This window comes from Pteronotus mesoamericanus, unplaced genomic scaffold, assembly GCF_021234165.1.
Source record: "Pteronotus mesoamericanus isolate MK-2021 breed Mesoamerican mustached bat unplaced genomic scaffold, CSHL_Meso_final scaffold_705, whole genome shotgun sequence".
NCBI classification, from domain to species: domain Eukaryota; kingdom Metazoa; phylum Chordata; class Mammalia; order Chiroptera; family Mormoopidae; genus Pteronotus; species Pteronotus mesoamericanus.
In genome coordinates, this window is record NW_026555326.1 from 4,119,523 (window position 1) to 4,263,701 (window position 144,179).

The 144,179-nt window shown below is 39.7% G+C and overlaps 4 protein-coding genes across 9 annotated transcripts; 1 reads left to right on the top strand and 3 right to left on the bottom strand.

Annotated features, from left to right (window-relative positions):
* Positions 1–11,256: 11,256 nt before the first annotated feature.
* On the bottom strand, positions 11,257–89,468 carry LOC129062469 (C4b-binding protein alpha chain-like). The gene is made up of 12 exons (XM_054563493.1): positions 89,332–89,468; positions 82,039–82,205; positions 81,014–81,202; positions 80,057–80,156; positions 75,461–75,546; positions 75,098–75,292; positions 66,807–66,989; positions 64,210–64,410; positions 62,054–62,242; positions 57,359–57,526; positions 12,166–12,341; positions 11,257–11,639 (listed from the first exon to the last, which is right to left on the bottom strand). Exons 2-12 carry the CDS (start codon positions 82,199–82,201, stop codon positions 11,478–11,480), a joined length of 1,812 nt encoding a protein of 603 aa, XP_054419468.1. The 5' UTR covers positions 82,202–82,205; positions 89,332–89,468; the 3' UTR covers positions 11,257–11,477.
* Positions 89,469–95,250: 5,782 nt separating this feature from the next.
* Positions 95,251–104,455, bottom strand: C4BPB (complement component 4 binding protein beta). Of its 2 annotated transcripts, none has more exons than XM_054563441.1 (6): positions 104,100–104,455; positions 103,346–103,534; positions 102,048–102,224; positions 96,826–96,919; positions 95,997–96,123; positions 95,251–95,446 (listed from the first exon to the last, which is right to left on the bottom strand). In XM_054563441.1, exons 1-6 carry the CDS (start codon positions 104,311–104,313, stop codon positions 95,279–95,281), a joined length of 969 nt encoding a protein of 322 aa, XP_054419416.1. In that variant the 5' UTR covers positions 104,314–104,455; the 3' UTR covers positions 95,251–95,278. The 2 variants fall into 2 exon arrangements, with proteins under 2 accessions (XP_054419416.1, XP_054419414.1); XM_054563439.1 differs by having other exon boundaries at positions 103,346–103,537.
* Positions 104,456–110,575: 6,120 nt separating this feature from the next.
* PFKFB2 (6-phosphofructo-2-kinase/fructose-2,6-biphosphatase 2) lies at positions 110,576–133,705 on the bottom strand. Of its 5 annotated transcripts, none has more exons than XM_054563238.1 (15): positions 133,442–133,558; positions 132,291–132,398; positions 126,628–126,753; positions 126,018–126,114; positions 125,569–125,635; positions 125,359–125,433; positions 124,936–124,992; positions 123,876–124,000; positions 121,898–122,105; positions 121,379–121,525; positions 120,511–120,615; positions 119,394–119,523; positions 118,576–118,638; positions 118,247–118,311; positions 110,576–110,997 (listed from the first exon to the last, which is right to left on the bottom strand). In XM_054563238.1, the coding sequence occupies exons 2-15, from the start codon at positions 132,376–132,378 to the stop codon at positions 110,935–110,937; spliced, it is 1,416 nt and encodes a 471-aa protein (XP_054419213.1). In that variant the 5' UTR covers positions 132,379–132,398; positions 133,442–133,558; the 3' UTR covers positions 110,576–110,934. The 5 variants fall into 5 exon arrangements, with proteins under 5 accessions (XP_054419213.1, XP_054419209.1, XP_054419211.1 ...); XM_054563234.1 differs by lacking the exons at positions 110,576–110,997; positions 133,442–133,558 and adding exons at positions 112,168–117,625; positions 133,600–133,705; XM_054563236.1 differs by lacking the exons at positions 110,576–110,997; positions 133,442–133,558 and adding exons at positions 112,168–117,625; positions 133,582–133,591.
* A 1,718-nt stretch (positions 133,706–135,423) lies between these two features.
* On the top strand, positions 135,424–138,413 carry YOD1 (YOD1 deubiquitinase). The gene is made up of 2 exons (XM_054562807.1): positions 135,424–135,766; positions 136,791–138,413. Exons 1-2 carry the CDS (start codon positions 135,424–135,426, stop codon positions 137,492–137,494), a joined length of 1,047 nt encoding a protein of 348 aa, XP_054418782.1. The 3' UTR covers positions 137,495–138,413.
* Positions 138,414–144,179: the final 5,766 nt, after the last annotated feature.

A 144,179-nucleotide genomic window follows, 5' to 3' on the forward strand; every position in this document is an offset into this window, starting at 1 on the left:
ATGGCTAGATACCTTCTGCACAGACCTCATATACTCTGAAACTAAGTCTCCTCATTGAAACGTTCCAGCCACATTCTAGAAAACCTGGCTTACTTCCTGTTTCTACATCCACATGTGAAGGGTGGGCAGAAGAACAAACCAACACACTTGCATTTCAAAATCAGTAAAAATAGCAACACTTATACACTTCTTATATACTTTACAATTTATTCCATTGGTAAACATTACTTTTCCCCACCTATGAATTTCTAAGTATTTTCAAAATCACACAACCCATTTTTTCCCTACCAAAAAGTACAGTAATCCCAAAATGATTTCTAATGAACAGACATTTCAATATATCTGTCTGCCTCCTCAACGCAATGAAATACCAGCCTTTTCCCCAAGGTCGTCGAGTGTTTGCTAAATCACTGGCCTGCAGCTATCTGAGCAAGAAGCTGAACACTCTGTAGTGTTGCCTTGAGTTGTTTCTCTCAGAATAAAACACCTTTGATCTCTGATATTCTTAGCCTCTTTCTACGACAGAACTTACCATAACATCCTTTCCTTTGGAGCAAACACTCAACTGAAAATTCTCTAAGTTCCAGCCATGTAGTTGGTGGTGGGCTTGTCAGGTGCAGGGAATGGGAATGGATGGGAAGGAGCAGTTAATTGTCCCATCGAATGATTAACTGCAGGAAAAAAGCTTCGGTATGTATTTAATGTCACCCTGCCTTGGCTATTACAGCATGCCATAATAGTCTTTCTCCTTCTTCTACCCTTCCTTACCCATGAGAGACAATTGGAAGGGTGGTTCTACTGACCTACTCCAAAAGAAACACACTGTTTGTTGCCCAAAAATGTAGAGCTGGAGACTAGAAAGCTGGGTCTGTGAGAGCTTCCTATCCTACAGTCTCAACCTCTCTTGCTGAAAAATGACAGCATTAAAGTTTCTTACTCTTAACTCATCAGAATGGACCAAAGTCAAAACAGCTACAACACTGAGTTTATACAATGCATAAAAAAAAATATGCACATTAAGTCCAATCTCACCAGCAGTGAACAGTAACTTTGAGGTGAGCCATTTTTCAGAGTTATAAGAAATAAGTTTCTTAAACGCATACCACTTACTTACTCATACTTGGATACCTCTGGGCGCAGGATTTCTTTAGTGAGTAATGCACTGGGATCCATACCATTAAATGCAGTACACGATGGCAGTTTGCAGGCCAACGCTCCATTTACCGACACAGAGACATGTGGAAAATCTACTTTTGAGCATCTTATTCATCATGAAAAGAAATCAAAAGAGTATAGGATATTTAGGAAAAAGATATACTAAATGCAAATTACACACAGGTACTGAGGATTAATTTCGCCATTGTTTTTATAATAATAATGTTAATAATTATAACAGTTACTGAGAATGTCTATGTGTTAACCTACATGTAAAACATTGATACCTGTGTGAGATAAGCACTATTATTCTCTCCATCATATTGGAAAATAGAGGGACAGAGAATATAACTACCTGCTAATGGCTATATGACTTTCAAGTGACATACCAAGGATATAAACTTAGATTTTGGAAATTTATCTATGAAATCTGAATATGCACACTCCGCAACCAGCATATGCACCAAAAGACATGTATAGGAATATCTATAGTTGTATTATAGCAGAAGAACTGAAACCACTTTTAATAAAATGGACAAATATATTATAATATATTTATACAATGGAATAATATATAGCAATGGAAATGAATAAACTATACCTATTTGCAGCATGATCAATCTCATACACTTAAGCAAAAGAAATCAGACACAATATGATTCACATTGCATGAACCCATTTTTGTAAACAAAAACCAAATCAACACTAAGCTAAAAATCAGGAATTCATCCTTATTTTATAAAACTACAAATAACAAATGAAGTTATCACTACACATCAGGAGAGTGATGATATTTCTTAAAAAGTGATAAAGTGAGCCATGAAGAAATAGGTTCTGTAATCACAAGTTATGACAGACTGAGGACTAGTATCTTCATGGAGTAAATTAATATATTTTGGAAGCAGATAGAAACTGAATAGCTGGATAAGAAATACTATGGTATTGAGCCATAGGTCCCTACATGCTGAGTCATCACATATCTATGGATACTGTTTTAGTTTCCAAACACCTCAAAAGGTTTGAATTCAGAAGTGAAACTTGATTGAAACCAAACACATAGGTTTATCAATTGTACTCTAAAACCAAATTTGTTGCTGCAATTAAAGCATGATACAAATATTGTTATTAAATATTTGTTTCCAAAAATATTAAAATAACAATGGTGGTGTATTAGCGCCTTTTTGCTGTAGTGAAGCCCTCTCAGTGTTTTGCAATTTAAAAGTAAGGATAGTGACACACTTGTGAGTGAGATTTCCAATATTTTCTCCCTTGTAACAAAACTTCAGAAGTAGGGGTAAGAGAAATTAAAAAGATTTTAAAATGTCATTGTTCAGAGTTATTTCAAAGTGAGGAAGGAGGAGGAGGAGGAGAAGAGGTGAAGGAGGTGGGGAGGAAAAAGAAGAGGAAGAAGAAGGGATAAGAATACCCAGTCTGTTCCCTCTGAGTCTCACCTTGTCCCTTTGTCACTTCCTTCACTCTCTACTCTTCTGACACTTCCTCTTCCACAGACCTAACTCTAGGTAGTCCTTGAGGATGTGCTTTTTCCTACTTATCTTCTGTTTTCAAATAAGTCCCTTAGGAGAGCTCTAAATGTCTGTGAAGGGCCATACACTTTAGGGGTATAATATTTTAAGCATTGCATTAAAGATTGAAACAATTAAAGGGAAAAATGGTTAATTTGAATATAATTTTTATATCATTCATTATCAAACACTGCTAAGTAAATACAAAGGATATTAAAATACTTAAAAATATTTAACAATTAAGATTTAATGCCTTAAATATGAAAGACTTCTTTACAAATTATTCAAAAATAGAACTATCAAATATAAGCATAAACAAAGAACAAGTAAATCAGAAGACAAGAAACACAAAAGTTCAGGGAACATTTCATACGTTAGGTTCCCTGGGAAACAGATTTGGAGATGGAGGTTTGCAGGGAGGTGCTTCCTCAAGGAGTGCTTTCAGGAACAACACCCTAAAGGAATGAGGGGAGCAGGATTGGGCAGAGGGAAAAGCTGACCTGGGAAGCAGTTAGAACCCTCAGCAGGTCCCCAGGGCACTCTGCAGCTGGGATGGCCCTTCAAAGATGTCCAGGACTAAGTCAAGGAGCTGGGCCTTTAAACCACTATAGTAACCACTCAAAGAATTTAGACTGCCCACAGAGGAGAGATTGAAACATTGGGTGAGGAAGTTCACCCTAAAAATGCCTTGTGCTCTTAAATTGCAGGATCCCGGGAATCATCCCTTAATCAAATACATCTGGCAAGGCTTCAAGGATCTGAATTGTTTTCTCAATGCCCCAGGACATTTCTTATATGCAGTAAATCACAAGTCTAACAGAGATGCTATGCGCTCATTTTTCTATCTTTGTTTCAGAGTAGAGCTTTAGTAGCTATGTGTCTGGACATCAGTAACTTAGCTCCTTGTAAAAGCATAGAATTCAGCTAATTTTTAAAAATTTTATTTATTTATCTTAGAGGGAGATAGAAACATTGATTTGTTGTTCCATTTGTTTATGCACACATTGGTTGATTATTATTATTTATTTTTTTTTAGAGGGGGCAGGGAGGAAAAGAGGGAGAGAAACATCTAGGTGTGGTTGCCTCTTGTGTGCCCCATACTGGGTACCTGGCCTGCAACCAAGGTATGTGCCCTAGACTGGGAATTGAACCAGCATAGTTTGGAGGCCAGCACTCAATCCACTGAGCCACACCAGCCAGGATACTGGTTGATTCTTGAAGATGCTCTGACTGGGGATCAAACAAGCAACCTTGGCATGTGGGACACACTATAACCAACTGAGCTACCCAGCCAGGGGATCAACTAAAGTTTTAATAGGTCAACTCAATTCTTATTTTTAAAAAAACTAATATATTTGACTATTGGAAAAATAACTTTGCAATTGTTGATGGCGTTGTTTATTAGTTATTAACTGTTTTCAGGGTTTTTTTAAGAATTGCTAATTTTTTTAAAATTTATTTTTAAATCATGTTTATTCTATTACAATTGTCTCAATTTTTCCCCCTTTGCCCTCCTCCACCCATCCCACCCACCCCCCTCTCCCAGTGTCAATTCCTACTCTGTCGTCCATGTCCATGGGTCATTCATACATGTTCTTTGTTTAGTCCCTTCTTCTTTCCACCATTGTCCTCCTTCTCCATCCCCTCTGATCACTTTCAGGCTGCTCCATGTTTCCATGCCTGTGGTTTATTTTGTTTGTTAGTTTATTTTGTTGAATAGATTCCACTTATAGGTGAGATCATATGTTGTTTGTCTTTCACCAACTGGCTTACTTCACTTAGCATAATATTCTCCAGTTCCATCCACATTGTCAAAAAAGGTAGGAATTCCTTCTTTCTTTTTTTAAAAATGCAGATTGATTCTATTTATTTATTTTTTAAATGTTAAAATCAATTATTAAATAATAAAAAATTTAAATCCATTATAAATTCTCAGCAATTAAACAACATACCAGCACAGAAACCATCAAGTAGATCAATGAAATAAAATGAGAATTCAAGAAAGAAACATATATATCTAACAATATAATATATGACTAAGTTGATAGTTTAAATCAATGGGGAAAATAAGGCTTATTTAACAAATAAGGTGCATGGACCATTATTACTTGAAATAAAACAAATATAGAGCCCTATTTCACATATTATATGCAAAATATTCAGGTGAGTTAAAAATCATATGTAAAATCTAAGGAGTTTTGTGAGAAAATACAAGATAATATTTTTCTTATCCTGAAGTAAAATATTCAAACCCACAAGCTATAAAGTAAAATATTGACAATATGACTATATTAAACATTTAAGACTATAAGTAAACTACATATAAAAAAGTTAAAGGACAAATAAGAGATTAGGAAAGTATTTACAACACATCTAAAAAAGAGTTATTAGTTTTGGGGGGTTTTTTAGGGAAAAATTCTACAAATATTTAATCACAAAATAGATAAAGTTATTTAAAGTTATTTAAAGCTTTTTTAAAATAATAGAAATAGGCAAGAAATATAGAAAAACAGGTTTAGTTTCAACAAATAATAAAGTAACAATTAACACCTCATTGTCACAATCAGATTAATAAGTATTAAAAATATTGGTAATATCAAGTATGGTGACTGTGAAAGAAACTGGGTGTTCATAGATTCTTTTTCTTTGTCTTCTTAAAGCAGTCCCTTTAGCATATTTTGCAATGCTGGTTTGGTGAAGGTGTATTCTTTTAGCTTTCGTTTGTCTAGGAAATTCCTAGAGTACTCTTGGTTACAGGCCTTTGCTTTTAATTGCTTGGAATATTTCTTGCCACTCCCTTCTGGTTCGCATGTTTCTGCTGAAAAGTGAGCTGCTAGCTGTACCAGGGCTCCCTTATATGTTGCTACCTCTTTATCCCTTGGTGTCTTTAGAATTCTCTCTTTGTCTTTGATATTTGCCATTTTATTATGGCGTGTCTTGGAGTGGGCCTCCTTGGATTTCTCTTGAATGGGACCCTCTGTGCTTCCTGGACTTGTGTGACTTTTTCTTTCCTCAAATTAGGGAAGTTTTCCATCATCACTTCAAACAGGTTCTCTATCCCTTCCTCTTCTTCTTCTCCTTCTGGTATCCCTTTTATATGGGTATTATTATGTAACAGGCTGTCCTGCATTTCCCTAAATGCCTCTTCATTCTTTTTGGGCCTTTTTTCATTTTCTTGCTCTTTCTGGGAGCTTTTTTCCTACCTTATCCTCCAGCTCACCTATTCATTCCTCTACTTCATCTAGCCTGCTTTTGATTCCTTCTACTGTGTTCTTCAATTCAGAAATTGTATTCTTCATTTCCTCTTGTCTCTTATTGATAGTTTCTATGTCCTTTTTCATGCTCATATAGTTTGCAGTAAGTTTCTTGTAGTTTCTCTGTAGTTTTTGTAATTCTCTCTGAACTCACTGAGCTCATTGAGCTTCCTTAGAACCTTTGTTTATAACTCAATATCTGATATTTTACTTGTCTCTATTTCATTTAGTTCTCTTTCTGGGGATTCCTCCTTTCCCTTCAGTTGGGGATTGTTTCTTTGTCTTCCCATTATTTGTGAAACTCTTCTTGTTTGCTTCTGCTTCTTAAATTGATCTGTCTTGATTTCCCGACTTTGTGGTGTGAACTTCTATGATAGGAGGTTTCTGTTTTTTCTTTCTGGATCTGCCTTTGATGATGTCAGATATTAACCCTGTCTGACCTTAGGCAGTCTGCTCGAGACGTCCGGGAATCTACTGTCTGTGGCTGTCTCCTCAGCTGTTAATCTAGTCACTCTGCACTCAGCAGGCCAGCTTAGACACCACAGGGCAGGGCAGAATCCCTCCTTGGCATGTGGTTATTGGGCCCTGTCACACTGCTGCCATTCAGGGGAATAGTCTGCTTGAGCCAGATGGCTGCTGCCATGTGGAGGATGATTCAGCACCGGGATCCCACTGGCTACTCTCTCTGTTCTCTCCCCAAAGCTTCTGTCTCCAGTCTTTCCTCAAGTGACTCTATACCACTCTGCGCGCCTTTTAGGCAAGGATCTACTTACTATCTGTTGCTGTCACTCTATACTCAGCAGTCAGGCTTTAGCACTACCAGGCCAGGGTTGAGTCCCTCCTGGGGGTGGGCCTATTGTGTGTTCTCACATTGTTGATGCTCAGGGGAGTGGTCTACCTGAGCAAGATGGCTGCTGCAGTATGGCAGATGAGTCAGCAGCAGGATCCAGCTGGCTACTCTCTCAGTTCTCTCCCCAAAGCCTCCTTCCTCAGTCTCCTCGGGCATCTCTAGCCCACTCTGCCCCCACCTTTGCCAGAAACCAGGGTAAGTGGCAGTTAGGTTGAGCTAAAGCTGGTTCTTCTGTCTGTCCAAGATTATAAGGCTCCTCTCTCACTATTTTTCAGTTTTTTGTTCCAGGCGATTTCTTCACAATTTAGTTGTAATTCCAGTTTGGTCCTGGGAGGAGGTCAATGTGACTTTTCCTCACTCCTCTGCCATCTTGATTCTCCTATTCACTGTTTTTTATAAAATAACCTATAAGATCAATTCCAATTTTCATTTTAATATTTTTTAATAAAAGAAATCAGTTCCTTTTTCAGAACTATGTTTTATTTTATCAACCAAGTGGAAATATATAATCATTGTATTTCCCATTTTTTCCTTGACTAAAAATAAATCCAAACAAAATTACTATATAAGTCTAAATTTTAATGCATTTGCTGTTATTTTTCAGGAATTTCTCCTCTGTAGATATTACTCCAAACAATTCTTGAGTGGTTTTATTTTGCATTTTTACTTTAGCAACCCTAAGTTATACAGGCTGCCCCAGTTCTCAATGTATTGCTTTTTTGATAGAAATTCACTGTTTGTTACAGCTCTATGATAATGTACTGAATTCTTTTAAGAATTTCTTTTTTTACTTTTATTATTTTAATTTTTTATTATTATTCTATTACAGTTGTCCCAATTTTCCCCCTTTGCCCTCTTCCACCCAGCCCACCTCCTGTTTCCACAGTCAATTCCCACATTGTTGTCTGTTCCATGGATCATCCATACATGCTTCTTGAGAAGCCCTTTCCCCTCTTTCCACCATTATTCCCCCCCTTCCTCCCCTCTGGTCACTGTCAATCTGTTCCATGTTTCTATGACTCTGGTTCTATTTTGCTTGTTAGTTTATTTTGTTCATTAGATTCCTCTTCTAGGTGATATCATATGGTATTTGTCTTTTGCCTACTGGCTTATTTCACTTAGCATAATATTCTCCAGTTTCATCCATGCTGTTGCAAAAGGTAGGAATTCTTTCTTTCTCTCTGCTGCATAGTATTCCAACACAGTGGAATAAGTATTTCTTTTTTAATAGTAAGTATGTAAAGATTTCTGAATAGATGGTGCTAGAGAAACATTGAAGGAAGAAGGAACTCTCCTACAGTTTCCTGCTGCTTCTAGTGCCCCAGCCATGTGCTCAGAAGGCACAGTCCCATGGAAACAGGACAGTCCTGAACTGGCCTGGCCATCACCTTCCTGTGGTTCTCCTGAGAGGGGGTGCTATTCCAGGCTTCTCCCCACACTGGCACTCCATCAACATGCCTGTACACCTGGCTACTAGCTGCCACTTGCTTGCATGCCATCTCTGCCTTGAAAGCTTGCCATGGGGGTCTGCACATCTGTGCACCTGGCCACCATCTGTGTTCACCTCACAGACGCAGAACGACCCAGTGCCCTAGACCAGCTTCAGGCCCATGTGCACAGTCACCAGCTGCAGCTCACTTATGCTCTGCCTGCACTGTGGAGGGTTGGTTGCTGCAGACCAGCTCTGGTCCAGGCAACTGGTGGACTTCTCCGGCATCTAGTGGGTTGCGATTACACCTTTTCCAATGAGGTTTAAACTCCAGCCTTGGAAAGGAGCCCCCTTTGGAGTTTGTCCTTCTTGGAGCACTTTCCTCTGCCCTGCGGTACCATATAAAGTGTTCTTATACTATATAGTTTCTCTTTTATCACAGTCTAATCATTCTTTATGTTACTCTTCCACTGTATAAATCATTGCATGGTTTCTATCTTCTGATTGGACCCAAGGTGGTACCTGCACATCAGGTATTTTGATGTACATTAAAAATAGATGCAATTTAAAACTTGTAATACTTGAGCTCCTACTTGATTAAGACTAGATGATGATTACAGTTTAAAGAAATTACTTTTCAGAAATAAATTTCTTAAATTACATTAATCCATTCAGAGTACTTAGATATATTTTGAATACAGAAGAATTTGTTATGTTTTTAAATCTGCAAATAGGCTTATAATCAGTATCAGTTGATAATTTGCCTAAAATTATTAAAAACATAGATTAGGGCATTTTAGAAAATAACATGTCCCCATTTTAGCTCCCATAAACACAAAATGGCAATATGGTTTACCAATTCCACTCTACATGTAGATGTTAAACTTAAAATTACTTTTATGTTTTCTGTAGCAAGAGAATATTTGGCATCTTGTGGTATTCATAAAATGAATTAAACTTTAGCACCAAATAAACATTTCATATCACTTTATACATTTTTTACTCTCGGTACTATTATTCAGCACCACTGTGGACAAAATTCTATGAGGAAATATTAGTCATAAAGGAAGGCAAAACATTTCACTTAAACCAAGGAGATGAACACAAATGTCTTCTAGGAATATGAGCAATTGTTTCAGAAAATAATGAAAGCTCTCTATGTTAAAAGTGAAAAAGTAACATGGTGGTAGAAAAGAGTGAAGGAGTGAATGGAGAAAATAGAATCCAAGAGAATAGAGAAGCAGTAATCTCCTCAATGCACAGTAGAAATTCAAATTCTAAATAAGCAGACAGAAGCCCAGAGACCTTTCTCTAGAAAAACTGGATAGAAACTGAAAAGACACTAATAAACATTAATATTTGAAGAATCCACATCCAAACAGGACACCTGAAAACTCAGTAACTCAAATCAGGACAACAGTTATGTTCCACAATCTCTCCAGAGGCAGTCAGGACAATTGGACTTCTGGGAGCAACAACAATGGCCGCTTCAGTAATTCTCCCTCTTTAGGCCACCCTCTCTTCCTTGTCTTACTGACCCACTCAAGCACAGGCCTTTATGGAACCACTTCCCATGGAAATTAGTTCCCCATAAATCTTGTCTCAGGGGAAACTCAAAATAAAAGACAAACAAATGGAATTCCTAGCTGCAGGAACAGGTAATGACTTTTAAGGCCCTATGAATAGAAACTGTCCGTTTTAAAGTGGATTTCTCTAATGGTTCAAGCCCCTCTGTGATATCTGTAATTCAATGAAACACTGCTATACAGCATAGCCTCGTTGAAGTATACATATAGTAATTAAACCAAAGAAGCCAATGTTCCCCCTAGAGTTCTGTAGACAAAAGAGAGGAGACAACCAAGGAATCTGAGATATGAATGAGACAGAGAGAGAGAGATTTCAGAAGAAGCAAAGTTGGAGGAAGTGGTGAGTGGAAGGAACAAAGCTTCCAAAATACCACAAGATATAAAGGTGATTGGTACAGGGTTTCTCCTTGTGTATGGGAAAATACTCAAGACGTTTTACTTTTCTATTAAAGAAAAAGAAGACAGATCAGATGAAGGACTTGGGAATGCACAGGTGGCAGCCACGTCGGTTTCGCGTTCATCAGCGTTTCAGAGTTTGTCCTCCTGGGATGAAATAAGTGGGTCAGGCACAATCATAAATGTCCTTTATACAAGGCAATAGTCGAGAAGTAGCCTTAGCGAGCCACGGATCAAGTGCATGGAGTTTAGAAAATGGAATAACTCCCTTCAAATGGGAGAGAATGGACAAGGCTTTTGGAGTATGTTGACATTTAATATAAGAACCGAGGGCCTGAGTGACTTGCACATGCGGAAAAGTGGAGTAAATGTGTAGGGTAGGTGGAGGCGGTCTGGCTCCCTCACCCAGATGCATGGGTAACTGGAGGGAGCAGCTCCTCACAACCTTGAAGGAGTCAGATTAAGCAGTCTTGCCACAGCCTTGGGCCCCTGTCTCACACCCTTGGGCCTCAGGTGCAATAAACTGCCCTGTAGCCTTGAGGAGGCTTGCATGTGCTGCTCATGGTAGTTACTTCACTTTCTGGCCTGTAGCCTGCTTTGTTCAAGGCTAGTATTTTAAGGGGGAGCAGCTTTGGATGAGGTGGGGAGTCGGGGCACCGACTTAGACACGGGCTTGTGGCCTATGTGACTCCCTCCACACGGGCTGTGGCCTAGGTAAGGTGTGGACATGGGCTTTGTGGCCTGTGCGATCTCCCCGGACACGGGCTCGTGACCTGTGTGACCCTCCCGAATGAAGGCACGTCAAGCACCCGCAAGGCTCCACGCACCTTCTCCCGTCTACCTGAGCCCCGAGTGGACCTGCCCAGCCTAAAGAGGCTGCAACACAAAAGGCAATCGGGGAAATGTCACTGATGTGAAGCCAAACCCCCATTCAGGATCCATACGATAAAATTAATGTATTACCCTTCTGTAATGGGTTTGTTTATGGACCTTATTTCATCAAGTCCTAATAATCACAAAGACAAAATTGCATTCGAAAACTAAATTTTAATGGAAAAACATGCCATTAGTGTCCAAAAAAAGCAAAAATATGAGCCACAAGGTAATCAATAATTCTATAATCTGAAAGCACGAGCAAAACATTAGCAAATTATCCTTTCTAGATATTTATTACAATGAATTTTGGTACCAACGGGAGGGTAGAATTGCTAAACCAAAGCAATCCATGTTGAATTGAAGTCAGCAGGCACTTTTTTCTCCCTCTTCTGGGAAAAATTACACTGACTAGAGACTGGATTTCCTTGCCTTCTCTCTCTGTAGTTCCAGGATTTCAATTTCTAGGGACAATTTATACAATTCCAGGGCCATTTTCACATCCTCTGGCCTCTGGAGACACTGCATGAGTTTTCTGCCTGCTACAACGTGATCACAGCCTTGAGGGACCACCTAAAAGAGAGATAGCTGGTGAGTGTGCTTGAGAGGCTTCTCTTCAGATCACGCAATGACAGGACTGCAGGAGCAGATCCCAGACCAACCCCAGGTGTGATGGGCGAGCCGGAAACCAGAAAACACTCAGCCCCGCCATAGTCGTCCCCAGAGGGATTGCAACCTGTTCTGAGAGGCCTTCCCAGAAGGCCTCTGTGGGACAGAGCTATTTCGGCCAACCATCCAGAAACAGAATACAGTGTATTACATAGTCTAGAAAAGGAAAGTTAGGTGTCAGTGCTCCCAGGTCTCTGACAACGTCCTCTCCATAAGGGGCTTGGTTTTTCCTGTTCTCCAGTGACTGCAGGACAACTTGCCCCCTAACTGACCAGAGCACTTCCAGGGAAAACAGGAGAGCTCTTTAAATGACTCAGAAGTCAACCCTGGAAAGTCAGATCTCGCCTTTGCTGGCTGGCACTGTGCTTTGAGGGGGGCACCATTTTTACCGTTTGACAGCACAGGGACTTCCTTGAACTGTTCCACTTACCCACTCACACTTGACCACCTCTGGATACCAGGTACGATTCTCTGAGCAGGTGATACTTTTGGAACCAACTACACCATAGCCGGAATCACACTGGATGGCAACATTTTCAGATTCAACAAACTGTTCCTTATCCACAGAAACCTTTCCATGTTCAATCTCTGGTTTTGGACACAGAGCTACAATGAAAGCACAGTTAAGTTATCTGTAAATTTCAGAAAAAAAGACATGATAATAGGCTAGGGAATATTAAATGAACCACATGTAGGTGCTTCTAATTGATTTATATTTTTTTTATATAGCAACGATATTAGTGCCCATTTTTATTGAGGATTGGCTCGTATCGGTTTTCGGGGCTAAGCACTTTATGTGATTTTCTCATTTAAGTCTCTTCTTACTCTTCTGTATGATGTGAGCACTGTTATTATTGCCATTTATCCAGGAGGAAAATGGGATATAGAAGGGTTAAGAAACTTATTCAAGACATAACATCTTTAAATAACATGACAGGGTATTAAAAATTACATGACCTCAGATCCTCAGCTGTCAATGCAATGATTTCTCATACTGTGATCTCTGCAAGACACTAGGGGTTAAGTTTCTCCCTTCTTGCCTATTATTCTCCTGTGTGCAAAGACGACAATGGCGGCAAATAATTCCTGGAGTTGTTATGGGCAAAGTTGTTGATATTAACCCTGTGAGCATGTAAAAATCAGACCCGATCTTGACTGTTCCTGCCCGACAACAACGAGTTGGCTACTGGGAGTCCCCCACCACGCGCCTCCGTCCTGGGCAGGTGGTGCCCTGTGTGAGGCTCAGATGAAGTACCCGGCACTCCCCAGTACTTGGAATTAGCCAGTGAGAGTCCGCATTCATGCCAGGGCAAGTTTCCGTGAAGATTTTGCTACAGGCCACAGTGACACTAAGGGAATTTACAACCTGCGGACAGTTTCCAGGAACATACAAGCAACGGGGAATCGGGGCTGCCTCAAGGAGGCTGAATTTTGTAACTGGGAGAAAGAAGTAGGGGAGATTCACGTCTCAGTATGCCCCTTGTACTCTTTTGCTTTGGGTACCATCTAAATATAGTAATTATTTAAAATAAATCAAATCAAATGTTTCCGTTCTGCCTTCGGCTAGAAAGAAACTTTATTGCCAATCCCTTCATGACAGTTCCACCCTCTGAGCCATGGGCTGGAGTTACCTTTACATTGAGGAGCTGGAGCTGACCAGCGTGAATTACTGCAGGAAAGTGTGGCCTCTCCAACCAGAGTGTATCCGTCGTCACATTCATATGTGACCTCCTTCTTTCGGAACAGAAATGAACTTTGTTCAAAATGTCCATGGTCAATTTCAGGAGGATTATTGCAGTCTTGATGTAAGACAAAAAATGAGAGAGGTTGAGCTTATAGAATGTAAGAAACAACACATTCCAGAATCTGTGTGGTTTGTAGGAGCCTTCGTCCTGTCATCTTCTCTGCTCACAGGGTCACTTAGCCAAAGGCAAGTCCTGTGCTGCCCTGCTGCAAGCCTCAGGCTGAAGAACTGTGGAAAGGATTGAGTGGAGTTTCAAGCACTTAGGGTTTGCTTCATTTAATTGATAAATTCATCAATCTTTACACTGTTTAAGGACCATTTTGGCATGAAGGTTGGATTCAACCCAAAGTCATACTATACTGATAGTGTGCACTCCATCTATTTCAGGCTAATTGCTGAGATGTGCATCTGTGAGGAACTATTTACGATGCTAAATACATGCACAATCTCTGAATCATTGCCTCCAATCAAAACGGTTCATCTATCCCCACAAAGAAAATGCTTACTGCGTTGTACAATGTTTTAGAAAAGAGGTCATAGAATGATTTAAAATGCTTACTTGCACATATGAATAAGAGACACAAAACATGTATAAACGACCCATGGACAATGACAATGAGGAGGATGATTGAATGCGGGGGCAGGAGGGTAGCAGGGGAGAGTAATGGTGGAAAACGGGGACAGTTGTAATTGAACAAGAATAAAACAATGTTAATAAAATCAATAAATAATCAATAATAGATACAACATGGTGCACAGTACCTTTCTGAAAAGAAACACTGTCAGCATCCTCAAACACTGCATAAGAAATTTAAATAAAGCAGGTTATTAGAAATGTCAGATTAAATATTACACTGATGGACTACAATAGTTTTAAGTTCTGTCATAAGATGCCCCTTAGAAGCATGGAAAACATACCACGACGCAGTAAGTGAAACTGAAATGCTGGACTTGCCATGGCAGGGGGTAGAAGAAGGAATTAAATAACAGAGGAGTGAGCATCCCGAAGTGGATATACTGTATAAGCTGGAAAATATCACCAGATGATTCTGTTACATGGAAAGACCTGAGGAATACATGTACCAAGGTTGTAAGGAATTCCCCAACAAGACACCATTATCAAAGGCAAGAGCAGAAAATAGGAAGGCCTTTAAAGAACAAGTTTCACTCTTAGCAACAGCCGTCAGAGAACTACTCATTTATTTTACAAGTTAAGTAAATGCAATCATCATAATGATTGGTAAGGTAGAGAGACAACCTATGCAGCCAACAAAGATACTACTCAATTTGTACCATCAAAAGAAATTGAGGGTGGATAATCAGGAGACTGATGGCCTTGGCCCAATGAAAGGTACAAACAAGCCCTTGCTCAGTTTCTGGACATGTGCCAGTTGTCAGGTCTGGAGATCACTGGCTAAAGAAAAAGACAGCTCCCAGAAGTAAAGATCCTACCAGACCTCAGTAAGTATGCACAGTAATGAGTTCCCAGTCTTCCAAGAGGACCTATGTCTATTTACATAGGAACTGTGCACTGGTGAAAAGTGCACAATAAATGGAGGATTACCAAATATAGAACCTGGGTTGACAGTGATACCTGTAACCAACATAGTTCCTCTATTAGACCACTTGGTGGTCATTTCCATTATCTTTGAAAATATAATCAGAATCAACAAAATTGGTTGTTAATGCAACCCCCATATTGATCTTTGGCCTGTAGGGTAAGAACTGTCATACCAAAAAAGGCCAAATAGAAGCCATATGTATGACCCACACTCCTACCCCTTAAGGCAAAGGAGGTAATTCTTTAAAAATATCATGTACTGTGGAGGTGGGGGGAATTAGTGCTACTCATAAAGAACTAAAGATGCAAAAGTGGCTTTTCCCATTATATATCTTTATATTTCCCTTGTCTGTCTATTATAAAAATTAGAATTCTGGACAATTATAGTAGACTATTGAAAATTCAACATTTTAGGCCCTGTTGTGGCCACTGTACTAAATGTGGTATCTTTGCTAAAGCAGATTAATGTCTTCAGATCAGTGAGGCCACTGATCTAGCAAAGGCATTCTTTTTCATCCCTATCCCCCAAAAAAGTTCAGAAACAGTTTGAATACACATGAAAGGGTCAAAATCATATATTTGCACTTTTACCCGTACCTATGAAACTCACTTGCCCCTCTCATGTGAGAGTCTGAAGTTTTCATGAGCGTCTGCCATCCACAGAATATCACATTGATCCAGTCCACCAATGACATCATGTCAGTCCTACCTAATAAGCCAGAAGTAAGTGGCATTATGATGTTCTGGAGTATAGAAGGTAAAGAAGGAAGCAAGTTGAGAAAAGCAAGTTCAAATAGATTTTGGCAAGTCTTGTTTTTCAGTTTAAGACATATAGGAAGGGAAAGAAACAGAATAAATACCAAGAAATTTAAAAGGCTAGCTGATCTACTACATGTGGCCTATTTTCACTGATTCAAGAAAACAGGAATAAACAATGTGGGGAAAGGGAGAAATCTGAACTGGAGGAAGTGCTTTTGAGTAAATTTATCCATTCCGAGAATCATGAAGAGTACACAAATTCTTTTATGTAATTCAAAACCCTTCCTTAATAATCTCCATTACTTTGTTATGAAGAAACTTCTAAATAACATAATTCCATCAGCTCTCATTCTCATCACATGCTTCTATTTCAGGACTCCAGGTGCCATCTGCTTGGCAGGAAGCTTCACCAATTTGTCTCCCATGACATGCGTAAGAAATCATGTCTCCATTGAAATAGGCACAGCTACTGGCCAAAGCACTTTTTCTCTGGTGAGTGATTTTGCCATCCTTCAGCTCTGGTTTTGGGCAACATACCTCTAAAAAATAAAACATGACACTAATAGTAAAATCATCCTGAGAAGGCTCCTATGGCTGACAATCTCATTGCCACCTTTGAAAGAGCTCACCACAGCAGAGAGGTTGGGGAAACACTGTGGTACAAGAGATGCTTTGAGTCCTCACTCTTTGTCTCTGACTTGCTAAAGCAGTCCAGCCCAGTCATATTCCTCCAACTAAATAGTTTCATAGATGTCTCCAAAATAAGAAGTTGGATTAAACCTTCCAACTTTTCATTTTCAAAAAATTTTCAAAAGCAATGGCAACATTTATGTTCTCTTGGCTTCATTAGGGCTAAAACCAAGCAATGATAGTTTCAGAATTGTATATTTCTAGAAATAAAAATTTAAAAACATCTATCAACCCATGGTTATTTAGAAGTCCTCCTCCCAGCCTTTCTTATGGAGTCTTTAACCTTTACTATCACTATCTTACATTAACCTTTCTTCCATAGGCTAATTAATCCATCTAACCAAATATGTCACCCACATTCCCACACCAGTACCTGTGCTCATATACTATATCCTACCTAGAATGACACTCTTTTGCTCTGCTAGCTATTCAAGTCCCATTTGCTTTGTGAATGTTTTCTTTTCTTAGTGGCCCAGCAAATAGTCATTGTTTATTTCTCAGCTTCTACAGCAGTGAGTAGGAAGAGATTATAAATTTATCCAACTGTTTATTGAAATCTTACTATAACCTGGACACTACATATATGAGGTCTGTCCAGAAGGTATCCAGCCATGTGATATGAAAAATAGAGACATTCACTGAGGAAGATACAAGAAACATTGTACATGGGACAATGACACCTCAGTCCCCTTCAAAGTAGGCACCTTGGGGCCTCACACATTTCTCCCAGTCACTATCAGCTGCCCTGTTGTATTTTCCTGAATCTCATCAACTGTCTGAAATCTCTTCTCTTTTAAAGGTGATTTCAGTTTTGGGAAAAGCCAGAAGTCACAGGGCACCAAATCTGGGCTGTAGGGGAGCTGAGTCACCTGGGTGATTTGATGTTTTGCCAAAAAAGATTCTACATGAGATGTGATACATGAGCAGCCATGTTGTCATGTTTACATAATCTAGGCATTTCATCTGTTACCTCATTCAATCATTATAACTCTCCTAAGAGGTACACATTATCATTTTCCCAACTTTTTATAGCAGAAAACAGATTCTTGGAGAGCTTAAGTTTTTTGGTCCATCCAAGTGAGGCAGCTACTGAGTAGCAGAGACAGAACTAAGACCTGCCTTGCTCAAAAGTCCATGTTGTCTATGGCTTCACTTTACACACTACTAATTATTTAACAGCTGATTTATACTATCCATATGCACATTTTACTCCTGAGTGCAGGCAATATGTCTCAAGTATCTTTGTATCTTTGCTCTTAAAATAAATTGAAGGTCCAAAATAAATGTCCACTGTATACAAGTCTAAAGTTCACAAATGGAATTTTCTAAGCCTCAGATCAAACACATCATTAGAAAATGCCTTCTTATGAATGAACCCAATAAATATTTATGTAAATTGGCCCTGTAAGTCTATTCAGCACACATTGAGGCACGTTTTTGCAATACTGTAAGGAAAATAAGGCATAGCTGTATGAATAGCAAAACCACAGTATGAATCAGTTTATAACAATGTGTCCAAAGACAAGAAATATCAACAAGATAGATATAAACAAAGAAAAAGAAAACTGAGGGAGAAAGGATAAAATAACATTTCTTAGAGAGGAGTGGAAGTATAAATTAAGATTTGAATAAAAATTGCTTTGATGGATGAGACATAAGCAAGCATTTTGTCATGGAATGCTGATTTGAGCAGAGACTTAAAGGCAGCAGAAAATTGTTATTAAAGAATGGAAGAGAGACAAGCCTAGAAACTGGAGTGAGACAGATTTGGGCATATCCTATACTCCACATGGTCCAGAGAAATGGAAAAAGAGGGGATAAATACAAAGGAACCTGAAGGAATCACAAATCCCTGTGATGCGTTAGGCATAATCTACCTTCACTGCATCATAAAGAAAAAGGAGGCCTGGAAAGTCAAGGTAACGGTACTAGGGGAAGATGATGAGAGTGCTTTGGAAGCATGGTAGATTTAGCCATTTCAATTTCCAAGAGAGGAGAATTGCTCGGAATATGTGAGTTCTTTCACCTACCTTTAAAATATCCATTATTATGATGTTAAAAAATCTGAAGTAATATACTTTGTAACCCACTTTGAAAAACAATTCTGAAGTCACCCTGTGATTTTAAGAAAGTTTATAAGACTCAAAGAGCATGGAATCATTCTGGGACCCTAGAAGTTAATCTTGACAAAGGATGACAGGCGACATCGGGGGCTCCACATTTCATCCTCTTGGCATATAATTCTTATATCATAAAAGCTGGGAAAATATTCAATATCATTTGAATAGGAAACATAGTCTCCATTGAAATAAACACAGCTATTGGTGAAATCTCTTTGAGTGATTTTGTCATTCTGTGTAAAATGTACTACATTAAGTGCTCTGATAGATGATATAAGAGATATGTAAGTATTTTTAAAATATTCTTAGAAATTCTTTCTTTTAAAGAAGAAATTATATTATTATGTGAATAAGAAATGTTACTTTTGTTGGCATATTTCCATTTATAAATGAAAACAGTTGCTCATGTCTGCATTTATAACCAGCACTACCCTAAAAGGACATGCAGGACCTTGCAAACTCTTTCAGTGCTCATTTATTGGGGACAATTATTCCCCAATATTCAATATAATACCTTACACTTATATAAAGTTTTTAGTTTATACAGTACTTTGTAATTTTACTTTAATAAATTCACTCATTTCTAATAACAAAATTTAATTTTCTGGGCTGCAAAAGTGTTCTACTCAATCATGAATGCAATAGGAAAATAATTAACCCTATAAAAGAATTAATTATTTGAAATTTAGGAGCAACATTTTAAATATAATACATTAATATAAAAACTAAAAGAAGAAAAAGATAAAAGTTTTTGTGGCTAGATCAGCTTCTCAATGATGTGTAACATTTTGCTTTCTAAGTATTATAATTATAGCCTATACCAGAAATACTAAAATTATTTAAGTACATTTCTTAATAAAATACTTCTTTACACTTCTCCAAAACTGTACTGAATTATTGACATTTGATTATATTTACTAGTTTTTAATCAGAAATTCTTTCCCATAGCTTGGTTTAAACACATCCCTCTTCCCTATCCTGTCTGTACTCACCACACAGGACAGGTAGGCTTTGCAGTAGAGACAGGACTCCAAGGAGGCACAATGCTGGGGAAATTCTTTGTAATTCGGGAGGCATGGTGAAGAGTCTCAGAGACACAGTGCTGGGGCTCAGTGTTCTCAGCTGTCTTGATCAAGCTGAAGTAGAGGTTCTAAGTCACTAGTAAAATGATTCCTGACAAGGAACTAAATTTTGGCTATGCCACAACTTTGAATCATTAACGGGGAGGGGCAGACTGAGAAGATTATGTAATGGATCGGACCGGACAAGGACAATGCAATAAAGCTCCAAGTCTTGCGGACAATGATATAACCTTAACATGAGCTCTCTCTGGGATCATAAATCCAAGAATTCTTATTGCTAAAGGGAAAACTTGTTGGCTTGTTGCCTGCATCATTTATCTTTAAGTAACAACAACAACAAAAAAAACTAGGAAAATCATTTGTCTTTGACTAAACAAGAATAACCTAGGAAAACTGTGAGTGGCAGTTTCTTCAGGGATCGGGGGGCGGGGGTGTCCTGAGGAATGTCCTCTGCCATCTCCCAGGGGTGTCAGGTCTTCATTCACTAGTGTGAACTCCTAGCACGAAGGAAGGATAAAGAAGGCCTAGAGTTAAATTTTCTTCCCAAATATTCACAGCCTAATTGGAATAGAGAAAGCATGTTAATCTTCAATTGTGAAAAGACAAAAATACAGTCCAAACAATTATTTCCCTAATACCTAAGTTTTCTTGAGTATCTATGACACCAAATTAACCAACTTTGGGATTACACTAGTTGAAGAGTAAAAGGGAAATTTCGGAGAGTGGTGTTTCAAGCACAAATAAAGCATGCAATGAAAATTAAATGGTAGAAGATTAAGTATTATAAATGGACGAAGGATCATACAACTTCAAGAGATCCTCAGTGGTACTGAATCAAAGTAAAGAACCTTCTAGCCCAGCATTATATCTCTGACAAAAGCACTAAATGATAAGTGGTAGAATGCATGTTTCCTAACCCCCAAGACTTGGTTTATTATTAACTATCTGAATTAGGATTGACCCATTAATAATTATCTAGGTTCTTCATTTGTTATTTCTTTTAGTCTCTGCAAGCGGCACAAGTAAAGTTACCAACCTGGATTTCATGTTTTCCCCCTTGGGCAAGCTATGGATATTTGTTGCCTGAAGATACATAGATATTCATCCATAGTGGATGGTAAACACTGAAAAATGTCTGAAAGTGACCTTCATTGCCCTGCTAAATTGTGATGAGCACACTATGAGGCCTTCAACAACCAAATAACTGAGCTCTCAAAAATAAAGAGGAACATTCCTCAGAAGAAAATAAGTGGAATTCTCTGTAATATTGATGACAGAACAATTAAATTTCAACCCTACTAGGGGAAAAAAAAGGAAATAAACCCAACATGAGGTTGTTTTAATTTATAAAGAGGAACTAAAATAAAGGCTGACTCTATCAGTTTAAAAAAATAATTTAAATAGTTTAATAGAAGGTTCTTTTCTAGAGAACAGCTTCTGCTTATTTGTCATTTTCCAAACTTTTACAAAAATCATAGCACTTAATTTCTTAAAGCAAAACTCTAACATAGGTATTATAGCCATATTTTATAAAAGAGAAAACTGATTCAGAAAGACTGAGAATATTTCCCAAGAACTTACTCATCAGTAACCACAACAGATTTTGAACACAAGTCTAATTCAAATCCCAAGCCCTTTCTACTATGCCAAATTAATCTTCATTTAATGGAATAAGACCACAAAATTTTCTTGTGAAATATCCTGAACTTTCGATTTAGGACACCAAGTCCGTAAATCATCTACTTCTACTATCCTGGAAAACCCCCAACAGCCTGCTCTTTTAGGAGATCACATCCTTATATAATTTGCCAAGAATTAGCCCTGTGGCTTAGCAACAAAACTCAGTAACTCAGGCCTCAGCCTCCACATATATTTAAAAAGTGTTTGGGACTAGAGTGGGCTCTATTTTTTCAGTTCATAGGTTCAAAGTTTGTACAGTAATGGCAATAGAAGTGAAGTAAATAGTATTTATTATCTTAAATAAAGGGTAAGAAGGGCAGGAGCAGTGTTAAAATCTTAAGGGATGAAATCCTATTCCTACGGTCTAACTTACCATGCAAAGATCACATCAACACCTAATGAATGAACACAATACATGAATGAATAAGAACTTGCTATTTGCTTTAGTCTGCCAAGAAGCAGTGCTTGAGACCAGGATTCGAGTACATAAAATTTACCTGTGATGTAATTCTGAAATGCACCATTAAAAGAATGGGGATGTAAAAATGGAAGGGAGGGGAATTAATGAAGCTTGCATTGGTGAGCTGATTACCTCTGTAAGCAACTGAAGCTAACTCTCTTAGGGAACCTCAGGTAGAGAGTGTAGAACATACCTCAGACATATCTTACCTGTGGGACAAGAAAGCTGGCATTTTAATCTACCAATGTCCATTATGGTACCATGTCTCAGGGAGGCCATCAAACCACTTGATTCTTCATCACAGAGGATACAGTGATTTGTTTTTGTCAATAGCAGATTCTTGTCTGGGTTTAGAGTTACCATCCCTGTGGCCAGGCTTCTGTCAGCCAAGCCCTCTGTGGACTTACTGAATGCATCATTCCCTGTCATGGTATGATACTTGTGATGAAGAAATCCATTTAACAATGGAAAAAATAAGTCAATGGACTGATGCTTCTGAGATTCACTAGCCCTACCTTGTATCCCTTCCCACAGAAGCAGCTGACCTAATAAAGGAGTGAAATAGTCTACTGAATGCTCCGTCAGTGGAGAAAGAATATCTTATGAATTTTATATATTGACCTACCGGACAAAGTACATCTTCTGAAATATCAGCCGGTAGCCAGAGCTACCCTGAGGGGTCAGACTAGTGAGACCAAGGATAAACATCATATAAAGACAGAGATGCCAAAGGAGTCTCAGCTATTCTAGCCCCCAGCTAATTAACTCTTCCCCGTTCAGGTACCATACACTTGAATAAGCAAAGCAAACTTTCAAAGGCTCTCAGTCTTTGAATCACCCTAACTGATAGTGAGTGAAGCAAAGTTGTTCCCACAGAGTCCTTCCCACATTGCAACTTTATAAACAAAATAAATATTATCATTTAAGCCACTAAGTGTAAGGTAGTTTATTATACAGCAACAGATAACATTACAGTGTTTTCTTCACTAACAGCAAAAAAATGTTTTCTATCACCTCAGTAGACGCAGAAAGAACAGTTGATAAAACTCAACACTCATCTATGATAAAAAAATAAAATAAAATAATAGAAACTTCTTAGCAAATTAGGAATAGAAGGGACTATCCTTAATTTGATTGAGTTTCTACAAAAAAAACCTACAATAGCATCCTAAGTAGTGGTGACATATTAAAAAGTTTTCCTCCTGAGATCAGTAATGAGACAAGTACAACTACTATCACCACTGCCATTTGACATTGAACTGCAGGTCCTTTACATGAAAATATGATATAAATTATGAGATAGATAGATTATAGGTTGACAGATAGCAGGAGAAGTAAAGAGGAGGGCAAATGTATTACTCATAGGTGACTTAATTAAGAACTTAGAAAATCCAGAGATAAGTCACTGAATACAAAGTCAATAATCAAAACAATTTTATTCTATATACTGTTAATAAATTTATTCTAAAAGACATTTTATAAAGATTTAATTTGAAATTCTAGGTGCCTAGGTACAAATCTAATGAAAGATGTTTAAGAGCTCTTCATTGAAAGCTAAAAAAATAAATAAAAATCTAAATAAATATATTTGAGCAAAAAAGAAAAAGGACTCATTGACACAGACAACAGTGTGGTGATTGCAGGGGGGAGTGAAACAGGTGGGAGTGGAAGAGGGTGTAAAGGGGATAAATTGTAATGGAAAAAATGCAATAAAAGGAAAATAAATAAAATAAATAAACATAGGAAAATACCATACTTATGAATTGGTAAATGTTGTACATATGTCAATCACTCCCAAACTGACCTATAGATATAATGCATTCTATAAAAATTTAAGTAGCATTTTGACAGAAATTGACAAGCTGATTCCAAAATTCACGTGCAATATAAAGTCTCAAAGTTGTAAAAGAAGTTACTAAGAGATGAAAGAGGAAATGGGGGAGGAATAAGAGGAGAAGAAGAACTAAACTGGAGAAACTGCACTGCCAACTATCAAGACTTATTATAAGCCTACAATAAATAAGACATTGTGATATTTGAGTAAAGTATAAAGGGTTAACAATTGAGATTCAAGAAACAAACCCCAAATATATATGGTCGATTGATTTATGACAAAGTGACACTATAGAGCAATGATGGGAAGAAGGGTCTTCTCAATAAAAGTTGTCAGGTCAATTGAATATCTGTCTGGAAAAAAATAAATTTCGGTTCTCCACTTAACATAATAATTTCAGGTAGATCATAGATCTGTAAAAATAAAACCATAAATCTGAAAGCAAGCATGGACAAGTATAATTGTGACTTTGGGGTAGGCTTTTTTTTTTTTTACTACAGGTTTATTTTTAAAGGCACATAGACAATAAACAAGATTAACATTTAATCAGATCCTTTCTCCAAATACTATCCATCCTAGATGTGTCTTAAGTTCCACTCTCTAAACATTTTTAATTCAATAATCATAGTCTTCATCTGAGTCCATTACTTTTCTTCTGTTGAATTTAACTGTTTTTTTGTCTGTTGGCTTTCTTTTTCAAGAATTTCTACTAACTTTGATCTGATGCTTTGTTGCCCATATCCTGGCTTCTGAATGAGGTAATTCTCTACTGCTTTAGTTTTTTCCAGTCTTTACAGCCTGGGAAACTGATTGATCCAGAACTTTGCCTAAAATACTCTTTATTGTTTCTCTTTTACTTGCTTTGCTTCCTGTTGTGCTGAGTTGCCAGGATCCAAATAATTTTTTTTTATTTATTTTTTCAAATACATTTGTCTCTGCCTCCCCCCAACCACTTTCCCTTGCCCCCTCTCTTCTTCCCTCCCTCAGCTCTTCCCCGTTGTTTTTGTCCATGAGTCCTTGCTATATGTTCCTTGACTTTCCCCTTCCCTTCCCTTTCCCTGCCCCCCCCCCCTTCCCTCTTGTCTCTGCTGATTTCTTTTCCTTTCAGTGTTGCTGGTCTTATTTTCCTTGCATCTTTGTATTGTTGGTTAGGTTCTGCTTATAGGTGAGATCATATAGGATCCAAATAATTTAAATGTAGGCCTCACCAATGTGAACTAGATAGCTTTCACTTAGAACAGGGTTTGATAAACTTCTAAAGTCATAATGTAATGGAATATTTTAGAATACAAACAAACCGTAGGGAGTGAAAAGAATGCCCGTACTATGAAACCATATTTTAAGTGATAAGGAGAGTCTCTGGAAAATAAAATGTGCTTTGGTATTGGGGATATTGATGATTCAAATGGCACTCCATCCCTAACATGTTACTCTCCCTCCCTTTATGACATAGTCATATGTCATATGACTATGCTATGACTTGAGCATTTCATCTACAAGATTAGTGTTTAGTGTATGGCTCCCACCCTGGACAAGTAAGCTCAATCAGAGCAGATGTTTGTCTGTTTCTGACTGTACCCTCAGCACCTGCACACAGCAGATTCTTAGAGAATGTTTGTTGACTATATGGGTCAGAACAACCAAATTCTAGAAAACAATTCCGCTGCAACAGTAATCAGAGCAGGATAGATTTAAAAACTGAGGGTAGAGAGAGACCAGAGGATCTGAGGATTCTGCTCATAACAACACCTTCTTCCCAAACAAGGCTGACCTATGGTACAGGCCATGCACCGACTATCTGGGGGCCGCACATGGTGGCTTCATCTCCTCAGCCCCCACTCGACCTGAAGAGGGGTCAAGGCAAGCCTCAGAGCTGACCAGGAGGCTACTGGTATAGATTTCTGATTCAGAATACAAAAAAAGAAAAAAACAACCACTAATTGAAATAAAAACACTTGATAAGTTGTACTATCTTAAATTAGGAATTCGTGGTTATCAAAAGACCCTTATGGAAGTCTATGAAAGTAAAAAAGGTAAGCCAGAGAGCAAAAAATAGACTTTTGCAATACATTTCTCACAAAGGACTTTTTCCATACTGTGTTAAAAAAAACACTCCTACAAATAATTAGAACAAGGTAGACCATCTAACAGAATACTGGATAAAAGACTCGAATAGCACTTCACAATAAAAAGCTATCCAAATGGTCAATACACAAGCAAGTAGTTCAACATCACCAATTATGAGGACAGTGCAAAGTAAAAGCACAAGGTGATACCACTTTATACCCAACAGAATTTCCTCAAATAAATAAACCAACAAACTATAGAAAATATTGTAAATAATGCATATATTCTGGGAGTGAAGTACAATTTGGTACAACCCCTTCGAAAAACTGCTGAACACATACATAAATGCCTCTTATGACACAGCAATTCCATCTTTAGGTATTTGCTCAACAAAAATACACATGTTCAGCAAAAGACATGTGCAAAAATGTCCATAGCCAAAATAATTGAAAATAACTCAAATGGCCATTAACAGTGCAATAGACATGTAAATTGTGGTATATTCATAAGACAGTGGAATATTTATTACGAATGAAAATGAATGAACCTCTACTACACACAACATAAATGAATCTCATGAAAACAATGTTTATCAAAAAATCATGAATAGAATGCTTAACATATGTTTTCATTTCTACAAAGTTAAATGACTTAAAATCAGTTTGTGTTGTTAAAAGTGAGGATAGTGAAATTCTTTGCAAGAACCGAGTGGTGAGTTAGTAATTAACTGCAGAGAGCACCAAAAGGTTTCTGCACTTTTCATAATGTTCTTTTTCATACTCTGGTTTCTAGTTACAAAAGTGTGCTACTTGGAGAATCCAAGGAATTTTGTGCCTTTTTTTTTTTTTAGAATAAGAATAGGTAGGTTTTGAATACTGGGGTGTGGAGTAAATGCATTTAGGCAAAGATAATGAAAAAGATAAGGCAAAAATATAAACATGTTTTTAATTTTCTGGCTTACATTCTTTCTAAGGTACAAAAAATAGTTAATTGCAATATTTGTGGATTTATGTACCAGATGTGTGTGATATTCTACATGACACACTGACCAAGAGGATAACAGACAATCTGATATTGGTAAGTGATTATTTAACTTACCAAAGCAGTACTTTGAGTCACAAAAGTCTTGATTATCAGAAACTAAAGTTTCAGTAGCAAAAATCAGAATCCAGCTCTCAGCCCAGGCATTTATTACAATGAGCAGTGGTGCGTAAGGAACAGTAGAGCTTTTAAATGGAAATTCTGTATATTGATTTAAGCTCAAAAATAAAACCTTTCTTTCTCTTTGTAAGAAAATTTCTTAGTGGTATTCTTTAACTTAACTCTTTCTCATTCCAGGCAATCAAGAGCCCTGATTCATGGAGAACAAAATTCCATCAGGCAGCCAGTCCAAATGGAAACTATCACTAGTTTAAAGCTGCGGCCTCAGAACAATTCTCCCAGGAAGGGATCCCTCCACCCTGGGAGCTACGTAGGAGGTGGTGTAAACACAGAATCAGCCAACAAGATACTGAGTTGTTTTTTCAGAGAAAACAGGCCAAAACCAGAAGTCATGCACCAAAGCATGCACAGAGGAGAGAACCTTTACCTGCAGCTGCTCATGGAACCAAAATTTCACCCCACCCCTTCACATCACTCCACCCACCCCAACACACACACACACACACACACATCACACAAGCACAGATTCATGCACACAGGACAAAGGACCAGGACAAAGGACCAGGACATTGCCAGAACTTAAGTACCAGAACCCTTCAGAAACCAAGGATCCATTGTCCAGAAGGGTTCATTGCTAAAGTCCCTTGCCATAAATGGCCAAGTACTAAGGTCCTCTAATTAACCCCACCAAAGCTTCTGAATACCTGGTTGCCATAGACCTTTAGACACCCTTGTCCTTGTCCAGCGAGCAAGATGGATTTGAGGCACCATTAGGTACCTTCATGATAAATAAATCCTTTCTTACTCCAAACGCTGACATTCTGAGCTCTGGTTTTTGCAAGCACCAGGCACATGGACCTCAGGTTGGTAACACTAGGAAGCAGCCAAGCTCCACAAGCCTGCAGCACCCACACTGCCCAAGGTCAGCTGATGAGCTGGTACCCTGCATTCGCAGGCACACATGTTAGGGGAGCCAGGGACAAGGAAGAGGGCAGGTGCTGGGAGAGGGTTCTTGCGGGGTACAAGACATCTTCTTTATTCTAAACCCTGACCTACACAAACGCATATGTTTCGCCTGAAGGCAGAGCTGGGAGAGTCTGGACTGCCTTTCTGGGGGGCTAGCAGTGGTGTCCTCCCGTAAGAGACACTTGGTCTTAGGAGACTGTTAACACAGCTCTAGCGGCTATTTTTACGCCCTGTGGGCTTGAGAGGCACACGCTGCATTTGTGCCTACCTGAGAGCTCACAGGCTCCAGGGACCTCCTAAAAGTGATTTTTTTAAAAATTTATTTATTTATTTATTTATTTATTTATTTATTTAAAAAATACATTTGTCTCTGCCTCCCCCCAACCACTTTCCCTGGCCCCCTCCTTCTTTCTCTCCCTCAGCTCTTCCCCTTTGGTTTTGTCCATGAGTCTTTGCTATATGTTCCTTGACTTTCCCCTTCCCTTCCCTTTCCCCTGCCTACCCCTCCTTCCCTCTTGTCTCTATTGATTTCTTTTCCTTTCAGTGTTGCTGGTCTTATTTTCCTTGCATCTTTGTATTGCTGGTTAGGTTCCACTTATACGTGAGATCATATGGTATTTGTCTTTCACCCCCTGGCTTATTTCACTTAGCATAATGCTCTCCAGTTCCATCCATGCTGTCGCGAAGTTTAGTAGTTCTTTTTTTCTTTCTGCTGCATAGTATTCCATTGTGTATATGTACCATAATTTTTTGATCCAGTCATCTACTGATGGGCATTTAGGTTGCTTCCAACACTTGGCTATTGTAAATTGTGCTGCTATGAACGTTAGGGTGCATAGGTTTTTCTTTAAAAAGTGATTTTTTAAAAAGAGAGGTGGCACATTCTGAGAGACATTACTGGAAAAAGTATGATTGCCCAGAGGACTGGTGGATGAACAGAATATCAGGAAAGATTTTGCATCCTAGCAAATTTTCACATTCAGGCCAAACCCAGGTCTATTCTTGAAGAGCAACAAAACACAGCTGAAGCTGAAAAGATGCAGAGCAGCAAAGGAGACCCAGAGCACCTCTGCAAGAACAACTGAGGGGTAATTCCAATGACCAACCAGAAATGGAACAGACACACAGCCTTTATTAAATAAAATGTAGAGTGAGGGGTCAGGACATCTAGGTCCACAGGACTCTCAAGTCTAGAGGTCTTGGCTCCAGCCATACTCCAGGTAAACTTGTCTCTCTCAGCTCACCACAGTGCTTCAAAGTTGAAAGTGCTCATTGTGGTGAATTAGTTAGGCATCTTGACAATAGTCAGATCTCACTTTTGCTGGCTGGGACTGTCCTTTGAGGTGGCATCATATTTAGGGTTTGATAGCACAAGAATATTTTTGAATTGTGCTATTTGCCTACTCGCACTTGGTCATTTCTGGATACCAGGTTCTGTTCTCTGAGCAAGTGGCTTTGGGGACTGACCTCTAGTATTACAAGTAATTTGAACTAATTTTACTATTGCCATGATGGAAGGTGTATTTCAGGACAGTTCCAGGTTTAAAGTCTGTTTTATACAACTCATTTTTTGAAGAAACAAATGGTAAGTCAAGTGGAAGATCACCATCTCCTGAGGAGCATCAAGTTATCACTAAGAACACAGCACCTCCATGTTTCAACAGTAAGATTTTTAGAACAGGTACCAGATTTTCTTTTTATCATAACTCATATTATCCCACTATTCAAGAAACATAGTGAATAATTGGTAATACACATTGTTGATTGATGATGATAACAATAATGAAAAATGCAAAAAAATTATTCATCTTTTTCTGTATATATGATAATTTGTCATAAAATGGATGAATAGATCTAAATTTCATCATTCTATTAGATCTCCCACATCTGCCTACTCAGAAAATTGGCATCTATGCCATGCCATGTAATCCTACCTTATTGTTGAAGAAGAAACATATATTTTATTAATAACAGCATTGTGTAAGTTTAGTTGCTTCAGGGGTCAGGGATGAGAATAAGGCATTTCATTTGTGACCTTTTAGATTTTGAATAGATTGCCTACTCAAAAATAAAAATGTTTTTTAACAAAACATTACAAGGTAGAGATGCATTAAAACCTTGAAAAATAAAATCTGACTTCTACTTCCCTGGAAAGAATTAAATAAAGAATTTATTTATTTGAATTGCTCTTGCTACAAAAATTTTAAAAAGAAAACATTACTTCTGTGCTCCTTGGTTGTGGTTATCTGGAAAAAAAATTCTAAGATATCCTAAATTTACTTAAGAAATAATCCTTATATCTAAAGTGATACATAAAATTAATTTTCAGTGACATACAGGGTTTTCCTTTTTCCTCCAAAACCTGCCATAAAATGAGATAGTCTTCTATTAGCATTCATCCTTAATTATATTAATTGCCAACAGGTGCCCACTTCAGTCAAGTCAGTCTTCTCACTATTCTTCCCAAAGCTATCACTGCCCACCTTGGTGGGGAAAGTTTATGGCACCCCTCACACCATATGCAGCAGGTTAACTCTTTCACTGAGTAGAGGCCCAAGTCAGATTCTTACTTTTTAAAACTGATCACACCACTCCTTCAACCCCATCTCCTGCCACCTGCATACACACATACAACTGGTCCAATTGTAACAGTAGGGAATTGTAACAGGGGGGAATTATAACCCAACCCACCATTTCTTTTTTTACATTTTTACTGTAAGTGCTGACTCTGACTAATATGTAACTTGTAGAAAAACAGTATGTCTGTATAGGAATCCTAGGAACTAACTTCAAAAGATACAGACTCTGACCTTCAGGCATCCCAGTTCTGGGAGACTGCTGACCTTCAACCGTGGAACCAGGATGACATAAAGTTAGGGTTAAATAAAGCCAGGATGACTAAGCCAGGGTGATGCACACTGGACAATCGCTTGCCTTATCGGAATGGACTGTGCTTGTCTGTACGTAGAGGACTTTTCAACCACATCCTTTAATCTCTTTGTTCTGCTTACCCTCTCCCTCCTTATAGAAATCTCTGCCTGCATTCAGATGTGAAGGTGGGCTTTGAGACATAAAATCCCCCATCTTCCAGGTGGCCAATATCTGAACAAACCTCATTCCTTTATATTGGCATGTGCCTCTCAAGCATTGGCCTTCAAAGTGGCAAGCAGCAGGATCCGCGTTTGGTTGTAACATATGCCCTATTTATGACTTCAATTCTTCCCTAAAACTCAGTTGACTAATAGCTCATTTGTTTATAACAATTTGTGCTAAATTTATATCGAATAAGTCAGCCTAATATAAAAGTGTGAAGAAACAGAAATCTAAGTTTCTGAAGAATTCATACAGTCCTACTTCTCCATTGCAAGGTGTTCACCTGTACCAGTTTTCTGAGGTTAAAAGGTTTCCCAGGACTCAGGACTTTCAGTACTAAAACTAGGTCAGTCCTAGAAGAACTGGTGGTTAGCTACCCTGTGTCAGGTTCCCCCTTTCTGTACTCGCTAGAACCCCTCTCCCCCTACCATTTACCTCTAAGCCAGAAGGAACTATGGCAAAGCTCCTTGCACATAATGAAAACCAGAAAACTCAAAGCTCAAATAAACTTTAGAAGTATTGAAATCTTCCCAAGGAAAAAAGTCTTAAGTTGTGTGAACAAAAAAGGGGGATTCTGTGGAAAGTAACCTCACAGGATAATGTGACAAATTTCTAACTGGGCAGGTCATAGTAAATAGAAATGCCCCAGGCATATAACTACTTTAGTAAATGACTTCTCTTTGCTTTAAGAGAGCCCTTGTTTCTATGCATCTAGGTTAACATGCCTTTGAAATAAACTATAACCACCCCCAAGAAAGTACATAATCCTGTTAACTATCCTATAACTTAATCTTCACCTTGCATTTTTCACCTCCACGCAATTTCTCTTACTTTCCCTCCTTAATCCAAATCCATAAAAGAAGCTGCAACATCAAATTACAACTAAACTACAAAACAACTATCATTTGCAATCACCAGAAATCTGGCTGAATAGAAGTCCAACAACTAGGGATTTAAAGAAGAGAACACATCGAGACTGGTATGAGGTACAGAGGTATGCAGCTGGCTGGTCACACACCCACAAGTGGTCATTAAAAATTGGGAGGGATATCTCGGCTGCACATGTCCCCGCTGAAAAGCAAGATGTCCCATTTCCACTGTTCAGCCCAGGGTTTCAGTGCCAGGAAGAGAAGACCCCCATAAATTCTGGCTGTAAAAACCAGCCTGAATTGAGGCTGAAGGAGATGGAAGAGGAGACCTGGGCAGTTTCTCTTAAAGAGCCCACACACAGACTTAATCAGACTCACCTGTTCGGAGCTCTGTTGCTGGGAAAGCAGCTTGAAAGGCACCCAGAAAAATACAGGGAGGAACTGGATTGTCTAGCATCAGGGTGAGAGCTGGAGGGGCAGCTTTCTTTCAGAGAGAAGTGCTGGCAGAAGGCATTGTCCTTGTTATGAGCCCTCCCCACATCGAGCTATCTCTGACACTCCATCAACTTGGCTCACAGTGTTTGCCCCGCCCTGGTGATTCCTTGATACCTTGCCCAACCCATTTTTAAGTCTCATCCAAGGGGTTTTCCATGACTTTTCCAGATGAATGGCCTGTCTTGGCATGTGCTTCAGATTTTCATAAAAATTTCTCAAGCAAGCAGCATCTGGACTCAGCATGCTCCGCACCTCCTACTGAATGGCCCCAGGCCTACTAAATCGCACTGGCAGCAGCCGGCCTTGGTTCAGAGCCTGGCCTTGCCTGCTCACATCCAAGCGCAGCACAAGTAGCAACCATCTGTAGATTGCTTTGTAGCTCATGGTGGGTGGCTCCAGGAAGAACGCAGGCTGCAGCTGATTTTGCCCTCTACCTCCAGGGTGGCCCCAGAGCCAGTGCACTCAGTGGACAGCTTCAGACCACATCAAAGCACCACTACTCAACCACCTCCACAAGCAACACATTCAAGGGGCAGACTCAGCAGGCTCCAGAGCACCGCTGAAGTAAATCCTGCTCTCTGGGGTGGGCCCCCACACAGCTGATCCTCCAAGATGGTTGGAGATCGGTGGTTGGTGGCTGCAGCCAGTCTTTGCTGCTGATTGGCCTGAAGGTAAATCCCTCCCACTGACATGCCAACAGTAATCAAAGCTTAACTACAAGAGGAGACTGTGCACCGTCCACATGCGGGTGCACCTCGAATACACAGCTTTGGTGATTAGAGAGACTGTGTTACTGGACCCTACAGAACACCTACTACACTAGGCCACTCTACCAAGCCTGGGAGACATAGCAATTCTACCTAATACATAAAAACAAACACAGGGAAGCTGCCAAAATGAGGAGAGAAAGAAACATGTCCCAAATGAAAGAACAGACTAAAACACCAGAAAAGAACTAAGCAAAATGGAGACAAGAAATCTACTAGAACCATAGTTCAAACCACTGCTCAATAAACTTAATGAGAGCTTCAAAAGCGTAATAAAGGACCAGTCAAAATGAAGAATACACTAAATAAAATTAAGAAAGATTTACATGGAATCAACAATAGAGCAGATGAAACCAAGAATCATATCAGTGATTTGAAATATAAAGAAACAAAAACACCAAATGAGAACAGCAAAAAAAAATGAATAAATAAAAATAAAAATAAATGGGGTTAGTGTAAGGAGCCTCTGGGAACCAACATTCACATCATAGGGGTGCCAGAAGAAGAGAGAGAATAAGAAGTTGAAAAACTATGTGAAAAAATGACAGAAAACTTCCCTAACTTGGTGAAGGAAATAGACATATAAATCAGGAAGCATAGAGTCCCAAACAAGATGAACCCGAACAGGCTGACACAAAGACACATCATAAATAAAAAGCAAAAGGTAAAAGGCAAAGAGAGAATCTTTAAATCAGCAAGAGAAAAGCAGCTGGTAACCTACAAGGGAGCTCCCATAAAACTGTCCGCTGATTTCTCAACAGAAAATCTGTAGGCCAGAATGGATTGACAAGAAATATTCAAAATGATGAAAAGAAAGGAGCTACAACCAAGATTATACTACTCAGCAAAGCTATCATTTAGAATCAGAAGACAGTTAAAGAGTTACCCCAACAAGGAAAAGTTAAAGGAATTAATCATCACCAAACCAGTATTATATGAAATGGTAAAGGGTCTTCATTTGGAAGAAGGAGGAGGAGGAGGAGGAGGGGAAAGAGGAGGAGGGGAAAGAGGAGGAGGGGAAGAAGAAGAAAAAATGAACAAAAAATGGTAATAAACACTTATCTATTAACAATTGAATCTAAAAAATAAAGTAAATAAGCAAAAAAAACAGAAACTCATAGATACAGAGAACATTTTGATGGTTGCTATATGGGAGTGGGGTGGGGGAATGAATGAAAGAAGCGAGGGGGGTTACAAAATACAAATTGACTCTTACAGAATAGTCATGGGGGTGTAAAGTACAGCATAGGGAATATGATTAATAATATTCTAATAACTATTTAAGATGTCAGATGGGTGTGAGATTTATTGGGATGACCACCTTGTAAGTTATGCAATGTCTAATCACTAGAGTGTACACCTGAAACTATAATAATGTATGTCAACTTTAATTGAAAAATTAAAAAATTATTCAAGAACAAGAGAAGCTGCAAAACTGTTATTCTTCAGAACATTTAGATCTTGTTCCCTGGCATGTGTTGTTAGCTTGGCTCAAATAAACTTTTATAATGATTCTCTACGAATCTGAATGTTTCTTACATCAACAGTTGTAGCAAATCAATAATTTATTAGCTTTAGTGACTGGCCATTTAGTGAAACTGGAAAGAATGTTAAAACACTAAAATGTTGACAAAAGGGTAAATGGCTTTTTAAAAAGTTTTTAAAGATGACCCTTGAAAGTTAAAATGTTTCCTATAAATGACTATTTGTACTTACGTTCATCATAAGAAAAATACATGCATTGAATTTATTAGGAAGAAAGCCTTTATAAATGTTCATTAAAAACAATATAGAACATGAGTACTAAACCCCATATATTCAATACATTGAACATTCTTAAAGTAATGCTAAAAAATACATATTCACAGCTATCTTCAAGTAAAATATATTTATATATTTTGTTGAAGGAACTCAAAGAGTCTAGAGGCTTTGTTAGAAATAAATGATAGAGACTAATTCAAGGATCTTGTGATGTTGCAAACTGAAAATAGAGCTAGGCAAACACCCAGAAGTGTTCCAAAGAAGAATGTCTGTGGACAGGAAAAGAGGGGTTCTGTGAAAAGTAACCTCACAGGGTGAGTCAATCATAAATTCCTAATTGAGCAGGTCATAGTGGGTACTCATGCCCTAGACCTATAACTTCTTTGCTAAGAGGCTTATCTTTGTGATAAGTAAGACCTATTCATTGTTTCTGTGCACTTAAGTTAACACACCTTTGCAATGTGCCTTTACAGACCTCTTTTTCTAATACCTGACCACCATTTCTGAAACCCCAATAGAACACATAATCTTAACTATCCTGTAATCTGATACTGGCACTATTTACTCCCATTTTCTTATAATCTTCCTTACACTCCGTCCTCAATCTCAAATGCACAAAATAAATGCACACAGTCATGCTCCAAACATTTATTTCAGTCTGTTTAGAACTTGCTTCCAGGAGCATCCCTTGTTTGGCTCAAATAAATTTTTATAATAATTCTCTACATGTTTTAGATTTTTTTCTTCAATAGTTTATTGTATTTTTTATTGTCATTTAGCCCCCTTACACCCCTCTCCTCCCAGCAATCACCACTCTGTTGTCCATGTCCATGAGTCCTTTTCCTTTTTGCTTAATCCCTCCATCCCTTAACCTCATACCCCGCAGCTGTTAGCCTGCTCGCTGTCTATGAGTGTGTATCTATTCGGCTTGTTAGTTCAGTTTGTTCATTAGACTCTACATATGAGTGAAATCGTATGGTATTTGTCTTTCTCTGACGAGTTCATTTCACTTAACATTATGTTCTCCAGGTCCATCCATGCTGTCGCAAAGGGTAAAATTTTCTTCTTCTTTACAACCCACTAGTATGCCATTGTGTAAATGTCCCATAGTTGTTTTATCCATTCATATAGTGATGCATTTGGGCTGTTTCCACATCTTGGTGATTGTAAATAATGCTGCAATACCATAGGGATGCTTGGACTTTCTTACATCAACAAGTTACAGGTTCTTATAGTAAAAGTACATTGTGAATTACCAGTCTTTCATCCTTAGCCCTGGTGTGGTCCAGGATGGTTATCAGTGAGATGTAAGACTGTCAGGATGATAAATGCCAAGAAGGTTGATCACATACTGGTGGTCTGGATAATGGATGTCTGGTGGGTATATATGTGAGCCCTTTAGACAGTAATCAGGTAGCCGGAATACCTGAGTTATTTGGGGATAGTTAGAGTGTTACCTGGAGGCAGGTGGAGATGTATATCCAGGCACTGAGACAAGAGTGGGTTTTCAAAAAAAGTTAAGTTCCCAGGCTAGTTAGAACAAGAATCAAGTCTTTCCACATACCTCAACCTTCACAATGTTAATAATTATAGCAACTTGGTTAAGATGATTTCAAAATTCTCAATCTTTACTTTATACTCATCTTGAATATATTCTAAAATTTCTAAACACTTTTCTTTTTTTAACAGTTTTTATTGGTTTTTCCAATTACCATTTATGCCCCTTATACTCACTTCCACCTCCCCACATCCTCCTCCCCCCACAATCACCACACTGTTGTTCCATGTCCATAAGTCTTTTTTTACTTGTCCCCCACCCTCACCCCCCCACCCCCATGACTCCCAAAACCAACAGCCTGTTCTCTACCTATGAGCCTATCTCTATTTTGATTGTTGGTATAGTTTGTTCATTAGGTTTCATATGTGAGTGAAATCATATGGTATTTGTCTTTTCTGACTGGCTTGTTTCACTTAGCGTAATGTTTCCCAAGTCCACCCATGCTGTCGCAAAGGGTAAAATTTTCTTCTTTTAAAGGCTGAGTATCATTCCACGTGTAAAAGTACCATAGTTGTTTCCTCCACTCATATAGTGATGCACTTGGGTTGCTTCCAAATTTTAGCTATTGTAAATAATGCTGCAACAAACATAGGGGTGTTATATTCTTTCATATTAGTGTTTTGGGGGTTTTCAAGTAAATTCCCAGAAGTGGAATTTCTGGGTCATAAGGCATTTCTATTTCTAATTTTTTGAGATAACTCCTAATTGCTTTCCACAGTGGCTCCAATCTGTAGTCCCACCAGTGGTGCAAAATGATTCCCCTTTTTCCACACCCTCTCCAGCCCTTGTTCTTAGTTGATTTATTGGTGATAGCCATTCTGAAGGTGTGAAGTGATATCTCATCATGATTTTAATTTGCATTTTTCTGATGATTAGTGATGTTGAGCATATGTACTCTTTGAACAAGGGTCTATTTAGGTCTTTTCCAATTTGTTAATTGGACTGGGGGATTTTTTTGGTGTCATTTTATAAGTTCTTTATTAATTTCAAATATTAGCCTTTATCAGTTGTATTGGCAAATATGTTCTCCCAACCAGTGGGCTGTCTTTTAATTTTGGCGATTGTTTCCTTTGTTGTGCAAAAACTTTTTAGTTTGATACAGTCCCATTTGTTTATTTTTACTTCTGTTTGAGGAGATGCATCAGAGCAATGTCTGAGATATTACTGTCTATGTATTCGAGGATATTAATGGTTTTGGGTCTAAAATTTAAGTCTTTAATCCATTTTGAGTTTATTCTTGTGTGTGGCATAAGAAGGTGGTCTAGGAGCTTCATTTTTTTGCCCATGTCTGTCCAATTTTCCCAAAACCAGTTATTGAATAAACCACCTTTAGCCAATTGTATGTTCTTGCTTCCTCTGTCAGATGTTAATTGACTGTAAAGACATAGATTTATTTCTGGGCTCTTCATTTTGTTCCATTGATCTAAGTGTCCCTTTTTTTTCTTTTTTTTTTTTTTTTTGCCAGTACTGTGCTATTTTGATTAATATGGCATTATAGTATAATTTGATATTAGTTAGTGTGATCCTCCAACTTTTTCTTCTTTTTCAAGATCACTTTGGCTACTTTGGTTTTTTGTAGCTCTAAATAGATTTTTGAAATATTTGTTCTAGTTCTGAGAAATGTGTCATTGGTATCTTGATAGGAATTGCATTGAATCTATAGGTTGCTTTGGGTATTATGGACATTTTAATGATGTCATGGATATTCCTGTCCCTGAGCATAGGCTTTGTTTCCACTTATTTGCATCTTCTTCTAGTATTTTCTTCATTGTCTTATAATTTACCAAGTACAGGTCGTTTACATTCTTGATTAAATTTATTCCTAGGTATTTTATTCTTTCTGAAGCAACCATAAATGCCATTGTTCCTTTCATTTCCTTCTCTGATAGTTCATTGTTAGCATATAAAAATGCAACTGATTTCTGAATAAAATTTTTTATTCTGCTGCTTCACTGAATTCATTTATCAATTCTAGTACTTTCTTAGTGGAATCTTTAGGACTCTCTATGTGTAGCATCATGTCATCTTCAAATAATGAGGGTTCTTTTCTTCCTTTCCAGTTTGGGTGCCTTGTATTCCTTCTTGCCTGATTGCTGTGTCTAGGACTTACAGTACTATGTTTACTAAGAGTGGTGAAAGCGGACATACCTGTCTTGTTCCCAATCTTAAGGGAATGCTTGTAGTTTTCCCCATTAAGTATAATGCTGGCAGTGAGTTTGTCATATATGGTCTTTATTATGTTTATGTATGTTCCCTCTATTTCTACTTTGCTGAAAGTTCTTATCGTAAACATTTGCTGGATTTTATCAAATCCTTTTTCTGTATCTGTGGAGATGATCATGTGGTTTTTCTTCTTTATTTTTATACGTGGTGTATCACATTTGTTGTTTTGTGAGTGTTGTAACAACCTTGCATCCGGAAAATAAATCCCACTTGATATTGGTGTATGATCCTTTTGATGTATTGCTGTATTCGGTTTGCTAATATTTTGTTGAGGATTTTAGCATCTAAGATCATCAGATATACTGGCCAGTAAATATTTTTGTAATGTCTTTATCTAGGGTTGGAATTTGCATAATGCTGGCCTTGTAAAATGAGTCTGGGAGCCTGCCCCTTCTTTAATTTTGGGGGTAGTTTCAGAAGGAGATGTGTTAACTTTTCTCAGAATGTTGGTAAAATTCATCTGTGAGACCACATTTGGAAGGAAGCCAATCAATGTTTCTTTCTCAAATCAATGTTTCTCTCTCTCTTTCTCCCCCTTCCTCTCTCTCTAAAAGTAATGAAAAAACAAAAGTCCTCAGGTGAAGCAATAAACAAACAAACAAATAAATAAATAATAAATAAAATTCCTGTGTGGTTACACTGAGAAGGGCTTCTGGTAACTAACAGGGTTCAGATTGGAAAAACAGAGGCTAGCAGTCATTTCTATCCAGAAACCTTACATACAAACCCCACTTCTGGTGGAAAACTGCACTAAGATGCCTACTTTCCATACTGAACTGCCTGCCTGGACTACATTCCTGCCATTTGAGTCAGTGCTTATACAGGAGTTCTGGGAACTGTACTTCAACCAATAGGACCACGACTTTCCCTGTCTAATTGGAGCTATACAGCTATATCCTCCAGTATCTTCATCAACCAATCAGAGAGGGTCTATTTTGACTGATCAGGACAGTGCTTTTGGACCAATCTAACAGTGATGATTGGGAGTCCTCATTTGCATGGGAATGGACAAATTAGGGACCAGGGGCAGGGATTTCTATCTATATAAGCCAGCTTCCTTTCCACCAAAGATTAAAGACTGCCTTTCCTGGCTGGAACTGAAACAGCAAAGGTGAGACACAGAAGGAGTCTCACCAGAGCAGATCAGCACAGGAAAGAATGGAGTGAATCAAAGGAGGTAGAGCAGAGCTGTCTAACATCAAGGCCACCTCACAGCCATGCTGTGCTGTCATAGTCGAGCTGTAACACTATCGAGCTGTTCCATGGCCATGTTGTATGTCAATTCAGCTCTTTGCACTGAATAACATTTCCTCTTCCAGCACACCCAAAACTGGGGATTCCTGTCAGCACTGAATTGGTGCCAACGACCTTCCATTGACACCACAAACTCCTGGGAGTGAGAGGGTGGATTATGATTATCTGCCTTGCACAGAAGTAATCAACAGATGTTTTCTGAATCGAAATTCAAAAGTGTCCAGTGACAAAATATATTTTGGAGGAAAAAAAGTTTCCCGTCCATCTTTATCTTTACATTTCATTGTGTGTATGTGTATGTGTGACAATCAAATTGTACTTCCTTAAAGATAGGCACATTTCTATTATAAATAAGAAACTGACATGTAACTTTACTGTAGGCTACAAGATTCCCCTGACCCATCTTCACCCTGAGTCATTAGATCGTCAACCGGGCAAAGGATAGCAGTGGCACAAGACTAATGGGAAGGAAAGTGGGAGAGGGAAGTAAAAAGTGGTTCTCCCTTCTCCACTGCTCACTTTGAGTGGGGACAGATGGAAGGCAGCCACACCTACTCCCTACTCTGTGTGGTGAGGAGATTATCTCATTTGTTTTAACTCAACCTCACAAGGCCTCAGCTAGAGTGCTGTCCACACCAGAGGACAGTCTATGGCCCGAGTCAGACAAAGGACCATGGGTTTGAACCCTGGTTCCACCACATGGGAACTGTGTAGCTCCTCTAAGCCAATTCCCTCGTTTCCATAAGAATAATAACCACACATATCTCTCAGGATTACTGAGAAAATTAAATAAGAATATTCTCCATAAAATATTTGGCATGGTGCTTGAAACATGTGTATTAAATATATATTACGTATACAGTGTATACATTAGCAATTGTTAGCTCTAGGAAAAGGAGTAATAGAATTAAAATTAGCCTGGGACTCTGATAGAAGCAGAACTGAGAGTCAAAATACATCATAAGAACCACATAAAACTATAACGATGGATGGATGCTTCACCAAGGTTCGTTGACTAAGCCCCGGAGCCAAAGAAAGCCCGCTGGAATTGGTCCAGGAGCCCTTGGTCGGGTCTTCACGGTGGCCCTTGAGAACAGTGAGACCCAGAGCACTGGGTCCAAACACCAGAGCAGAGCAGAGCAGAGCAGAGCAGAGATGCTGGCCCCGACGAGGGCCTGTCCTGGGCTGCTTCTTCCCTCACCCTTAGCTGCATTCTTGGAAGGGACTCACCTGCTCCCATGACTTTGATCAGCATCCATGAATCACTCGCACACCTCTGGGCCCAAGTGTCCCCTGTGGGCCCAAACCCTTACATGCTCTATAAACTCAATGGTTCATAAAACCTTATTCTGCCCTATGCCCTCCCGCATTTATGTACTCTATAAGAGCTTTAATGAGCTATAATTCACATACCATAAAATGTATCCACTTGAAGTATACAATTCATTGGTACTTAGGATATTTACAGAGTTGTGTAACTATCACAACAGCCTAATTTTAGAATATTTTTGTACCCCAAAAAGAAACCCTGTACTCATTACCGGTCACTTAGCATTTCCACCTCCCCCAGGCCTGGCACCCACTAATTCACTTTCTGTCTCTGTGAATTTGCCTAGTCTACATACTTCATATAAATGGAATAATACAGTGAGTGGTCTTTTGTGGCTGGCTTCTTCCCCTTAGCATAATGTTTTCAAGCTTCATCAATATCATAGTACTTCATTCCCTTGTATGACTGAATAATATTCTGTGGTGTGGATATTCTACATCTTATTTATCCATTCTTCAACTCATTGATGTTTGGGTTTTTAGACTTCTGAGCTATTATAAATAATGCTGCTATAACCATTCACATACATTTTAGTGTGTGTAGACACATGTTTTCATTTTTTCTTGATCATATTCCATATGAGTGGGACTGCTAGATCCTACGGTAACTCTGTTTTTTACTTCTTGAGAAACTGCCAAACTATTTTCCAAAGTGATTGCATCATTCTCACAAGCAACGTATGAGGGTTCCAGCTTATCCAGTTCCCCCTCAACACTTGCAATTGTCTAACTTTTTCAATGTAACCGTCCTAGTAAGTACGAAGTGATACTGCATCGTGGGTCTCATTTACATTTCTCTAATGTCTAATGACGTTGAATATCGTTTATGTGCGCATTAGCCACACATATATCTTCTTTAGAAAAGTGTTAATTCATTAATTCAAACCGTTTGCTCATTTTTAAATGGGTTAATTTTTTTTATTGTTGAGTTGTAAGAATTCTTTTTACATTCTGGACAAGTCTCCTGTCGTTCTGTGGGCTACCTATTCGTTCTTGATAATGTTTGTTGAAACACAGAAGTTTTTAATTTTAATGAAGTCCTATTTCTTTTTTTTATTTTATTGCTCTGTCTATCTAAGAAAAATTGCTTATCCCAAGATCATGAACACTTACTCCTATTTTTACCCTAAATGTTTTATAGTTTATGCTCTTACGTTTAGGTTTAAAATCCATTTCGGGTTAATATTTTTTGCTTCTTCTGCTTCTTCTATTTACTTTCATTTTCACTCCTCTTTCACTACCAGTTTAGGTCAGAACAGAAAAGTTAGCCAAATGAATTGACAATCAATATAGTAGGACGCCATGTTAAGCCAATAGAAAAAACAATGATGGCAATGGAAGGTGAGGAGGACTGTGGCTTTTTGATTGAAAGACTAAGCAGAGGGTGGCCAGTATTCCCTTTTCATCAACTGTAAAGATCTCTGCTCTAAAACATTGATAGCAGGTGAATGAAGTCTCCAGAAAGAAATGTAACAGTTTTGCTGAATGTAAAAGGTCTGTGCAGAAAAAGCCCAGCTGTTCTTAATATAACAAGAATGGTTTGTACAACATCGTGCAACCTGGCAGCCACGGAGAGTGGACTGGAATGCGCATTCATGGACAATGACGACTTTACTGTACTCGTCAGTAGCAGTGGTAGACACTGGAGAGTAAGCATGTATACTGTGTGGCCTTCACATTCAAAATGACTGAGCAAGTAGAGCAAGGAATCTGCATCAAACTTTTCATTAAGCTTCAGCATTCCTGCACAGAAACTATTCGGAAGATTCAGAGGGCCACAGCTATGGGAAACTGGTGACTGGCAGCTTCATCGTGACAATGCGCCATCTTGTCTTGTGCAGAGTTTTTTGGCAAAACATCAAATCACCCAGGTGACTCAGCCCACCTACAGCCTGGATTTGGTGTCTGGTGACTTCGGGGTTTTCCCAAAAGAAAAATCACCTTTGAAAAGGAAGAGATTTCAGAACATCCATGAGATTCAGGAAAATGCAATGGGGCAGCTGATGGTGATTGGGAGGACTGTGTGAGGGCCCAAGGTGCCCACTTTGAAGGGGAGTGAAGTGTCTTTGTCCTGTGTTCAATGTTTCTTGTATTTTGTATCTCCTTCATTCAATGTCTCTGTTTTTCTAATTACATGGCTAGATACCTTCTGCACAGACCTCATATACTCTGAAACTAAGTCTCCTCATTGAAACGTTCCAGCCACATTCTAGAAAACCTGGCTTACTTCCTGTTTCTACATCCACATGTGAAGGGTGGGCAGAAGAACAAACCAACACACTTGCATTTCAAAATCAGTAAAAATAGCAACACTTATACACTTCTTATATACTTTACAATTTATTCCATTGGTAAACATTACTTTTCCCCACCTATGAATTTCTAAGTATTTTCAAAATCACACAACCCATTTTTTCCCTACCAAAAAGTACAGTAATCCCAAAATGATTTCTAATGAACAGACATTTCAACATATCTGTCTGCCTCCTCAACGCAATGAAATACCAGCCTTTTCCCCAAGGTCGTCGAGTGTTTGCTAAATCACTGGCCTGCAGCTATCTGAGCAAGAAGCTGAACACTCTGTAGTGTTGCCTTGAGTTGTTTCTCTCAGAATAAAACACCTTTGATCTCTGATATTCTTAGCCTCTTTCTACGACAGAACTTACCATAACATCCTTTCCTTTGGAGCAAACACTCAACTGAAAATTCTCTAAGTTCCAGCCATGTAGTTGGTGGTGGGCTTGTCAGGTGCAGGGAATGGGAATGGATGGGAAGGAGCAGTTAATTGTCCCATCGAATGATTAACTGCAGGAAAAAAGCTTCGGTATGTATTTAATGTCACCCTGCCTTGGCTATTACAGCATGCCATAATAGTCTTTCTCCTTCTTCTACCCTTCCTTACCCATGAGAGACAATTGGAAGGGTGGTTCTACTGACCTACTCCAAAAGAAACACACTGTTTGTTGCCCAAAAATGTAGAGCTGGAGACTAGAAAGCTGGGTCTGTGAGAGCTTCCTATCCTACAGTCTCAACCTCTCTTGCTGAAAAATGACAGCATTAAAGTTTCTTACTCTTAACTCATCAGAATGGACCAAAGTCAAAACAGCTACAACACTGAGTTTATACAATGCATAAAAAAAAATATGCACATTAAGTCCAATCTCACCAGCAGTGAACAGTAACTTTGAGGTGAGCCATTTTTCAGAGTTATAAGAAATAAGTTTCTTAAACGCATACCACTTACTTACTCATACTTGGATACCTCTGGGCGCAGGATTTCTTTAGTGAGTAATACACTGGGATCCATACCATTAAATGCAGTATATGATGGCAGTTTGCAGGCCAACGCTCCGTTTACCGACACAGAGACATGCGGAAAATCTACTTTTGAGCATCTTATTCATCATGAAAAGAAATCAGAAGAGTATAGGATATTTAGGAAAAAGATATACTAAATGCAAATTACACACAGGTACTGAGGATTAATTTCGCCATTGTTTTTATAATAATAATGTTAATAATTATAACAGTTACTGAGAATGTCTATGTGTTAACCTACATGGAAAACATTGATTTGATAACTGACTGAGATAAGTACTATTATTCTCTCCATTTTATCAAAAGTCAAATCAAGGGACAGAGATTGTAACTAGCTGCTAATGGCTATATAACTTTTAAGTGTCATAGCACCACAAGACAGGTACAAGAATCTCCATAATTGTGTAACAGCTGAAGACCCGAAACAATATTTAATAAAATGTATATATAAGTTATAGTACATTTAAAAATAGAATAATATATAACAAAGAAAATGATTGAACTACTGCTATACAAAATATGAATCCATCTCAGGAAAATGAGGAAAAGAAATGGGAAACAATATGATACACATTGCATGATCCCATGTCTGTAAACAAACAAAAAATATCAACACTAACCTAGTAATCAGGGAGTGCATCCTTATTTTATAAAACTGTAAATATCAAACAAAGTGATCACTACACACCAGAAGAGTGATAATAATTGGGAAAAAAATTGATAAAGCGAGCCATGAAGAAATAGGTTCTGTAAGAGCAAGTTGTGACAGACCAAGGATAGGCATCTTTGTAGAGTAAATGAATATATTTTGGAAGCAGGTAGAAACTGAATAGCTAGATAACAAAAGAAATACTATGGTATTGAGCCATAGTTCCCTACATGCTGAGTCATCACATATCTATGGATACTGTTTTAGTTTCCAAACATCTCAAAAGGTTTGAATTCAGAAGTGAAACTTGATTGAAACCAAACACATAGGTTTCTCAATTGTACTCTAAAACCAAATTTGTTGCTGCAATTTTAAAGCATGATACAAATATTGTTATTAAATATTTGTTTCCTAAAATATTAACAATAACAATGGTGTTGCATTAGGATCGCCTTTCTGTAGTCAAACCTTCTGTGTTTTGCAATTTAAAAATAAGGATAGTGACACACTTGTGAGTGAGATTTCCAATATTTTCTCCCTTGTAACAAAACTTCAGAAGTAGGGGTAAGAGAAATTAAAAAGATTTTAAAATATCATTGTTCAGAGTCATTTGACAGTAAGAAGGAGAAGAAAAAGGAGAAGAAGAAAGAAGGAAGAAGAAGAAGGAGAAGGAGAAGAAGAAAGAATACCCAGTGTGCTCCCTCTGATTCTCAGTTTGTTCCTTTATTATTTCCTTCACTCTTCTGGCACTTCCTCCTCCATAGACCTAACTCTAAGTAACCCTTGAGGATTTTCTTTTTCCTGCTTATTTTCTGTTTTTAAATAAGTCCCCTAGGAGAGTTCTAAATGTCCATGAAGGGTCATATACTCATACTTTAGGGATATAATGCTTTTAAGCATTGCATTAAAGATGGAAACAGTTAAAGAAAAAAAGATCAACTTGAACATAATTTTTTACATCACTCATGTATCAAACACTAAGTAAAAATAAAATATATTAAAATAGTTACAAATATATAACAATTAAGATTTAATGCCTTCATTATGAAAGACTTCTTTACAAATTGTTCAACTATGGAAATATCAAATATAAATGTGAACAAAGGAACACAAATGTTCAGAGAACATTTCATACATTAAGTTCCCTGGAAAACAGACTTGGAGATGGAGGTTTGCAGGGAGGTGCTTCATCGAGGAGTGCTTTCAGGAACAACACCCTAAAGGAATGAGGGGAGCAGGATTGGGCAAAGGGAAAAGCTGACCTGGGAAGCAGTTAGAACCCTCAGCAGGTCCCCAGGGCACTCTGAAGCTGGGATGGCCCTTCAAAGATGTCCAGGACTAAGTCAAGGAGCTGGGCCTTTAAACCACTATAGTAACCAAAGAACTTAGACTGCCCACAGCGGAGAGATTGAAACATTGGGTGAGGCAGTTCCCCCCACCTAAAAAATGCCCTGTGCTTTTAAAATGCAGGTTCCAGGGTTTTGTGCCCAAATCAAATACATCTGGCAAGGATCTGAATTATTTTTTCAGTGCCCCGGGTGATTTCTCATAAACTGATGGGGGATGCTACTCGCTCACTTTTCTATGTATTTCACCATTTATCTTCATTTCAAAATAGAGCTTCAGTAGCTATGTGTCTAAATATCTGTAACTTTACACCTTGCAAAAGTGTCAAAATCAATTAATTTTTTTAAAAAATATCTATTTATTTTAAAGAGGAAGGGAGAGAGAGAGAAAGAAAGAAAGACGGCAGTTTGTTTTTCCACCTATATATTTATGCATTCATTGATTGATTATTGCAGATGCCCTGACTGGGGATCAAACCAACAACATTGGCATATGGGACCACACTCTAATCAACTGAGCTACCCAAACAGGGCTCAACTAATGTTTTGAAAGATCAACTCAATTCTTATAAAATACTTGTAAAATACTTATATTTGGCTATTGGAAGAATAGCTTTTTAATTGGTAATGGCATTATTAGTTATTCACTATTTCTTATAAACTAACTCAGGAGATCAATTTCAAGTTTTTATTCTAATATATTTTAATAAAAGCAAACAAGTTCCTCTTTCAAAATTACGTTTTATTTTATTAACCAAAAGGAAACAACTAACCAGTGTATTTGTTAATTTTTTCTTGACTAAAATTAAATCCAAACAAAATTACTATGTAAGTCTAAACTTTAATATATTTGCTGTTATTCTTCAAGCACTTCTCTATAGGTATTATTCTAAACAATCCTTGAGTGGTTTTGACTTTGCATTTTTATTTTAGCAACTGGCCTTTCCAGTTGTCAGTGTATTGACTTTTGGCTAGAAAATTGCTGTTTATTGCATTTCTGTGACATTGGATTGAATTCTTTTAAGCATTTCTTTTTTTATAGTGAGCATATGTTAAGCTTTCTCAATAGACAGTGCTAGAAAAACATTGTAGAAAGAAAGAACTCCCTTACAGTTTCCCACTGCTTCTAGTGGGTTAACACTATGAGAATATCTAGAAGCGCTCTGCCCAGCCATGCACTCAGAATACACAGTCCCATGGAAACGTGTCAGCCCTTCTCCCCACACTGGCACTCCATCTGCACATCTGTGCACCTGGCCACCATCTGTGTTCGCCTCACAGACGCAGAACGACCCAGTGCCCTAGACCAGCTTCAGGCCCATGTGCACAGTCACCAGCTGCAGCTCACTTATGCTCTGCCTGCACTGTGGAGGGTTGGTTGCTGCAGACCAGCTCTGGTGCAGGCAACTGGTGGACTTCTCCGGCATCTAGTGGGTTGCGATTACACCTTTTCCAATGAGGTTTAAACTCCAGCCTTGGAAAGGAGCCCCCTTTGGAGTTTGTCCTTCTTGGAGCACTTTCCTCTGCCCTGCGGTACCATATAAAGTGTTCTTATACTATATAGTTACTCTTTTATCACAGTCTAATCATTCTTTATGTTACTCTTCCACTGTATAAATCATTGCATGGTTTCTATCTTCTGATTAGACCCAAGGTGGTACCTGCACATCAGGTATTTTGATGTACATTAAAAATAGATGCAATTTAAAACTTGTAATACTTGAGCTCCTACTTGATTAAGACTAGATGATGATTACAGTTTAAAGAAATTACTTTTCAGAAATAAATTTCTTAAATTATATTAATCCATTCAGAGTACTTAAATATATTTTGAAAACAGAAGAATTTGTTATATTTTTAAATCTGCAAATAGGCTTATAATCAGTATCAGTTGATAATGTGCCTAAAATTAATGAAAACATAAGATTAGGAACTGTAACTCCTGAATTTGGAGGAAGTTTAGAAAATAACTTGTCCCCCTTTTTGTTCCCATAAATACAAAATGACAGTATGGCTTACCAATTTCATTTTACTTGTGGTTATCAAACCTAATTTTAGTTTTTTTTAACTATTTCTGTAGTATTTAGCACCAGGGATTTTGTGGTTCTCTTAGGCCAAACTAAACTTTAGCACGAAATTAACATTTCATATAGCTTTATACATCTTTTAAAATCATGGCACAATTATTCAGCACCACTGTGGACAAACCTCTGAGGGAAAAATGAAGAAATATTAATCACAGTGGGAAGTAAAACATTTCATTTAAATCAAGGAGATGAATGCAAATGGCTTCTAAGGATAGGGGCAATTATTTCAGTAAGGAATGGAAGTTCTCTCAATGTTAATAGTGCAAAAGTCACATGCTGGTGGAACTAGGCAAAGGAGTTGGGGGAGAAAACAGAATTCAAAGAGATCATACAAGCAGTCATCTCCTCATCTTGCATGGTAGAAATTCAAGTTGTAAATAAGCAGGCAGAAGACCAGCAGACCTTTCTCTAGAGAAACTGGATAGCAACAGAGCAGACACTAACAAACACTAATATTTGGAAAATCCCCATCCTTAAAGAGGCAGGACACCTGAAAACTCAGTGACTCAAACCAAGTAGAACTTTATTTTTCTATCCTGAAAAAAGAGGCATTTGGGCATTTAGGTTTAGGATGGTCAGCAGCTCTGCCCAACGTTGTCAACCAGGGACCAGGCCCCTAATCTTGCCCATGGAAATCATGTTCTTTTCATGAGATTGCAAGAAGAGCATTTCAGGGACCCATGTATGGGAGGCTGTGGTGTAGTGAGATTTATTTGGGTGGAAATAGAAGGCTACCCCAGGTTCCCAAAGTCTCATCTCCATCCGTTCTGCCATGAAAAAGTCCAGCCTTGTCTTCATCAAGCCCAAAACAAAGACCAGTGTCCAGAAATTCTGTGCCATATTAAAGCTTAGTCCTTTGGAGCCCATACAGTCTGCTGCAGACCCCAAGTGGCTGCTAGAATGGCATGGCTGCTACAAAAAGCACAAACCAACAGGGAGAGTTACTGAGCTGGTGAGGTTGGGGGAAAGGGTGTGCTTTATTGGGCTGATTATATTACCTTGGGCTTGGGAGGGACCAGGAGCTTCCTCAAACTAACCAATCAACTTTCCAAGCTTTTGTGGGCTTTTGAATGGTCCATCCCCTAATCAACCTATTCTCTAGATCTCTCAGGGTTCTGTGCCCTTTATCTAACCTGATCATTCTCCCAGACTAAAGAGGTCTCTGTGGTTGCCTTCTTGGCTTTTACTGTGCACACACTCTGCAGAGGAATCTCTCCGGCTGTTTTCACTCCTCCCCTGGTGTGCCCACTTTGAGGGATTAGATCCCAAGGACAGAGGATGTCCTGAGGAATGTGTGAAGCTGTCACTTCCCAGTGAAGCCGTCCCAATACTAGGTTTAGCTTTCCAGTTTATTACTCTTAATAATATCTGATTCCTTTGCTCCCTCCCTTTAATAATATCTAGCTACCTAACGTTAACAATTTCTGTTCGTTGCTGCAGCGTCCTGTGGGGTGCTCTTCTCAGCATAGCCAAAGTTGGCTCACCAGCACCCTGTCAGTATTTCAGCCTTTAGCATGCGGAAAAGGGAAGGGGAGAGCAAGCAGCTTCCTTTTTAAGCATGTGAACAGGAAGTTGCACCCATTGGGAGGTTGCTCTAAGGGAAGCTCCAGCTAAAAAGCCATGTATCCTGTCGACATTTAAAATGGATGAGCTAGTGGAATGGGAGGGATTGGGCAAAAGGGAAGAAGGACTCATGGACATGGACAAGAGTGTGGATTGCTGGGCAGAGGGGGTATAAGGGGATTAAGAGGTAATATAAGAAAAATACAATAAAGACTATATTATTAATTAATTAATTAAAATAAAATGGTGAAAGTGCTTCCTTAACTAGAAAGTGGAATTAATATACGAAAACAATTAGCAATCTCTATTATAACCACAATTTAATTTTTAAAAAACTCACTGTTCCATCACACTGCAGTGAGCTTCCTGTTAGCAAAATTTTTTCATGCACATAGAACCTTAAATGAGATTATTCAGGCATCACTCCTGTGAAAGAACAACTAACTATCGATTATTAGCAAAGATTTAGAGGGAGAAAAATAATATGATTCCAGTACAAATAGCTCCCTGGAGACAAGAATAAATCTAGGTAGAAATAACAAAATACTATCAAGAAAGAGAGAGAGAGAGAGACAGACACAGAGAGACGAAAGAAAAAAATCTTTTGGAAAATATTATAAAATGTTCTTTCAAAGTTGACAAATTCAACAAAAGGGTTGGATTATAAAGCCAAAGAAATCTTGGAGAAAGGTCTATGGAAACAAGGAAAGAGTTGATAAACATCTGATGTCTGAACATTGGACAAATTTGGTAGAATAAAAAGTCTATTAGAGCATTTATAATAAGCATTGAAAATAGAAAACTAAGCAGGCCAACAAACATACATTATTAACAAGGGCACTATCACACCAGAATAAAGCACAAGCAAGTTGTAAAGAAAGGAAACATGCTCACAGACTACTACTTGGTTAGTGTACTCATTGCATGTAAAAATTATTGATGTACCTAAAATGGTGCAATAACTACTTTGGAAGAAAGAGGGACAAAAAGCAGAGGATTATATAAGAAGATGATTAAATACTTTTGATTAGTAGATAAATGTATAATTTATGAAAAATACAAAATATATATTATATTAAAACATGGTGATAAGTACCAGGGGGGAAATATGCTACAAGAAGTGACACTGGTTCTCTGGGAGTAGGGAAAAGAAATCGTGTGGGGCCAGTTAGTACACTGATTTGTAACTAGAGATGTATTTTAAATTAATTTTAAAGATAAAGTTGTAGGTCAAGAAACAGTTGCCCTTGTAATGTGGTTTATAACTGATAAAATTAAATAAAAATAAAAATTTAAAATATGAAGTTTAAATTTTAAATGTAAATAGCACAAGGCAAAATGTAATGGAGTTGAGCTATTTATACCCACCTTTATCATTTCAATATTTATTTGTGTATACTTATATTTATTTCAGATAATTTTTGAAAGGCATTTAAATAACAGAATAAATTAACAGATGGAGGAATAATGCATAGCAGTGTGAAAATAAGTCTCTGTACTCCTTCTTTACACTCACATAGAATGATAAGGACGGAAACATTAAGGACTGACATTTAAAACCATCAACTATTTCTCTTCTGTTGAATATATTGGGGTGACAGTGGTTAACAAAGTTATACAGTTTTCAGGTGCACAATTCTGCAACATGCTACCTGTACACGGCATTATGTGTTCACCACCTCAAGTCAAATCTCAGTCCATCACCATTCTTCCTTCCTATACCCCCTCCTTTCTCCTACCCCCTTGACCCTGCAGTCACCACACTGTTGTCCATGTTTATGAGTTTTTAGTTTGAGCAAATGCTCAATTCCTCCACACCCCTCACTTGGCCCCACCCAACAGCTCTCAGTTGTCTATCGATGAGCCTGTCTTTATGTTGTAAAAGCCTCAACTATTTCTTCTACAAAACTAAATAATGAAGTTTGAGGTCGATAATTCTTTATCTGAGCCCATTAATAATATTAAAATATAACCATAAAGCTTTTTATTCTTTTCCAACCTAACATCCAAACTCATATCTCTGTAGCAGTAAGTACAAAAATCTACCAAGAATTTCAATGTATATAATGGATTTAAAACAACTATCTAATTATATAATAATTGCTGAACTCATTAATAAGTATAATTGCATGCAGTATGTAATAATACTACACAATATTAAACACAAATTAGGATTTTATTCTATTCAAGAGAATATATTTACTATGATTAAAAGCAATAAAATAATGTTACAAATAAATGATATAAATGACAATTAAATAGAAAATTTTTTTCAACAAGTACATAACAAAAAACAAAATGATGTTTTTAAAATTATTAATGAACAAATTAAGAGTTTTATAAGAGGTTCATTGGGAAGAAAGGCAGATAGAAGGATATAGTCACTCTTGCTGAGGAGAGAAGCTGAGTGAGAATTGGTGAGAGCCACTGAGTAAAATAGCAATTGCCAGATATTTATCCACATCTAAGCCCAAGGAACTTATTAGCATCTTCTCCTCCAGTCCCTGCTAATGTTGGAAGCAGACACAGATATAAAATGGACATCTGCTTGGGTTTCCTTTGCTTACAGTTTTAGTGCTCCTGCTAACACGAGACTATGCTGACAATTCAATATTTTAAAATGATACTTTGCCCTTCCCCATCATGAGGCAATGGAAACTATTATTCTTTATGTTTTAAATTTTATTTTAAATTTTTGGTATAAAATAGCCAGGTTCCTTTTTTTCCTCTCACTCAAACCCTCAAAGAGCAGTAGGTCAAATAACTTCCTCTCCCATAAATTCTTCTCATATGACTTTTCTGACTTTTCTCTGATTACTCACATTTCTAACAGTATCTTCCACTTTCTTAAATCATATTTTCAGTGAATAATGTGAAAATGGTAGTTATAATATACAAGACATTCAAGCAATGAGAACAAATGATGATGTAACTTCATTGATAGAATGTCTTGAGGCATTCCTGGGTCTCCTACATCTTCATACTCTGAACAAAAAGGAGAGAATCAATATTTGCAATAGTGATGTGTTGACTTGTTGGTGAATTTTACTTGTGTAGGTAGTGTTAACAAATATTCTATTTGTGACAATTCACGTAACGAGAAATGCTAAAATAGGCACAGAGCCCAATGGGAGGAGAAAAACTAAATAGTTCACCCTAAAAATGAAAGGAGTTGTATTAAGGGCAAAAAAAGAAAACTTTCACAGTAGTCTGATACAGAGAAATGAGAGATTTGAGTAGGAAAAGTGATGGAATAAAGTAGGACATTGGCAGAGAGCCATAGGGAAAAGGCAATAGTAGAAGAGGCCCTCTGTGTTCTGCCCATATCCCTACCATGGAGGTTACTATAAACAAGTCCCACAGTGCCATTGGCTACTCATGTTTCTATGCCTCATGGTATCCCAGGCCTCAGGAGCCTGCCCCAATAGACCATAGTGTGAGTCAGATATGCTTGGGAATCACTGCTGCCAGAGATATGAGAAGAGACATTTGATGGATAATATCCCAGGTCCTTGTCCTTGGAAGGACAACACAGAGCTGTGTTCCACATGCTCTCAGGAGGCAGTCAGCACAATTGAGCTTCTGGGAGCAACAGCAATGAACCAACTCAATAATGCTCCCTTTAGGCCACGCTCTCTTCCTTGTCTTACTGACCCACTCAGGCACAGGACTTTATGGAACCATTTCCCAAGGAAATTAGTTCCCCATAAATCTTGTCTCAGGGGAAACTCAAAATACAAGACAAACAAATGGAATTCCTAGATGCAGGAACAGGTAATGACTTTTAAGGCCCTATGAATAGAAACTGTCCATTTTAAACTGGATTTCTCCAATGGTTCAAGCCCCTCTGTGATATCTGTAATTCAGTGAAACACTGCTATACAGCATAGCCTCGTTGAAGTATACATATAGTAATTAAACCAAAGAAGCCAATGTTCCCCCTGGAGTTCTGTGTACAAAAGAGAGGAGACAACCAAGGAATCTGAGATATGAATGAGACAGAGAGAGAGAGATTTCAGAAGAAGCAAAGTTGGAGGAAGTGGTGAGTGGAAGGAACAAAGCTTCCAAAATACCACAAGATATAAAGGTGATTGGTACAGGGTTTCTCCTTGTGTATGGGAAAATACTCAAGACGTTTTACTTTTCTATTAAAGAAAAAGAAGACAGATCAGATGAAGGACGTGGGAATGCACAGGTGGCAGCCACGTCGGTTTCGCGTTCATCAGCGTTTCAGAGTTTGTCCTCCTGGGATGAAATAAGTGGGTCAGGCACAATCATAAATGTCCTTTATACAAGGCAATAGTCGAGAAGTAGCCTTAGCGAGCCACGGATCAAGTGCATGGAGTTTAGAAAATGGAATAACTCCCTTCAAATGGGAGAGAATGGACAAGGCTTTTGGAGTATGTTGACATTTAATATAAGAACCGAGGGCCTGAGTGACTTGCACATGCGGAAAAGTGGAGTAAATGTGTAGGGTAGGTGGAGGCGGTCTGGCTCCCTCACCCAGATGCATGGGTAACTGGAGGGAGCAGGTCCTCACAACCTTGAAGGAGTCGGATAAAGCAGTCTTGCCACAGCCTTGGGCCCCTGTCTCACACCCTTGAGCCTCAGGTGCAATAAACTGCCCTGTAGCCTTGAGGAGGCTTGCATGTGCTGCTCATGGTAGTTACTTCACTTTCTGGCCTGTAGCCTGCTTTGTTCAAGGCTAGTATTTTAAGGGGGAGCAGCTTTGGATGAGGTGGGGAGTCGGGGCACCGACTTGGATACAGGCTTGTGGCCTGTGTGACTCCCTCCACACGGGCTGTGGCCTAGGTAAGGTGTGGACATGGGCTTTGTGGCCTGTGCGATCTCCCCGGACACGGGCTCGTGACCTGTGTGACCCTCCCGAATGAAGGCACGTCAAGCACCCGCAAGGCTCCACGCACCTTCTCCCGTCTACCTGAGCCCCGAGTGGACCTGCCCAGCCTAAAGAGGCTGCAACACAAAAGGCAATCGGGGAAATGTCACTGATGTGAAGCCAAGCCCCCATTCAGGATCCATACGATAAAATTAATGTATTACCCTTCTGTAATGGGTTTGTTTATGGACCTTATTTCATCAAGTCCTAATAATCACAAAGACAAAATTGCATTCGAAAACTAAATTTTAATGGAAAAACATGCCATTAGTGTCCAAACAAAGCAAAAACATGAGCCACAAGGTAATCAATAATTCTATAATCTGAAAGCACGAGCAAAACATTAGCAAATTATCCTTTCTAGATATTTATTACAATGAATTTTGGTACCAACGGGATGGTAGAATTGCTAAACCAAAGCAATCCATGTTGAATTGAAGTCAGCAAGGCACTTTTTTCTCCCTCTTCTGGGAAAAATTACACTGACTAGAGACTGGATTTCCTTGCCTTCTCTCTCTGTAGTTCCAGGATTTCAATTTCTAGGGACAATTTATACAATTCCAGGGCCATTTTCACATCCTCTGGCCTCTGGAGACACTGCATGAGTTTTCTGCCTGCTACAACGTGATCACAGCCTTGAGGGACCACCTAAAAGAGAGATAGCTGGTGAGTGTGCTTGAGAGGCTTCTCTTCAGATCACGCAATGACAGGACTGCAGGAGCAGATCCCAGACCAACCCCAGGTGTGATGGGCGAGCCGGAAACCAGAAAACACTCAGCCCCGCCATAGTCGTCCCCAGAGGGATTGCAACCTGTTCTGGACAGAGCTATTTCGGCCAACCATCCAGAAACAGAATACAGTGTATTACATAGTCTAGAAAAGGAAAGTTAGGTGTCAGTGCTCTCAAGTCTCTGGCAACGTCCTCTCCATAAGGGGCTTGGTTTTTCCTGTTCTCCAGTGACTGCAGGACAACTTGCCCCCTAACTGACCAGAGCACTTCCAGGGAAAACAGGAGAGCTCTTTAAATGACTCAGAAGTCAACCCTGGAAAGTCAGATCTCGCCTTTGCTGGCTGGCACTGTGCTTTGAGGGGGGCACCATTTTTACCGTTTGACAGCACAGGGACTTCCTTGAACTGTTCCACTTACCCACTCACACTTGGCCACCTCTGGATACCAGGCATGATTCTCTGAGCAGGTGATACTTTTGGAACCAACTACACCATAGCCGGAATCACACTGGATGGCAACACTTGTCAGATTCAACAAACTGATCCTTATCCACAGAAACCTTTCCATGTTCAATCTCTGGTTTTGGACACAGAGCTACAATGAAAGCACAGTTAAGTTATCTGTAAATTTCAGAAAAAAGACATGATAATAGGCTAGGGAATATTAAATGAACCACATGTAGGTGCTTCTAATTGATTTATATATATATATTTTTTTATATAGCAACGCTATTAGTGCTATCAGTCTTTGGAGCTAAGCACTTTATGTGATTTTCTCATTTAAGTCTCACTCTTCTGTATGAAGTGAGCACTGTTATTATTGCCATTTATCCAGGAGGAAAATGGGATATAGAAGGGTTAAGAAACTTATTCAAGACAGAACATCTTTAAATAACATGACAGGGTATTAAAAAATCACATAACCCCAGATCCTCTCTGCAGGACACTAGGGGTTAAGTTTCTCCCTTCTTGCCTATTATTCTCCTGTGTGCAAAGACGACAATGGCGGCAAATAATTCCTGGAGTTGTTATGGGCAAAGTTGTTGATATTAACCCTGTGAGCATGTAAAAATCAGACCCGATCTTGATTGTTCCTGCCCGACAACGAGTTGGCTACTGGGAGTCCCCCACCACGCGCCTCCGTCCTGGGCAGGTGGTGCCCTGTGTGAGGCTCAGATGAAGTACCCGGCACTCCCCAGTACTTGGAATTAGCCAGTGAGAGTCGGCATTCATGCCAGGGCAAGTTTCCGTGAAGATTTTCCTACAGGCCACAGTGACACTAAGGGAATTTACAACCTGCGGACAGTTTCCAGGAACATACAAGCAACGGGGAATCGGGGCTGCCTCAAGGAGGCTGAATTTTGTAACTGGGAGAAAGAAGTAGGGGAGATTCACGTTTCAGTATGCCCCTTGAACTCTTTTGCTTTGGGTACCATCTAAATATAGTAATTATTTAAAATAAATCAAATCAAATGTTTCCGTTCTGCCTTCGGCTAGAAAGAAACTTTATTGCCAATCCCTTCATGACAGTTCCACCCTCTGAGCCATGGGCTGGAGTTACCTTTACATTGAGGAGCTGGAGCTGACCAGCGTGAATTACTGCAGGAAAGTGTGGCCTTTCCAACTAGAGTGTATCCGTCATCACATTCATATGTGACCTCCTTCTTTCGGAACAGAGATGAACTTTGTTCAAAATGTCCGTGGTCAATTTTAGGAGGATAATTGCAACCTTGGTGTAAGACAGAAATGAGAGAGGTTGAGCTTATAGAATGTAAGAAACAACACATTCCAGAATCTGTGTGGTTTGTAGGAGCCTTCGTCCTGTCATCTTCTCTGCTCACAGGGTCACTTAGCCAAAGGCAAGTCCTGTGCTGCCCTGCTGCAAGCCTCAGGCTGAAGAACCATCATGGCACCCTATTAGAGCAAACGGTGATATTTCCATTCTCTTCAAAAGTATAATCTACGTAATCAAAATTGGTAGATAGTTCCACCTCCTAATTGGGTCATTGGTGTATAGATTAAGAATGATGATATCCATGAAAACCAAGTAAAAGCCATGGATCTGACCCAGACCCCTCCTTCTTGAAGCTAATAAAGTCAATTTAAAATATACATCATATTAACCAATGTCACTCTAATAAATTACATATATGAAAAGGGAGAAATTAGTGCCACTCAAGGAACGAAAGATGCAGGAGTGGCCATCCCCATTATATCTCCATTTACTTCCCTAGCCTGTCTACTACAGATAAGAGAATTCTGGAGAATTATAGTATAATAGTGGCCCCTATTGCAGCCACTGTACCAGATGTGGTATCTTTGCTAGAGCAGACTAATATGTATTCAGGCAAATGAGGGCACTGATTTAGCAAAAGGCTTTTTTCTCATCCTATTAGAAAAGAAGATCAGAATCAGTTTGCACGTACATGAAAGGGTCAGGATCGTACATTATCAGTTTTATTCCTGGGCAATGAGAACTCACATGCCTCTCTTATAATTGAGTCTGAAGTTATCATGAGCATCTGAACATCCAAATACTATCAAATTATGCAGTATATTAATGGTGTCATGTTAATTCTACAGAATAAGCAAAAAAAAGCTAGCATGATATGAGATAATAATTTTATATTATGTATATTTATATGATATATATGATATATCTATGTAAAGATCTGCCCTCAGTTTCTAGCACAGAACTCCTAAAACCATTGTAATTTCCTGCATGAAAAGAGCACTAGAAGCATCTTTTGTTCTAATGAGGCGACCCTGGGTGGGCTCCTGAATGAGGACTGGTCACCAGAAAAATCCAGCAAAGATTAGAAGCTTGAAATTTTCCCATATTCCAGAGAGAACATCAAAAAAGAATTAAAAATTGATCATGCCTACATGAGGAAGCCTCCATAAAGTCCCAACAGTAGGGGGTTTGAACAGCTTCCAGGGGGGTGAACACATCTGCTTACCAGGAGGGTGAAGCCCCCCCCAACTCCACAGGCACAGAGGCTCTATGTTTGGGACCCTCCCAGGTTTTGCCCTATATATTTCTTCATCTGTCTCTTCATTGATATCCTTTATCATACCCTTTAATAAATTGGTAAATGTAAGTATTTCCCTGAATTCTGTGAGCCACTTTAGCAAATTAATTAAACCCAAGGAGGAGGTCAAAGAACCTCTGATTTATAGCCAAGTCAGACAGAAGTTGGGGGAAATCTGGGGACCTGCCACTTGTGGTTGGTGTCTGAAGTGGCGCGAGAGCCGTCCTGTGGGAGTGAGCCCTTAACCTGTGGGATCTGACACTACTTCCAGGCATATAGTGTCATGATTGAGTTAAATTGGAGGATTAAGAACTGTGTGGGGAAAACCACCCACAAGTTTGATGACAAGAAATGTCAGTGTTCTGTGTGAGTAGTAAAGGAGATACAGGAAAAACACAAGAATAAAAAAGATTTGGTTTTCTCAATTCATGTCATGATGCTGCAGAGTATAGAATGTAATGATTAAGGAATTTGCCTCAGCAGTAAAATTGTTTGAGGTCCAGGGTTCAGGGCATGCTAGGCTATCCCATCTAAACTAAAGTTGAATTATTGTAAGTTGTGCGTCCACCACAAAGAAGGAATCACAATGGCTAGCAAGCCTTTTCAGATTCTAGAGGCATCATGTTCCATACTTGGGAATATTATTCCAACCCATATGCTAGGTGACACAAAAGATAATCAGATTTGAATGGGGCCAAAGTTAGGAGAGGCCTCTGTGGCAAGTTCAGTCAGCAGTGAAATCATTCCTATTGCTTGGTCCTAAGACCATGCAGAGCCTAATGTAAAGAGGTGGCTATAGGAAGAAAAGGTATAAATGTCAATGGGACAATCACACCATAGACCCTTGAAATACTGAAGCGTGCCATGCAGTGCAGCAGAGAATTATACCCTTTGAAATACAATTCCTGGTGTGTTACTTGGTCATGATAGAGCTTCTGACTTTGGGTCATCAAGTGACCGTGCAGCCAGGATTACTCATCATGAGCCAGGTCTGTCAGACCCATCAGGTTACAGGGTCAGGCAGACACCAACCCATCATAAGATGGAAGGGGTGCAATTGGGATTGAGCATTAGCAAGACAAGATGGCACAAGCAAGATGCACAAATAAGGAGCCCACATTTTGCTTGTACCTACCCACTGTTGCACTAGTACTTCTCTTGTAGCTCACGTATGGTTATATGGGGAATTCATTACAACCAATTGCTAGAACAGAGGAAAGCCTGACCCTGGTTCACAGATGAGTATTTTTGGTATGTGTGAGCAAGCTAAACTGGATGGAAGTTGCATTAGAACCCAATCCAGGTGGTCTCATAAGTCAGTAGTAGGAGGAAACCTTTCTGATAAGCAGAGCTTTAGGTGGTACATCTGGTCATTTTATTTTTTGGAAAAAAAAAAAAGTGGCCTAAGAGTAGACTAAACTAATGCTTGTCCAAAATGAATGGCTTGTCTGTCAGATCCCTGAAGGACAAAGATTGGAAGATTGGTGATGAGGAGACCTGGGGTAGAAACAGGTGACTGGACATGTGGGAATGGCCAGGAAGTGTCAAGATTCTTTTTTTTTGCATGGTAATACCAGCAAAGAACCCCAAACTGAAGGAGCATTAAACAACCAAGTAGAAAATAATGTCTCAGCCAGTTGAAGTCAGCAATCCTCTGTCACCAGCTTTAGCAGGGTTGTCACAAAAGTAAAAGGATAAGGTGGCCGTGGTGGCATGGATGAAGGACAAGGATCAGCCCAAGCACATGGACTCCTACTTACCCAAGCTGACCAGCTATTGCTGTCCCTGAATACCCAAACTCTCAGCGACAATGTTAAGTCCTTGATATGATACCATCCCTTTAGACAACCAAAAAGCCACTTGGTAGTAAGATGACAATATTAGAGCCCCTTCCACCTGGATGGGACAGCCATTATCCTGACAGAAATAGACAGGTATGAGCTTGCCTTCCCTTGCCTACAGGATTTCAGTCAGCCATCCTACCTAAAGGATTACAGAGGGTTTAAACAATTGGCATAAGATTCCACTACATGCACCTATAAGACCCACTCGCAGCAAAAGAGGTGTGGTATTGTGATACAGCCTAAAATGAACTATTTACATTATAGACTGTGTCGCCCAGAACCTACAGACCAGTTAAAACCTTGGAATAGCCTGTTAAAGGCTTAGCAGAAGTGCTAGTTAGGAGACAACACTTTACAATGATGGGACTTTACAATATTACTTACAATATCTTCCAGAATACAGCATTCACTTTAAATCAAAGATTGACCTTTATATGGTACTGGGTCCCCAGTAAAATAAAGTCCATGAGCCCAGAAACCAAAAGACATAAGCATGGACAACCCCGCTTACATTCACGCTAAGTGAACATTTTGGGACACTGGGATCTGCAGAGACAAAAGCCCTGATGAGAGAGAGGGGGCAGGGGAAAGTGGTGGTGGGAAAATGGAGACACATGTATTTGAACAATAAAAAAATAAAATAAAATGAAAAGTGAAAGAGGAATGAAAAAAAGGAAGGAAGGAAGGAAGGAAGGAGGGAGGGAAGGAAAGCCCTGGTAGGCAAAGAGGAAACACTTCTACCAGGTGAGATAAGATTCCCATTGATTTCTATTTTGCAACTGATGCCTGGTCACTTTGGGCTGCTTCTTTTCACAAGAAAAAGGGTCACTCATTATTTAGGCAGTGGTAATTGTTCCTAATCATTGATAGATAGGGTTATGGAAAAAACATGGAGAAGGGTGGATTGTGTTTAACACTTAAATGCTCTTGGTGAGAGAGAGGCAGGCATTTCCTGAGAAATAGATTGAAGAAGGCTTACAGGTAGCAGAAGAAAGGAAGCAAATTTGAAAAAGCAGTTCAAATAGATTTGGGCAAGTCTTGTTCTACAAGTTAATGCGTATGGCCCATAAAGAAGGGAAGAAAAGAGAATAAATGCCAAGAATCAGAATGCAATAATTCAAAAATCCTCCTGATCTGTTAGATGTGGCCTAATGTCACTGATTCAGAAAAGGGAACCAGGAAGGTCAAGATAATGGGAACAACAAATATGGGGGGAAAAGAGAAATTTGGACTGGAGATAGTGTTTTTAAACAAATATCTACTCGAAGAATCATGCAGGGTTTACAAATTCTTTTACCTAATTTGAAACCTTTCCTTAATAATCTCCATTACTTTGTTATGAAGAAACTTCTAAAATAACATCATTCCATAAGCTCTTACTCTCATCACATGTTGGTGTTTCAGGACTCCAGGTACCATCTGCTTGGCAGGAAGCTTCATCCTTTCGTCCATTAACACATGAAAATGAAATTGAGTCCCCATAGAAATAGACACATTTATCGACCGAACTTCGTTTTCTGGGGGTAATAGTTTTGCTACCATTCAGCTCTGGTTCTGGGCAACATACCTCTAAAAAATAAAAAGTGACGTTAATGGTTAGTAAAATCACCATGAGGAGGCTCGTATGACTAACAATCTCTTCCATCTTTCAAAGAGTTCACCACAGAAGAGAAATTGGGGAAATAGACAAGGGTATGCAAGACACTTTGAGTCCTCATTCCCTGTCCCTGATTTGCTAAAGTAGTCCAATCCAGTCATTTCCCTCCAGCTAAATAATTTCATTAGGCATCTCCAAAATGAGAAGTTGTATTAAACCTATATGAAAATGTAAATTTTCAAAATTATTCAAGAGCAATCACAAATAACATTTATCTCCTTATGACTTCATTAGGTTCACATAATTATTAAGCTTTCAAATAACTTATATATCCCCAATCACAGAAGGAAGAATGTTCTCAAAAGTTTATATCCATCTGACAGCGAACACATAGAAATAAATTTAAATATTACTATGGCCAGGATTTTTCTTTTTTGATGCCAAATTTAAGAGAAATAACTATTCAGATTCTTTCATTATGCAATAAGATCTGATATAAGGATACAAAATTTTTATTCATCAGTAGAAATACTTTCAGATAGAACTAGAATTATCTGATGTAAGAGACAATATCAGAAGAAAATAAAATGTGCTATTTTCCGTATTAGGAGGTTGACTAGCACTACGATGTGGCCATGCAATTGTACTCCAATACTCCCAGCACTCATTTGCTTATGAGTTATAATAAAAACACCCAACACTTATATGGCTTCTAAGTTGTAGCAATATTTATGTAATGCTTTACATTATAGAAAATACTTTTAAATATTCAATACATGAATCCAAATTCATATTCAATTAGATTTTATGATAAATTGGATGAATACATTTCACTTTTGCCTTTTAAATGGAGTAAAGGGTCCTTTATTAAATAATTAAGCTGATAAGATTATAGTCGATATATAATTTAAAAGTAGTTTAAATATGTGTAAACATTCATTTGTATATTAATATTTAATTAATATATTAATTAATTCAAATTTTATTGTTTCTTATTCTTTAAAGAGGATCTTCAAAGGCTCATATGAGTCAGTACTTTGTTATTTAAGTGGTGGCAATAATTTTTGTTAAGTATATTTTTAATTCATTAATTTTTTAAAATCTTTTATTCTATTTCCCCAAAATGAGTTTGAATAATTGCAATTAAACTATTACTCCTAATATGAAATGAATAATCTTTCAATAGATTGGCCTAAACTATTTATTACTTAGGCATTTCACATGTTTTTCCAATTCTCATCTGTAGAATAAAGTTTCCTGTATTCTGGGTATCAGTGTCTTCACCTCTAAGATGGCAAGGTTCTGATACATGTGTTGAAGGAAGCATTTTCTTCCTCTGTTGTCAATTCCACTAAGGCTCAAAAAGTTGCTTCCATCTATGTCTCAGCCCCTCACTCCTCTCAGAAAACAAAGGGACACCTTCTACTAGTGAGACTGGAGAGTCTCCTTTCTATCCTACTGAAGCAAGAACGCCGTGTCAGGGTCTGTCTGCTAGAGACTGTCATAGGACCCGGCTCTTTCGGCCCACAATCCCATGCTCAAGAGACATGAGACACAGGTCACCTTGAAGCTGGTTGAGTTTGTGACTCGTTCATAGACTTCCATCTATCAAGCACTCCAAAACCTACATTAGGATTAAAAAGCTGATGGATGTCTAACTCTGGCAGAGTTAAACTGTATTCTGCATTGACCATTATCAGTAATGAAGCTAATACTTAATCAGCATAATGCTTGACTTCTAAACTGGGATAAGGAAAGGCTATAATTTCTCAGCCCCTCAAACTTCAAGAATTTTATGGTCTTTTCTGACAATAATAGTCATTCTACTGAATTAATATAAATTTATCTTAAGGAATACAATTATATTCATTAATGGTAGAAAATCCTAGCATACACTGGCCATTTAATACAGTAAAAGATTTTAAAAGCAGAAACTCACCCTCACATTTTATATATGGGGTCCAACTCAAATTTTCCTGACAAATCACAGTTGTGGGCTGATTTCCAGCTGGTTTATAGCCAGGATTACAGTTGTAGTTCAAGGCAACCCCAACTTCATATAGTTCACCTTTTCTTGGTTTGGAGTAGCCATGTATTTTCCAGGAAGCATGTGGGATATCTGGTAAGTCAGTACAACTATCTGTTTATAAAAGAAGAACAAGGGAAAAGGACACTGTTACTAGGGATGCGTCATGATCAGTGAGCCTGTGCTATCAAAGGGTGTCATGTATTCATTCAGGCATTAACCAGCCTGCCATGGCTAATGAATCAGCCACACCAGAAAACACATATAGACATGTGCCAAAATTGACATGTGTACAACACCAGAGAAGTTCTTACTAAACATTAAGAAATGGTTTCTGTGTGTCATACCAACTATGCAAATGTTAATTCTCCTTGCTCCTCATTGTACTTCACAAAGCTTAGTCTCCGAATTGAAGCATTAGGCTTGCTAGATAGATATGGCTGGAAAACTGTCCCAGACAAATCTTTCTTATTTCCTGCCTGATTAGGAAAAATGAACAAGTCATTCCCCTCATCCAGATGATACCAGGAATTTTATCATTAAAGGGATAATCAAGAACAAACTCCAAGCACCTTTTGAGCCTGGGCCTTGTGTCTTGTCCTCTTTACACTTTCCTGATATTACTGAGTCATATCATATGGAAATATAATACAAACATCTGCCAACTTGGAGCTGTGAGAAGGAGAGAGGAAGGGGAGGTAAGAACCGGTACTGTCACCTAACTGTGCCCACCACTAAGTGTAGATATTCCACAGCCCAGAGCTAGATCTGCCAGAGTTTGCTGGCTGTCAAATCTGTCCATAATTCTTCTACTCTAGGAAGCTGGGGAAGATGGGAGGTGGCATTTGGCTGCCAAAGCCACTGGAGCAGTTCTCCTGCAAGGCAGGAAAGGACACCTGAATTTGTCACCAGATGCTCCAGTTGGGTTCTCCCTATATAATGAAGGTCAGGGTGGAGGAGCAGGCACTAATGTCTGGCTGCTGCCACTTGAAGCATGGGGCTTTGAAAAATGCTGTCACAAGATGTTAACTGGAAGCCAAATCTCCTCTAAATAGCTATTCCACCCCAACAAGTTGGAGAAGATGGGAATTGCCACTCATAAGTCCCCTGTAAACAGTTCTCCACAAGACTGTTGGGGACTGGGTACATACCCTAACTTCAGTGCAATGTCTCCCACTGTTTGTTCCAAGTCTCTATAGATTATGTTAGATAAATGCTTATTAATTTCTTTTAATTCCTTTGATTAACCTCCAGCAATCTTAATTGGTTGTCTTTGCTAATTATGACCACTTATTAGATTGGAGAGAGGTTTTCCGAAGTGTTTACACTACAAATCCAGAAGTTCCCAAGGTAAGGTTCTTCACATTTAATGATGGTAAAAAGTAAGAGTACAAAACATATGTGGCTTCTTCCCATTTCTAGTTGTATAATCTTGTGCAAGTCACTTAACCTTGAAAAACAGATTTCTCCTCTGTAAAATGAATGTAATAATAGTGTCCACAATTCTTGGGAGGATTCATTGACTAAGTTCTTGTTATACACCTAAAATAGTGCCAAGTTATCATTACTACTATTTATAATATTTTTTATTTTTAATTACAGTTTACATTCAATATTATTCTGTAGTAGGTTCAGGTGTACAGCATAGTGGTTAGACAATCATATACTTCACAAAGCGATCCCCCCAATATTTTAAGTACCCACCTGGCACCATGAATAGTTATTACAGCATTATTGACTGTATTCCCTATGCTGATATCCACACTCCTGTGACTCTTCTGTAACTACCAATTTGTATTACTTAATCCCTTCAGCCCTCCGAGCCCCCCTCCCCTCTGGCAACCATCAGTCTGTTCCCTGTATCTATGAGTCTATTTCTATTTGGTTGTTTAATTGTTTTGTTCTTGAGATGCCACATATAAGTAAAATCATATGTTATTTGTTATTTTTAATGATCCACATGAGTCCATAGTTTCAGAATCAGAATCATAGTTAGTTCATACAATACTTTTGTGCAAGTTAGAAAAAAAGGCATTTTTTTCTCAGAACACTTTATCATTTATCTTTCAAAACAATTACCATAATATAATAATTTTGTTAGAACAGAAAATTTTCTATCAACTGCAAGAAAATTGTTGAAATGAATATACTAATCCACAATGTTTGCTGTGGAAAAAAAGAAAAAAATTATTTATCTAAATTTACATTTTTACTGTGATTCAAGTGGACTTAGGCATACAAATATTCCCTCACTAACATTTCTGGGTATCTTTTAAAAAAAATTTAATATATTGATTTTAGAGAGAGTGAGAAAGAGAGACACAGAGACATTGATTTGTTGTTCCACTTATTTATGCATCTATTGGTTGATTCTTGTATGTGTCCTGATCAGGGATCGAACCCACAGCCTAAATGCATCAAAACAATGCTCTAACCAACTGAGCTACCTGGCCAGGGTCTGGATATTTTTAGATATCAAACACTGAAATTCCTTTATGTTCCATACTTACTGATCTCACAAATGGGAGGAGGAGGATCCCAGTTGTTATCAGCTTCACAATGGATCACACTGCTGCCTTTGAGGATAAAACCTTTATTGCACTCAAATGCAATAGAGTCTTTGTACTTATAGGTGTATCTAAATCCAGTGGCTATCCTCCCATGTTTAACATTTGGCTTATGACAGTTGATTTCTAAAGAATCATGAAAAAAAAAAGACAAGTGAATTGTATAGAGAAATGGCAATAAGGATATTACTGCTATTGTTAATCCATTCCAAGTATAACACAAAAGCCTGTTATAGTACATATCAAGTAAATACAACAAAAGCATTTTAAAAAGCATATATATATATATATATATATATATATATGTATATAATTTCAACGTTTATAAGTCTCAGTAGAATGAGGTCCCATCATGTTGGTTCTGTTATCAGATGATCGTAGGTAACTCCAACTTCCTCATTTTTCTCAAGAAAAACAAGCCATATATAACCTAGAAGAAACACATATCTCAAAGTCCCCAAATCTTTCCCTTATAATGACCTACTTTCCTGGATGATTTTGCTGGCAGGTCAGTGGCCAGTGGTAATTACATAACATTGATGATAACGAGGCAGCTAAGGCATCAGAGATCTGAATCCTCACAAAGAACAAATCTTCACCACCCACAGCAGTCAGTCAAGTCCTGCCACCTTCTTTCCTCTACAACCCCTCAACTTTTCTCCAGGCCCACTGCCTGGCTACAGAAGAAGCCATTTTCACTTCTTGGCTGGATGGTGCCAATGAGTTAAATTTTGTCCCACTTCAAACTGTAGGACATTCTGCAGCCAGTGACCTTCTAAAATGTAACACATAAGATGGCAACATAGGCAGACATGTCACCTCTTCGCACAACCACATCAAAATTACAACTAAAATATAGGACAACCATCACTCAGAACCATCAGAAATCGAGCTGAATGGAAGTCTGACAACTGCAGAATTAAAGAAACCACATCCATCCAGACTGGTAGGAGGGGTGCAGACACAGAACAGGCTGGTCCCTCACCATGTGTGGTGGATAAAAATTTGGGAGGATTATCTTGGGAGCAAAGAGCCCCAGCCCCACACCAAGCTCCCCAGCCCAGGGTTCCAGTGCCAGAAGAATAAGTTCCCACAACATCTGGCTGAAAAAAACCAGCAGGGATTGAGTTGGTGGAAGAAACTGCTTGAGCCCCAAGCAGGTCTTCTTAAAAAACTCACACATGAATTTAAACAGACTCACTCCCTCTGAGTTCCAGGACCTGAGTACCAGCTTGAAAAGCACCAGTGGTATAGAGGGATAAACTGAAGTGTTTGGCATGAAGGTGAGCAGAGGCCATTGGCCTTTTCCTAAACCTCCTCCCACAGAGCTGGCAAGATGGTGCCATATCTGAGACTCCATCAATCTGGCTAACATTGTTTGACCCCCTTTGGAGATCCTGAAACTGTGTCCCACCCAACTTACAGGCCCACCAAAGTTGCTTTTCCATATGAATGGCTGGTCTTGGCTCATATTTTACAACTTACTAAATCCTCTCAAATAAGCAGTAGCAGGCCTCAGTGAGCCCCGGGCCCAGAACTGGCAGCCTAGATTTATAGCATGGCTTGGCCTGGACAACCCCAAGCCCAACACAAGTAGCAGTCAACTCAGCCTGCTTTATAACTCAGGCAGGGTGGTCCCAAGGAAAACACAGGTGAGGGCTGATCATGGCCAGCACCACCTGGGAAACCCCAGGCCCAACACACCCAGTAGACAGCTACAGACCATGTTGGAGCACCACCACCTTGCCCCTGCACAGCTGATCCTCCATGGAGGGTGGAGTTGGGTGGTAAGTGGTCACCGCCAATCCTTGCAGTAAACTGGTCTGGGTAAATCCCTCCCATTGATCTGCCAACAGCAACCAAGTCTCAGCTACAAGAAGAGGGTGTGCTCAGCCCACACAAAGAGCACACCTTGAGTACCCAGCTTCAGTGATAGGGGAGGCTGTTCTACTGGACCCTACAGGATACCTACTACATTAGGCCACACTACCAAGACAATAGATATTTTTTCCACATCTATTGATATGATCATGTGGTTTTTCTCTTTCCTTTTGTTTATGTTATATATTATGTTTATTGATCTGTAAATACTGAACCATCCTTGCATCCCTGGGATGAATCCCACTTGATCATGGTGAATGATCTTTTTTTAAAAAAAATTAATTTTATTTTTAAATCATGTTTATTCTATTAGAGTTTTCTCAATTTTTCCCCCATCACCCCCCTCTCCCACAGTCAATTCCAACTCTGTGGGAATACCAAACAGTCATTTAAAGCTTTTTAAAAATAATAGAAATAGGGAAGAAGTATAAGGAAACAGGTTTAGTTTCAGCAAATAATAAAGGAACAATTAAAATAGCACCTCATTGTCACAATCAGATTAATATTTAAAAATATTGGTAATATCAAGTATTGGCAACCGTGAAAGGAATTGGGTGTTCATAGACTCTTTTTCTTCATCTTAAAGCAGTCCTTTTAGCATATTTTGCAGTGCTGGTTTGGTGGAGGTGTATTCTTTTAGCCCTCTTTTGTCTGGGAAACTCCTTATTTCACCTTCCATTTTAATTGAGAGCCTTGCTGGGTAGAGCGTTCTTGGTTGCAGGCCTTTGCTTTTCATTGTTTGGAATGTTTCTTGCCACTCCCTCCTGGCTTGCGTGGTTTCTGTTGAGAAGTCAGCTGCTAGCCATACCGGGCTCCCTTATATGTTACTACCTCTTTCTTCCTTGCTGCCTTTAGGATTCTCTGTTTGTCTTTGATTATTTGCCACTTTAATGATGATGTGTGTTAGAATGGGCCTCATTGGGTTCCTCTTGAATGGGACCCTCTGTGCTTCCTGGACTTGTGTGACTTTTTCTCTCCTATTAGGGAAGATTTCCATCATTACTTTTTCAAACAGGTTCTCTATCCCTTCCTCCTCTTCTTCTCCTTCTGATATCCCTATTATATGGATATTATTACATTTCAGGTTGTCCTGCATTTCCCTAAATGCCTCCTCATTCCTTTTGAGTCTTTTTTTTCATTTTCTTCCTCTTTCTGGGTGCTTTTTTCTACCTTGTCCTCCACCTCACTGATTCGATCCTTGGCTTCAACTAGCCTGCTTTTGAATCCTTCTACTGTGTTCTTCAATTCAGAAATTGTATTCTTCACTTCCTCTTGCCTCTTGTTGATAGTTTCTATGTCCTTTTTCATGCTGATATAGTTTGTAGTAAGTTTCTTGTAGTTTCCCTGTAGTTTTTGTAATTCTCTCTGAACTCACTGAGCTCATTGAGCTTCCTTAGAACCGTTGTTTGGAACTCAATATCTGACAGTTTACTTGCTTCTATTTCATTTAGTTCTCTTTCTGAGGATTCCTCCTTTCCCTTTGATTGGGGATTATTTCTTCATCTTCCCATTATTTGTAAGCCTCTTCTTTTTTGCTTCTTCTTCTTAAACTGATTTTTCTTGACTTCCTGACTTTGTGGTATGAACTTCTATGGTAGGAGACTGCTGTTTTTACTTTCTGGATCTGCCTCATGATGTCAGATGTTGTCCCTGTCTGACCTTAGGCAGTCTGTTTGAGACTTCCAGGAATCTACTGTCTGTGGCTGTCTCCTTCAGCTGTTAATCTAGTCAGTCTGCACTTAGCAGGCCAGCTTAGACAGCTCAGGGTGGGGTGGAGTCCCTCCTGGGCACAGGGTTATTGGGTCCTCTCATGCTGCTGCTGCTCAGGAGAGTGGTCTCTTCTTGAGCAAGATGGCTGCTACCATATGGGGAAGGAGTCAGCACTGGGATCCCACTGGCTACTCCCTCAATTCTCTCCCCAAAGCCTCCTTCCCCGGTCTCTCCTCTGGCATCTGAAGCCCACTCTGCTGCCACCTTTGCCAGAGACCAGGGTAAGTGGCTGCAAATAAAAATTTATGCGTTAGCCCTTTAAATAGCTCTTTGCTTCTCCAGCCGCTTGTCTCTGGCAAAGAGCAACCCTGTCACTTTTCACAGCTGGCTGTTTTCTATGTACTTTTTGGGCTCTGGTGCTGTAAGCTGGAGATGCCTGCTTTTGGTTTAGACCTTAGTCTTCTCAGTGGGATCCAATTGGCCCATTCAATATCCTTCAGTTGCTCCTGCCTGTGGGCACCCTACCTGCCTTCTTGAGTCTCTACCACACTCCTTACCAGTTAGATTGCACTAAAGCTGATTCTTCTGTCTCCAAGGTTATAAGGCTCCTCTCTCGCTCTTGTTCAGTTGTTTGTTCCAGGTGATTTCTCCACAATTTAGTTGTAACTCTAGATTGGTCCTGAGAGGATGTCAACGTGACTTCCACTCACTCCTCCACTATATTGATTCTCACTAGAAATAAACTTAACCAAGGAGGTAAAAGACCTGTACTCAGAATACTACACAACAGTGAAGAAAGAAATTAAGGAAGACATAAATAAATGGAAGCATATACTGTGTTCATGGATTGGAAGAACTAGCATCATCAAAATGTCCATGCTACCCAAACCAACTCATAGATTCAACACAATCCCTATTAAAATACCAATGACGTATTTCACAGATATAGAACAAACATTTCAAAATTTTACATGGAACCATAAATGACCCCAAATAGCTGCAGCAATTTTGAGAAAGAAGAACAAAGTAGGAGGAATTACAATACCTGGTATCAAACTGTATTACAAGGCCACTGTAATCAAAACAGTCTGGTACCGGCATAAGAACAGACACATAGATCAATGGAAAAGAATAGAAAGCCCAGAAATAAACCCATGTCTCTATGGGCAATTAATATTTGACAAAGGGGGCAGGAGCATAAAATGGAGTAAAAATAGCCTCTTCAACAAATGGTTTGGGAGAGCTGGACAACTACATGCAAAAGAAATTTGACCCCAAACTTACATCATATACAAAAATAAACTTGAGATGGATAAAAGACTTAAATATAAGTTGCAACACCATAAAGTCCTAGAGGAGAACATAGGCAAGAAACTCTTAGATATTCCATGCAGCAATATTTTTACTGACATGTCCTCTGGAGCAAGGGACATAAAGGAAAGAATAAACAAATGCAACTTCATCAAAATAAGAAGCTTCTGCATGGCTAAAGAAAACATCAGCAAAATGAAAAGGGAAGGGAACCAACCGTATAAGAAAATATGTTTGTCAATGATACCTCAGACAAGGGTTTGATCTCCAAAATATATAAAGAACTTACACAACTCCACTCCAGGAAGACCAGCAATCCAATATAAAAAAAATGGGCAAAGGACCTGAACAGACACTTCTCCAAGGAGGACATACATACACAGGGCCCAGAGGCATATGAAAGGATGCTCAGCATCACTAACCATCTGAGAGATGCAAATTAAAACTACAATGAGATACCACTTCACACCAATCAGAATGGCCATCATAAACAAATCAACAAACAACAAGTGCTGGTGAGGTTGTGGAGAAAAGGGAACACTAGTCCACTGTTGGTGGGAATGCAGACTGGTGCAGCCACTGTGTAAAACAGTATGGAATTTCCTCAAAAAGCTAAAAATGGAAATGGAAGACCCAGCAATCCCACTGCTGGGATTATACCCTAAGGACCCCAAAACACCAATTCAAAAGAACCTATGCACTCCAATGTTCACAGCCACACAATTTACAATAGCCAAGTGCTGGAAGCAACTGAAGTGCCCACCAGTAAATGAGTGGATCAAAAAACTATGGTACATTTACACAATGGAATACTGCGCAGCAGAAAAAAAGAATGAGCTACTACCCTTCGCAACAGCATGGATGGAGCTGGAGAACATTATACTGAGTGAAATAAGCCAGGGGTGAAGGACATTTACCATATGATCTCACCTATAAGTGGAACATAATCAACAAAAGAAGCAAGAAAATATAACCAGCAACATTGAAAGAAAAAAGAAACCAACAGTAATGAGTTAGGGGATGGGTGGGTAATAGGGAACAGAAGGGGAATAGTCAAGTCAAGGAACTTGTATAAAGGACCCATGGACAAAGCCAAAGTGGGGAAGGATTGAGGGTGGTAGGTGGGGGTGGATTGGGCAGGGGGAAATGGAGACAGATGTATTTGAATAATAAAAAATTAAAAAAAAAAATTCCAGAAAAAGAGCAAAATAAAATGAAGATAAGCAATCTATCAGTTGCAGAGTTCAAAACACTAGTTATAAGGATGGTCAAGGAACTTGATGAGGACCTCAGCAGCATAAAAAAGATCTAGTCAGAATCAAAGGATACACTAATTAAGATAAAGAACAATTACAGGGAATCAACAGTAGAATGGATGAAGCCAAGAATCAAATCAAGGATAAGAAACATAAGGAATTAAAAACAACCAATCAGAATTAGTAAGAAGAGAAAAAAGAATTACAAAAAGGATAAATAAGCAGCCTCTGGGACAACTTCAAGAGGTCCAAGATTCACCTCATAGGGATGCCAGAAAGCAAAGAGAAAGAGCAAGAAATTGGAAATTTATTTGAAAAAATAGTGAAAGAAAACTTCCCTAATTTGGTGAAGGAAATAGACGTGCAAGTCCAAGAAGCACAGAGTCTCAAACAAGATGGCTGCAAAGAGGCCCACACCAAGACATATCATAATTAAAATGCCAAAGGTTAAAGATAAAGAAAGAATCTTAAAAACAGCAAGAGAAAAGAAGTTAATTATCTACAGGAGTGTTCTCATAAAACTGTCTGCTGATTTCTCAAAAGAAACTTTCCAGGCTAGAAAGGATTGGCAAAAAATATTCAAAGTCATGTAAAGCAGGGAACTACAGCCAACATTGCTTTACCCGGCCAAGCTATCATTTAGAATCAAAGGGAAGTAAAATAGTTTCCCAAACAAGAAAAACTAAAAGGAGTTCATCATCACCAAACCATTATATGTGAAATGTTAAAGGGATTTATTTAAGAAGAAGATCAAACTTATGAACAGCAAAATGGCAAAAAATACAAATCTATCAACAATTGAATTTAAAAAACAAACTAAACAAACAAGAAGAGCAGAGACAGAATCATGGATATGGAGAACATTTTGATGGTTGCCAGACGGGAGGGGAGTAGGAGAGATTGAGTGAAGAGGCGAGGGGATTAGGAATTACAAATAGGTAGTTACACAATAGCCAAGGAGCTGTAAAGTACGGTACAGGAAATGGAGCAGCCAAAGAACTTATACACATGACCCATGCGCATGAACAATGGTGGGGGGGGCGTTGCCTGACGGAGTGGGGGGTGTTGGGTAGAGGGGTGCAAAGTGGGGAAAATCAGGACAACTGTAATAGCATAATCAATAAAATATTTACAAAATAAAATCAAATGCAACACATTACATCCCCTGGTGAAAGCCTTTCCCTGTCTCCCCACCATCTTCATCCTGACTGAACTCCTGAGAGAAGCATGAGACCCTTTATCACCTGACCCTGCTAACTTTCCAGCCTCAGTGTCTGTCATTCCCACCTCCTACAGTCTAGACTCCATGCATTGAACTGTTTGCAGCATCATGCTTTCATCTCCTGATTTGATTGTGTCCTGTAGGGAGTCAGAATAGCAAGTGACACTATGTAGGCACTGAGTAGCAAAGGAAGATTAGCAGACTAGCAATACTATAATATATCTTTTGGCTCAATTATTGCTTACTTTGTCCCGATGACCTTCTGGTGGTTAGTAGGTTTAGCTTACTCTGTGGGCGTATTGGCTGACATTATAAGTACTTACCAAAATTTCCAGCTTGGATTCCTGAACAGATAAAAGATGACATTTCCAAATTCCCTTAGGATTGATAGGGTCTACACAGTACTAATTGTGGACTAAAGGCTGCAGTGTAAAGTAATAGTGGTTACTTCTAGGCCAAAGCTCTTAGTAGCCGGAGCACAGTTTGTTTTTCTCTCTTTTTGTACTGAAGACATTGTGAAAGTGCCTTTTGATATGGAGGTGCCGCAAGAGTCAACCTGGAATACTGAGGTGGTTGCTAAACTAACATCTAGAGTCTCCTGGATGTGCAGTAGGCTTAGTATGCATTAGAATCAACTTCTTTGCAAAGCCAATGAGATATTGGTGCTGTTTGTTACTGTATTGTAATGGTATGGCATGCGTCAGCATCGGCAGACCAAATAAATGACTTCCATTACTGCAATAAGTAGTTTATCTTTGAATCATTTTATTTACCCCCATAAATTTACCTTCCTTGCTCCTTTAAACAAAAGAGAAAAATTCAAAAGAGAATTCAACAATTCAACTTTGACTTACTTTTACAAGTAGGAGGGCTGGGGCTCCAGACACCTCTTGTTTTATTCTCCACTGTGCAGGAAATGGAAGCTTTGCCTAACATTGAGAAGTTGGGGTCACAGCTGTAGGTGACAGAAGAGCCATATGTGAAGGTATCTTCATTCCTAGCATTGTGCCTCCCGTTGCTGATGTCTGGAGGTAACTCACATTGTGCAACTGGGATGATTAAGTAAAGAGGAAGAAATAATTAGGGTGATCTTTCCAAATCTCACATTCATGATGCAAATTCTAATAAAGCATACAAGAAGTAGCAAATATGCACAAGAATTTTATTACCTAACATAGAATAAGTTTATAGTCAAATCGGAGAAAGTCTTTACTTACTTTCACATACCGGAAAAGGATTACTCCAGCCAACTGTTTTGCCTTGGAGATCACAATGACTAGTGGTTGCGCCCACTAAGATATATCTGAATAAAATAGGATCAAATATTTTATTGGAATTATTTCTACCCTAAATTAAATTACATAAGAGCTTCTGATCAAATAGAATTGTTACTCAGAATTAAAAATGAAGAAATAATGTTTTCTCAGGTAACACTTTCCATTGAGCACTCCATTCAGTAAAATTTCACTTCAATGAGATGTGTATATTTGTTCATTTGTTCTTTTGTTTATTAAGCATCTACTAAATGTCAGTCATGGAGTTCATCCAGAGTTTAAACAAGACAATATAGAATTTTAAAAAACTCATTTAAGTGTGTTATGCAGTTTCAATGAGAGTACCAGCTAGATAACTGGCTTTCAATTCTCCTGGTTTAGTTTCCTTTAGGTTTCCAGATGTTTGCCCTTACCCATACACCATTAACTCCCTGTCCACAACTCCCATTTTTATGCCTTTGACAATTTCTAAGCTTTCTGTCCTCTATGCATTATGGTAACAGGAAATAAAAAAGGTTGTTAATGTTTTCAAAGTGTACTGTCATCAAGGAATAACCTAAAATATGATTGAATACTAACATAAATGCTACCTTTAACAATTTAAGGGCCCCTCGAGTTTGTTTAATAATAACTTAAAGAAAATAAGTCATGTTTTAGAAAATCGATCTTTTAATAAGATAAAATACAATGAGAATTAAATGTGTCTTTATTTTGAAATTTCTTTAAAATGCAATCTTTCTAACCTAGCCAGGAAAACAAATGAAAAGTACTGTTTCTGATTATTTCAATAGGAACACATCAATGTTCCAATAGCACCATAGTGTTAAATCTTCTCATTTTTCTTCTTAGCAGATATTTACAACAAGGAAAATAGGATAAACATGAGAAAATCAAACAAAGTGAATATATACGAAATATATCTGAATATAAATGAAATAAAATGAATATAACAAAAAAGACTAGACAAAAATGTGAGATATCGATGATAAGCAAAGGAGAATCAACATATTCTTAACTGGAGAATGTGAAGAAGAAACATACACACACAGAAAAAGAGCTATTTTAAATGTGCTTCAAGTAAATGTTACAAAAGTAGAATAATACTTTAATTTAAAAAATTTTATATCACATAGCAACAAAAATTAAACAAAATGGTTTGTATCAGAACAATTAAGAGTAAGATTATTACATTTCAAAGATAAAGAATAATATCTTCGGACAGCCAAAGACCAAGCCACATACAAGAACAAGAAATCCAGGTAGACATCAGAGCCCTCCACTAACATCCACTAAAATGGATGTGCAGCAATATCTATAGGATAGTCAAGAAAAGAAATTATGAGCCAAGGACTTTATATCTGGTCATGTTATCCTTTAAGTATCAAAACCTGAGATAGTATTAAACCTGTAAAAACTCAATTAATAATTTTCACTTGGAGCTTTTCTTTGAGGAAATCACCGGATGACAAACTATAGCTAACCACAAGATGACAGGGGAATTTGAACAAAAGTGAGAATACAAAATATCCAACAGTAAGCACTGAAAATGCAGATCTAGAACAAAAACAAAGGTGGGGTGACTGAATGAAATATAAATGTTATATTCTCTGAGAGGGTAGAAATAATATAACCAGCAAATAATAGCAGATACAGGAGAGAATGGAAAATAAAACAAATTCCCTCATTGCCTCATCTGCAAGAGTTGGGACTGAAATCAAGCTATAGATATGCATGATTTAACAGTAATGTTAAATATAAGTGCTAAGATAAAAATGATATAAGTTTGCTGGTAAACAAGAGAGAGTAGGATGAAGAAGTGAGGAGGGAATACAAGATCAGCTTACTGTTGCTCATAACAAGGAACAAGATTTTTTGACATTAAGAAAACTTTTGTTAGGCTATAAAACACATATAGAAAACGAATTAATCATGAATGCATGAATGCATGATTAATTCATTTTAGTCAGAAAAAAACAAGTTTATTGTTAGAAATATTCTGTAAAAAAGAGTAATAAGTAGGACTACTCATATTGGCTATTAAAACATATAAAGTCTCAATAAGTAGATAACTGTGAAATAGGTATATGAATAGGACAAAAGAATGGCATTCAATAAAAAGTCCATAAATAGACCCAGGTACCTATAGGAATTTAATATAATATCAAAAACACTCTCAAATTATTAGATTGAAGATAAACTTTTTAAATAATATGGTGGGATAACAAGAAAGCCATTGGAAAAATATATACTAGGATATGTACCTCATACACTATATATAACATATTGACTCTAAATAGATAACAGCTTTAAACATTAAAAAAATAAAAACATAGAAGTAGCAGAATGAATCTTGGCAAATAGATTGAACTCTTGTATTGAGGAAGACTTTTTAAATTAAGATCTAAAGTACATAAGCCATTTTTAAAAGGGAAATTGATAAATTTGACAACATAAAAGTAATTTCTCCATGAAAAGAAAAAATACACCAGTAACCAAGTCAAATGAAACATAATATACTTTGAAGAAAAGTTGCAGTTCATATCAAAAACAAGGTCTAAACCCTAATATACATAGGTTCATGTGGTATATGTGTATGTGTGTGTGCGCGTGTGTGTGTGTGTGTATACACACACACTTATGCTTATGGGGCAAAAGTTTGTATGGAAAATAATACAATAATTAATAAATAATAATATAAGAATAAAGTATGTGTTTCACATACTCATAACTATAAACCTACTTTTTCCCTACCCTGTATATATATGCCCTAGTAATTAAGAATAAAAAGTTAAGTCAAGAGAAAAATGTAGGCAAAGAACATACCCAAGAGTTTACTAAAAAATACAAACATCTCTTAAACATATAAATGTTCAACATCGCTTACAGTAAGAGATATATATATATATATTGAAACTATAGTGAGATTTTATTTTTACTTCTTAAATTGGAAAAATTTTTTTAAATTGACAAGTTTTCCAAAGTTTGACAACACACTTAGTTGGAAAGTTTATACAGAGATAGGCATTTGCATACTCTGCAAAACCATGTGACTCCAAGAGAGAACAATTTGCAATACCTTTCAAATTTTCAAATATATATGTTCTTTGATCCACAAATCCCACTCTGGGAATTTACCCTACAGATTGAACTACATATGTACAAAGTGATGTTTTTACAAGATAATGCATCAGAGCAGTGTTCAGCATAGCGAAGGACTGAAAATATCCATGATTATTAAAATATCCTGAGATTATTAATTCATGATATATCCCATAATAAAATTTAATGTAACTGTAAAAGAGAACCAATGAGAAACCTCTTTATACACAAACATGGAAATATCTCCTATATCTATTCATAAGAAAAAATAAAGCAAGGTTTAAAAACTACATTTGCGATTGAAAAGGTACAAAATAAAAATATTTACTTGAGGGAGGTACCCCATTCCACAGTCTCCCCAGCTGCCCCAGATGAAGAAATAAACTGTACCAGACACTCTTGGTCTGCCAGGAAAAGGGGGTGGTGATTCCCTCCAGTGGAGAAGGCCCCAAGCCCTTCTCTCAAAGTGGCTTTTATTGAGAACAATATGCACAGAAGTATACAACATGCATGCAAAGCTTATCAATCAATGCCTAAAGGCTATGTTTACAGAAAACAGATAGCGGTCCTAGACAACAGTTGAAGGAACAGAAATTTGCCTTAGTTCGGGGTCTGGTAGACAGGGTGATACCTATTCAGCCCTAAAACATGGGAAAGAAACTCATCCTATGCTCAGACCCCAAACACCAGTACTCCTTAACTCAAGGGCATTCTTAGCAAAGTAGGTTTCCAGGAGTTAATGCATTCTTTCTCCAGACCTAATTGCCCCCAGGAACTGCCTGATCCAGATCAAGGCTGTACCTGCCTCTAGGACTGTTTCAAGCCTTCAAGCCAGAGTCAGGTGGGTGGAGGAGAGCAGCCAAGAGATAAGGAGACTTCTTTCAGATAGTACGAGGACTCTGGCCAAGACAAAGTCGAGGGGTGAGGGTCTTTTGCCATGTCTCCATGTTCCCCAAGTCCTTCCCTGATGGCCCCAGTGCAACTGGGCCTATCTAAGGTTGCCCCTGCCATTGAAGGGTCTTACCCATCATTGACTAACCAGCCACCCTCTGGGGCCAAACAGGGTGATGTGAGGGAGGCAGGGGCACAACCCCTGCCAGAGAGACAGGTTTTGTCTCCTCAGTGGCCTGTTTTCCTAAGGCCTCCATGCTCAGCTCCAGCCTTGGAGCCTTCTCACCTGTCGGTGAGACTACAGTCCCTGAAACCAGGCGGGACGGTTCCCAACATTTACTAATTTCATAGCTCGTATTTGTAAAAGTAAACACTAGAAAGATGCATTAAAAAACTAATAAAAGTAGATTCCTGTTTAAGGACAAGGGGTAGATGGCAATAGAGTGAAAGCAAAGATTCCCTGTATATCTTTTTCATCATTTTTACTTCTGAAATATATAAACACATGAGCTAATAATTTTTTAAAGTGTTGTTTCTAGATGGCCTCACCCTTCTAAACAGTTGAATTCTATATGTGATCCAAAAGAGTAATCTGTCTTAATGATCACTTGCCCATTACGTAATTCTCCTGGGTTGCTGCACAGTCTTCCTGTGAGAAAAGTTAAAATGAGGATTAGTGATTTCAAATACTCACAGATACGACGTTAGAAAAGGAGACTGGTTAGCTTAAATCTGTGCTTCCAGGAAGACCAGAAAGAAAGGTTGGAAACTTATTTCTGATCCAGACTCATTGAATTTTTACTTCGGGGGAAAAAGTTTTAAATTTTTTAATTTTTTTCTGTTATATTTTACCAATAGATTAAAATGGCCAATTAAATCATGATGGTGGTGCAGGCCACAGCCAAGGACTCGCCACGGGGCAGGGAGCTCTGCTGCACTCTGGGTCGGCGGCATGGACTTTGCACTTAGACCACTCCCAAACGTATGTCCTTGGCCTCGAAAGGAATAACAAACAAAGTGGAGACTGTACACCCTTACTATTGGAAAACGTCACAGAAAGTATTCTCACCTGAGAGAGTCACAGCATCTTCTTTCAAGCACAGCAGGTATTTTGGGTGAAGTTTCTTTGGAAACTGCATTACCAATTTCTAGCCATTTAACTTTTTATAATTTTATAAAGAGTGAATCTGGTTTTCAATATATTAAAATTGAATATGTAGTTAACTTTCGAAAGAAGTGTTTACTGAATTACATTGTAAAGAACAGACTTATTTTTCAATGCCACTAAGTAGCTCCTAATTTTTCTGTTCTGCTTATTTATTTGTTTGTAGGCTTGTTCATGTTTTTCAAAAAGTGACACATAGTTGTACTGAAATCAGTCACTGACAAACTGGGTGATTTCTTAGTGACCAAAAGTTTTCATTGGCTTTCAGAAAGCTTTGTTCCTGATACAGCTTAGCAAAAAAAGAAAAAGTACAAACAGAAAAAAAAAATGTTCATACTTACTGATACAGGTGATTGACCCATATGTCTCCCATGTGTCTCCCTTACAGATAAGAGAGTAGAATCCTGAACCGGATCTAGTGTAGCCGGGGCGGCAGTGATATTTCAGAATGGTTCCACTTTCGTAGTTTGTCTCATTCAACTCCTTTATGGAAATAGCAGAGGATAAATGGGGTGGAGGACCACAGTCACCTGGACACCAAAATGAAAAAGAGCACTAAAAGTTATTGCTTGGGACACAGCATTTAGTGTTTTCAGTAGTATGATGTTTAGAGCAGGAACCATTTTTTCTCCCCTAATCAAGAAAAATAATAACTCCTATTACTATATCTCTATTGTTCAGTGAATTCAATGACTGATTAGTAATACATGTTTGCTGATAAATGATAAAAGGATGAAAAAAGGCAGAAATTTTTCATCCTTTTTCTATTATATATGAGATCATTTATTTTAAAAGGATGGCTGACATAATTTCATCAGCTATCAAATTTCCCATATCTGTTTACTCAGATGCATTTGTGCAAAGTCAAAAGTCCCTACAACTTTCCTCAACAGAAACATAACATTTCTAATTTGTACTTTTTTGCACCTTTTAGATTTTGAATGATATAAAGGGAGAAACACGAAGCCCTTGAACTGTAAAAATCTTAATCCTCTTTTCCCTTTCCATTCTGGATAAACCCACTGGCAGTGAAAATTGTTCAGTCAGGCTGGTAGCTAATATAAATTTGTTTCAAGTCATGGGTGGAAGACAGATTAGGAAATTACAGGAGAAGAAATCTAGCAAGAAGTGTCTAGAAAGAAAATTGCCTCTTTCATAGCAAAAGCAAATTCCCATAAATTCCAAGTAACTCCAAATCCCCTTAAATTCCAAATGTCAAACAAATCCAAAATCCTGGTCAAATAAACCCTTGGTTGCTGAAGATGGATTTCTGCAAAAAGCTAAAACATCTCTTTGTCAGTCTTAAAAGTAGACAAGTGGATGAACTTGAATGTTTATTGCCAATCTAAACTTGTCTATTACTCACCAAGAACAGTCACCAGCAGAGCAGCCACCAAAGTCATTTGAAACAGAGTTGGATCAAAGACTCTCCACAGCCTAGAGAAGGGCCAGCCCGTAATTTTCCGCTTTCTATCAAGGGTCCTATTTGGAGTTCTTGGAGGGTACATGACCTGAGGCTTCTCCAACATTTTTCTGCTGAAAGAACTCAATTTAATAAAATCATTGAATTCCTAGTTTTCATAAAGCACTAAGATAAATGCTATGGGATCCATGTCTTGAAGAAAATTACAGCCTATACTGGAAGAAAATACATGCACAAATGTTACAACACAAGACAAAAAGTATTAGCTTCTGGATTCGGGAGGAGAGGGGATGGAGCTCTACTAAAAAGGCAGATTAATTCCAAATAGAGAGATAGGAGGTGGCTGTATCTGAGTCTGGTATGCTTTAAACGTTAGAGAATGTATGCAGGGTAAATTGGGGGAAAAGTAGATAATATTCCAATGTGACTAGAAAATAGTGTCTGAGATGGAAAGATGATTGTTAAGGAGAGGCCAGCTTACAGGTGTGTCTGAATCAAATTTAAGAATTTATGGACACTACTCTTTGGGGAATAAAGAGCCATTGTTTTTTTTGTTTGGGATTTTTGTGTGTGTGTGTGTGGTTTGTTTGCTTTAAAGCTAAGGAGTGACACATCATTTTGCTTTAAGAAGATCATTGTCATATGTGTACATGAGAAATTGAACAAAGAGAAGGAGCAGGGAGATTGATTAAGAAGACTATTGCAGTTGGCCAGGTGAGCCACAGAGATGATTTGACCAAGAAAGTGGCAGAGAATTTAGAGAAGAGGGGACAAATGTAAAACAAGACAAAAAAGCAGGAAAACAATGAGATAGAGAAAAGGAGGTGGATCACTACATATAGTTTTGGGAGTGTCTCATGACAACTGTCAACTAAGACAATAAACCATTAAGCAATTTTCAGCTTTGAAAATAAATGATTCTATATCTAGAGAGATATAGATCTACACATGCAGATATATAGAGATATACAACGTTCTTTATTTAATGAGATTATTTAAATACTAGTCTAAAGCAAAATCATGAAGGATATTTTTGTCTTCATCACCACTTTCTTTCCCTTAAGGGAAAAAACAATATATCAAATTTGCATTAGAAATAGTCTCTGTTGTCTTTAAAGAATATTTGAAGTTCACTCCAAATGAAATGTTCAATTTTATCTCTTATTCTGATGCTTCTATTAGATCCAGATGAGTCTACACTCTCATGTGTCCATAATTTATATTAAGCACATCTCCATTTAGATAAAGAGTGTCACCTCAATATTTCCCTCAAAGATGTTTCTGTCCCACACTATAGGGGAGAAAAGTTTACAGTGGCCCTGCACACTATGTAGAGGGGCCTAGCTTCATTGAATAATGACCCAGAGAATCTTATCTTTCCAAAATTCATTTCTGATGAAGCCATTCTTCCATCAGTTGTCAGCTGTGGGCAAATTCACCCTATCCATGCACATCCTATCCCATGAAATCTGCATATGGCTGGTAGGACAATTCTGCCCAAAAAATAAATTCAACCTAATGAACAATTTATCAAATGATTTTTTTTACTAAAAGTATCTTTACAGAATTTGTATTGAATAGGTTGAGGTGTTCTTGAAAGGTTGGGAAGGAGCCAGAACCCTCATTTTGGGCCTTCACATACTTCCTTTCTGTATGTTTCCCCTGCTCTATTTTCCTAGTACATGCCTTCCAATATCAAGTCTCTACTTCTTCTACCCCCTAGCAATCCAATGAGACTGTGGACAGTTGGGGTTGAGGCAAGTTCCATATGATAAAAAAAAAAAACAGTCCATTAAATCATCTATAAAATTTATAAAATATGATATATTCCTCCCAGGCAATAAAAATTCATCTCAATTCTTTCCTCAATGCTTGGTCTCACTGCTGGACTCTGAATAAGGGAGGTAGTGATCATGTCTTAGCGGTCTTTGAGTCTCAAATGGCCAGGATCATGCCTTTCACATCCACAGTGCATATTCAGTAAATGTTTCACACTGGCAGCATAGCTCCAAACACGTTACTCCGCAGTTCACAGCTTTCACAGAGCCTCCTGTCTGCCTCTTGATCATTTCAAGCTCCCATGACACCCCAGACACTCAGAAAATATATAGAAATAACTTTCTTTAAGTTTTGATAAGTCAGTAAATTGGCATGTTTATGGACATCAGTGAAATTGAAAAGATTTAAAAATATCAGTATGTTGGCAAAATAGAATTCTACTATAAAAAATTAGGATAATAGTATAAAGTAAAAAATTTCCATGTGAATCGTTGTAGTTGCTATTACTGCATATATGCATTAAATATACTCAGGAAGTGTATTTATAAAAACATACCAGAAAATTAAATCCTTACTTTCTGGAAATTGAATAAAAATACTTAAAATACTGCTATAAAGAACATATTCATTAGCTATGTCCAAAAAAGAATATGTTAATAATTATTAAATATATTCAAAAGGAGTGCATTTTAAAACCATGATAAGTAAATTGATAATTTGATAAATATGACTTACTGACTTCAGTGAACTGATCTTTAAGAATTGGCATTCACTTACTGGCTTCTGGCAACTAACTTTTCACTAGTTTGTCCCAAGCTCCATGTTCCAACTGACCTGGATGACCTGGATCCTCAATACTTCCCATTTCTTCCCCCCTACCTTGCCCCATCCTTTTCTGTCTTCCCATTTCCTCTCTAATTCCTACTCATTCTGCCAGCCATCTCTCCAAGGCCCCCTCCTACCCTCCAGGCCAGTTTCCATATTCCAATTGCAATTTAGTGTTTATAACTCTGATTCTGACTTGGCTTATAACTAAGATCTGATGCTGGTCCACCACTACACCATAAGTTCCCTGAAGTCAAAGGGTGGGTTCTTATTCATCTCCACCCTACATGGTACCTAGTACTGTGCCTCACACAGTTAAAATACTCAATCAATGTTGAATTTACATTCAAATGTACCTAGGAACAAAATATGTTTTAAAGAAAAATAATACTGTTCATGTCCGTATCTAGTCTTACAGTGTTTGTTTTGTCAAGGTCAGATTTTAACTGGTTTTAAAGCAAGGTACACTTGTGTTTTAATGGGCATGGACCCTAGTGATTTCACCTGAGGCTCTTCCCCACCTGGAATCTGAAGTCATCGTATAATCAACCAGTCAACAGAGGACAGTAAAGTGGGAAGGAATAAACAAAAACTAGTGCTCCCCCCTCCTCAGTTTATGACAGGAGGTAAAAGGAAGCCTCACATCCAAACTCTATGCTGTGAGGAGGGATTTCTATCACTCAGCCTCATGCCAGGGCCACAGACACAGAAGAACAGTATGTGGCCAGGCCCTGGGACACAGATTCTGGAGTCAGACCCAGGTCATGTGGGTTGAATCCTGGTTCCACCACATGAGAAGTGTGTGTCCCTGTGCAAGATACTTAGTGCTCTAAACTCCTCTAAGCTTCAATTTCATATTTTATAAAATAAGAATAACTAACCATGTCTCCCAGAGTTGATGAGAAGAGGTTGGGCTTGGTGCATGAACAGCACGTAATAAGTATTCAAAAGCGATATTAGGAAAGACAGTGAGAGAACTGGTGTTGCAATGTGACTCTGACATGATCAGAACGCGTAGAGATCAAAACATCATTATAATAATGATGTGAAATTATAACAGATGGTTGTATCATCTGGGACTTTAAAGCCCCAGAGCAGAGGAAAGTCCACTGGACTTGGGCCAGAAGCCCTTGGCTGGGTTTTCACTGTGGCCCTTGGTAATAGCGGGACCTAGTGCCACACTCAGTGGCCTAGGCTGCTCCCTTCCTCACCCTTAACTGTCTTCCTGGGAGGGACGCATCTACTCCCATCACTTTGATCATCATCCGTGAATCATTCACAGATCTCTGGGCCCAACTGTCTTCTGTAGATACAAAACCTTACATGCTCTATAAACACAATTGTTAATAAAAATCTTATTCAGCCCTATTACCACCCATGTAAATGTGCAGCCATTCCAGCCTGCTCATCCTTTATTCTTGTTGCTAAAGAGTGGAACTTCAGTGCCGTGCCTAGCCTGAAAAAAGTCGGTGAAAGAAATTCCAGCAAAATAAGGAGGAGATATTTTCTCTTTCCTGCAGCTGCAGAAAAGCAGGTATTTGCATCATAAAACTGATCTTGCCAACTTTCTTTCTAACAAAGGAGTCGTTCTTGGACTTTAGAGATTGTAGCTCTGGCAATTGAAAGCAACCTTTAACCCTAGATAATTCTGACTGGTTATTTCAGGAAATTGTTTTTTGTCTGACATAATATTTAAATTAACATGTGTTTTTGAAAGGTATAAATACTTCTCAGGGTTTTTGTTTTTTTGCAAATCCAGAAATAAATGGCTTCGCTTTCCTCTTCTCTTGCAATCCTAAAAGTAAGCTACAATTTTTGAGTCTTGAATTTTTTTAATTTCAACTTTGTTGAGGTATAAGTGACTAACTGAAGGGTATTTAAAGTACACATGCAGACACACTTGTGAAAGGATCCCCCACTATCTAGTTAACTAACATATCCATCATCTCACATATTTATCTTTTACTTTTTGGGCCAGAACATTTAAGTTCTACTCTCTAGCGAAGTTTAATTATACAATACAGTATTATCAACTGTAGTCACCATGTTTTACATTAGATCTTCAAACCTTCCTCTTATAGCTCAAAGTTTGTACAATTTTACCAGTCTCTCTCTATTTCTCCCATCCTCATTCCCACGCCCAGCCCTGGCAACCACTTCTTAGATTTCTTGTTGAAGCAAGCAAAAAAACCTTTTTAAAACTGAAGTAATACTTTTCAAGGTTCAGATCAGTGTTTATAACTGTTTTATTTCTATTGCTCAAGCACCTTGAATCCAACAGATCCCAAACTAAATGCACTATCTTCCTTTGAATGCTACTTTCTGCTTCAGCTGAAGTAATAATCTCCACACAGCCTCTCAGGCCAGAATCCTGAGTCACCCTAGCCTCCTCTCTCTTGGCCCTTGTCATATTCAGAGTGGTCTAGTCCGATTATCTTGGCCACAGCACCAGCAGAATCTGCTGCTCTCTTCTGCACCCTACTTCTATATTCCAGGCTTAGGTTTTCATCATTTCCTTCACTGCCCCTTAGACCACTGTAAAAACCTCCAAACATTTGGGTGGCTATAATCCTAAAAGTCTGCTTACTTAGAAAATCTCATGGTTCCCAGTTCCTTAAGTCCCCATACGTCTCCTTCTGCTTCTGCTCACTTAAACCACTGTGCTTCAACTTCATGAAGGTGCTTACCTCTTCCAAAACACACCCTGGAATTATTTTAAACAATTTCAGCCATTTGCATAGAATGTCTCTTGTGCATGGATGCTCTTACCTCCAACCTCAAGATCATATGTCACCTCTGTGATGAAGAATTTCCCAACACCACCAAGAAGTATCAGCTTCTTTTATGTTCCCCTAGTATATTTCTGATACCTTAATTGTAGCATCACATTGTATTATATTCACTTTTGCCTCCTGAAGTAGATTGTAAATTCTTGAAAACAAAAAAGTTACTTATTTGACTTTCCAGCCCCAACCTGCTTTTATTGTATGTGATATAAAATAGTTACCCAAGAAATGTGATATAAATGAAACTCAATTTAGTCTTTTCTTCTTAAGAACAACTAATTGCCTTACTGTGCACCAAATGAAATAATGTGTGTGAAGTGCTTTGTGAATTTTGAAGAGATGATACAGTGATCTGACTTCCCTTACAAGTCCTCAGGATGTGTGGCAGCTCAGTTGGTCAGGCACAACATTCGCAGTTCACCATCCTTGCAGTTCCCTCCTTGGGGTTCCTCCGCAGAACCTGCGCAGAGCTCAGCAGGCCACAGGGCGCGGAGATGGGGGCTCGGACTTGGGAGCTGGGAAGACCTGGGCTAGTGTCCCAGCAATACCATCACCTAATTCTGTGATCTTGTAGAAGCTACGTTAGCAGCTCGGATCTCAGTTCCTCATCACTAAAAATAATGACATTAAACTTAGATCTTCTTTTATTTCCCTACAAAGTCTAGAATTGTGAAACTGCCCCCTGAAAAGCTGTGACTTCCCTAGCATATGCTCCCAGATTTCAGTGACCATCATCACCTCTTAAATTCTTACAGAAATAAAACCAACTCAGGAGCCAAAGTCAGTCAGCACTGACCGATGCAGTAAAATTTGAGAGGCACTGGGAAAATCCTCAGCCCCCAAATTTCTTCTTCCATTAGAGATTACGTTTTTAAGTTAGTATATTTATTTTACCTACTTTCCTCCTGTTAAAATTCAGAATATTTTCTCGAGTCTCAAGTGGAGTGTTTCCTTGCTTTCACCTGCATTCGTGGTCACCTCACTTTCAGACTCCAGAAAGAATGTGCTTCCATACTTTCCCTCCTATCCTAGGATTCCTTTATCTACCAGCTCCACCTTTCTGTGTTTATATTATATTCAAAGGTATCTCTACTTTATACAAACCTTCTTGATGTTTCTTTTTATTCTGGATATTCTCCTTTTTATTCTCCTTGTACTACTATATTTAGAGACAAAACAGGAGTCAAAAGAAAGTGACTTAAGAATTGAAATGAGGACCAGAATAGTACTATGTCCTGCCTGACCAAGAAGAGAATTTCAAGAAGAAATGGTAATCAACGTTGCCATATTCAAAAAGTGAAGGGGAAAAAAGGAGGTGAGAATAACTAAGGCCTCTAGTTTCAGGAACGAACTGGAAATTGAACAATATCCTCCTTATTATCAAATTGAAAGGTTTTTACTGTGCATTGGAAAAGGAGGTATAGAGGAGTTAATAAAATCTCCAAAGGAAATTGCATCAATTTTCAGAATGCAGACTATGAAAACCAGGACTCCTTTAACCCGCTTTGGGAAGCCTGGCTTACTTCTACATGGATAGATGGCAAAAAAAAGCAACAAACCAACACACTCAACTTTTAGATACAATAACAAGAGCAATGTCTTCTTTTCTATTTCAGTTTATTTCATGAGTATATGTTATTATTCCACCACTTATAATTAAAAATTGAGGCTCAGTGGCATTCAAAGTACTCTTCAAGTCATGCTATTCCCTAACGCAGTACTCCTCCAAAGATTTCTGCTGAAAACACCCCCAAGTATTTATCTCTGTCTTATCCTTCTCATCTTTCACTCCTCAAAGGGCCAAACCCCCAGCCTTGCCCCAAGATACCCTAAGGAATCCACTGACCTGCAGGTAGCTGAGGAAGAAGTAGGACTCTATCCCGGTGCCTTGGGCAGTTTCTCAAGGAAGAAAACAGCCTTGATCTCTAATAGTCCTAGTTCCTCCCTAGATAAAAGTTTACCGGAAAACCCTGAAGTTCGTTAGAAATTGCTCCACCAAAAAAATCCCAAAATTCCAGCCATGTGGTTGGCTGATCAGAAAGGGCTTAACAAAAATGGTTGAGCAGATTCTACCCGCCCAGTGAATGATTAACAACAGAAATAAAGCACCAGTGTTTACCTAATCTCTTTCCTCTTCATTGGCCCCCATTCTTGATAAAATGTTGCAATCACTTATTTTCTCCTTGCCAACCATTTCCCTTAAATGAAAATGTACTATGAATTTGGTGCCAGATTTTTTTTTTCTTTTCATAAACAAAGGGGTTATAAAAGATGTAATCAAGCTAGCCTGGAAACCTTGGCTACAGCAGGGTTTAGACTAGGTTCACAAACATGATCTTCTTTGCATGATGCTAAGTCCAGCAGGTTTTCCTGGGGCTCAGTGACCTATGGATGACTTTACCTTGTGCTAGTCTCCATCCCACCCTAAGGAAGTACAAAAGGTGGGGGGTTTAACACATTTACTAAGTTCTTGATATGTGCCAAGTTGCCTGCAACAATACCAGTACTCAGTAAATGTTAACTACTACCACCACTACTACTACTAAATGTTGGGCACTAAATGACCTCCAGAAGTTAGTCTATCACTGAGTGTTTCTCAAAAAAATACAAGGAACAGCCAGCCATGTGGTTGTTATCACACAGATCAAGGAAGGATCCCCAACCCTGACATGATCCTGACAGCTTTGCTTTTTCTGTAATAAACACCAAAATTCTCATAAAGCCTTCAGAAAAAGAGTTGAACCACAGCAGATGGTGGGGTTTTTTTAAAAGATTTTATTTATTGATTTTCAGAGAAGAAAGGAGTGTAATGGGGCACAGCTAGGGTCCCCCCTCGCAAAGGGTATTTTGTAACGGGGTCCAGAGATTGGGGTGTCCAAGAAAAATATATTCTCCCCACCCCAGGGCAGGCCGCCATGGGGGATGGGAGCCTTGAGCACCCATTGAGAAGTCATTTTGCATGTCAATAACAGGATGGCTTCATTCCCCATTTGCAAAGAGGATTATTTTGCATATCACCAAAGCTAATCAGGAAGGTTTAAAAGACTTGATGCAGAATGTGAGAGAGAGAGGGTGGGGGGGCCTGCAGGAGAGACAAAGGGACACAGGCTCTGGGGAACAGTGTGAAGACCAGGCGGGAAGAAAGAGGAGAGAAAGGACTCTTGCTAGTGGGCCATGAGAAGGTGCCACATGGTTATGGATTAAGAGCTGGAGATCGCGGCGACGCGGTAGATGGTGCTGAGACCCGCGAGAGGCCTGCCCAGCCGAGCTCTGGACTTCTGTTCTTTTTCTTCTGAAGGACGGTACCCCTGACTGGCCTGACTGGCCTAACTAGGCAAAGGGGGGAAGGCAGGGCAGTGTGTGTGTTGGTGGTTGTTTTGAAGGGATTTTGAGGTTTAAGGGTGACATTTAGCCATTAATCAAACCTGTATAACTTTTGAATAAATAGTTCCTTTTCCTTCTCAGCAAACTCTGCCATTCAGAGCCATAATTCCAAGGGCGGCGAGCAAAGGACCCACCACCGAGGGGTCCCAGGGAAGGAAGTTGTCATTTTGGTAATAGTATCTGGCCCCCCACACCAACGGGTCCTTTTGTTAGGTAAAAGGAGGGAGACAGAGAGGGAGGGAAACATCAATGTGTTGCCTCTTGCACGGCCCCAACCAGGGACCTGACCTGCAGCCAAGGCATGCGTCCTGGCCAGGAATCAAACCAGCAACTTTCTGGTTTACAGACCGGTACTCAATCCACTGAGCCACACCAGCCAGGGCCATAACAGGAACTGTGACAAAAGATAAGACATTTGGGCTGAGCTTTGAATGAAAAGTGGAAATTATTGGATGAAAATGAGAACAATATTAGAGGTAGAAAGAACATGGGCCAAGTCACAAAGGTGAGATTGATTTACTGATTTGAAAAGAATGAGCATAAATGGGGAATGAAGACTGAACAGTTTTGAGAGCTAAGTTAGAGGAAATACCACCTTAAAGTTAGGTCTTCAAAATACCATTTTCCAATCTATTGGAGTTATTTCCTTTCCACGGTGATTGGTTCGAATTTTTCTCTCCATGTCACTAAACTGTCTTACTCTCAGCAGATGATCTTGCCTCCTACTTTACCAAAGAAATCATTCCAAAGTAGCTTCTCTCCACCTCAAGTTTTCTCTCCTATTCACACCTGTTTCAGAAGAGATTTGTTTGTTCTTTTCTTTATTTTCAATGTATGTTTCATTCTGAAATGTTCCCTTAATCTTGCTGAGACCTCAAACACCAGTTTTCTTCTTTTGTGAGATGCTCAACTTCTCAAAAAAAGGCTCTTACGTTTCTTCCCTACTTTCTCACTAACCACTCCACACCCCTGCCTGCTTTCGTGGCCATCCCATCTGGCTTCCTCCTACCGTTCCTGACAGACCTCTTTGAGGCCTGCTCTTGTTTCCAAACCCAAAATTCCTTGAATTCATCTCTTAGGAATTCTCAAAAGCCCAGAACACTGCCTGTTGTCTCCTTTCTGAAACTCGTTTCCTTGGCTTCCATCACCCTCACCTTCCCTGAGTCCCCAGTCTTACTAACTGCCCTCTCTTAATTGTTGTGACCTCATTTCTTCCTTCTCATCTCCAAATATAGATAAATCCCAAGTTCTTTTTAAAAAAGGAGATTTTTCTATCCCATACTTCTACCCCATAACTACATCTTTATCTCTAATTACTCTCCTAAGTGCAGGTGCACATTTTTCTTGACCACTGGACATCTTGCAAGAACCTTATATTCAGCACATCCAAAGGGGAACCACTCGTTTTCTACACAGAAGCCTCACCTTCTGACCCCAACACTAATCCAGGCTCCAAAGAATGAAATTTCAGACTTACCTTCAAATCCTTCCTCTCCCTCCTCTTCTAGCGTTCAATCAGTTGACATGTTGTTTTTATTGGAATTTGCAGTGTTTCTCCTGTCTGCTGTTTCTTTTCTATTTCTATTACTATCTACTGTAATGAGAGAAATAGTGTGCTCTGTCCTTATCACGTCCTTACCTGAAAGTCTTTCATCTCTACTTGCTGCCTACCAAATAAAGTTTAATTCTCTAACATTCTTTTAAACTCTCTGTAAGTTCACTCCAATGGACCTTTCTAGCCTTTTCTCTCATCACTTCCCATGCTTTATCCAGGCCAACTCAGATAATGTGCTATTCTCTAAACAGGCCCCACCTTTCCTGCTTCTTCATAGCATCTCTTAAAAATTATGATTAATTAACTCAATTTAAAACATGAAAGAAGTTTAAAAGAATAAACACCTGTAATTTCATCTGTGCCTATTATTGCCTGGTTCTTTCTATAAGTGTAAGTTTTAATAAATGTGATCATAAATTCTTGTTATTCTGTATTCTTGTTTCAGATTATATTTTTAAGATTTCCTGTCCAGAATTATCACTATAAAAGGCCGCATTACATTTGATGTACAATAATGTACTTAAAACTTTACCAAGATTGGACATTTAAAATGCTCACAAGGTCTTGCTAGTGCAGACAATATAGACAATAATATAATGAATAGCTTCAAATTTTAAATAATTTTGCTCAAGATAGATAAATCCTAGGATTGGTTAAAAATCTCATGACTCCCTTATTACATTTCTCAAATTTTTTTCTACTTGGAATGTCTCCTCCCTAATCTTTGTCTCTAACTTTTACTCATTTTTAAAGACTCAGATAACTATGACCTCTTTCTTGATAATTTTCCTGCCTCCTCCGCTCCCCTGATGGAAGTCATCCTTCTCGCACCTGAGCTCCCATAGCACATTGTTCTCTGAGAGCGTTTATTTCATTCTTACCATCATGATTTAATGACATGTGTATCCATGTCTTGTGTCTATTTATAGACTGTGGGCTACTTGAAAGTCCATCTTTATTCTCCTTTGTAACTTCACCTAGAGATTTTCTATTATTTCAAGCTCTCTTACGTATTTTGTTTGTACTTTACCCAGATTTCCCACGTGTTTTAAGTAAAGGGCAGAGTGTGAGATGGAAGAAGCTTGTGATATCAGCTCAGTATGACATCTTGACAGGAAAACGTTGGGATTCTCGTGTGTTCTGCTTTCAAAAAAAGAAAAGAATATACAACATCTGGCAGAAGTAAGACCTGCTTAAGGTTGATAGGGTAATAATCTGGGTGTAGCAATTTATAGTTTTAATTTTAACATTTCGCCTAAAAGGATATATGGGTGCCTGACTGTGATATTGCTATGTCACAGAATTCCATGCTTATGATTTTGTAATAAAAAAGGGGAATTATTTGTGCTGGGCCCTGTATTTATTTGTGATACACCATCTCAAATTTACCATGCAACATAGGAGTCCTCTCAGACAGGGAACATTACTGCAGAAGGTTTGGAAACCTTGTTTCATAAACAGAACGTAGGGAAGACCCAGGGGAGAGTTTGGGTCCTAATTCAACTTTTTTTCCAATGGGTCATTTAAGATAGATATAACTAACTGTTCTGAGGTGCTGGAGAGGCTGTGGAGAAAAGGGAACACTAGTCCACTGTTGGTGGGAATGCAGACTGGTGCAGCCATTGTGGAAAGCAGTGTGGAATTTCCTCAAAAAGCTGAAAATGGAACTGACTTTGGATCCAGTGATTCCCCTGCTGGGACTATACCCTAAGAATCCCAAAATGCCAATTCAAAAGAACTTATGCACCCCGATGTTCATAGCAGCACAATTTACAATAGCCAAGTGTTGGAAGCAACCTAAATGCCCATCGGTAGATGATTGGATCAAAAAATTATGGTACATTTACATGATGGAATACTACGCAGGAGAAAGAAAAAAAGAACTACTAAACTTCGTGACAGCATGGATGGAACTAAAGAGTATTATGCTAAGCGAAATAAGCCAGGTGGAGAAAGACAAATACCATATGATCTCACCTGTAAGCGGAACCTAACCAACAATACAAAGATGCAAGGAAAATAAGACCAGCAGCACTGAAAGAAAAAGAAACCAACAGAGACAAGAGGGAAAGAGGGAGGGATGGGTGGGGGGAAAGGAAGGGAAAGGGCTAGTCAAGGAACATATAGCAAGGACTCATGGACAAAACCAAAGTGGGGAAGGATTGAGGGACGGAGATGGGGGAGGGGGCAGAGGAGAATGGTGGGGGGAAGGCAGAGACAAATGTATGTGGCAAAATAAATAAATTAATTTTAAAGAAATATAGCTGTTCTAAGTTCACTTTCCTAAAATGAAAGGTTAGGTTTTTTTTAATTAAAGATTTTGTTTATATTTAGAGAGAGGAGAAGGGAGGAAGAAAGAAGGGGAAACATCAAGGTACGGTTGCCTTTTGTGCACCCCCTACTGGGGTGCGGCCCACAACCCAGGCATGTGCCCTGACTGGAAATCCAACCGCGACCCTTGGTTCACAGATGGGCATTCAATCCACTAAGCCACACCAGCTAAACGAAAGGTTAATTTTTACCTCAGAAGTTTTGGTTAATTTGAGGTTAATTTTTGCCTCATTATTCCTGTCTCATATTAATATGAGGCACACTCTTAGCTACGATCTGAGCCTCCCACTTTCTTTACAAACAAAATAAACCCTTCACTCACTATTAATGTGTTGTTAATTGTGGTCTTAAACAGGCAACCTCCATATTTGAGCTTCCCATACAATACACACACACTCACACATAGTGCACTGTACTACTTACTGCACTTGATTACTATGAAGTTGCTTTTCAGTCCAGTGAAAGAAAATTCTAAAACCAATTTCAGAACCAAGAGGAAAATTTATTCATATGTGTATTTCCATTACCCAGTATGCTCAGATGGAATGTCAAGAAAACATTCTGCCTTCAACTCAGCTTTCTTTATTTCCAGAAGATATTTTACTTCCACCATTGTTAAGCCATTTTCCTTTAATCTTTGCATAAAGTTCTCTGTGGCTTTGCAGAGGTCTTTACTCTCTTGAAAGGCAAGCTGAAGAAAGAAAAAAAAATTTGTAAATTACAACTAAAAACCTGAGACCCAGTTGGATACCCTGAAGATAGTAAGTAGTGCACAGGTCTCTGAATAGTGGCTCAGAACCAGGCTAGCTTAAGTGGGGATCTGGGTCTTAAACATGATGCTTAAATATACTTCTTATTATCCCAGTAGTAGATATAAACTAAGAGAGGTCTCAATGAAAATTGACCTGTTCACCATGTTTTAGAGTCTAGAACTTTAGAGACTTTTCACAGCAATACTTGAAAGCCAAATACATGAGTTTATTTATGTTCCTTGCTCTATAAAGCATGTAAGACAACAACTCCTAGCAAGAGAGACTCATGAGGTATTAGTGATGATGGTGGCAAATGGGAGCTACAGTATAAAAAAAATAAGTTTATGAGCCCCATTCTACAGTCAGGCCAAGGCCAACCCATTCAAAAATATCCTAAATTAAACAGATACTTAATAAGTATGTGCCAGAAGCAATGCCAGGCCCTGGAGATACAGCTGTGAACCAGACAGGCAAGAGCCTACTACTTACCAGTGCCTTTTCATACGCAGTCTGTGAAGCTGGCTTGGAAGCTTTTTGGATCAAGTCACAGACCAGAAATTTACTCTTCCACTCTCCATCAATGCACTGCCACTCTTGTGTGCCCACCAAGCGATATCTGAACAGGAATTAGAATGGCAACAACACTTAGCCTTTCCACCTTCTGAACTAGGCAAAAGGTTCGTTTTGTGTTTTTATATCTCAATATTTCATATTGTGATAGAGCCCACCTCTCTACCCCTGATCCATAAGGCAAGCTTAAGTTATCTCAGTACTACAAAGCAGTAATGAAGTAAAACCACTCCCCTGAGGTGTGGAGAAGACCCAAGTGATTAGGCAACCTGTACAACATGCAGAAGTGACAGATTCTGGATAGTGTGCTTACACATACAGTTTTTGGGTGAGGAGGGTGAGGGAAGAAGTTCTTCATTTAGTAACTTCAAAAACCATCTGTCATCTATGCTCTAAAAAGAAATAGAAAGCTAAATAAAGACAGCCTTCAAGTAATCTTAGCAAACTGCCTAAAGAGGACATGCAGCTTTTAATCAAAAAGAACATGACAGTTGACTGCAAAGTTCATTGGAGGTATTAGAAGCAGAAAAAAAGTTATACTTTAATTTGGATAAACAGGCGTATTAGTCTGTCTTCTAGCAATTGGGTGGAGATGGGAGTGGGAGGCAGCTCTCCAAATTAGAATGAGCTCAGAATCTTGAGCAGTAGGAAATCAGAAGACTAGTCTGAGACAGACTGAGACATTCCCAAAAACAATGCTACTAGTTAATGGGCAAGATCTTGTATTTGAAAGGCTGCGTACACTTACCCCTCTTCACAGTAATAAGTAATGGTAGATTCTGAGTTGAAATCGTCTCCTTCAAAATAGCCATGATCTGGATACTCAGGATAGCCACAGTCTCCTGAGAGACAGAGGTATAGGGTTGACAGTTGTGAAGTCCAGTTATGCTCAATTAACAGTGTCCCTTAAGTGCCAGCACCTGCCATCTTCATAGCAGCACATGTGGGATCTAGGAACATGGTCTCCATTCATTTCCTTCTGGTCAAAATCATATTTGTTCATGGTAAAGATGCCTTCCGTGGCTCATCCTAAGTCACTAGCAGTTTGAGAGTATCTTCTGATTGGCAGGAGCTCAAGGAAGGGCAGTTTAAGTTATAGAAATGCTGACTGTCAGTGCACAAGAAAATAAACTTTAGACCATGAGCGGAAGTGGAAGAAGTAACTCCCTGACACTGGAGTTAAATAATGTGAGTTCAAATGGAGGCTGACAGCCTCTGTGGGATAGAATTACACCATATGAGAGCTTCATCAAAAAGGAAGAACAGAGCTGGGAGCATTGAGAATGAGTCTGTAATACAACTGTGGAAAGAGAGCTGGAAGAGGCACTAGATGTTGTGAATTTTGGTTCTGGCTCTTCCAGTAACCACATGGCATGAAAGAAGCCATTCCATACCTCTTGGCTTCCCTCCTAACCTATAATTTGAGCGGGTTAAATGATATTATCTCTAAGGTCCTCTCAGCTCTGAGATTGAGTCTCAATATATTGATCAAGATTAAAGACTAAATCAAGAATAATTACATAGGTGTATATTTACTGACACATAAAAGCTCTTCAACACAAACAGCTGAGTAAAAACTGCAAAACAAAAGAGCATGTATAATACAGGGCCTGACACAAATAATTCCCCCCTTTTTGTTACAAAATCTTTTATTACAGAATCATGGAATTCTGTAACATAACAATATCACACTCAAGCATACCATATGACCTCATAGATGAAATGTTAAAATTAAAACTATAAATTATTACACCCAGATTATTACCCTATCTACCACACTCAAGTAGGCCTTACTTTTGCCAGACCCTGTACAATACTGTTTTTGTAAAACATGATCACACAAACATATATGAACAAAAATGTCTGAAAATTATATATCAAAATACTCTGTTATCACTGGATGGTTGGTTGATATGTAAATAAATGTTTTCTTTTTTTTTACTTTCTGAATTTTTTTTTTTACAACAAAGATGCATTACTTGAGCATTGCTAAAAGATCAAAAACTGAGTTCAAAAGAGGAAAGGAAAAAGAATTTTAATGAGTTGATTAAGGAACTCCATTTTAGATAGGTTTTTCCTGGTGACTTTTAAGGGTACAGTTTTTTTTGTTTTGTTCTGTTTTGGTTTTTAATCCTCACCGAGGACATTTTTTTATTGCTTTTAGAGAGAGATGAAGGCAGAGAGAGAGAGAGAGAAACATTGATGTAAGAGAGAAACATCAACTGGCTGCCTCCCGTGCAAACCTAGACCAGGGACTGCATGCACCTAGACCAGGAAGCGAACCCAAAATGTTGGTATGTGCCATGACCAGAAATCAAACCCACAACCTTTTAGTTATGGGACAATGTTCCAACCAACTGAGCCACACCAACCAGGACCAAGGGTACAGTTTTGAACTGAAGGAGATGATGTGGATCTCGGTTCTAAACAGAAAAGAATCTGCTTTATTTGAGGACCTAGGGAGCTTTCCCTAGCATTGGACAATGAACTAACAAAAATAGAGATCCTGCATTTTGGAGCTAGGACAGGAACTACTGAATTAAAGGAGAGTAAAATATGTTGGGAAACGCCCCATCTGGTTTCAGGGAGTGTAGCCTCACCGCCAGGTGAGAGGGCCCCAAGGCTGAAAATAATCAAGGAGGCCTTGGGAAAACAAGCCACTAAGGAGACAAAACCCATCCCTCTGCTTGGCCCTATGATGGTCAATTGTTGATGACGGGTAAGTTCTCTCAAGAGGAGGGACAGCCTAAGCCAGACATTGGCCAGTATAGGCAGCGGGACAAGGAGTTGGAGGACACGGAGAAAGGGCAAAAAAGCCCACACACCTCGGCTGGGTTTGGACGTGGCCAGAGTCCTCTTTCTATACGATAGAAGTCTCCTTATCTCTTGGTGGCTCTGCCCCACCCGCCTGGCTCAGGCTTGAAACAATACTAAAGGCAGGTACAGCCCTAAAATGGAGCCAGCGGTTCCTGGGGACAATCAGGCCTAGAAGTAAGTTCCTCTAAGCATGCTTTGTTCTTCCCTCTAAAGCGATGATAACCAGCTCATCTAGGGAAGGAGATTTACATTATTCATAGGCCCTGACCAGAGGCAGCTCTCTTGTGTTCCTCCAATTATTATATGTTCTCTGTTTGTTTTCTGCAAACATAGCCTTTTGACATTGATTGATGAGCTTTGCTGTATACTCTTGTGCAAATGGTTCTCAATAAAAGCCTTCAGACATGTGGGTTCAGGGCCTTCTCTCCCCTAGAGGGAAGTCACCATGTCCCCTCTCCTGGCAAACAGAGAAGTGTTTGCGATGACTCGTGTTTATTCCCCCAACCATGACAACCCCGGGACAGGCTCTGCAGGATTCAGAGCCCCACTCCCTCCTCAGCTGGCTCCAGACAGTAACCCTCAGATGGAAGAGCCCTGTGCTCCACCGCGGCGCTCCCCGCAACGCATAGCCCCCCAACCCCACCCCAAGACAAAAATAGAGCCTAGAAAAAATAAATATTTTAAACCTGTGTCAAGCTAATGATATAAATAATCTTATATATTTTAATTTAACAGCATGAAGTATATATGTATGTTTTAAGTAACCCCAAAACTCCCTAAATAATATATATAGTTTGTGCTTTTAAACTGTCTATTACCTTAATAGTTATTGCCAAAAACGCATCCAAAGAGTGATATCACTTTCTCTCACTTTCTATCCACTGACTTAAGTGGATACTCCCTCATATCTTGAGTGATATTAAGTGAGGTCAATTTTTTGGCTAACCTGATCAGTAAAAAATTTTATCTAATTTTAATGTCTATTTCTCTAATTATTAGTAAGGTTTTATATTCTTTCATAAATTTGAGAAATATAAATAGTTTGGGGCTAAATTTTTAATTTCCTATCTGTAAACTTCTTTTACAAAACTAAATATATCCCTAGGGTCCTTTTTTACCATATGATCCGGAAATTTTACTTCTTAGTACTTACTCAAGACAGTTAAAAACTTACGTCCACACAAAAGCCTGCACACAATGCGTATAGAAGCTTTATTCATAATTACCAAAACTTGGAAACAACCAAGATATCCTTAAGAGGTGAATGGATAAACAAACTGCGGTACATCCAGAAATAAGACAATATTCAGCAATAAAAAGAAATGAGCTATCAAGCCCTGAAAAGATTTGGATGAACTTACATGCATATTATAAAGAGAAAGAAGCAAATCTGAAAAGGCTACATACTATATGAGAACAATTCTATGAAATTCTAGAAAACTCAAAACTATTAAAACAGTAAAAATACCAGTCCTTTGGAGAAGTGGGAGAAGTAGAGAGATGAATAGGAAGAACATAGAGGATTTTTAGGGCAGTGAAAAGACTCTGTACGATACTATAATGATGGACATATGTCATGCTTTTGTCCAGACCCATTGAATATACGACACTAAAAGTGAAACTCAAAACCTGCAGTAGATTCACCCTTGGTGAAAAATGTACCATCCTAGTGAGTTATGTTGATAATGGAGGAGGCTATGTATGTGTGAGGGTAGGGAGTATATGAGAAATCTCTGCACCTTTCTCTCGGTTTTACTGTAAAACTAAAACTGCTCTTCAAAGACTTGTCTTTAAATAAATAAATTTGCAATGTTAGATATATACTCTTTCAAATTAGTTTTTTAATTTTTTGTTTCATATTTTTTAATTTAAAGTTCTGGTAAGGGTTGCATTGTATTTTCAAGTCTGCCCATCCAGGACCATGGCATAGCTTTTCTTTTATTCAAGTCTTACTTTACGTCCTTCAGTAAATCCTCTTATAGGTCTCATGAATGGAATTTTTTTACATTTCAGTATTTACTTAATAATTATTACTAGGAAGTAAAATATTCATTTCTTGATATTTTATATTCAAGAATAAAGTTTTTAGTAGAAGTTTTTGGATCTTTTAATCCTGTTTTGCAACTAATGATATCCTGTGAGTCAGCAATCATGCTAGGAATCTATACTATAGAAATAATAGCATAAAGATTTATGTATGTGTATACATATATATGATAATATTTTAGCATTGTTTATAATAGCAGAAATATGAAAATAAAATAACCATCAATATGAGACATGTGGCATAGAGTATGGCATCTAAATACAGTTATTAAAAAGGAGAAAATACAGTTACACATACTGATCTTTAAAAGATTTCCACGTATATTGTTATATAAAAGGAGCAGTTTTTAAAATATGTATAACAAAGTCCCATTTTTGTAGGTATAAATGTGTGTAGATAGGTATGTGTGTGCATTTGTTTATTTAAAATGTCTTCAAAGGAACATGTACAAAGGATTCATGGACAAAGACAATGGCGAGGGGGGAGGATTGGATGTGGGAGGTGGGGGTGGGTAGGGCAGGGAAAGAGTAATGGGAAACGGGGACAGCTGTAACTGAACAACAATAAAAAAATCACCCTACTCAGGGGATAGGTAGCACGAAAAAAATGTCCGCATAAATGTAAGAAAAAGTCATGAAATAAATACATCCAACCAACGACCTCTAAGAGTAGTGAATATAGTGATAGAGAAGGTACTTTCAACTCTTATTTTATATAATTTCATAATGGATGAGTTATGGTCTCTTTTTCTACTTTTGTATATTTTTCAAATAGAAACTTGAAGTCACTATCTTGAAATTTAAAAAAAAAAAAAAAAAAATCAGTTGTCCCAAACTATCCTGTGTTGGACCTAGTAGGACAGGAATCCTCCCTGAAAAAAGAAAAAAGGTGTTGTTTACTATCTGAATGCTGCTCGCTTCATTGGAATATACTGCCTGAGCCGAGGCTCCGCTCTGTGGGCTCCACTTGTTTCTTGGTTGTCTTTTAGATCCTAAACCATTCCCAGGTACAAAGAAGAGGAAAGTACTGAAGGGATGTGGCAAATGGCTAAAGTGTCACTTCTGATCAGCATCTCTGGGATTTGCGTTTGTTTCTATTGTACTTACTGCTTTTGCAGACAGGAAGGGGAGGCACCCAGGTGTGGTCCTCTGCGCACTGGCTCCAATTGCTGCCCTTGAGGATGTAGTTCTCATGGCACTTAAACGTGATTTTGTCACTCACATTCACAGGCCCCAGGGAACTAACCTCACCATTTGCCAGCACAGGGTCAGGACAGTGGCCCACTGAGGAGGAAAACAGGCAGTGAACTGAAAGGGCCAGGACGAAACCCACCACAGCAAACACTAGACCCTCTCCCCCACCCCCCTCCCCCAAGGCTTCATTGAGAAAACCGGGAATTGGAGATAAAAGTGCACTCTTTCAGTAGGGACTGGGAAGCGGTGCCAAACCGGATCAACGCAGGATAAGAAAAGACTGGGCCGGCCGAAGTATGGCAGAAAAGGTCTTAGTCTCACACAAGAGTGACAGCTGGTGCTTAAACTTACGAAAAGTAATTAAGCATATAACTGGAAATCACCAATAGCACATTTATCCTCCTGTTCTGTAAAGCACTGCTCAAAATTCTTGAGCCTGTGTTTGAGGCGAGTGTTTCCTTCCCCTTTATCCAGCCAAATACATACATTATTTTTAACTTCATTTTGTTTTCCCAGGTGGAAAAACAGGAGAGAATGCAGAGAGATGTGAATCTGGTCATATGTATAAAAGGCAAACATGTTGTTGTGCTTTATTCTGGTATAAAGGAAGACTAATCAATCCAATTATTCCTAAAAATAGTAATAATAAAGAGAACATGGACTACGTCTTCTCCACCTTTACAGACACCACAAATGAGTTTTGTGAACTTGAGCAAATTATTTGGATTTCAGTTATCGCATTTGTAAATTGAGAACATAAAGTTTGCCCAGCTCAACGTTATATGATGAGTGAAGAAAAATGATATGATATATTTCCCTCAAAATAATAATGCAAAACAGAATTGTAGATGAAAAAAGATTAGTCATGTGTTGATACTTGTTGAAGCTGGGTGGTAAGTACATATGCATTCATTTCCCTCATCTGTCTTTTGTATAAGTTTAAAATTATTAAACAAAGTATATTAAACAAATTATAGCCCCGCAAGAGTCATTTTATTATGTGATAGAAATTCTTTCCTTCTTGTAGTGGTAATTGAATCTATTAAGAGCTGACCATGTACCATCAAAAAGAAGTTCCACCATTAGAGTTCATTAAAAATTTATTACTAGAAGGATTCTTATCAAGTTTTAACATGGACTCCTGGAGGTAGCATGTGAAAGAATCCAGTGGGATGAGAAGATGAACAAAGAAGCAAAAAGATTATACTTACAGCGGCACTTGAGAGGGGAGGCATTCCATCCCTTGGAGGCATTCCATCCCTTAGTGGCTTTGCAAAAAACGGTTCCCTCTTTTGCCAGGTGGTAGCCCTTAGAACAAAAGTAAGTCCCCAGAATTTGTCCTTTTTCCTCCACTGCAACAAATATGCTATTGTCCACTGGAGGAAGATCTGGACAGCTCTCTGCTGGAAGGAAAAAGGAAACTGATTGACTTGGGAAATCATGTGCTATGAGGAAGTGCTTATTAGGTCCCCTCGCCAAACTTTGACTCTCTTTTTGCTGGATTATTGATTCCGATTCCTTGTACTCTTCCATGTCCATGTGCATCCACATTCCTTCCTACCCAAGAATTCCCAAAGTTTCGTTTTCAAGAGAATAACAGAAATTTCACTCAAATTCAGCCGTAAGTGATCCACTCCTAAAGAAACAACGCTCTTTCCAAATGGCAGTCCTGGAGTTTGTAACATATAAGACCTCTCAAGATTTTGACAGCGGTACTGTTTTTGGTCCTAGAACAGAAGGGGAAAGTAAGCAGGTAGCCACCCACTGACAGAGCAGAACTGTCATTAAATATTTACTAAGACCCTAATGAAGTACACAGAATTCTGCCAAATAATTTGAGATTTTTCAAGAAGGCAAATGTATATCATTGATTTAAATTTCATTAAAACTCTAGACAGAATGTCTCATAACCCACAAACTAATATCAAGTCCCTTGAAGATTGAGTTTAAGAAAAACATACATACCATCTGAGCCAGAAATCAGCCACCCAACCACAAGATAACAAACCAACCGAAAAAACATCTTGTGATCAATTGCTTGACCCAGGCTGGAATTAATCCAGCCCAGACACCCGGTTTGGATCAAAAAAGATCTTCTAACATTGCTTAAGATCAGACCAACCAACCACCTTCCTCCTAGAGAAGGGGTTGTATCGATTCCTCTTTCCTGAAAAAACATGAAGAAAAAAATCTTGCAACAAGAAATAAAAACAACTGTAAGGAAAGTGGCACAGGGAGGGGTTTCACAAAAACACAGAGGGTAGCCAAAGAGCTGCCAGATTTAAAACTCAGCTTCATAAATTGCACAGGCAAATCCAGTTGACCAGTCCCTTTGGACCACAGGCTTCCACAAAAGACATGAGCCAAATATGGTCTTGCCATGACCTTCACTTCTGTCAATATTTGCCAATGTTTAAAGTCCACCTTCTGCAACCCTCTTTAGCATTGTGGGTGACAGAAGGGGTGAGAATCCCCGATGCTTTCCCAAGTAAAACCCAGCTTCAGGTGCTACTCCATACCCCTTTTGAGAATACCAGACATCCTAAGGCTGTGAGCAGCACCAGAGACTGAAAGCCCAGGAAGTTCAACTAACCTTACCTGTCTCTGATCTTCCAGATTTATGACTTTCCAACAAGGAGCTTGTCCTGACTCCAAACCTGAGAGGAATTCAAAAGTCCTGCAGTGACACATTGTCCTCATTTTAGCCAGGCCTGTGCCAACCTTCCCATACTGTGGGTTTTCCTGGATTTGACCTGAGTTTAGAGTCAACAAAATGAACTGAGAGAGAAAGGTGCTGGGAATGCTTTGGTCTCAGTTGCTTTGGGGCTACCATAGCTTCTTGTTCACAACTGTTACAGCAATTAGCTGGTTTTCCATGTTCTAATTATAAAATTGGGGTAAAATTTGTACAAAATTTTAGGTTTAAAAAATAGTATAAAGCATTATAATAAATATAAAACATAAGGATACAGTGAGGTCTCAAATATTATTCTCTTCTCTACTCATTAGCATTACTTTATAATGACTTGTTCATGTCTTTCAACCCTGCTAGACTGTTAACAACTCTAGGACAGGGAGTGTGCCTCGTGTGTGTGCGTTCCTTCCTCTGCACTCTAGAATGCACAGCAGAATTATCTGCTAAATGAATCAAAGGCAATGCAGAATACATGAAAAAAAACACAGTCATCCAGAAACTCTACCACTGCCTCTCAAATCCGCACTGATAATTTATCATTTAATGTATATTGCCTCTCTGGTTTTTCTACATCTTCTCTTTGGTCCATTAATATGTGAGTTCATGGCATGCAAACACTTTTTAAAGTATAATTTCCAAAAAGTTAGTAACATGTCACTCATATAAATATGAGTATGTGTCAAAGATTTTATTCAACTCAATTGATGAGGGAACCGTTAAGATGCTATACCTAGTTCGAAAAAGAATTTGAGGAACCAAGATTTACGTATAGGCAGTCAGCAGTCATTCTGAAATCTCTTTTTCCGTAGATGCAAAAGTGGTTGTTATCATACAGGGCAACAAGCTAATATTGGAAACAGCTTTTCTTTTTATTAATTTATATTTTCCAAAGTTTTTTTTTTTTTTTAGACAGAGAGGAAGGGAGGGAGAAAGAGAGGGAGAGAAGCATCAATGTGTAATTGCCTCTCACGCACCCCCTTACTCAGGACCTGGCCTACAACCCAGGCATGTGCCCTGACTGGGAATTGAACCAGTGACCCTTTGGTTTGCAGGCTGGCACTCAATCCACTGAGCCACACCAGCCAGGGCAGGAAACACCTTTTCTAATTGATGAACATTAATTGAATCTATTGGACAAATTCATTTGTTTTGCTCTGATCAGAATCCTCTGCAGTGTTCTCAGAAAAGAATCATTTGCATTCTTATTCATTTTCTACAAATTAACCTCTACTTTTATAGTTATAAAAAAAGCCTAGTTAATAGAAAGTCAACCAAAGTTACATACCTCTGTGTGATTTCTGGAGAATGGATAATCCCCAGAGTCTGCCAGAGAATACTCAATAATCCCCTGAAAAATTTCTCCAGTGATCCCTTTTTTACCTACTTCCAAGTTTTGAGTACTTTTTCTTAACATAGTACATATTCAGCTTGAAGAATACAATTTTCTCAGTATCTAATGTACATAGTGTTTGTACAACAAATTATTTTTAAAAGTAAAATAAAATTTTGTCTATTCCTAAATATGGGCATAAAATAGAGCATTATTACATGAAATAATTGCAAGTCATTTTTCATCCAATGGTTTATTTCAGATTCAGAATTATTAGGACTTTAGAAAGGTTTAGAAAGGTACTGGTTATAATATTGTTTTGCTAATATTTCTCCATGAAATGCAAAAAATATTTATACTGAGTGGGATATACAGAGACTATAAATACTCTCACAAAGTTCAGGTCAGGCTTTGCTGTCAAATAAACTAGAAGAAAACTTTGTTTTCAATGCTATTTAAATTTTGCAATTTCATATGGGATATAGAATTACATGTTTTATTATGAATGTCCAAGTTTAGATAAATAAGTAAATAAGCATTAAAGTCTCTTCTAGACCTTTGAACATTAAGTACAATTTGATCTCATCCAGATTGGTTTCTGGAGAACTGGGGTAATAGACGAGGTGCAGAAGTTGTAAAACAGGGTGAATGATGCTGGAGTCTCCCTGGCTCCTACAAATGATGGCCCAGAGGCTGTTTCCCATCCCATTCAAAAATTCTAAAAAGGCAGTGAATAAGAAAGGAGAGATCCTGGGAAGTGAAAACTGAATTTAAACATTAAGGTAAGCAGATCATAATGAAGAGAATCCAAATGAATCAACAAGATATGTTCTGAAAGAGGGTTGGATGGTCAGTGGAGATCATTACCCTTTTTGAACCTCATTAGATATGGAATGCTGCTTCCCAGGGGTCCCTCTGCTTCTGAAATGGTTTCCCTCAATTGCAAAGATAAATTCACCTATAGAATCTGATCTGGTTTTCACAGATGAGGTATTGCATACAACCCAAAAGGGCATTTAAATGCCTTTGGGAATTCAGAACGAGTTCTGCCTGTAATGATTAAAATAATACAGCTGGCATGGGCTTAATGACAATAAAAGAAGACTGTGCCTTGAAGTTTGTAAGAAAAATAAAATACCACTCTCCATGATTTCTACAATCCATTCAAATTCTTAAATATTCCACAAGGCCCAGCTCATGAGCCTGAAGGCCAAATCTCCTAACAGGGAGTCACCAGCGAAGAGCTTAGAGTTTAAAACATCATGTAATAAATAAGGTTACAGAAATTAAGCAAGTAATGGAGTACTTTCTGAATAGTCATTTTCTAAGCCTGATATATTTGTTAAGCTTCCAGCTACATATCAAAATAGTACTATGTTGTGTTTGTTGGGCCCTCACCATTACAAATCGTATGGTTTACCTTGTTCTGAGCTATGGGCTTTGACAAAAATTGCATCAGTGTTGAGATGAGCTACTCAGTAAGGGTGTTTTTTATTTCAATGTCTCTGGTTCTATTTGGCTTGCTTTCTTGTTTGTTGATTAGGTTCCACTTATAGGTGAGATCATACGGCATTTGTCTTTCACCCCCTGGCTCATTTCACTGAGCATTAAGAACAATCTGACAGTGACCAGAGAGGGGTAGGGAATAAGTGGGAAGAGAAGGGTCAAGGAAAATGTATGAAGGGCCCATGGACAAGGACAATGAGGGGGTCGGGGGGGGGGGAGACTGAATGTGGGTGGGGCAGGGCAGGGAAGAGCAATGGGGGAAAAATGGGGGCAACTCTAATTGAACAACAATAAAAAAAATTTTTAAAGGGTGTTCATTCACCTATTTGCAAAACAGGGTGAAGTATGCCACACCCTCCCAGCCTTCTACAAATTATGGGTTGATTGCTGAGTAAGAAACCACTTGCAAAGGTGCTTAGATCTAAGGCAATCACACGCTTGACACCCTCACTATTCTTACTCCTCCAGATATATTGCTAAAGCTCAGTATATTTAGCAATACTTATAGCCACTGTCTCTCACTATATTACTAACCTTGAGAATTAATAAATCATTTTCATCCTATCAGATGTCTCGGACTATAGAACTTGCAATTGTTCTACTGCTACTATATTTCATTTTCTCTCTATTGCTACTGACTCTAAAGGGAGTGTTCCAAGTTCCTTTACCATAAACATTTACATAACTATTACCTAATAATGGTTTTGGTCAAGGTTATTCATAAGAGGAAAGGCATCCCCAATAGGGAGGGATAGGTTACAGAACTGCTGTTTACTTTTTCCTTTCCAATAATAAACTCCAGAAAAAGGACAGAGACTTTTTTTCAATTTATTTATTTATTTTTAGAGAGAGAGGAAGAGAGGGAGAAAGAGAGGAAAACATCAATGTGTGGTTGCCTCTCACGCGCCCCATGGGCCCTGACTGGGAATCTAACCAGCGACCCTTTGGTTCACAGGCCAGCACTCAATCCACTGAGCCCCACCAGCTGGGGCAAAGCACAGTGACATTGTCTTAACTATTGCATGGAAACGAATGTGATCATTAAATATTTGTTAAATAAATTAATAAAGCTTTAGAATGTTGATAATGCACAACTGCAATGAGCCCACTGCTATCATTCTGAAATGCTAGTAAATTTGATAAAGGCAGGAGTCCACCAGTTAAAACCACAAGTTGAAAATATAGATGCAATCTAATAATGTAGGAATCATTTTAAAGAAGCTAGTTTCAAATACATTATGCACAATGTTACTAACATTTTGTGTATGTATAATATACCAAATTTCTTTTCTTTGATTTCAAAAACCGCATTTTTAATTAAAAATAACTTTTATTGTATTTCTTATTACAAAAGCAATACATATTACATATTTTAGCATGATTTTATTTATCTGAGAAACTTTTCTGCAGAGAAATGCATCTCTTAATTTATAAATAAAAATCAGTGAGCAAAAAAAGGATTCAAAGAAATCCACTGTGCCTTAATATAATTATCTTTTTACAGAAGACAGATACCTATATTCTGGAATTTTAATTTAAGGTAATACTATGGACATTAGACTTGAATGTTCAAAGTACCTCAATTTCTACCAAAAAACTGACAATACAAATTACCTTACATTCTGATTAAATACATGCAAACACTAATATAGGGACTTAAAAATACTTTACATGGATGAATAAATAACTAAATAAAAAAGTTATATGATCATCAAAAGACAGTGTATATAGACACAGAAAGAAACCTGCATCCCAAGAACAAAATCATTCCAGTACAGCGTGTTATGAGCAGCCAGATGAAAATCACCTGTTACAGAGCGCAGCCAGGAGCCTTTCTGAAGGCAGCTTTGTGTGTATAAAATAAGCTCCCGGTTGCTGGATGCTGAACTGCCTGCAGCCCAGCTCATCACATCTCCGGTAACAGCCACAGTACAAAAGAACCATTTGGGAACGGCTACATTTCATTACTTTCCTTGCTATTCACCCTCTGGCCCAGCAAGTGGGCATCTGAGTGAAAAGGAAAAAACATGTAAAAAATTTACCATTCTTAAAACAAGAAATGATTTTGCTTGTAAGATATCTTTTGTGGCTTCCCTACTCCTTCAGGAGGAGTGACATATTAATGCCATATCTAGAGACATATTTGACAATCACTGATGTAAAGCATAATTACCTGGCTGATCTTTAAAGAGAACCCAATGACTCATGCACTAAGGGCTTGGTTCCCCCTGTACCCCCAAAGTTTCACATGAGACAGGCAGACCAAATTAGAGACCACTAGCTAAGAGGCAGGCATCAGAAGACCAGCTGCTCTTAAAGTCACAGCCACTGCTTTCTTGTATGACCATATCATGGTGACAAAGCCCACAGAATGGTACCTGTTTGGTTTGTTTTGAAACCAAAAGAACTCCCTGATAGAGCTGATTCCCAAGGAACCTTTACTCCTTCATGTGGTGTAAATGGCTCCCCGCCTTTCTCTCCAGTCCTCATTCCCACTCACCAGAGAAAACATCAGCCTTCTTCACCTATGAGACACTCAGGCAGCATCAGGTTGAAAACACAGCAGCCACAAAGGAGAGCTTAGAAGATGGGTACCCATTTGGGGGAGGCTTGCGTTCACATTCTGCCCTTCAGGGGCCTGGAACAAGAAAAACTTCTCTAAAAGAAAAAGTTGCTCCTGACACCCCTCTTCCATCACCACAGGACAGATGTTTTCAGGGACTGCATTTCTCAGATGTCCTCCATTCCCCTGGTGAATTTGCCTTTCCAATGTGACAGAAGAGTGAATGCCAACATATGTAACTTGTCATCTATCCTGCTCACCTGGAATGGATGCAGAGACCAGCTCTTATAGCGAAGGAAGGGCTTACAGAGTTCAGCCCTCTCACCTGGAAACAATGAAATCTGAAGCAACGCAATTGCGCTTTAGGCAAAAAGCAGCCAGCTAGAGCTAGTCACAGGTAGGATGTGAAATGCCAAAACAAAAGCAGATTGACCAACTTGGGCCAAACCCAGCAAAAAGATCATAAAAAACTAACCGGCTCAGCCTGTTCAATGTTTTGAGGCACAAAGAAATGACGTTTTTCAGTGTAGCTGATATTCCCATTAGGCATGAGGGGGAGAAATGTGGTGGTGGTTTTCCAGGTATCACTTTGGTGGTCCCCAATGTCCAATCCCCACTTCACTTCCCGTTCAAACACTCGTGGAGCAGACATCCAAGATTTTCGGCAGACTCCAGTCCCCCAGGGAGGTGTGGCTCAGCTTCCACATCAGGAGAGCAATGGGAGGGAGGCCGGAGAGGAGCGTCTAGGCACAGTCAGCGAGGTCTCTGCCTAGGAGCCAGGAAGGAAGGGAAACAAGGCTGTTATACCCCCACCAAATGGCAAATAAAAGTAGAGCAGAATCCCTCCCCCCCAACCCCGACTCTTCCACTGCCTCTCCCCGCCCCCGCCCACATCCCCACAGGTGCACGCAGACCTGCACACACCCCTTTACTCTCAAGAGTCAGACACACTCCAGTGGCACAGTCATGGGCTCCTTTCCCAGAAAAACCGACTTCCTTGTGCCATGTTGAACCAGGCAGGCACCCTTTTCAAACTTTAAGCTACATACCCAAGATATGAGGCAGAAGCTGTAGGGAGCCCTGTGGTAAAAGGAGAGTATGTTGGCACCATCAGCCAAAAGGCCATGCCAAGAAAGTGACATTGCAGTCAGCAGCTACTTGGCTTCTGAGGAGAGTCTCTACCCTGGTAGTTAGTTCAACCCATCCTGACATCAGTCATTGGAGAAGAAATCAACTTCTTCCCATAAACTGGGATTTTACAGTTTAGCTTGTGAGAAATTCTTCCATCTAGAACAGTGTTTCTCAAATGTTAAGTGTGCATTTGGGTCACCATGGAATCCTGTGAAGATGCAGATTCTGATTCAGTAGGCCTGGGGTGGAGCCTGAGAATCTGCATGTCTAATGAGCTCCAGGTCCTTGTTAACAAAGAGTAAGGCATTAGAATGATGACACAATTCTACCTGTATTCTCCTGTCGCAGAAGAACTTAAACACTGTTTTATCCCACTGGCTATAACCTATTTAGAAACAGGCAGGTCATATTTAGAAGAAACAGCCCACTAAATTCTAAGAGATTTCCAAAGTTGGTCTTTACAGTAAATAGTGAGTTACGTGTTATTAATGGGAGTCATAGTGCAGTGTGGTCAAAGGTAAGAGGTAATTCTTGGAGAGGTGTCAAAAAGTACACAGAACTCCTACAGTTCACTTGCCTTCCATAGTGTCCTTCCCATCTTCCCCAGAAGGTGGTGCAAGAGAGCCATGCCTACACCAAGGACTCCAGCCGCAGTGGGAAACTGCCTTTGGCTTGTGTGGCTCAACCACTAAGTAGTGTGAGGCAGTTTTGAGGGTGGTGGAATGGGTGAGAACACAACCCAAAATACAAAACAAAAAACCCAGAAGCATTCTGAAAGGTTAAAGTTAATCAACAATTTTATTTTCCCATTCTGCACACACACACAAAACACATTTCAAATACAGTTATACACACCTTAGGTGGATCTGAGTGGCATATTTTGCTATAAGTGTTACCAGATTAAATCAGAATGCTGTTAAGGACTTACGTTCCTTCTTTCAACAGAGCTGTGCCCAGGAAATCAGCAAGGTAATTCTATTGCTTGGGTTTCCAATTCAGTCCATTCCCATTCAACCCAGTAGTACACAGCCCACTCCCAACCCCTCCAAAAGGGCACAGTTGATGATCGGGTCCTTTGCTTTTGTCATAGCAAAGCCATCACCACATCAGAATGAGTTGATCTTGTTACTTCAACACAATTAAAAAATGTACACAAGTAATTCAGACACAAAAACATTGAATAGATAAATATTGGTCATAGATTCTCCAGTGAAAGACTTACTGGTCATAGATTCCCCAGTGAAAGACTTACTGGGAGGAATAGTTTGCAACCTCTTAAAATCAATTTTGAATGTAAAATTACGTTTGCATGTTTCTCTATTAAATAACGAGTGCCAAACGCACGTCCGACTAAAAGCAGCGGCATTATCCAAGGGAGTGCTGCAGGCGATAGAACAAAAGCTGTGGACACAGAAGGTTCAGAAATGGGGGGTGACAGCAAAACCCTACCTGTAAGTGGGGAATGAAAGGGATAACTTCAAGCAGAATAATAATTTCAGGCTTTGAGAAGGCGTTTCCTTAGCAGAGTTTACAAAATGTCATACAAGTGATATACAACCTTCATTTTCTACAAACTGATGAAACTTAGGCTGCTACTCTAAAAGAAATGTCTATTAACTTCCTCCTGAAGAAAAAATGTGGAGTGTTTACTTCCTTTCAGTCAATCAGCATACAGACTCTACTAGAGCCAGTCAGTCAGTTAGCACATGAACCCTACAAGAGTCTGTCAGTCAGCATATAGCTACTGCTACTACATAGAGTCTTCTGGACACGAGTTTAAATTAGATTCCTAGACCTACTGCTGATGTCTGTGTCACCTCTATGAGAAGTAAAATATCAATCCTGCTAAACTTGACTAAATCGTTACACAATTTTAAAAATTAAAACACTTTAAAACACAAGTCAAAATGCATACTGGAAAACCTGGGTAAATATATAAAATTTCTTGAAAACAAACAACCTGACTTCTAAGCTTATCAAAAACAATAAAATGCGCATAAGACTATATAACCCAGAAATAGTTCTCTCAATTTTTAGACACGTTTTCCCTTGTCCTTTGACTATCCCAAGCACCCATAAGTGTCTCTGGAACTCAGATCTCCTGATCACTGAAAAACCATTTAAGATGGATTTATTTCCTAACATCTGGCATGTTTTTCAAAATGCCAGTGCAAGTGAGTTACGAAGAGGAAGAGCCAGAACTTCACGGGAAACACTCAACTGTTCAGCCTAGGAATACAAATTTCTTGGGGGGAAAAACAAAAACAAAAAAACAAAAACCAGTGACAGCCTTGGCTAGGTGGCTCAGTCGGTTGGAGAATGTCATCCACACACCAAAAAGCTGTGGGTTCAGTCTCTGGTCAGGGCACATATGGGAGGCAACCAATTGACATTTCTCTCTCACATCAATGTTCCTCTCTTTCTCTCCCTTCCTCTCTCTCTAAAATCAATAAAACATATCCTCAAGTGAGGATTTTTAAAAAAGGAGAGAATGATAAGAACACTTAACACAAAGTTTTAAAAGTTTTAAAATATTTTCCTATTCTATTTTCCAAAGGATTGTAAAATAATCCCTTTACAGAACAAAACCAAGACATTACAGATAATAAGTAACAGCTAATTCAATTCTGAGGATTAGAAGATAGAAAGAGAAGCTTTAGATTAAATCTACTTTAGATTTCCCTTTCAAGTCTGTCACAGAATTCCTCATCCAGCTCTTTGGGGGTTTTTAATTGATTTCAGAGAAAGAGAAATATCATTTTTGTTGTTCCACTTTTTTATGCATTCACTGGTTGATTTTTGTATGGGCCCTGCCTGGGGAACCAACCCACAACCTTGGCATATCAAGACGACACTCTAACCACCTGAGCTACCTGTCTAGGGCCTCATTCAGCTTTAAAGCAATAACAAATAGAAAATGAATGTCAACTATAACTAAAAATAGAAAAAAAATTGAATATAGTGATTTTCCTTTCCCAATTTTCTGTCAATTGATAAATGCTAAAGCCTTCACCAATTTCTCCCATAACAAAACTGAAGACTCAGCAAAAAAGTACTCTGGAGTCCACCCTTTCTTGTAGGATTTGTGATATAGATATAATCACAGTAATGTTGATATACTACCAATGCACAACCAAGTAAAAATGAGAGAGGAGGGCAGGGAAACAAAGACAGGACTCGTGTAAAATCTGGAGCTCCATGCCATCCTGTGTTCTCCTGGCTTCTTCCTAGAGAGGAGCTGAACCCTCTCTAGAGATCTTGCTCTAAAAATTGAAGAATGCTGACACCTTTGCTGTTCTCAAGTTGTAATTTCTTGTGTCCTATCTGAGAGTAGTAAGACCACCTCAGGCTGTTCTTCTGAGGGAAGCAAACTAGCACATGGGGTAGTGCAGAGAAGCCATCCACATGAACATCCCAGTGACCTGTGGCTAATGCTGGGGCTCATACCAAGGTAACAAAGCATTAGTTTGTTAGATACTTCTCCTCTCACTAAGTATATGTGCAGGCCAAATCCAAAGTCTTTAGATCAAAATGCTCCTTCTCATTCATTAACTCTGAATTACTTTCACAGCTCAGCAGAAGAAAAGGTGGAATGAATGCTCATTTGGGCTGCAGATACCACCAGCCAAGCAAAATAGATGAGGCAACCACCAAAAAGTGCTACACATATGTCCTAGACCACAACTCATTCTCCCAACTCTTTTAATCGCATAGCCAAGGACAAGAGAAAGGTCAGGAGAAACAATCTGTACTCCACTTTAGTGCCTGCACTTACAAGGTATTGCTCTTGTGCAAATGCTCACTTACTATAAATTATATGCCCTGTTTCTAAATTAACTTGTTTTGGGGCAAGCACCTTTCCTTCTACTTCTATGTACTCCTCCACGCCTACTCCCACCCAGCCCAAAGCCTCACAAATTGAGACACTGGGTACACTTATGCAAATGCTAAACAGGAAGCGCACACTGATGTAATTTCAAGCAGAATCTGGGCAAGCAGCCTTGGGAAACTCACTGTGATGTCCTATTCAAGATACAAGAATCAAGGACTCAAGGTCACCAGTCAGCTGCCTGTGATGATAACCTTTCTCATCCTACAGGTTTATCTCAGTACTTTCTCCAGGGTGCTTCAAATTCCCAGCTATTATAAAGGACACTTATTTACATCGTGATTTGTTCCACACCACCCTGCAATGTAAAGGGTTAAAGAGGGGACTAGAACCTAGAATAACCCTCAAAAACACAGCAGCCTGCTTTTGAGGGGGTCATTTCATTTAATATTGCGATCTGCTAAACATCTAACTTCATGGGGGATTCAGAATTCCGAGGTTGCTGCTGTGTCCAAGGAACTACTATCCCAGTATTTGTCACCCAATTTCATAGAATGGAGTTTGAACCTGCTGCATGAATCAGGATCGACAGGGAAGACGTGTAAACACACGCGTGTGCAGATCCCAACCCCAGAGATTCTGAGTGAATGTTAAGCCCCAAGCAGACCCAGGCATGTGCACATTTCAAAAGTTCTAAAGGGGGTTCTAACGAATACTCCCAGATAAGAACAGTAACAAAAGGTCTTCTATTACCGAAAACACCCTTGGCAAATAACTAACTTGTTCTCACTGGTTACTTCTAAAAGACAAATTAATAACTTTAAGATGGAGTCATTTCTCTCCTTTTTTTTCCCCAATTTTTTAATATAAAAAATTGAAATTAAAGATTTCATGAGAACTCTAGACTTGCTTCTCAGAAAAATGCCCACGTATTCATATGTTTTGCATACAAATTTTGGGGGAGAAGCATGCTATCATGAGTCACCAAGGGGCTAAGAATCCCTTCTGTAAACATTTCCTGTTTAGCCCTATGAGAAAATAAAATGACAGACGTGAATAGGGAAACACGAGCAGTGAAGAGCTACACCCCACAGGGTCCCAAGACTCCTCCAGAGTTTCCAACTTAAAAAGGAGTTTTGAAAATTACTGGAAAATAATAAGCAGCTCCAGTGAACTCTACTGCCTTTTGACTTGAGCAAGTGAAACGTCAGTAGTGACTCCTGCATCAGCGGGGACTGTCCTTCTAAATGGCCCCAGAGGCCACTGGCCTGCAGCGGGTGGCAAAGAAGCTGGGAGCCACTGGAGAAAAAATATGACCTGCTCTAAAAGAGCCCTGCAGCAGCTAGAGACCACCGCACTCCTAAACTTGACTCCACAGCCGCCAAAAGACCTGTGCCTGGATCTTGAAGTGAAAAATACAAACCAAGGTGTTTCCTACATTCTCAGAGCCAGCTTTCCCCCGGGCATCAATCCCTTAGGACTACTTCTCGTGAAAGAGGCGAGAACTCTCACCCTGTATCCACTTACTGGCTCCAGAGCATCTCAGTATTTGTGAGTGTTGTATAGCCTAGGCTGACCCTTGCAGGACCTAGCTTGAGAGAAAGGGACAAGGGAAAAGAAAGGCTTCCCCCGCCCACACCATGCGGACCCGCTGTTGAGAGAAATCAATGGAGCCTGGACTTCTCTCTCGCCAACCTCCCCTTCCCTCCTAGGCAGACACCACAGTGACAACGGCATGCAGCACACCAGACAATCCAATGCGGAGATGAGGGAGGGGAGGAAAGCAGGCAGGTAAGAACTGTGAGTAAGGCACACCTCAAAGGGGCAAAAGTGATGGGAAAATGGGCTTCTGTGTCCCCCTCCACCCCACCCCCATGGCACCCCCATAACAACTTTAGTGACTTTAGGCGCCACGGGCTGAGGAGAACCAAGTGTACTGGCCATGCTCAGCCTCAGCCCCAGGCATGCTAATCACCCCAGAGGTCATCATCCCTTTTCCTCCTCCTCCAGGCCACCCCGAGTGAGGACCTGCTCTAAAACACACAGCTCGTCAACTTGCCCATAAATGGGGAGCCGCTTCACACTGCAGAAGAGATGGGTTGGGTCTAAAAACACCCAGCCTCACGCGCCGTGTTAAGAGTCATGGCGGGGTGCTGGGGGTGGGGGTTGGAAGCCAAATGGCCCCCCGGTGATTAGTGACGAGGGCAGGAGGCCACGACCGGAGGGAAACACGCAGTCACACCACCGGAATGCTGACTTGGGTCTTCGGCTGGTCGGCCCCTTCTTGCATGTCCAGGGCGCGGAGAGGACTGAGGGGCTTGAGGGGCCGGCTCCCAACACTGTAATTTCTCGGACGCCTTATTGTATTCGAACTGGACAGAGGTGTAAAGCTGTTCCTTCTCATCCTTACAGGGGTTTGGTTCTTGGGCAAGTTGTTCTGATTGGAAACGGAGGGACACCACACAAATGAAAGCCAAGACAAAAGCTCACTCATAAAGGTTAAATAATGCTTATAACCACGACAGCTCCCTCTACGGCTTTTCCTCTGGGACAGTGTCTCTCACAAGATGTGGGCCATGGCCTGGCCCCCTAGTCCCAGGAAGCTAAAGGGTTGTAGAGGGAGAAGCTCCCCGAGCATGATACTCCAAAGCAGTAAAGAGGGACAAAGAAGGGAAGGGACTTATTGAAGAACAAACAGATTAACAGGACGGACCTAGGAACACACCTAAACCTCTTCGCCCCACTCTACAGGTTCTTCTAGATCCTGCTTTCTAAAAGGAGCCCTTTGGGGGGGGGGGGGATTTGCAATTCATTCCAGCCAAACACTTTACATATTTAACTGTATTTCTAGGAGTTTTCAAGGTCAAGACTCATGAGAGAGGTACTAATCCTAAAAAATAATAATTTCAACATCTCTTTCTTTTGAAAGGAAGCAGACTACACAGGATATGAGTTCTGGATTTGTTTTTCTTTTGTATATAAAAGAAACCCCAGTGTCTTGATGCCAAATGTTCAAAGACTCAGGAGCCTGCATGTTCCCCTGCAGGAAAATACTTACAGTTGGCTTGTCCCGGTGAGTGTTCACAGCTTCCACGTTGAGTTTAATGGTTTCCACTTTGCACCCTGGGAAAACAGGAGCAAGAAAGGAGACCATTGGGAAAAAAGCTCAAAGAAAAATTCCTTAGTTTCAATATGGGAAAGCATACCATGAAAAAATGCATACTTTCCCCGGTACATACATTCATTTAAAAATGGAAGGCACTGACGGAACTTTCCTGGTATACAGGGGTGATGAAGCTGAACTTCTACACAAACTTCCGAGAAAACTCAAAAATGCTGGCCTTCCTCAGCCCCCACCTCCTGCCCAGCTCCTAAACTCATAGTTACCGTAGGCCACAGGAGTAAGTCTGAAGATGGTGTGGAGAGGGCACCTCAAGTATGGCAGCTCATCTGAAAGCAGAAAGACCAGATGAGGGAAGACTCTTAGCATGGAGTAAGGTCACGCTAGTGGAAGGAAGAACGTAAGGAGCTCATGAGTTTCCTTTACCTTGGTCTAGAATTACGCATCTCTTCCCCTAACCCCCAGATAAGTATCAAGATGGCCACCAAAGAAGCCACCCAAGCTACTGAGTGGCTAAGGAAGGAAGGAAGTCCATCTTAGATCCTTCCATACAGGCAAAACGGGAGTAAGTGCTGCAGCCACGGCCCCACAGAAGGGAAGATTGTGGCACACATGGGTATGCCAAAGGCCAGCTGGCAGGCTTCCTACAAGGTCAGGTAGGTCAGGAAGGGAAACGTCAGAGAAGCCGGCAGCACTTCCTTTGGGCTCTACCCAGGAACTGTCCTACCCTGAATCCAAAGGATGAAGATGCTTCTAAGATACCACCCTCTTTGCAGCCAAAGTAACAAGCTGGATAAGTCCAATCCCTTCTCTGATGCTTCCAGGAGTGGCAGCTCAGTGCTGCCCTTTAGGCAAGCAGGACCGGAGCTCCAGCAGCAGCCACCCTCCAGCAGGGGCTTTTGTACCAAGAGTCAATTCGGCCAATAGCTGGCCCAGTGGCTGCTGTGAATCCCACATTGCTGCCTGAAGAATGTACTTCAGTTTGAGTGAAAAAGGGAGAGGTCCAGTTGCCAGGGATCCTGGTGCCACCCCAGGTCCAGTCCCCTCCCACAAATGTGTCCCCCAGCCTCTCCCTCAATGGTACCTGCGCCCTTATCCAAGAAGTAGGCCAGGAGACAGCGCATGACCGCCTGGTGGGAGATGACGAGGACGTTGCCCTGGCGCTCCAGCTCCATGATGACAGGCTCCAGCCGTTGCACCAGGTCCTGGTACGACTGTTGGGGGAAGTGGGGCAGGCTGGCAGGAGACCGGATGCAAGCTGGCAGCCAAGTCAGTGGCTGCATCCAGAATAACGAGGCCGCTGCTCCTCCTTCCCAGGCTGGCTTTCCTCCTGGAGGTTCAGCAGCTTCAGGTCGCCTGCTAACTCCCCCAGCCCTGGTATCTCTTAAGAATATTCAGACCTTTCATGAGCAACATTTAGACTTAAAAAACTAAAAGTCAAGAGGAGAAGATCTGAATTCAGCATGTGTGTGTTTCCCCCCGCCCCCCGCCAAAAATTAGGCAGAGTATAAGGCAACAAGGGGCTCCGAGGGGTTTCCTGGACCTTTGCCGTACTGTTTATTTACCTTTGCCTCACACATCCCTAAACTATGAAGCCACTTAGACCAGGAAATAGCCCAAAACACTGATGATGATAAGGAAATCATTCACAGCCCATATATTTACTTGGTACCCATAGCTGGGGTTGGGATTGAGGAGGTGGAATGAAAAAAAGGAAGTAAAAAAGATCATTACAGATGATGTATTATAGAATTGTACACCTCAAACCTATACAATTCTATTAACCAATGTTGCCCCAATAAAAAAAATAAAAGTAAATAAATAAAAATAAAAATAAAAAAGTCACACCAAAGATCTAACAACTGAAACCACAGAAATATAAGAGATTACTTTAAAATATTACAAACAACCGTATGCCAACATATTGGATAATCTGTAACAAATATTTAAAAATAAAAATAAATACAATAAAAGATCATGTTGATTCTACAATATACTCAACACAGTATATCTTGTCACTCTTTTCCCTAGAGATCTTAACAAATTCAGACTGCTTAAGCTGAATTAGAGACAGTATGACCCAAAGGTAGGAGAAGCTAAATGATGAGTTAAGTACACTTTCTAGATCTCCAAAATCATATTTCCCCCAAATTAACACTAAACTCCCAGCACAGGACTACCCCACATGAAGGGAATCTCACCTCCCCACCAGGATATCGATATAGATATTTCTCTTGATCTCGAAGTGCAAACTCATCTGGGTACTGCTTCTCAATCTCTGCATAGGTCATCTCCTCGCACACGCCCTGCAAGGAGCCACACTGGCTTATAGAGGTAAACTGACCCACACAGCCCCACCCAAATAAAGAAGACAACACTGAAGAACACTAGTTTCTTACGACGTGCCAGGCACCGTGTCGGGTCCTTTCATGTCCTGCAACTGACTGGCCAGGGTGTGTGGGACTGGCAGGGTAAGGGCCACTGCAGAGAGGAGGGGGCTTCTCTAGCGCAAGCTGCCACTTTCTCCTACTACTGTGGGGAATTTAAAGGTCAAGAAAAGTCAGCAGGATAAAGAGAACAGGAAGCAGGGAAGGAGGGGGAAACTGAAGGGACTGGAGAATTCTTGTAGAAAGCATAAAAGGGTACAGAGGAAGAAAAGGAAATGCCTACTTTTGTGCTCAAGGACAGAGAAAGCCAAGAAAAAATTTGAAAAGGACTTTTTCAGAATAGCTGACCAAATGACCTAAGCAGAAATTAAAGAAATGAGTGTTGTTAGCTATTCGTTTTTCCCAGGAAGAAAACACACCAAGGAACCAAATGGAGCTCCACTCTCCCGGGGTGCCCCAAAATTGGCTTGGGTCCCATTTTTGGCACAGGTGCTCAAGCAGACGGGAAGCCCTAATTACGGGTGCAAATGTTCCTACTTCCTCCCAAACCAGCCATAGTGTCAGCTTCCTCAACATTTCTACTTGGTGGCTCTAGGTTTTCGATGAAACTGCCCACATCGTGGCCCCTGAGAGCTCCTGACTGAATAGGAGACTGTGCTGGCCATCAAAGCTCCCCACTCACAGCATCAATCTCATTCAGAATCTTCCACTGCTCATAGGTCACCCCCAGGGACTCAGCAGTCTGGATAGTCCTCTTCAACTGGCTCGTCCACACTTTGAGATCTGCTATCTCCTGTTCCTCCAGAAACTTCCTGAGAGCTTGGGCAAACTGAGATTTGAAATAAAAAAGTTAAAAGAGGAAAATGCACACACACCCAACTGTTAATTCAGCCTACAAGGGCCAATGTGTATGACCACCGTCAAAATCTGAAAGATGCTACAGGTGATTATCCCAAGCTGGAAACCAGCTTCAACTAGAGCACCCTGTACTCTGCTGAGCACACAAGTTGTACCCAATAAAAATCTGATAGCTGAACTACCACAGCAGAAATGGTTCCAAGTTATCCACACTTCCATACAGAGCTAGAATCAGTGATCATGAAAGCATGTTTAGCAATTGCTTGACCATCTGAACCACATCCTCATCCTAAGCCCCGATGGAATTTAGGAAGAACTCCAACACCGCCTGCTAACTACTCACCTGTTTTCCCCGCACTGATAGGCCAGAGTCACCCCCAATCTTCCCCAAGAGATTGAACTCGCTCTCTCCGTGCCGGCAAAGGTAAATGGTGCGAGGTTGCACATGGATGTTCATGAGGTAGTAGACTATCTTGCTCTGGATGTAGTCCTGGACTCTGTTCACTAAAAATCGCTGGCCCACATTTATCACCTTGATGAAAGAAAGATCCCTGGGACAGGGCGGGGGAAAAAATCCCCTGGGTATGAAAATCTGAGGCAAACAGTAGCAGGGAGAAGGCTTTCATAGTTACTCTCAGGCTCACAGCAGCTCTTCCTCCTCTCCTGTCATAGCCCCACCCACATTTAAGGAGCAGAGTGGTAAGAGCTGGGGTACTCCTCAGAACCAAGATGAAAGAAGTCTCCCAGACTTCTGGTCCATCCCTCAGTGCCTCCACTATACCATGCAATGTAACAAGTGTGATAAACAGAAGTCAGGCCTCCCCTCAGGCGCTGTACTACAACGACCTGAAGGTTTTGCTAACCCTGAAACTGGGTGAGAAGCACAACCCCCACCTGAGGCGGTGGAGACCTGGCCAGAGTGCAGCAGCAGCAGCGGTGAAGGGTGGGCAGGAGGAGGCAGAGCCATGGAGATCTCGCCGCATTCCCGGCATCTACCTAAACCATGCCCCTCTGCAAGGTACTTCTGTGGACTGTTTGCTTTGTGGCCATCATAGAATTTACCTCATTATAAAAATAACAAGTGCTTATTCAAAAAAATTCCAAAAGAAAAAAAAGGGGGGAAAATGATGTAAATAAAAAATCATCTATAAGCCTACCACCAGAGCCTACCATCTATAAACACACACTCAGACACACACAACATTCTTCCAGAATGTTTTTCTGGGCACGACTTTGGGGGTAACTAAAGAATATACTATTATGCCATACTGAGGGCAGTGGTTTTCAACCTCCGTATAAAGAATACCTCCAAATATTAACATTCTGGGCAACCCCTTGAAGGAACTAAAAGACTCAAAGCAGACCACTGAGTGAATAAACAGAGGGTTACGTACACTTGTCTCTCATTAGCTTGGTTGCAGGGCTGTATTTATATTGGAATAGAGCTGGTAACTGCTCCAACTGCTTGCCTTTTCAAAGGCCACGTTCTCAGCTTTCCATGCACACACGTCTCCTTCAAATTCAGCTTCACATTTTGCTAGGGCTCCTACACCTCACACACATCGAGTTAACCTATATTGTATACCACTTTGCTGACAGACTCTGACACAGTAACGGCAGCGAGCATTGACCAGACATTTCCCTAAGCTAAGCATGTTGCTGAGGACTTTCCATGATTTACTTATATACATATTATGTTTTATAGTTGCATGATATATATAACAAATAATATATATACTGCATGTAAATACACATGTACATGTTTTATAGTATATATGTATTATGTTATATATATATATAATTAAATTTACTATATAATTAAAATGTATCAAAAATTTTCCAAGGGGAGCCCTATAATACCCTAGTTCAAAACTTATGATCTAGAGCACTGCTTCTCACCCAAGGGCGATTTTACTCCCCAGGGACACTTGGCAATGTTCAGAAACATTTTTGTTTTGTCACAGGTTGAAAGCGTTACTGGTATCTAGTGAGCAGTGAGGCCAGGATGCTGCTAAACATCCTACAACGCACAAGACAACCCCCTACTACAAAGAATTATCCAGTTCAAAATGTCAATAATGTTGAAGTTGAGAAATCTTGCTCTAGAGGACAGAAAAAAAGATTGATGATTAAAAAAAAAACAAAACAGCACTTCAGTGTGCAAATATAAGAAGCCACAAATCCATACTTTGTTTCTCTGGAGTGATATAAACTTTATGGGGCTAGAACGTCAGAAGGAAGTTTGGAGACAGAGAGAAAAAGGCTTTTTTCTCAAATGAGATCCCAATTTATGCCCTTCAAACTATGGCCTTAACCCTTACTTGTCATAGTTGTCTGGGTCAAGGGGTCGATAGGTGACTTTGTAGCACTCAATTCTCTTTAGGAAGTCTTCCATCACATTCTCCCTGTCCCTTTCAGGGTAATCGGGGCTTGACACCTTCACTTCCTGGAATCACAGAAGGGCAGTACCTAGTCAGAGGTCTGCCTTCAATAGCCCTCCTACAAAGAGCCACTGCCAAATAAAGAACAGGAAGTCCACAGAAGTGGCGTTTCATTGCCGCGCTGGCAATCCCCATTCATTGAGCACCACCCCCACAGAGTCCTATGATCCTGGCAACCACGAAGGGAAAGACAACTGGGGAGTCATGTGCCAGTCCTTGGCTGAAGGACAGAGGCCATGATGCAGCCGAAGCTGCTACTGAGTCCCAATCCCTTCTTTTATCTTCCTGGGAAGACAGAATGTGCTTCAGTTTCTCCCCACAACCATTTAGAATAGGGCGCCTGACTTGTTGCGTCCCTGACTTGGACCAGATACCTCTTCTTAGAACTTTAGATCATCCCAAGTTCCCATATCGCTGGGAGAGCACCACCACGATGCCATGCCTGGGCATCCACTCGGCAGAGCACAACCCATCAGATAGGCACTGGTTTATGCCGTGACCACATAGGGCATGAGGCACTCAGTGTGCATAGAGCACTAACCTGAATATTAGACAACGGGTGGGCAGATGGCATTCCTAGAAGGCGGCCCTGACAGATAATGAAGAGTCTGGTCTATTCTAAGAATACACCTAGGTCCCAGCATCTAGCTAATACCCAGAACACGGGGTCAGAAACCCTACAGTCCCACTTGTAGTCTCCATTCAACAGCTAAAACAGCTAATTCTTACTTTATTCCTCAGAGCCTCAGTCCCTGCTCCCAAGAGTATGGAAGTACAACATGGTGCTCTGGCAGATCAAACAGATCAGTCAGTGATATGAAACGTGTATTTCTCTCTTTCATTACCCAGCTGACTCTCCCTCTTCCCCCACTCCACCCTGCCTCCACACATACAAGGCACAAAGGATAAAGAGGTAGCAGTATGCAGGAGTGTCACCCACCAGGATGTTGGCAGCAATGACATCAGGATCATCACAGACAGATTCTACAAAGAACACCTGGCCAGGAAGAGAGGGCAGTAATAAATGAGTCAAAAATGGCCAGGCTGTACATTAAGAGCACACGCTTATACTTGCCCCACCCAAGCCACTGCATTGCAGAGGATTTTTTCTCCCCATGAAAGTGTCTTCAAGGCCTCTTCATTTAAAAATAACTCTTACCACATCCCCAGGGCCTCAGACATACAGGCTAAGGGTATGAGAAAGTACCTGCAAGAAAACACTCAAGAATTGGGGGCATTGCCCCAAGAGGATAGAATCAGATACCCAGTCTTGTCCTCACTCATCAGTCAAACAGATCCACATGTTCCTTCTAACTCCCACCTCCACTTATCCCTCTTCCTCCAGCATGAAGTCAGACCCTACCTTGAAAGAATTCTCCTTGGCAAAGTTCAAAATCATGTCCCTCCTCTCCCTGGTTGTATTGGTGGCATCAAAAACCTGAGAAGAGAGCCCACAAGGTAGATGAATGGGGCAGGGGAAATGGAATCCCACCAAGATGGACCCAAGGTGAGGCTATGCAGCTTTGAAACGGTGGAGAACAAGAGGTAGACGTAAGAGGCACGTAAGGCTTACCGCAATCTGCCCACTCTCCTCAGTGAGGTAAGTCTTAACGTCTTCCAGTGCCACGACAGCACACTGTCTGCCATGGGAACAGAGGAAATCAGCAAGAGGAGTGCAGCGAGGCGAAGCTCAGGCACAGCCAGAGACCTGAGCAGTTCGCTTCCTGCTTGGTTTTCTCACTGGTCAAAAATTTCCCTAACAAGACCCTTCAACTTCCCCACTGAAATTTTTATATCTGCCTTTATCTTTTCCTTTCCCCTGTGCCATGCATACATCTTCTGCCTCTGAAGGCATGTATCTACGAGCATACATGTACCTACCTGAGCCCCGTCCTTCTACCCACCCAAGCCCAAAGCTGACCTGCCAGGAAAATGACTTCCACTAAAATCTCTACAGGATATTTACTAAAAGGAAAACTAAGCCCCATCACACCCACTCTTGTGATGGCCAAGGAGACTCACTTGCGGATCTTCATAGCCTCTTCATTGTCATGCCGGAAGAAGTCATAAGACTTATATGATTTGACTGCTTCACGCCGATAAACCCCAAGATTAAACACTGCAGAAGACACCAACACCCTCAGCAGTGAAACAACACAATGACTCCACCAAAGGAAACATCTTGATCTAATGTCAAAGTGGCCAAGGAGATGAAAAATGCACCAAGGTATGTTGGGAACAATACCAGATAAAGAGTTAAGTTACACTCAAGTTCAGACTTTATGAGATCTTGGGCAAGTTTTAGGCTGACTCAGTTTCAATTTCCTCAGCCAATTCTGCGATTTCACAGAGGTACTGCTAGGATCAAACAAGATGATATATATGTAAATATAAATGTATATTTACATATTGAAAATGAAAAGTGTATACTATCAAAGGCATTTCCTCAAAACTGGGCCAGAAGGAAAAAAGTCTGTGAACAAGGAATAAATTCAGCAAATCAGAAAGCAACCACTATTTCTGCCAGGAGCACCCTGTAACCTTGATGCCAAGAAGAACAAATCCCCCAGATGCCTGTGAGGTGGACGAACGGATCATTCCCCTTTGCAAAGAATGAATGAGCTGCACCTACCTTTGGTGGGCACCCCGATCCAGTTGAGGTAGCGTGTGAGTTTCTTGGACACATAGGTTTTGCCCCGGGCTGGCAAGCCAATCATAACGATGAGAGTCGGGGAGTTGGTCATGTAGGATGCCCATGCTGGAGTGAAATGGAACAGAATAGAACTAAATGACTAGGGGCCAAGTAAGGTTCATGCACTGAGCTCAGTTACTATCAACTTCATAGTTAAAATATTAGTTAATCCTCATAAACCTCAGTGAGGCAAGGGTCCAGATAGCCTGGGAAGGCAAACTGAAGAGTTATCAGGAAAACCCTCCTGAAAGAGTTAAAGGACCATACAGACTTTCATAAAGTCCCCAAAAGAAGAGATGTTTTGTCCACACGTCCAAGATCTTCACAGAGGTATCCAAGGGGGAAAGAGTTAGAAGGGCAGTAACCATGGCACCTTGCTTAACGCAAGAATATCTGTTTCTAGAGACCCTACCAGTGCAGAACTGAGCGGACTGCTATGCTAGGTCCTGCAGAGTGTCTGGCTGAGGATCTCACTTATCCCTTCAGAGCCAAGGGCAACAATTAGCTTGCCCACCACAAAAAGAGCCTGCCTTCACGTTGTTTTGGCCTTGCACTCAGGACATGGGCTTAAGTCAGAATTTCTAAACCACAGTAAGATTTAGACTACTGTGGAAAAGCCTCCTTGACAGATTCTGACTAGACCTCAGGAAATTTCAGTAAAGCTAAGCCCACAAGGGCATCACGGCCAGCCTGCCTCAGTGGCCCTTATGAAAGCAAGACAATTTAGAAGCAGGAAAGGTCATTGGTCCACCCTTCCTTAGGAAACCTATTTTAGGAATATTCATTTATAGACAGGTCTTACTGGACAGGCAGGGTGAATTAGATGCTCAGAGCCAGTCAGGTGACTTGCCTTTGGACACACAGTAAGACATGGGAAGGGCTGGCATGAGACCAGATCTGGTGCTTCCTCAGTGGCTTTTCTTCATAAAAAGACCCTGTCATTTGTCATCAGCTTGCTCACTGGGCCTGGCTCTTCTCTGCCCATCCTGCTACAGAGGAGTCATGGGTAAGGGCCCCACACTGCTGCCAGCCACTCTCCTAGGCCAAGACCTAAATGAGGTCATCTGGGAGGCTCAGGCTCTGCTGGCTCCTCTGCGCACACTGACAACGGCTGCTGCGGGGGTTGGGGGAGGGGAACCACCTTCGCTTCCCAGCACTGCCTTCCAGAGAGTGCCCTGCAAGTTGTTGCTGCTGCTCTATCCTGGGACAGGGTGGCCCTATAAGGCTAAAAAACAATTCCGTAAAGTAGGGGTACTTGGATAGAAAAGTCATCTTTTATCTTTTGGGAAAAGAATGTGAAAATATCTCAATGGAGAAGTGAGCAGAAGGGCCTGGGTAAAGAACAAACCTCAGAAGGAAGAGAGTTTCCTAAGAACGTTTGGCAAGAAGTACTCAGAAGCCAAAGCGTGGCCCAGGTGGTGAGGGAGGGGTAGACTCCGGGTCCCAGGCTTGGCTTTTGTTCTTTACCCATTATGCACTAGAAAATGCCTGGCCTGACCACCAGAAGTGATTTTCACCTCTGTCCAAATCTGCAGCACAAAGGCAAGCGAACTCACCGTGCAGCCTGACTAAAGTTAATCCCTGACCTTGTCAGGCCAATCTATGATCTATCTACCTGGGATCAGCTGCCTCAGGTTTTAGTAGTTAAATCCTCTTGAGTCTTCACTTTCTCCAGCTCAGTGCCTCTCTCTTCTTCTCAACCCCCCCAATCCGGCTCATTACCTGCACTTCTAGGCCTGCCTTGTCCACACCTTCCAGCCCATTAGGCGATTTCCCAAAGGTTCTGATACCCTGAAAATGCACTAATACTTGGGAGGTAACCAGCTGCTCCATGTTTACCAAACTGGACAGAGGGGGCTCAGAACAGAAGAAAATACAAGTCGCTCAGGCCTCCCACAGTGCCCCCCAGCACCACACCTCCCTCTTCTGCCCACCAGCCTGGCACGCCCACACCGGTTGCCAACCAGGATCTCTCATTTTCCGGAGTACCGCTCTAAATTACACTTCCTGTCTCAAATTGCCACATTAGCGGAACTAGGAGCATACTGTCCTGCCTATTAAAAAATAAAACCGCCACCACCACCTTCATTTCAATAGTAGATGCTTCATGCTGATTAATTTCAGAGACAATGTAACACACCCCCTTGGCATACAATGCAAAATTTTTCAATCCTGAAATTCTCTTCTATCTTGTTTACACAAAGTTTAACTCGCTCTCTCAATCTTAGACTCCTTTTCCCTTCATGAACGCACTCAGAGTAAATGAGGGCTTGATGACTTCCCCGCTATAGACAGAAAAACCCAAGATCAGAGAAGTGAAGAGCTTGGCCCACGATAGAAAGTCAAGGTCAAGACTGGGGCTCTGACCAGACTCCTGGTGTTGGGACAGTCCTTTCAGTCCCAGCCACCAGCCCCTGTCAGCAGCTGACAGAGGGGTTCTTATGGTTAGCACAGCTATGCTCTCTGATCCGTTCCTGAAGAATGATCCAGAAGACCGAGGCTTCCCAGCCTTTTCATAACCAAGGTCTTCTTCCACGATTTGTCCTAAGTAGGCCTAATGTTTTTGTGAATATGCTGTCTATTAAATTGTGTTTCATTAGTACTATCTTATTTGTATTCATCGATAGTGGGCAGTCCTAAAACTGCCCACTATTTCCTGCTGTTGGACTCATAGGTATGAATATCCAAGTTCTGCAGCAAAACACTAAGAAAGTTAAAGTTTTCATTAATCAGTGCAGCTATAATTAATAACACATAAGTTCATCAAGTACTTTGAAATATTAAAATCAGTTGACAATGTAGAACTTTGTAGGACAGTATATTAATAATGCTGATCAACATTTTAAATGTATTTCTATTTTCTTTTATTATTTCTGTAGAAAAGTTGCTAGTACACACATGCAACAATGTATGTGCAGTATTGTTTGCGATGGTAGAAAACTGGAAACGGAAATGTCCATCAGGGGAGACTGACATATCCATCCAATGCAATACTGTGCAGAATGAAGTAAATCTGGATTTACTGACATGAAAAAAAAAGTGTCCAAGATATAGTAAGTTTTAAAAGGGGGAAGAATGGCAGCAGAACCAAGTATGTACAGTGTGAGCTTTTTTCATTAATAGGATGTACCCGAATAAGATGCTGTAAAGAATCGGACTTTACAGGGACAGGAGAAATTGTGAGGGATTTTTTTCACTTTTCACTTTCTTTCTGTATTGTTTGGCTAGTTCAGGAACACGTATTGCCTTTGCAACTAGGGGAAGGTACACATTGGGACTTGTCTGTTCCAGACCTACCAAAATACTAAAGAATAAAGGAAACAAAGAAAGAAAGGCACGTGGACCTCTCCCCCACAACACACACATCCCTGCCTGCATAGACCCCTAGAGCAGTCATCCGAGCCCCTAAAAGATACCTCGGCCGTCACCACTCCCCTTCACCCCCACCCCTGGAGCAGCTGAGGTTCCAGTGAGGTTCCTGTGGAGGTTTTGGCTCCCTAAAGTAATTCCTCAATCCTCCAGCTCACTCACTCCGTAGGATCGAGGCCAGCCAGCACAGGTGTAATTAGCAGCATGGGAATAGTAGCTGAGCTATTAATAACGCAACTCCTGGGTGTGAACGCTGAGCAGCCAAGGTACAGGCAAATAACAGAAAAAGGAAGTGAACTAACACAAATTCTCATAACCATATTTCTCCTTTGACTGTGGCTCTAACAGTCTCACAGTCCAACCGGAAGGGGAGAGAAATGGGGCAAAGAAGAACAGTGGCTTTAGGACAAACCAAATTGTTTCCAGTGAGGCAGTGCAGAGTGGAGCTGGAAAAGGAGAATCAGAGCCCAGACTAGGAATTAGAGTCCAGAAGGTTAGAGACCTGGAATTACTGCTTCCGGGGCTAATCAAAAGCCCTCAAGGCAGAAAAACTGCAGAAGAGTCAAAACAAGTAAGAGATTTCTTTGGAAACAAAAGCAGAGCTAGGACTGACACCAGGCGTTGTGCAGAGTCAGAGACTCCCACAATTATCAACTCCCCCCAACACACACACACACCAGCTCTCTGCTCCCTTTTGAATCAAGTGCACCTGTCTTTGAGATGTACATCTGTGCCCCCAAAACTGGGTTACAATATTGTCAAACAAGAGGAGAAAACATTATTTACTGAAAATATAATTCCTCACAGGGTTCTTGTAAACAGTGAGCTCTCAGCACAGCATTTAGCCCACAATTCAATTTATATATAATGCTTCAAAACTAAATACAACATGCAAAGAGTCACCAGTGACAATAATGCAGCTATAGCTATGTGCCCAACACCCTTCTAAGTGCTTTCCTATATTCACTCATTTAATTTTCACATCACTCTGAGGGGAGGTACTATGAGTATCCCAATTTTATAAAGGAGTAAACTGAGGGATGAAGAAGATAACCAACTTGTTCAAGGGTACACGGCTAGAAAGGATTAAATCCCAGATTAAACGCAAGCAGTCTGACTCCAGCGGCTTCACTCAAACATCACACTACATTAGTTATGTCCTGTTGGGTATTTGCCCTCAGTAACTAGCTTCCTGCCCTAGCAGAGAAAGGAGAGAGCCTAATCGTAGAGGTATGCCAACCCCATATTCACATCCAAACAGCCTGCTTCTGCTACTGCCCAAATCCCAGCAAGCCTCCTTGGTGCCAGGTGGAGAGAGATTATCGCCATTAATCATGAGACTGACAAGGGCATGGCATCAAGGTCGAGACTCTGGAGAAAGCTTTGAACATGAGATGATTCCAGATCTCGTGCTGCTTGGCTATTTCCACCTGCTGATATATATAACCACTGAAGTGAGAAGAACTGACTGACAGGGTTCCAAAGGAAAATGCAATCTGGGAGAAGAGGGAAAGCTTGGCATTCTTTTAGCTTTCCCAAGACATCTGGGGCTCAGTGGCCTGGGACCTTCTGGAACCGGGCTATGCACTGTTGAGGTTTCTAATGATGCTTAAGAATGCAGATGCTTCATCTCTCAGCAATCCCACCTGCCATCTCTGTCTAAAGAATCGGCATTAAAATACCCATGTAAAACCTGTCCCCAGAGGGATGAACTAGCGGGGAAGATAGTTTGCAAAGTTCAAAGGCTAAATCTGCGAGAAAGTAAGTGCCCAAAACACGGTGAAAAGTCAAATGTCAGGGCTGATTCCACTGAGGGATGTCGAAATGAGCTATGGCTCCTATCTGCAGCTTCTACAGTGAGCAGTACCCTCACAAAATGCAGCCCAAGAAACAAAGGTCCTGCATGTTGCCACTCTGCCTTACTAACAGTGTTGTACTAATAATGCTTGCCCTAACTTTTAACATCAAGTGTGCAGATACCCCAGGAGACAGAGACTGCATTAAAAGAAAGCAGTAAGAATATGCTGGGCTACACCAGCTGTCTAGCCCCAAAGAGGAGCATTTCACTGAGTCTAGTTGTTTCTAACAGAACTTCCCCTTGCAGACTCCATTTTAAATTCCCATATCAAAGAATTATTTCCCACTCCCACCAAGCAGCAAAGTCTCGGATTACAACTATATTCCCAAGATAAAATTCTGGGAGAGAGCAACCCGTCCTTTCTGCCAGAACTTACAACATTTCTTCTCTGATATTCGAAGATTTGAGGTTTTTGTTTCATAGCTGCTGTTCTGTCCTGAGGAAGATACATTATTCCCAGACATGGCAGCTCTTCGGGAGATGTCTGCAACGGACAAAAGGACTGTAAGAATGGGAAGAAAGAAGGCACCCTTCAAGACACTCAGTGAAGAAGATCAGTGTGGTATAAGTGAAAATACCTTGGCCAAGAGTCAAGACCAGCCCTCTTTCTCCCAGTTAATAGCTACATACCCTAGGATAAGTCATGAACGCTGAGCCCTCTGTTTGCTCATCTACATACAAATGCAGCACTAGAACCTTGCATTTATAATGCTGATTGAAGAGTGACATTCACATAAATTACTTCCTTCAATCCTTCCAACACTCCTGTAGCAAGGCTATCACTATTACTTCTTCCCATTTTACAGACTGAAAAACTGAGGTCAATCCATTCAGTGGCTCTGGCTCATCCGAGTTCCTTCCTGACCTCAAATTCTAGTTTAAGAATCTGGGGAGAGCAATGACAGCAGTTGGGGTGTGGGGTGGGTTCTGAACAGATAAAGTTCATGATCACAAAGAAGTGGCAGTCCGAAGCTAGGATTCAGTCCTGAAAAAAATGAGAAAGTGGGAAAATATCAAACTTGTTTCCTGAAGTAACTGTAACTGGACACCCCATTTGTAGCACGTCACCACTTCCCCTCAGGTGTTCTTACTCTCAAGCCTCGCTCCGCACATTCTCTCCATCTACCCGTTACAAAGTCTATAGAGAAGGAACACTGGGACACAAAGAGGTGGTAAATGACTTCCTCAAGGTCACCTGCAGAATAAGGGTCAAGTCCTGACTCGAACTGTGGCGGGAGAGCCCCGAGCTCACTTCCCGAGCCCAGACAAGGAACTCCTGAGGAAGAAGGGTCCTAGTGCTTTAAGGATGTTGCACTGTTCTTCCACTGACCGCTCAAGTCCTCCAACCCAAACACCAGCTGCGATTCCAAGTCCCTGAACGTCCGCACTCCGGGTTAGGTCTGGGGGCCGGCACTTTCCCGAAACAGCAAGACATCACCGTCTCGCACTTCACCCGGGTGCGCGCAGGCCCCCCGCTCCTCCTGCCCACCCCCAGGATCTTCCAAGCGCTGTACAGCTGTCGCTCACCCTATGATCCCTAAAATCCCTCCCGGCAGTGGCCCCGGCACTTCCCGCGTCACGCGGCAGAGATGAGCCCACAGATTGTGGCCTGGGGCCCGGTACACCAGTCGCTAGCAATTCAAGTGGCCCAGCCTGGCTCCACCCACCTCCACGTTGGTCCTCACCTGGAGAGAATCATCGACCAATCCAGGGCCCGCACACTTCAGGAGGCGGGGCTCAAATAGGAATCGCTGACGCGAGCTCCTGGAGGAGAGAACTGAGAAGATAGCCAGTTCCCAAGTTTCCCAGCACCGTGGAGGTTGGTTGCGTCGTTGCTTGGCAACTAATTGGGCTGGGGGCGGGGTTCATTAAACGTATTACTTTTTTTCATACTCTCGCGAGAGCGCACTAAAACGTCTGGAGAGGGTGTAGCCTTCTATGACGAAGAAACGTTGCGCAGCTTAACCCTTTCCTCTATGAATCTCAGTTCCCTCGTTAGATTGATAAATTGGAACGTAACCTTTAGAAGGTTCTTTGCTAATCTACCGCAATACTTGAGCTGATTACACCTTAGGGTGTTTGCATATACTTCCCCTAGGTCAGACACTGTAACTCAAGAAAACCAACTAATCGCCGAACCGCGAGCTTCCCTGGACCCACCTACGTACTCCAGTGGACTCCTAACCACCTTTATTCACCCTCCTACCTCCTACGCTATACGTTCTGTTATGATCATATTGAAGAACCAAAGACGAAGACGCTCCAGCAGGAGAAGGGGTCATGAAAGATGTGAAAAGATACAAAGCTTACATAAAACTTATGCAGGGGTAGAGGCTTTTACAGTGGAGGTGAGTTTACACATTTCAAGTGAACTTTTCAGTTGCCCCACGTCCATTTGATGCTTGATTCTGTTGATAAACCCCCTTTACGCAGGTTTGGGCTTGCTGCTCTATCAGAATGGAAAAAAAACAATGAGTATGGATTTCTAGGAAGAGAGGTAAATTCAGAGATGTCTTTATTCCTCTACCTGAGGATTAAATTTATCCTTCAAACCAGCTCTAACAGTATCTCTTCTTTAAAGCCTATTACAACTCTCAGTATATTATAGTGGCCCTCTGTGCCTATACAACTTTCTTTATCCATACAGCAAGTATTTATTGAGCATTTATTTGCTAGGCACAGTCCTTGGTTCTAGGGACACAAGATTGAAAAGGGTCACGTAATCTAGCATTATGTTGCTGTGAAATTCAGTGGTTATGTGTCCTTTACACCCCATCCTCTCCCGATTACAGTGATAACTTGTTATAATGAAGGCAGAAATGGAATCATCTTCATATTTGTATACTCAGAGCCTGAACTGGAATGTGGATGACACACATTAGTCCTCTTTGGTCCTTCTTACACCACCGCCACCACTTCCCTGAAAGTATCAATTGCCCTAGGGCCTAGGGCAATGGCGCAGTATGAGGCTGACCTCATACAGCTCTTTCTGATGTGACAAATGGACATTTTCAAGTTACAGTCTCTTGGAAGTGGAAAGGCCAGTCATCCCTTAAACCTCAATGAGTCAATGTTTGTTGCAGCCATGAGTCTACTCACGAGTACCTGGTTGTTTTGGGCAGGTCCTTTGACTCACTGACCATTCTTGGCATTCGTTTGCGTCCTGAACTATGATTCTGTTTCTCCCGGGGTGGTTTAGAAGCCCCAACTTAATAATTTCCGACCTTAGTACGTGCAAGATTACATTCCAATGTACTGGATTCAGCAACTCCTTCCCCGCCCCCTTTCCTTGAGCATATATGCTGCCGACGCGGAGGGCACCTCACTCGCTTTACAGGTAGCAAGATCTTTTGTTCTTTAGGAATACTGATAACCCTTCATCCTTTGGCTCCTGAAGGGTGGTGACAAAAGTTTGTTGTCACTTTAAGAGAGTCCGTTCTCCCAAAAGCGCTAAAACAGAAGCTGCACCAAAGTATTGCGAAAATAGTAGCCACCAGCGACTTCTCGCGATGTTTGGCCCGGCAAAGGGTGGCCATTTTGGAGTCCACTCCGCGGTTGACTGTCCCGGCGGCGTTTTCCATCCTGCTGCCGGGACCAAGGCCGGTCCCACTGGTGCCTGGCCAATGGGTGGCCTAACCGACACGAAGTGGCGGCTCCGCTGCAAAGCCAAAGGTGGCAACTATGTTTTGCAGGATTTGTCCAGCCAGACCCGGGTGCGGGAACTCCAGGGCCAAATTGCTGCAATCACCGGGATCGCCCCCGGTTGTCAGCGAATCCTCGTCGGATACCCACCCGAGTGCCTGGATCTCAGCAATGGGGATACTATGCTGGGGGATCTGCCCATCCAGTCAGGTAAGGGGATCGAGGCTGGGGCAAGGAGAAGTCCTGAGGGGGCGGGAAGGGGCGTGAGGGAGAACAGAGATAGAGTTAAGGCAAGGCGACTGCCGGAGGCTTTGAGGACAAGGGTAAGGATATAAAACAGAGAATTTTGACGGGCGCCGGGACAAGCGCCTGGCTACACCTCGACTTGACGTATGGTTGAAAGAGACGGAGAGGTTCCAAATTATGTATGAAGCTCAAAGCCTTTGGAGTCCCCCCTTCTTCAGTCGGCTTTCTGGTTTATCTTGAACACTTCTCATTCATTTTGTTTTCCCTCGGCGTCCGCAAAAGTTTTAAAAAAAATGTAGGACCTATTTTCTTGGTCCTGATGGTTTCCCCCCGCGTGTCACGAAAAGAGGATAGCAGGTCTGAAGGATGCAGGATATTTTTCTTTCTTGCTTTCCTGGTTTGTTTGCCCTCACCTTCATATATACTGATTTTGAGACGTGCACTTACTTTAGAGTTTGCTTTTACACATCTTCTCAAGGCCCCATCAAGTTCTAAACAATAGCAGCTATTCCTGTCCAGTGTTAAAACTTGAATAGCAATATCGATAATTAAAATTCTCTGCCGACGTATCCGGGATCCTGTAAACACCAAACACGCTAGGCAACTTTCAGAGAGAGGAGAACCCCCTAGTGGCGTAGTTTATGATAAACACCTTTTGGAAGATCTGAGCTTTTTAAATAGAGGGAGCATCAGGAAATGTTGTTCTTTAAATGTAGCTTTTTAAGTAACCATAAAGTTGTATAACCCAGGCCCCTTCACAAAATTGGAATGCAACCGAAAGTGGTTTTTTTTTCGTTTGTTTTTGAACTTTATGAAGATTCAGTGAACAAGAAGTGTAACTGGTCACTTGTTTGCAAAGCTATATTCTCCCTAGTAATCCCAGCTTATACTTTAACTCCTTCTGTTTGTAATTTACAGACTTGGCTAGTAAACTTTCAGTTTGATCTATAATTTCTGCACAGTTCTGGATGTGTTTTATTTTTAACAGGTGACATGCTGATCGTTGAAGAAGATCAAACCAGGCCCCACACTTCACCTGCATTTACCAGACATGGTGCTCCTAGTTATGTCAGGGAAACTTTGCCTGTGCTTACCAGAACCGTGGTCCCAGCTGACAACTCTTGCCTCTTTACCAGTGTATACTATGTTGTTGAAGGAGGAGTCTTGAATCCAGCTTGTGCCCCTGAGATGAGACGCCTCATAGCACAAATTGTAGCAAGTGATCCAGATTTCTATAGCGAAGCAATACTGGGAAAAACAAATCAAGAGTACTGTGAATGGATCAAAAGAGATGATACTTGGGGAGGAGCTATTGAGATATCAATTTTGTCTAAATATTATCAATGCGAAATATGTGTAGTAGATACACAGACAGTAAGAATTGATCGTTTTGGGGAAGATGCAGGCTATGCTAAAAGGGTCCTGCTTATTTATGATGGTGTCCACTATGATCCGCTTCAGCGTAACTTTCCTGACCCAGACACCCCTCCTCTGACCATTTTCTCCTCTAATGATGATATTGTTCTTGTACAAGCACTGGAATTAGCAGATGAAGCTAGAAGAAGGAGACAGTTTACTGACATAAACCGCTTCACCCTGCGATGCATGGTATGTCAAAAGGGATTAACTGGACAAGCGGAAGCAAGGGAACATGCCAAGGAGACAGGCCATACCAACTTTGGAGAAGTGTGATCTATGCATGATGAGGATTAAAGCCTACTACCTCACAGATCCAGAAGGTTCTGCGTTTTCCAATAAGTTATTCATAACCCTAAAGAACAAAGGACACAATGCTTGAACCATCCTTTTAAATTTAAAACCACTAAGGCACTGAAATTCCTTGTTAAGATTAAAATTAGTGTGCAAGTTTACAGATGTGTGTCTACAGCGGTGATACATGCCCTCTTTCTGGGGTGACAGAATAGATGGTCCATGCTACCGACTGACACTAACATGAAGATTGAGTTTTAGTATTATAACTAGCAGCATTAACTTGTAGAAGAAAACAGCATCATATTTTGGGTAGTGCCGAAGGCCTCATGTGAGGCCATTGGACCTAAACCACAATGTCTCCAATAATTGAGTCCTTTTAAAAACTCTGAGCTAATAGTTTCTAAATTATGAACTGATTCCTCAAGTGAAGATACACGGAATTGTCAAAACTGATTTTGTATTGTAATTTGGTAGACTTTGTAAAATGTGTACTTGGCCAGTTATAAGTACATAACAAGCATTTTTACCGGGATGAGCCTATTCCCTGACAATGTTACCTAAAAACAGGAACTGATAGTGCCCAATTTAGGAGATCTAGTGTATAAAAGTAGAATGTATGAGAGAAAAGGTGCCTGAGCAGCTTACTGAAGCTTTAAAAGACCATTGACCTCGTATTTTAACGAAACTCATTTATTAACCTTTGTCACATTGGATAAAATTTAAATTTAAGCAGGGTATGTTTTTTTAATTGAAGTTCTATAAAATTGGAATGCTTGAATTTTCCTTTTTTACATTAAGATTCGGAGGGATTTATTTTCCTCAGCTTTTTGTTAAGAGACTTCCTCCAAGTCCTAAAAAAATGTTCATCTAAAGTGATAAAGATATGCTTTGGTTTGGTTGTTGTGAGATCTTTTGCTTATCTAAACAGAATTTGTTTTTATCTTAGCCTTATCCTGCCACTAATGCTCTTTTTATAATTTCAGCTTTCTGCAAATTAGCACTTTGCTTACCCACAATCTTTTACTTGGACTTTTGGAGAGTGTAAAAGTAATTGGGATGATGATGTTGAAAGAATTAATTTCACTTCCAAAATATGACAGTTTTTAAATTCTTGCCTTACCTGAATAAGCTTCTTCCTAATATTAGATGTGTAGCCATTTGCTTGGTGGGCTAATCCCTAAGGCAGACCCTCTAAAACTTAGCTTTATTATGAGATCTTCCAGATAAAAGTTTTCTACCTCTTTTTGTAAATCTTCTGAAGATCAGGGATGCTAAATTATAATTTGTTATGTATTATCTCACATAATGTGAAGAGGCTTAGTGTTGTGAAGTTTTGTTATGTTGATCTCTTTTTTTAATTAAGTATCTCACTTAGAAAACCAATGGTATACTTTAAAGCACTTAAACCTCTTTCACTATCTTGACAAATGTTATAAAATTGATACTCACTTTTAGCATTTTTCACTCGGTAAAGATGGCCATATTCAATTAGGGAACATATAAACAATTTAAGAGGAAAGTATCTCTAAGGAACAATTCACAAAGTATGCTTGAAATCCTTAGATGACATTTATTTCGAGTAACTTTTGTGTGAATAGCTGCTTTAGATAAAAGGTATTATGGTGAATATAACTTAAAAGTGTTTAATTTTCTACTTTACTGAGCCTTAAAAATAACACTTATGAGTTTGCGATATTTAATGTTTGACAGTCATAATATGTACAGGTGAATATGATTGAAAATCTCTTAGTACCTGTCTGTCCTCTAAAAGGTTTTTGTGTCTTTTGTTTACCCCAGGACATATTAAATTTAAAACTTAAGAGTATAAACTGGGTAACATCCTTCAAATTGTTTGCCTTCCTTTCTTAGGTACTTCAGCAGCCAAACTTGATCTTTGCTAACTGGAATTTTAGAGAAATATATTTATGCAACAAATATTTCCTGAGTAACTGGTAATCTACCAGGCATCTATTAATGTGTTCCCCAACAAAATTTCTGTCACTTTAAAGTTGAGTGTACTCTATCTATATTAGATTATGTTAACAAATGGAAAGAAAAAGAACCTTGTATTTTATAAAATTAAACACCTCTATTTTAAGTATCTTTATTTGTATGTTTAAGCTATATTTTTATAGCAAGTGTCAAGTGTTTATGTAGGGGATCTTATTTTATTCTAGTTGACCTGTTACCTAGGTTGTCCACCACCTGGAAACTGATACTCAGTCAAATTGCTCTCAGTAATCTCTTTTTAAAATTAATCAGCTGCTGAAAATCAGCACTAGGACTTCTGATCATGGAAAATTCAAGATTGCAGATTATTTGACTTAATTATTGAAGATTAAAAACCTAAGCTCTAAACTCAAGTTTATTATGAGCCTCACAGAATTTAAAGAGTCTTTTACTGCACTTGCTAAACTCTTGAAATTGTGTATTAACAGATAAGTTCTCATCTTTAGAATTTTGAAAACTTAGGGACTTAGTACTTGCAGTAATATTAAAATAAGCTTTTTTAAACTTATTAATTTGAAAGAAGAAGGCAGAGAGAGAAAAATATCAATTTGTATATCAGGGAGATGCTCTAACCAACAGAGCTACCTGGCCAGGGCCAGAAACTTTTTCTTAAACTTGCACTTGAACAGAATGAAACCCTTCCTAGTCATTGTGTTTGACTGCCATACAAGATTTTTTTTTTTTTTTACTGAAATGAGAATTGTTTACATTAGTGGCAAAGTGAAGATTGTGCTTTTCCATCCCCTACTTCTTTCTGTTACTCTTCATTCCCTTACTCTCCTTTGCATTTAAAAATTAGGTGTAGGGCTATGAAGATGCACTTCTAGCTAGAGTGATTTCAGAAGTTAAAATGATATCCTTGGGAATTTTGTGATGTGATAGCCATATGAAGACACCAGTGTGGTACATCTTCCATTAATGGCTTGTGGCCGATTTTTAAATTATTTTCCATGAATGAAAAATGGGCACAGTCCTTGAAAGTTTGGCTGCTGGTCAGCTTGACCCTGTTGGCAAAAACTAGTATAGTTATGCCATTTGATTATTACGAGAAGTTTACGTTCCCACAAAATCAGAATCAGGAATGAATTAATGTTATAGTATCTGTCTATACATGCCCTAAGCATCCATGCCTACCTTGCTTATCAAGCTTTTTCTTTCCTATGTAGCCTTTGTTTACAACATGGATGTTGCAAGTTGCCCTAGCTACGCATAGTTTTCTGTGTCTTTTTTGAAAAAAATTAGAATGAGGAATATGCAAGATCAGCAACAAAGTGATGGTTCTCTTTAAGAATTAATGAGGTGGCTTTTCTAAACTTCCATATGTTAAGATTTATGTTCTTCATGTGTTGAAATATGAATTTTATTATTTGCAGCACTTTAAAAAATATGAAATAGAAGTTTACATGTTAGCCCTTTCCAGGGACCTTATTAACAACATTAAAATATAATTCTTGAGCTGCTTACAATAAGCTCTTCATAGTCAACAATTACCATCAGTGTATATTGTATCCAGTAGTACAACATTCTGGTGTTTTGATAACAGTAGCACTCAATTTCAGAACTATGAGGAGCATGCCCAGTGCCCTAGGATTCAAAATGTTACCTATTTCTATAATATGATTGTTCTTTATACATTGTACAGTGCAGTTTCAAATTTGTCCTTATAGCACAAAGATGACTTAATTTTGAAAAGATTAGATTCTTAAAACTTCCTTTGTTTCTAAGCAGATACTTTAAAGGAGCTGATTTTTAAGTCAGAGGCATTAAAAATACATAATAAGCAACATCATTTTTAAGACTACAGTGAAGCACTTGATTTGAATAAGCTAGCTTATTTACTATAGATGTTTTCTTAACTAAAAGCTATAATATTTCAGCGCATTTCATCCAACTTAACAATATAAAACTTCTCCAATTATGGGAAAGGGTTTTACTTCTCTTCAAAATTGGCTGGTATTTTGTTTACAATACTAGGACTATTTACCTTTGAAGAAATTATTACATTGATAATGAATTGTGGGGTGCTGATTGAGGTCTTGGTTCCTATGACTCTAAAGGAGATTGATAGCCCTCCCATGCAGTTTTAATGTGAAGGGAGAAAGGGGCAGGAGGAGAGAGTACCACCCAAATAGAAGAGATCCTCTGATGGGTGCATTCCCAGGCATGAATTACGCTTTTTGGAAAATTTTTCAAGCAATGCCTTTGTGTCACCTTAGCCCTTCTCCCCTATTTCTTGGTAAAGAATGCAGCAGGATCATAACTGAAAATCTACTCATTAAAATATAAAACCTTGACTATAAGCATTTTGGTATGATGCCTTTTTATATTTGTTTTTTTAAAACTACAAACCCACAACTAGGAGTTTAGGGATAGTGAAGATACAATTTGGTTAAGTTGTAGGTTAAAAAAAAAATAAAGGTTAACCTATGAAAGCTTTAGAATCTCTACTGCGATACATAAGCCTGACTTTATAACTGATCTAGGATATGTAGTTATTTGCAGCCAAAAAGTTACAAGGGCCAGAGCACCCAATTCTTGTCAGTTTTCCAGTTGCCCTTGGTGCCATTCAAGATTCAAGTTTACAGGAAATATAATTTCCTAAGCAAAAAGTAATTCTCCCTTTAAAAAAGGGTCAGACTCGGCTCAAATGGTAGTTATGAAACGATAAATATGTATAGTTTGTCAAGCAGTATGTATTTTCTGTATTAATGCAGTAGAGAAGGAATACCTGAAACAAGAAGAAAACCACAAAACTGTTGACTCAGAGCTTTTGACCATGACTTGAAAAAGTAGTATAAAAAATATTTTTCTTAATGAAATGGACAGTGTTTTCAGTTTTAAAAATGTTCTTTTGTCTGTTTGCCAGTGTTATTTTTCAAAGTTAATGCACTGCTGCTACCGGAAAGATGTCCAGTTTTATTTTGTACAGATTTTATGTGCCATTGCCATTGTCCTTAAGATGCATTGATTTTATTTATAAGGTGTGTGATTTTAAATATCCAAATGCTGTACAAAATGACTTGTTTTAAATTAATAAATGAAGTGAAAGTATTTTTGTCTGAGCGTATTTTGTGGTGAGGGTGGAGGACCAGTGAACAGCTGCTACATTCAAGTTACGTAGTATTTATTATCAAAAGCTAACAGACCACTGCTTTGACTTGTGCACCAGAATCTGCCAAATCTCACTATGTAGGTAGAATCTTAACAACTTTGACAGGAGAAACTACAGCGTTTCTTCTTTTTAACACCAGAGGGCAGTTGTAATTTCCCTCCCTTGGCACCACATTTTCTGATGTGCAGTCAGCTCCTGGGAGTTGTTATTCAATGCCTGTTGCTGACAAATTATCAAACTGAGAAGGCTGAATATTCCCTTTAGTTCATAATCGAGAGCTGTGTGAACTTAGATTTGTTTGGAAACTGCCACAACTCTGCAGAAGAATTTACTTAATCTTTGACAATATTGACATTTAAACATGTATTGGAAACAGCATTGGACTTACTAGACTTGGCCAGTTTAGGCTCTAACTAAATTGAACTATTGATACTTATCCTTTCCTTCACATTGAAAGCTTTAAAATTATGGAAGTGCAACCATAATGTAATTAATCAGTTTGTGCACCAGGATGAAAGGTATCTTCAGAAACAACATAAATCCAGTATAAGGATAAGTCAAGCCGAACCTCGTATTAAGAGACCTGTAAGGAATCCCATTGTCTGTATTATGATAGCTGGTTGAACAGGTAAAAGTACCAAAGCACATTTGTCACATTACCCTGGAACCTCAGAAAGAAGTCAGAAATGAATGAGGGCAGCAACCTTTTTGAACAAGCCTCCCAGGTGATTCTGATGCAGGACCAAGTTTGAGAACCACAAGTATAACCATGGTGGTTAAATCTGTCAACTTGGGGATAACCCTGATGGCTTCTCTCAGCCCTATGTCCTGGACCCCATGCAATTCATCGTCACCCGCTAAGGACAGTTAAGTAAGTTTACAAAAAACTTAACTCCAGAGAAGACCGACAGTACAATAAATGGCAATTCACAAATCTCAGCAGGCTGAAAACGCTAAGATTAAATACTCAGAAGTGGGAGGCCCTGCCCTTCAGTTCTAAAACAATCCATTATGCGAGTCCAGCGTGGGGAAACCTGGCGTTCCAGTCGATTTGACAAAGAAACAGCAACAGTACTTAACTGCAGTTCTGATCCCAACAGGGTGATATGTTGTGGCCTGAAGAAATAATTGCATTTTAATAGTCAAAAGATCTAGAAAAAGAGGAAGCAATAGTGTTCATGTACCCTGCTTTAGTCACATTGCTTTGGAGGATTGGCTAAGCTTTTTAACAGGTAAAACATGATGAAAACTAAAGTTTGACAACTGTTATGTGATAGTTGAAGGAACTGGAGATACTCACCTGGAGAAGAGAAAAAGGACTTCAAATTGACATGGTGGCTAACTTCAAGTTTTGGGAACTATGTGAAAGATTCATTCTCTGAGGCTTTAGAGTCACAACTTTCAACCAGTGCTTCGCAAGAACTTTTAAAACATGCGATACGTGACTATTTAGTCAGGGCCGCTGAACTTCTTTTTCCCTTCGATTGTCAAACTTAAAAAAAAATGACAACGGCCAACACAACAGTAGCCATCCAGTGTGAA

Coding starts and splice junctions, on each gene's coding strand:
- C4BPB (XM_054563439.1), bottom strand. CDS start 104,313: ATGTTTTTTCAGGAAAGAGGAATCGATACAACCCCTTCTCTAGGAGGA. Junction 103,538..104,099: donor GCTGATTTCTGGCTCAGATG/GTATGTATGTTT, acceptor TTTTCCTTCCAG/CAGAGAGCTGTCCAGATCTT. Junction 102,225..103,345: donor CTCCCCTCTCAAGTGCCGCT/GTAAGTATAATC, acceptor TTTCCTCCTCAG/TGGGCCACTGTCCTGACCCT.
- YOD1 (XM_054562807.1), top strand. CDS start 135,424: ATGTTTGGCCCGGCAAAGGGTGGCCATTTTGGAGTCCACTCCGCGGTT. Junction 135,767..136,790: donor GGATCTGCCCATCCAGTCAG/GTAAGGGGATCG, acceptor TATTTTTAACAG/GTGACATGCTGATCGTTGAA.
- PFKFB2 (XM_054563234.1), bottom strand. CDS start 132,378: ATGTCTGGGAATAATGTATCTTCCTCAGGACAGAACAGCAGCTATGAA. Junction 125,434..125,568: donor AGGAGAGTGGGCAGATTGCG/GTAAGCCTTACG, acceptor CTCTCTTCTCAG/GTTTTTGATGCCACCAATAC. Junction 124,993..125,358: donor CCAAGGAGAATTCTTTCAAG/GTAGGGTCTGAC, acceptor CTTCCTGGCCAG/GTGTTCTTTGTAGAATCTGT.
- LOC129062469 (XM_054563493.1), bottom strand. CDS start 82,201: ATGTTGGAGAAGCCTCAGGTCATGTACCCTCCAAGAACTCCAAATAGG. Junction 81,203..82,038: donor TCTGCTGGTGACTGTTCTTG/GTGAGTAATAGA, acceptor TTTGGTGTCCAG/GTGACTGTGGTCCTCCACCC. Junction 62,243..64,209: donor CCCATATATAAAATGTGAGG/GTGAGTTTCTGC, acceptor TTTATTTTTTAG/AGGTATGTTGCCCAGAACCA.